The 136,173-nt window shown below is 44.2% G+C and overlaps 1 protein-coding gene across 5 annotated transcripts; it reads left to right on the top strand.

The window, feature by feature from the left end:
* Positions 1 to 26,761: 26,761 nt before the first annotated feature.
* On the top strand, positions 26,762 to 127,308 carry LOC126481273 (uncharacterized). Of its 5 annotated transcripts, none has more exons than XM_050104899.1 (11): positions 26,762 to 27,138; positions 74,669 to 74,869; positions 75,180 to 75,310; positions 83,644 to 83,740; positions 83,838 to 83,987; positions 84,411 to 84,570; positions 84,680 to 84,842; positions 97,734 to 97,862; positions 112,943 to 113,017; positions 123,277 to 123,355; positions 123,614 to 127,308. In XM_050104899.1, exons 1-11 carry the CDS (start codon positions 26,995 to 26,997, stop codon positions 125,555 to 125,557), a joined length of 3,273 nt encoding a protein of 1,090 aa, XP_049960856.1. In that variant the 5' UTR covers positions 26,762 to 26,994; the 3' UTR covers positions 125,558 to 127,308. The 5 variants fall into 5 exon arrangements, with proteins under 5 accessions (XP_049960856.1, XP_049960855.1, XP_049960858.1 ...); XM_050104898.1 differs by having other exon boundaries at positions 123,274 to 123,355; XM_050104901.1 differs by lacking the exon at positions 97,734 to 97,862.
* The last annotated feature ends 8,865 nt before the right edge of the window (positions 127,309 to 136,173 follow it).

Genomic DNA, 136,173 nt, shown 5'->3' with positions numbered 1-136,173 from the left:
GCAGTCAGGAGGTTAGATGGGGCAGGGAGCATGGAAAAAGAGAGAAGTAAAAAGACTGTGGGTGTGTTGGTGGAACAGAAGGCTGAGTGGTCCTGGAATCAGAACAGGGAAGGGGATAGGTGGGTAAAGGACAATGACTAACAAAGGTTGAGGCCAGAAGGGTTATGGGAATGTAGAATATATTGTAGGGTGAGTTTCCACCCGTGCAATTCAGAAAAGCTAGTGCTGGTGGGAAGGGTACAGATAGCACAGGTTGTGAAGCAGTTACTGAAATGGAGAATGCCATGTTGGACAGGGTGCTCAGTGACTGGGTGGTCCAGCTGTTTCCTGGCCACATTTTTTTGATGGCCATTCAAGTAGACAGACGGCTTGTTGGTTGTGATGCTCATGTAGAATGTAGCACGGTGGTTGCAGCTTAGCTTGTAGATCACATAACTGGCTTCATAGGTAGCTCTGCCTTTGTCTGAATAGGTGATGCTTGTGGTTGGTCTGGACGTGTTGGTGGTGGGAGGATGTATGGACCGGGTTGTGTAAGGATGAACAAGGATAGCTTAGGTGGACAGCAGAATGCTACTGTGGGAGACATGGGAAGGATAGTGGGTAGGACATTTCTCAATTCAGGGAACAACAAGAGGTGGTTGAAATCCTGGCGGAGAATGTGATTCAGTTGCTCCAGCCCAGGGTGGTATTGATTCACAAGGGGAATGTTCCTCTGTGACCGGGGAATGTTCCTCTGTGGCCAGACTGTGGGACTTTTGGAGGTGGTGGGTGACTGGGGAGGTAAGGCACAGATGACCTAGTTTTGTACAAGTTTGGGAGGGTAACTACCCTGCACCACCCCCTTACCTCATGGCTCATATTCCTGTAATAGAACTAGATGCAAGACCTGTCTCATATGTCCTCCAACCACCAACAACTCCAATCCAGTCACAAGCATCACCTATCCCATCAAAGGCAGGGCTACCTGTGAAACCAGTACTGTGGTCTACAAGCTAAGCTGCAACCACTGTACTGTATTCTACATGGACATGACAACCAACAAGCATGAATGGCCACTGACAAATTGTGCCTAGGAAACAGCTGGACCATCCAGAAGCTGAGCATGCTGTCCATCATAACATTATTCATTTCAGTGACTGCTTCACAACATGTGTCATCTGTAGCCTTCCCACCAACACCAGCTATTCTGAAATCAGAAGAATTACTCTATGGAAAATGTCATTTACATGTTCACTCACCAGATTTTACAACCATAAAGTAACAAAATAGCACCAGCTGGTATTTTCTGCCACCGACCTAAAGCATCTGTCAGTGTGAATCATAATATTCTCCTATATGAACCCTAATTTTAGGGGATTGAAGATATAACAACCAATGGATAATGTCATACGTAACTGAAAGAATGCTGAATGCTATACTTAGTACTTCAAGAATGTGGCATGGAGACATTACTCTGACTGGGAAAAAAAAATCAGGTATGACATTCCTCAACGCTCAGTTTTTGAACCTTGCCGCTGGTGGGGAGGCTTGCATGCCTCAGTGATACAGATAGCCGTACCGTAGGTGCAACCACAATGGGTGGGCATCTGTTGAGAGGCCAGACAAACGTGTGGTTCCTGAGGAGAGGCAACAGCCTTTTCAGTAGTTGCAGGGGCAACAGTCTGGATGATTGACTGATCTGGCCTTGTAGCATTAAGAAAAATGGCCTTGCTGTGCTGGTACTGCGAACAGGCGAAAGCAAGGGGAAACTACAGCCATAATTTTTCCCAAGGGCATGCAGTTTTACTGTATGGTTAAATGATGATGGCATCCTCTTGGGTAAAATATTTCGGAGGTAAAATAGCCCCCATTCGGACCTCTGTGTGTTGACTACTCGGGCAGTTGTCATTATCAGGAGAAAGAAATCTGGCATTCTACAGATTGGAGTGTGGAATGTCAGATCCCTTAATTGGGTAGGTAGGTTAGAAAATTTAAAAAGGGAAATGGATGGTTTAAAGTTGGATATTCTGGGAATTAGTGAAGTTCGGTGGCAGGAGGAACAAGGCTTCTGGTTAGGTGAATACAGGGTTATAAATACAAAATCAAATAGGGGTAATGCAGGAGTAAGTTTAATCGTGAATAGGAAAATAGGAATGCGGATAAGCTACTACAAACAGCATAGTGAACCCATTATTGTGGCCAAGATAGATACAAAGCCCACGCCTACCACAGTAGTACAAGTTTATATGCTAACTAGCTCCGCAAATGACGAAGAGATTGATGAAATGTATGATGAGATAAAAGAAATTATTTGGATAGTAAAGGGAGACAAAAATTTAATAGTCATGGGGGACTGGAATTCGACAATAGGAAAAGGAGGAGAAGGCAAAGTTGTTGGTGAATGTGGAATGGGGGTAAGGAATGAAAGAGGAAGCTGCCTTGTAGAATTTTGCACAGAGCATAACTTAATTATAGCTAACTCTTGGTCTAAAAATCTTGAAAAAAGGTTGTATACTTGGGAGAGGCATGGGAGACACTGGAGGGTTTCAGATTGATTATATAATGGCAAGACAGATATTTAGGAACCAGGTTTTAAATTGTAAGACATTAATTGTTAATGACAAAAAAACAGTTTGGATGAACTTCAGACATGTAACAAATAAAGTAAAATCTGATCTAACGGTAAAATTTGGGCAGTGTAAGATAGAGAAAAACCCCCATACTAAATTTTTAGAATTATGGCTAGATGAATATTTAATGTGGGAGAAACACACAGAAATGTTAAACAAAAAATTAAGTCAGTATTGTTATATTCTTAGAATATTAAAAAATTCCTGTAGTGTTAATGCAGTGTTATGATCATACTTTGCACTCATACATAGCACACTAAGATATGGTATCATATTTTGGGGGAATACCAGTTTGGCCAAACACTCGTTTGTGCTTCAAAAGAGGGCAATAAGGATAAGCAGAGGTATGACACACAGAGAATCATGTAAAAAAGTTTTCAAGGAACTACAAATCACGACTCTACCATGTATTTATATTTATGAAAGTATATGTTTTATGAAGGCACACCAGGAACATTCTTTGTTAAACAGTCAATTTCATAACTACAAAACGAGAAATAGAGACGACTTTCATAGAGAAAGTCACACAAAAGCTATGTATCAAAAAAGTGTTCTTTATCAGCCAAAATTCTTATTTAGTGCACTACCAAAGAAAATTAAAAGTATACCAAAATTCCACATATTCAAAAAAGAACTTAAAAAATGTTAATTAGCAAGAGTTTTTATAGTGCAAGGAATACTTAAATCACCAGCATTCAATATACAGTAGCTTATTTCCTTCATCAAAATGACCAAAAATGTTCACTGAAAACTAAATTCTATTCATCTATTATTCTAATTTACCATATTATGAATGTTGTTATGTGTATGGTTTCATGTTATATGTAATAATATTTTATTTATGGACATATATTTGTAAATCTTTTCATGTCCTATTTTCTTTGTAAGGCAATGTATGACAAATCCTATATCATTTTCATAATGATGAGATACAAGGATGCTAAGTAAATAAATAAATAGACAGATGTGGACTCTGACCACAATCTATTGGTTATGAACTGTAGATTAAAACTGAAGAAACTGCAAAAAGATGGGAATTTAAGGAGATGGGATCTGGATAAACTGAAAGAACCAGAGGTTGTAGAGAGTTTCAGAGAGAGCATTAGGGAACAATTGACAAGAACAGGGGAAAGAAATACAGTAGAAGAAAAATAAGTAGATTAGAGAGATGAAATAGTAAAGGCAGCAGAGGATCAAGTAGGTAAAAAGATGAGGGCTAGTAGAAATCCTTGGGTAACAGAAGAGATATTGCACGTAAATGATGAAGGGAGAAAATATAAAAATGCAGTATATGAAGTAAGCAAAAAGGAATACAAACGTCTCAAAAATGAGATCGACAGGAAATGCAAAATAGCTAAGCAGGGATGGCTGGAGGACAAGTGTAAGGACGTAGAGGCATATATCACTATAGGTAAGATAGATACTGCCTACAGGAAAATTAAAGAAACCATTGGAGAAAAGAGAACCACTTGTATGTTTATCAAGAGCTCAGGTGGAAAACCAGTTCCAAGCAAAGAAGGGAAAGCAGAAAGGTGGAAGGAATATGTAGAGGGTCTATACGAGGGTGATACTATGGAAATGGAAGAGGATGTAGATGAAGATGAAATGGGAGATATGATACTGCATGAAGAATTTGACAGAGCACTGAAAGACCTAAGTTGAAACAAGGCCCCGGGAATAGACAACATTTAACTAGAACTACTGATAGCCTTGGGAGAGCCAGCCCTGACAAAACTCTACCATCTCATGAGCAAGATGTAAGAGATAGCCAAAACACCCTCAGACGTCAAGAGGAAATTAATAATTCCAATCCCAAAGAAAGCAGGTGTTGATAAGTGTAAAAATTACTGAACTATCAGTTTAATAATTCAAGGCTGCAAAATACTAAGACAAATTCTTTGCAAAATACTAAGACAAATTCTTTACAGACGAATGGAAAAACTGGCAGAAGCCGATCTCGGGGAGGATCAGTTTGGATTCTGTAGACATGTTGGAACACCTGAGGCGATACTGACCAAACAACTTATCTTAGACGATAGATTAAGAAAAGACAAGCCTATGTTTCTAGCATATGTAGACTTAAAAAAGGCTTTTGACAATGTTTACAGAAATACTCTCTTTCAAATTCTGAAGGTGGCAGGGGTCAAATACAGGGAGCAAAAGGCTATTTACAATTTGTATAGAAACCAGATGGCAGTTATAAGAATCGTGGGGCATGAAACGGAAGCAGTGGTTGGGAAGGGAGTGAGACAGGGTTGTAGCCTATGCCCGATGTTATTCAATCTGTACATTGAGCAAGCAATAAAGGAAACAAAAGAAAAATTTGGAGTAGGAATTAAAATGCATGGAGAAGAAATAAAAATGTTGAGGTTTGCCAATGACATTGTAATTCTGTCAGAGACAGCAAAGGACTTGGAAGAGCAGTTGAATGGAATGGACAGTGTCTTGAAAGGAGGATATAAGATGAACATCAACAGAGGCAAAACAAGGATAATGGAATGTAGTCATATTAAATCAGGTGGTGCTGAGGGAATTAGATTAGAAAATGAGACACTTAAAGTAGTAGATGACTTTTGCTAGTTGGGGAGCAAAATAACTAATGATGGTTGAAGTAGAGAGGATATAAAATGTAGACTGGCAATGACTAGGAAAGCGTTTCTGAAGAAGAGAAAATTATTAACATCGAGTATAGATTTAAGTGTCAGAAAGTCTTTTCTGATAGTATTTGTATGGAGTGTAGCCATGTATGGAAGTGAAACACGGACAATAACTAGTTTAGATAAGAAGAGAATAGAAGCTTTCGAAATGTGGTGCTACAGAGGAATGCTGAAGATTAGATGGGTAGATCATGTAACTAAAGAGGAGCTACTGAATAGAGTTAGGGAGAAGAGGAATTTGTGGCACAACTTGACTAGAAGAAGGGATCAGTTGGTAGGATATGTTCTGAAGCATCAAGGGATCACCAATTTAGTATTGGAGGGCAGCGTGGATGGTAAAAATCATAAAGGAAGACACACTAAGCAGATTCAGAAGGATGTAGGCTGCAGTAGGTACTGGGAGATGAAGAGGCTTGCACAGGATAGAGTAGCATGGGGGACTGCATCAAACCAGTCTCTGGACTGAAGACCACAATAACTTGTTCCTCATATATGCAAAAAATCTTACATCTAATATACACAAAATATTTCTTTCTGCACATAACACTACAATTGTAATCAGTCCAAGCAAAAATTCTTAGGTGTCCATAGTGATGAGAATTTAAACTGGAAGAACCACATCTTGGAGCTCTTAAAAACATTGCAAATTTTGGGGAGAGAGGAGTCATTAAGTTGACCTTTTTTTTGCATATTTCCATTCAATAATTTCATATGCTTTTATGTTATGAGGAAACTCATATTTAAAAAGAAAGTCTTTTTTTCTCAAAGAAGCTGTAAGAATAACATGTGGTGCTTACCCACAATCATCCGGTAGTTGTCTGTTTAAGAAGTTGGGCATTCTGACTACTGCTTCACAGTATATTTATTCCCTCATAAAGTTTGTTGAGTAACTCACTGCAATTCTGAGGGAACAATGATGAACATAATTACAATACCATAAGGAAAAACAGCATTCATTATTCCACATTAAGGCTTCTTTAGCACAAAAAGGGGTGCACAATACTCCAACTAAAATTTTTGACAGCTTATTCAGTGACATAAAATATCTGACTGAAAAGTCTCTCCTTGACAACTCCATCTGTTCTGCTGAAGAATTTCTGTTATTGTAATGTTTAAAAGATGGTGTGTAAGAATTACTAACTCTCATTTAATAATAATAATAATAATAACAAAGTAAAAAAGAAGAAACAAAAAACTTATATATTTTCAGCATGTAGCCATATTTACAAATTAATTTGCAACATGACTCATTCCACATCATTATGATTTATCATGCAAATGATCCATGGAACATGAAACTAATTTGTATGGATATTAAAAGCTCAGGTGGTAAGCGAAATAGGGAATCCCAAAAGGTGGGATGAATATATTGAAGGGTTACACAAAGGAAATGAACTTGAAGACAATATTAAAGGAAGGGAAGAGGAAGTAAATGAAAATGAGTTGGGACATATGATACAGTGAGTAAGAATTTGACAGAGCACTGAAAGACCAAAGTCAAAACTTTTGATTATTTAGGAATAACACAAGTTTTTCTTCATCCAAAAACATTGGTTCACTAAAAGTCCACAAACCAGTGCTTAACAATGATAATAAACGATTCCATTGCAGTAAAGAGCATAAAACAATCTGTGTGGTAAGACAGTGGTATTTAAATGTCATTCAAGTTATTAAATAAAACTTTAACAAAAACATTGCACTTGGAATAGACACCATTCTCTCATAGTTATTGATATCCTTGGGATGATCAGTTATGAAAACACTATTCCATCTGTGATTCAAGATCAACCATGAAGATGAACTACCCTCAGACTTCATGAAGAATGTAATAATTCCAGTTCCAAAGAACTAGTGTGAACATTATTGAACCATCAGTTTAATTATTCATGGTTGCAAAATGCTGACTTGAATTATTTACAGAAGGCTGTGAAAACTGGTAGAAGCCAATCTCAGGGGTGATCAGTTTCGATTCTGGAGAACTGCAGGAACACACAAGACAATACTTACCACATGACTTATTTCAGAAGATACACTGAAAAGCACGGAGAGCTGAATCAACCCAGTCTTTGGACTGAAGACTACAACGTCAACAACAACAACATCGAAAAAAGCCAAACTTAGATTTATAGTAATTGCAGATTAGCTGGGAAGGAAAATAAGGACAAATTTGGAGAAGGAATTCAAGTTTAGTGAGAAAAAATTAAAACTTCAAGATTTTTTTCGTTTATATTGCCATTCTGTGTATGACTTCCACCTTTTAGCCCCACATTCTTTGCTTAACACTGGCTTTCCATCCTAGTTCTTGATTTCCATACATCTGCTCTCTTATGATCAAAGGTTTGTTTAATTTTCTTACATGTAGAATATACATTTTCTAAAGTCTGGCATCCTTTAACAGTTCTGCATTTCCCCTCTAGCCATTCTTGCTTTGTAGTTCTACACTTCCTTTCAGTTGCATTTTTAGACACCTGTATTCCTGTTTGCTTGCTGCATTTCTATGTTTTCTTCTTTTATCAATTAAATTTAATATATTAACTTAAAATCAAAGTATCCTTAATAAGCTTTTTATTTTCACCTAGTTGTTCCTCTGCTGTCTCCACTGTTTGATCTCTTAAAGCTACCCATTCCCTTTATTGTATTTCTTTCTCCTAATTTAGTCAGTTGTTGCATATTGCTCCCTTTGAATGTCTCAACAATTTCAACTCATTCAATTCCCATCACATAAATTTCTTCAACTTTAATCTGCACTTTATAACTAATAAGTCTAGTCTTTCCACAAACACCCCTCCAATGTGGTTTCGCCTACAGTATGGCTATTTGTATCATTTACACCTGTAAGCCTCTCTCCATTTGGCAAGATCAATGGTTCTTGTGCCTTATGAACATTATTAAGTTGAATTTTATACAATTTCTAGACAATGATAAGAAAAAGGAACAATGTAATTCTTTTGTGTCGTTGAAACTTTGGTAGATGCCTTTGTCTATCTCAACACTAGTCTTGAGTGAAAGATTAACTAGTGATGGGATTCTGAGGCATACATTCATTACATATCTTTGTCCTTAAGGGAGTGCAAGAGATGTGAGAAAGTAACCAAAAAGAATCCCAAATCAGATAAGTGCATTTTACGTATTAAACTAACATACAGAGCATAATGCATAGAAAAGATATGTGTATTTTGAAATACATTGACAGAAAAAAATCATAACACCAAGAATGAGTTGTGCAACACAAACAAAAGTTGGTAGGCATATTTCTACATCTGAAAGATGATGTCTATTCACATTTTGCACCAGCCACATAAGAGCATCACTAGTGGTGCCACCATGAGGATGCAAATCAGGTTTGCTTTAAATATGCACTGTAACGGCCATAGCATTAGTTACGTTTGAGAATGGATGCAGTGAGTTGATGTTAGTCAAGAATGCCTTTAAGACGACAAAGACGCCATTATCAACAACTCACTGAGTTTGAACAATATTGTGTAATACGGCTATTAGGAGCTGGATGTTTCTTCTGCAATACTGCAGAAAGACTTGGCAGGAATGTAGCCACTGTACATTACTGCTGGCAGTGGTGGTCATGAGAATGAATGGTCACAAGAAGACCGGGCTCCAGACAGACACATGACAAGAGGGAAGGCCATCGTATTTGGTGTAAGGCTCTGTCACATCATACTGCATCTGAAGGAGCAATCTGAGCAGCAGTTGGCACCACAGTGACACAACGAACTGTTTCAAATTGTTTAGTTCAAGGACAGCTCTAACCGAGACACCCTGTAGTGAGCATTCCTTTGACCCCAAACCACCACCACTTGCGACTTGCATGATGTCGAGTGAGAGCTCATTGGAGGGGTGGGGGGTGGGGGTGAGGTCTGTTGTCTATTCTGATGAAAGCTGGTTCTGCCTCAGTACCAGCGATGCCCGTGTGTTGTTTAGGAGGAGGCCAGATGAGGAACTCCACCCAACTTGTCTACATGTTAGACACACTGGTCCTACACGGTGAGTTATGGTCTGGTGTGATTTCGGGTGACAGCAGGAGCACACTTTGGTTATCTCATGCACCCTGAGTTCCAAATCATACATATTTTCCAACAGGATAACACTGGCCCACATACTGCTGTCATAACCCAACATGCTCTACAATGTGTCAACTTGTCGCCTTGGCCTGCTTGATCACCACATTCGTCTCCAATCGAGTACGTATGGGACATCACCGGACAACAACTCCCGCTGTCATCCACAAACAACATTAACCATCCCTGTATTGACCAACCAAGCGCAACAGGAATGGAACTCCATTCCACAAACTGACATCTGGTACCTATATGACGCAATGCATGCTTTCCCCCCCCCCCCCCCCCCCCCTCTCTAGATAACAGCACATTTTGACATGCCACAGAAGTGAATCTGCCAAATTGTAAAGAGAAGTGCATGAATTGATATAAAAATCAGTGGGTGATTTACATATGCTTTTTTTGCCTGGGTTACGATGTATCTGTAAAACTTGTATTGAATTTGTCAATATCCAAGTATAATTTTATTATTTTTTAGCTGGATTAGAATATGTTTATGGAACGTTATATGTACAGATATAATGTAAATGATATATGAATTTGTTTTGAGTATATCCATACAATAGAGATTGTCTACAGAAGAATAAAGAACAAAGAAACAAACTATACAAATTTTACTTTTGAGGACCACGTGATTTTCCTTATTTCTGGTTGGAATGTGTGAGAAATGTTCATTTCACTGAATTTCTCTTGTATCGCTTCTTCAGTATACCGTTTTGCTTTCTCTTCTAAACTTCTTTAATTACTATTTTCAGCTATTTAAAAAAAGATCATTTAAATTATCTGCTACACATTAACTGTCTCTTATAGTCCTCTCATTCTCTTTAACAGACATTGTGTCATCTTCTGTGACTTATTTCCTTGTGTCTCTTTTAACAATATTCCATACCCTTTTGATTTTTTGTCTGATCAGTCAGTTTCTGACAAGATGTCCCTACCCTGTTGTTTTTCTACAACTATTCCTGAAATATTACTGCATTGCTTATAACATGAAAATATTTAGAGATTCTTATTTATGCTTGCTATTTAGTAGATATCCTTTCCTTTTTTCCCCTCTGATACCAGTTATGTCCAAGGTTACAGAATTTAATTATTTTTGGAAGGAAAACTACTTCCAAAGATGATTACAAACTTTTTAAGAATTCTACCAAATTTGGAGTTGGCACTAGGCACATCATAAACTTCATGCCACTCATCACTTTGTAATTTTTTGAAACAGTCCATGAGAGTTCGTGGAAGTGTATCGCCAATCATAAGACACAGTCATTAGGTTGTGCTGATGTTTTCAGTGCAGTCAAACACATCTGAACACTATATCACAGTAAAACTCAGTTTTTACAGTTTCTACTACAAAATTGAACAATACCTGATGTTTTCATTAGGCCTACACAAAATGAGCATATGATTAGTGAGACTGAAGTGTTCAAATTTCTAGGTTTTCGGACAGATATTAAGCTGTAATGGAAAGTTCATGTTTGGGATCATGTTAAAAGACTTAATGCTGCCATTTTTCCTATTGGAATAGTACCTGAAATAAGTGATAGTTCAACAGAACAGTAGTATGGTATTATATTTTGGAGTAATTGTTCCCATTGTCAAAGGGTATTTTTTTACTCAGAAATGGGCAGTTTGGGCAATAGGGAGCATAAGTTTGTGAACAACTCGGCGATCCCTGTTCATAAATCTGGATATTGTGGCATCTGTCTCTGAATTTAATGTCATTTCTTGTTAACAATATCAGCTTATTACCAAGAATAGCAGCTTTCACTCAATTAATACCAGACAGAAATCCAATCTGCATTTGTATCACACCTCATTGACACTTGTGCAGAAAGGCGTGCACTATTCTGCTGCATCCATTTTCAATAAGCTAGCACAAAAATTCAAAAATCTTAGCAGTAATCCACACACTTTCAAATGCAAACTGGAAATTTTCCTCTTGGGTCACTCCTTCTGTTCTGTTGAGAAGTTCCTTGAAAAATTACGCTGATTCCTGTGTTATATTGATGACTGTATTTATATAAACTTATAGCTTATCATCTTTTAGGATTCATAAAAATTTTATTTTATCTATTATTACTTTTCTGTTGCAATTTCTTCTATTGACACATTCCATGATCATGGACATTTGTTCTTCAATTTGGCTCTACGGAACTAGATGGATGACGAAGAATGAGGTGGCAGACCTTCTCTCTGTGAAGAACCAAGAATTACAAGGGAAGTGGAGGCCCTGGTGCTCAAAGACCAGTGTATCACAATTGAGACTTAAATGGAGAAAGTGAAACACAGTCATGGATCAGTTATCAGCATCTAGCATAACATTCTGAGCAAGACATTGGTCGTCACTCACTGGATTGCACGACAGCACTCACTGATTCAAAACGCTCGCTGGAGCAGGACAGCAACAGTAATGTTTCAGGCATGTCAGATCAATTCAGATGACTTGTTCAGCCATCTCATCACTGTGATCACAAGACAATGGAACAAAACAACTTATAAAGTAATAAACTCTCTGTCTTTTTTTTTTTTTTTTTGCACATACTACCAGATAGGATTTTGCTCCCTGTATGGCTCAAAATCAAACACTTAATTCTTTGGGAGATGGGGGTAGGCAAAGGGTGGTCATAGAGGATGGTCACAGAATCTCCTTGGTCCACTTACTTTAGAAAAGTAGCTCTCAAGAATATCTTGAATGCATCTTGAAGTCATGATGTACTTGTCTGCAGTGGCCAGTACAATTGGTGATCGCACAACAAGCCTGCTTTTTCACTTAAAAACTTACTTTAAAAAATCAATGGTTACACTGATAATTATGGCAAAACTCTGTACTCAATCACCAGTCACTAATAAAATTTCGCACTGCCACAAACAACATCGTTTTCATTCATAAATGCAACTACAACACAATATGTTATGGTAATTGCATGCTACTGACTGCTGGTTGGTTCACTCTGATGTCAGCAGCTCGGCTTGCTATTGCATATACCGGGTGATCAAAAAGTCAGTATAAATTTGAAAACTGAATAAATCACAGAATAATGTAGATAAGGAGGTACAAATTGACACACATGCTTGGAATAACATGGGGTTTTATTAGAACCAAAAAATACAAAAGTTCAAAAAATGTCTGACAGATGGCGCTTCATCTGATCAGAATAGCAATAATTAGCATAACAAAGTAAGACAAAGCAAAGATGATGTTCTTTACAGGAAATGCTCAATACGTCCACCATCATTCCTCAACAATAGCTGTAGTCAAGGAATAATGTTGTGAACAGCACTGTAAAGCACGTCCGGAGCTATGGTGAGGCATTGGCATCAGATGTTGTCTTTCAGCATCCATAGAGATGGCGGTCGATCACAATAAACTTGCGACTTCAGGTAACCCCAAAGCCAATAATCGCACGGACTGAGGTCTGGGGACCTGGGCATGACGAAAGTGGCGGCTGAGCACACGATCATCACCAAATGATGTGAGCAAGAGATCTTTCACACATCTAGCAATATAGGGTGGAGCGCCATCCTGCGTAAACATCATATGTTCCAGCAGGTGTTTATCAGGCAGTCTGGGGATGATGCAATTCTGTAACATATCGGCGTACCTCTCACACGTCACGGTAGTAGTTACAAAACAAGAATCACGCATTTCCTCGAAGAAAAAAGGCCCGATAACGGTAGATGTGGTAAATCCAACCCATACCGTGACTTTCTCATCATGCAATGGAGTTTCCACGATTGTTCTAGGAGTTTCGGTAGCGCAAATTCTGCAGTTGTGGGTGTTGACAGACCTTCGGAGCGTGAAATGAGCTTCGTCAGTCACAACACGTTACTCAACCAAACATCATCTTCCGCCATCTTTTGAAACGCCCACACTGCAAATGCCCTCTGCTTCACTAAATCGCCAGGTAACAGTTCGTGATGCCGATGGATTTTGTACGGATAGCATCAGAGGGTACGCCTCAGTGCCAACCAAACAGTAGTGTATGGAATTCCGGGCAACATGCGACTGCACGAGCGCTGACTTCCTCATGCATAGACAAACCCGCTACAGTCTCCATTTCTTCCTGAACTGTCTCAGCAGCATTACGCCTTGTGCTCGGTCGGCCACTACAGGGTCTATCGTCTAAACAACCCGTGGATTCGAACTTCGAAATTATTCTCGCCACAGCTGCATTTGTCAATGGGCCTTTATCCATTCCAATCCCCTTCCTATGGCGATAGGATTGTAAGGCTGAACTAGCACATTCCCCTTTCTGATTATACAGTTTCACTAAAAGTGCCTTTTCAGGTAAGGTCAACATGCTGCGACTGCTGGTGCATCTGATTCTCTCCCTCATTACAGCTCCTTTTATACGCGATTGTCACGCGCAATCACTGACGTTTTGCTGTCCAGCACCACCTGTCGGACATTCTGTGAACTTTTTTTGTTTTGTTTTAATAAAACCTCATGTCATTCCAAGCATGTGTGTCAACTTTATCTCTCTATCTACATTATTCCGTGGTTTATTAAGTTTTTAAATTTATACTTACTTTTTGATCACCCGATACATCTCATGATCCCTACCATGTATTCTAGAATCTGCGGGTAGAAGGAATCTTCCCTGTTCATTGTCTATGTTAATGACTTTTCATATCATGTGCCATGTGTGAATATACTAAACCTTAATGATATGACACTAATAACTACAGAAAATGATTTACAAAATGTGCTAAATAACAGCAAAGAAACAGTACTAATGACTAACCTCTGGTGTCTGGCCAATCAACTGTGCACAAACCACACAAAAATAGGATAAATAATTTTTAATCTCAAAATGAAAACAAAACAGTTAAAGTACTTGGATTGATTATGGACCTCTTGGGAAGGACACACTAATAATCTGTGCAGCGAACTAGCTCATGTATTTTTTTTTTTTTTATTGTATAAATTAAGAAGCAGTATGAGCAAACTGATGTTACTTCTCTCATTCATTGCTTTCTGCCATTCCCAGCTGCATTATGGAATATGGCTTTGAGGTAATTCACCAGGAGCTAAATGTATTTTCAGACCGCAAAAGGAAGCAATATAATGTATATTAGGATCAGCACACAGTTATTTCTGTGGAAACTTTTTTAAATGCCTCGGCGTAATGACACTGCCTAGCTTGTACATACATAACTATTTAAAACATGCTAGACAAAATCTGGAGAAATTCAACATGAGATATGATCTGCATTCTAGAAACGGACACTTCTTGGAGTTGCTGTCCTCAAGATAAGCTATAATCCATAATAACTATAAGAACTTAAGCGTAAAATTTCTCAACAAGCAACTATACTCACGACATACAGTACGACTAAATAAATATAAGAGTACATTAAAAATTTATGGTAAATGTATGGTGAATTCTGAAGAGTTTTTTGATGTGACAAATGAAGTCAGTCAAGTTGCATAGTGTAATGACAGCTCTGTAACACCTAAGCAGAGTATGTCATCAGGGGAGCACTGGATGGCTGGGAGGTCGAATTTCAATTAGCAATAGGAAAATCAACAATCTATGCCACGCAGATGATACAGTGAGGAGGAACTTAGGGTTTTAGTCTACAGAGTGGAAACTATTAGTTTAAGTTTTGGTCTAGAGATAAACATAAAAAAATCAAACTACTGGTTATTAATCACAACAGTTTAGAGCAAATTCAATGCTTAAAGGATCTGGAGGCAGTGAATGATGGTGTATATCTAGAATCTCTGATCAATGATGCAGGAAAGTGTGATAAAGAAATAAAACAAAAAATTATTGTTGACCATACCACAATGGTTAAAATCACTAAGATCTGGTAGAGCTTGTATAACTACATGCTGACAGGTCCCCAGGATGCCGTACAATTAAGATTGATATAAAAAAACTGAAACATCGAGTAACCAGAAGGTTGGCAAAGTTGTTAGTTATGAATGCGCGGTAAGGCGCAGGCAAACGAAAACATTTTCTCATTCAATTGGTTGTACAGTTGACGATGAGGATGTGCGATTTTAGAGAGGAAGTATCGCGATCTCGATGTATTATGTGTGTGTGAGTGAATAATATAATGTTAAAGAACAGTGTCAAACCTTTTATTTATTGAAGTAAGTGAAGAGGAAGATTACGGGATGAGGATTTTCGTGATTTACGACAAGCGCCGGTGTCCCCGGAGTCCTCCGCCCCCTGCAGCTTCAACAGAAGTGTAAGGAAGTCCGATGACCAAAAGAATACCAATAAGCACAGAACATTTTAACAACACAATCATATACAGTTATTAGAAAAACTGTCGACCTCTGTGCCAGGACTTCTGGGCACCGGTCGTGAGTAATGTTTGTTAACTAATGTTGGATGTGAGGTCCGGCACCACTGTGCCATTATCAGTGGATTTTCGTTTTTATTTATTCTGCAATGTGAACATTTATGTTAAATGATTATAAAATTATGAGCATCTTTAGTTCAAAGAACATATTGTTTCTCTTTGTAAATACCTTTACATTTGATGTGCATGAATTTTCTGGATCACTTGTGTGTTAATTACTACAGGTAGCTTGTCATCTGCAACCAAACGATGTTGGTGAGAATATTTTTTGCTGGGAGTTAACCTATCTTCTAGAATGTAATTTAGTATGTCGTGATGTTTTCGCGCCTATATTCGTTTTTACTTACGTTTTCGTGTGGCAAGCACCTCCATTCTCCGCATCATGCTGTTGTGTTGTCATGCATCATTATTTCCTTCTTTGGATTTTACTGTCGAAAAATTTACATAAATTTTTCAGTGTGTTACACAGTAAAACAAAGATTTGTGGCACAATAGTTTGAGCATCGTAATGGACGTAAAACAGGCTTTGACATTAGGCTATTTACATTTATCAAGTGTAATAAATAGTGCATGAAATTTTTAACGTTTTTGTGAAATTTCCATCTTTTGCAAATTCAAGTAACATGACCGAAAAATATATGCCCACTGTTGATAGCGATAGCGAAAGCGCAATCAGCCAAAATGGCGCAGCATTGCGAGATCGAACAATTGAAGTTCCGGCGCCATGCGTGCCTACAGGCTGCTGTACACGGGGCCAGAAGTGGTAGCCAGTTCTGGCGATCTGAAGTGGACGCCACCAGTTTCACCGGCCAGTAAGCTTATACACGAAACCAATAATGGCTTCCAATACTTTCTCATATGTGGCCGCCAGTGTGTCGTCACAGGTGGTAGAGTAAACAGTGTTAAGTGTTTCTTGGTGAAAAATATGGAATGTGACAGTGATAGTGAGTTCGAGGAGGCTTTTAACGAAGTGGTGGGTGAAATTGTTGTAACTTTAAGGGGCTCCGGAAAGGCTCAAAATCATGAAAAGTTCAATTTTAAGATTTTTGCGTTTTCTGAATCTGCAGACTATTACCTTTTAATAGATATATAATTTATTCAATTCCGAAGACTACAACTATTTTTAAATTTTTTTTGAAATGTGTTCTACATGGGCGTGACCCACTGTGGCGCTGTTAAACTGCTGTCAAATGGTGTTATTATTAACGTCCGTGTTCATCAGGTACATTTTAGTGATGTGAGATAAAGTATGTGTTGTGGCTAACCTGTGATGGTTCAATATATATCGCTGGTGTGATTGTCGATTGTTTCATGTTTATTTACTCTGTCGTTATCTCGAAAATATTCGTAATTACTTCTGTTTCTTGAGTCTCTGTTTTGTTGAAGTATAATAATGAGTAAAAGTAAAGTTATTAGAAATCCTCTGAAGGCTTTTAAGAAAAGGAGAAATGTTGGAAAGCCAAAGGTACGTGTTATTACTGTAAACAATAAAGACGGTAACCAAGTGAGTGAACCTAACCTCTCAAGTACACCTGCCCATAGCAGTCAAAGTGGGAAAGAAAATGCTTCACAGAAGAAGCTTGGTTCAATGAGTGAAAACTATGAATGTTTTATGGGCGAATCGGATGTGAATGAAATATTTGATATGTCGGTTCTCAAAGGAATTTTTTCAAACTGTGTAAGATGTATTCATAGTAGTGAAGTTGGTCTGGAACTCTCCATAATAAAGCACGTAGGACTTGCTAGTGAAATACAACTGAAATGTGATAAGTGTTCATACACGTCCACCTTTTGGAACAGTGTTGCAGTAACTGCAACTGAAGAAAATGGTAACAAAATCTACGAACAAAACATTAGATTTGTTTATTCCTTGCGTTCAGTTGGTAGGGGTGCTACTGCAGGTGCAATTTTCTGTGGCATCATGAATCTTCCAAATCCCCCAACCAAGTTTACGACCTATAATAAATTAATAGGGTCTAAAGTAGAAGATGTCTGCATAGAATCTATGAAGAACGCTCTGGAAGAGGCAGTAATGGAAAATAATGGTAACAGAGATTTGACTGCAGCGTTCGACGGTACCTGGCATAAACGGGGACACACATCTCTTCATGGTGTAGTATCTGCCACCAATATGTATACAGGGAAAGTTTTAGATGTAGCAGTAATATCAAAGTATTGTAGATGTCCACAAAAATATAAAGGTACACATGAAAATAATTGCAAAGCTAACTATAGTGGCAGTAGTGGAGGAATGGAAGTGGCTGGTGTTGCCAGTATATTCCAGTGTTCTGAGGCGTGTGATAAAGTGTGATATGTTAATTACCTTGGTGACGGTGATTCTAAAAGTTTCAAACATGTTCAAGGACTGAAGCCCTTGACGGTGATTCTAAAAGTTTCAAACCTGTTCAAGGACTGAAGCCCTATGGTGATGATGTTGTAGTGCAGAAATTTGAGTGTATTGGACACGTACAGAAGCGAATGGGAACAAGCCTTCGGCGACTGAAGGCTTTGTACAAAAAACAAAAACTCAGTGATGGTAAAGGGTTGGATGGGAAGGGAAGGTTAACTGACAGTGTAATTGACAAAATACAGAACTATTATGGAATGGCTATTAGGCAAAATACACAAAGTGTCGACGAAATGAAGAAGGCTGTTTGGGCTCTTTTTTTTCATACTTCTTCAGCCGATGAAAATCCCCAACATAGCTTGTGTCCCAAAGAAGAAGACAGTTGGTGTAAATATAACAAAGGATTGCTAACTGGTGAAGTGTACACTCTTAAGCATAGTCTGCCTCATGCAATAATGGAGGTGATAAAACCTATTTTCAGAGACTTAGCAGCACCTGAACTGCTGAAAAAGTGTATTCACGGAAAAACTCAATACCCCAATGTAAGTGTAAATAGTGTTATATGGTCGAGAATCCCCAAGACTGTATTTGTTGGAATAGAAACCCTTCACTTTGGTGTGTATGATGCTGTTGCGACTTTCAATGATGACAACATTGTAAGGTGCAAGGTATTTAGAAATATGGGAATGAAGATAGGTTCTAACATGGTACGATCGATGCTTGCTTTAGACAAGGAACGCCTTCGGGCTGCAGACAGGGCTGTAAAGAGTCTAGAAATACAAGCAAGAGTAAACAGGAGGAGGAACAAGAGGAAGCTGGAGGAGGAGTTTGCAGAGGATGAAGACAATCCATCCTATGGACCTGGAATGCACTAAAAAGTTAATCCAATCTTTGTCGCTCGATTCCCAAAACTTTTATTTTCTCAAACTAATTACATGTTTTCTAAGGATCTTCCAATAATATTTGTTTCAAACTTTCAGTACATGTTACACAGTACCTTCTGCATAATTTAACACAGCCTTTTTCCAAAAAAAACTGTATATTTTTTAATATATAAATAAAAAATTGCAAAAAAATGTTGTGAATTTTCATTACAATTGAAAAAAATCATCTTTAATAACTGAACTAAAATTTTGTAAAATCCTGGTGTTAAGTTGTAGCCCATATTCCAATAAATAATCTGAAAAAAGTTCAACTTCCAACCTCAAATACTTTGTGAGGAAAGATGTAATTTATAAGCGTTATTTTAACATTGCAAGTACAGGGCGATCCGGATCCCCTTAAGTGAGGAGGTGAGAACCATTTTAAATCAACATAGAATGTGGATTGGGTAGGGTCATAGAGAAACCCTTGGAGCATCATCCACTTTGTTTTGTGAACTGTCAGTAGAAGATCCTTTAGAATACAAGAGACAATTAAGAATGACCATTGAACAATTTAATGAGCTTTGGAGCATAATTGAACCACAGGTAGCCAAGAGAGATACTATTATGAGAAATGCAATAACTCCCAAACAGAAACTAGAGGTTACGCTGCAATATTTAGCAATTGGCGATAGTTTTCAGTCTCTAGCATTATTATTTCGCATACCAGCCACCACAATTTCAAGATTCATTCCAGAAGTTCTCCAGTCAATCATAAGTGGATTACAACACTACTTAAAGGTGTGTTTTACTGGTTGATTATTGTATAATTTGATAAAGGTAGAATTTTAGAAAGTCGTCTAGGCATACCTTCTATTAATTATGTAATTATTTTAACTGATTATTTTATCAGTATTATTTAGAAACAAAAAAATCTTTATCCATAATCTACCATTACAATACTTTGTCAAGGCAAATAAAAAGTTCATCCGTTTTCCTAAGGTATTATATTTGACCCAAAACTCTTTACAAATGAAACATTACTTTATATAAGCATTAACTCAGGTTTTATTTCCGGAGAAGTCACTGAAGTTTTCTGTATAGCATATCATCAACTGTGGATAGGTCTGAGTCCAAACGTGAAAAGTCTTCCTCTTCATCTGACACATGAGAAGAAGTACTTCCATATGGTGATGCAGAGGTAACTAGTGAATCTGGTGGCAAGTATTTTAGGTTCTCATTGGTGATAAGGCTCTGAAACGTTTCTTGCAAGATTGCAGAGCTTCTGGCAGGAATTGTTCTCAATTGGCCAGCAATATGTTGGCCAAACAGTTCATACTCATCCACAACTTTTTTTGAAGATGATGGTCTATCCATTGCAATTTTTTGTAATTTGTTAATTGCACTTTCAACTTTGGAAAAATTTTGAAATGTGTCTTTTCTTTGCACCTGGCGTCGCAAATTGGTTCTCTTTCGCCGACGTTCCATTTGCTTTTACTGTGCTCTTTGCAATGCTATCATCATCCATGTCTTCAGTATTTTCTTCTTCATTTTCTTGAGGCTCAGTAAGGACACTAATGAGTTCCTGTTGTCCATCATCACATTCTTCAGTGGAACTTTTCTGAAAAATACAAATGCGACATTACAGAAATTTTGCAATGATTTGCAGATTTAAATAGTATATTGTTTGGTTTTGACATACACTAACAAATCAATAAACTATATTTTAATGTTTATTTATTTTGTTGAAGGAACCTCAAACTATGGAAGAGTGGAGACATATACAAAATGGTTTTGAGATCAAATGGAATTTTCCATCCTGTTGTGGTGCATGGGATGGTAAACACATAGCCATCAAACGTCCACCTGGAAGTTGTGCAGAATTTTGCAACTACAAAGGGGGTTACAGCATAATACTGTTGGCTTTGGTTGACGCCGATTGTAAATTCATTTATGTAGATGTGGGAACAAATGGAAGGGCTAGTGATGGAAGTGTGTTTAGGCTGTCTACTTTGAAAACAGCCATTAACAAAAACAGCCTGAATTTGCCTCAGGAATACGTTATTGTAGCAGATGACACATTTCCCCTGTATACAAATTTGATGAAACCATTCTCGAGAAGAAACTTGTTCTGAGAAGAAAACATATTCAACTACCAGTTATCAAAAGCTCGAAGAGATGTTGAGAACGCTTTCAGCATATTAGCAGCTAGATTTAGAATATTTCGAAAAGACATTGAGGTTAATTTATCCACAGTTGATGTAATTGTGCAAACTGCATGTACGATTCACAACTGGTTATGTACATTATAGCCAGGTTCGTACTTTGAAAAAGGATGGGCTGATTATGAAGACACAGAAACAGGAGTGCTGCATCCAGGACTATGGCGCACACCTGGAACGGAGCTACCATCCATAAGTAGTGTTCGTACAGCCAATGCCTACTCACAGCAGGCATCAGAAAAGAGGACAAAATGGCTGCTTACTTCAACCAAGAAGGACAAGTTCCTTGGCAAATGAAGGCCATCGGAATGTAAATATGGTGGAAGATGTTTAGTAATTAAAACTTCTGATTTTACCTACTTTTGTACAACGACTTAGCTCTTTTACTCTTACAAAATTAGAATTTTAATTATTTCTAATAAACAGTTCAATCTCGAGATATAGAAGCTTGTAAATACTTTTTAGTAAAGAATCAATAAAAAATTAGTTATCAAATTATTAAAAAAATTGTTTCATTATACCATTGAAAGTTTTTGCATACATTGGAAAATACAATTAAACATTTCCATGTAGTAACAATTATAAAATTCTAAAAAGTCAGTTTTTAGCTATTTTTATATTTAGTAATTTTCAAGCCATGTACTTAGAATAGAATACGTTAATTTACCAAATTTGATTGAGCCTCGAGTTCCGACGACGCTGTTTAGAAACGTGTCAGCCGTTTTGAACCAAGGTAGCTTCAGTAGATAAACATCATCAGCTCCAGCTCCGCTTCTTTTTGATGAGATAACTTTTAGTAACTCACTTATGTATGTTGTCTTGATAGTCTTTATTCTAGCTCTCAAAAACGCAACATCGGGAACAACTACATCCTGACTTTCAAGGTCTTCTTTCAGTTTCAAAATATTACTTTCCCTTTTTGTTTTGCTGAAGTAATCTTCATGGCGTATATTCCACAGTAGTTCATAGTTTTGGAATGTTTCTAAAATTGTTTCAATATTATCAGGCCCCCAATTCACGTTCTTCTTAGTACCGATATCTTTGTTTGCTTTTGAACAAGAGATATCAAGCCACTACACGACAGCAAGGCACAACTGCTTGTCCTAGGCTCAAAAACAACGGCACAGCTCCTCACACAACGACTGAATCAGCTCTACTGGCGGCCTCTACACTTAAGAACCGTCCAATAATGTCCGCCGGTATATCACATGACCTGCTACTTGCCGCCTCATCGGCCACTAAAATCAAACATGTTTGACTTTACTGACCGCCACTCGCTAATGGCCGTGGAAGGCGCCAGTTCCCCTATACACAAGGATAGTAGCACCATAATTGGTGGCGGCCAATACTGGCCAGTTATAGTAGACACCACTACTGGCCCCATGTACGGAATCCTTACTGCTGAAGGTTTGAGTAGATCAGAGATGAGTGTCGCAGGAGTAACAAATGATAGCCTCGCTACACAGCAGAATAACCTTGACGACACAATGTTTACAGTTGATGAGACAATGCCATGTATATCCCAGAGCGACATACCCCTCATGAATGAAACGTCGGGCAGCGATCTAAATATGAATCTTGACAACAGGGTAATATCATTGCAGAGAAGTTGGTAAAGATTGTAAGTTATACACAGATATAGTAAAAAAGTCCATTCAGAAAAAAGAAAATGAAATCGTGAACAATGTAAACATTAACCTACAAGCCTCGGAAAATAGGATCCACAATGTTTTAGAAGAAAATATTACTGGATCTCGAAATATGCATGTAAATAATACACAGGTTACAGTGAACAAACCACAACCTGTTGGTATCTATTCATAAACTGTCGCGAGTCCCACAGCAGGTACCAGTGACAGTGGTAGACTGCAAAATGTAAACATACCCACAACTCCAATACCTGAACAATTACCAGCCGGAATTACAGGTAACTACAATAACAACATAAATACGATCGAAAATGCCTCGAGTCTATCGACTATTTTTGCAGACGAAGGTTTGCTGAGACAACGACAATGTCCTAGATTTACTACCGAAGGTCAAATAATGAATCCCGTAGTATTTATTAATGCTTTTCGTCATGTATTTCAACGCAACTCGACGGAAGCACAGAAAATCAGATTTGTCGTCGGAAATACGCAAGGCGATGTGCTGTTATGGGAAGCTGAAGTGGCCAAACGTTGCAGCATTTGAACGAGCTTTCCTCGACAAATACTGGTCTGAGGCCGTGCAAGAAAGACTCAGACGCAAGGCTTACAAGCCTGCGACATTCAGTGGCAAATATGTTAGTCTACGTGGATTCTTTGAAAAATATCTGACAAGACACGCTACTGGACGAACCCAATATCACAGGTAGATGTGTTAAAAATTTTGAAAAGTCGTTTAACCTCGCACGTTAGAGAAAAATTAGCCACAATGCCCGAACACAACACTGAATATTTTCTGTCAATTCTCGATTCTATCGACTTAATCTATGAAGAAAGACCGGTACCCCATTGAGCAACAGAAAATCAGGCACAACAACAACATAATTATATAAATCAGTCAGTAAAACGTGATTTAAACACACAGCAAGGTTGGTACACACAACAGCTAAGTTACATACCCAGAGGTAATGAGTACAGCAACGAGAACGGAAAAAACAAACGATTTGAAAGAAATTTCCAAAACAACAGGGGCAATTTCAATGCACGAGCGAATTACAATTCACCATCACAAGGCCCTATGCCGAATATGAATAGAAACCGTCAGCCGCAGCAGTGGTCAACGCGCAACAACACTGCCATGCCTTATGTTGTACCGCAGCCGATCTTTGAGCAGCAAAATAACTGCACAGCAGCTACCGACACTAATTGGCGAAGCACACACACAGTGCAACTCACTGAACTTTCTCCAGGTAACGAACTAAGTCACACTACGCCGTGGGAGCAGTTATAGGGTAGTGAGTAGAGGTATCTGTTGCCAATCTTGTAGGAAATATTTTCACTGGGGGGGGGGGGGGGGGAATGCAGTGGGAAGCATGTTGGGAGAACAGAAGACGCTCTCTCCTGGAACTGCATAGTATGCAGTAGGAACATTTTGATTGGGGAACAAGAAAGGAAAATCTTGCCCTTCTGGCACAGTTGGAGGAAGCAAGGATCAAAGGAGATAGGGGGAAGGAGGGTGGTTGGGAACTGGCAGCTGGTAGGAGGATAGGAAGAAAGAGAACCCGATCTGACAGTTTTATCATCAGGTATCTACCACTGCCAGAGTTAAGTGGAAAAGAGCCTCAGGTAGAACGAGGAGCAGGAAATGTGCAGCACACTTCAACCAAGGCCAAGAAGCCTAGGAATGTACAAAGTGTTAGGAAGAAGAAAGTGCTGCTGCTAGGTAGTAGCCATGGGCGAGGTGTAGGCTCTCAGTTACAGGAAAGTTTAGGAGCAGCGTACCTGGCCACCAGTATCTTCAAGCCAAATGAAGGACTAAGTCATGTATACAGGACCTAGGGTCTTTATGTAAGGACTTTGCAAAAGAGGACGATGTAGTGATAGTGAGTGGAGCGGGAAACTGTTTGGACCGGGATGGGGCATATGACATAGGTGGTGACCCGGACAAGATAGCTTCCTTGACTCATGGCACCAACGTACACTTTGTTGAGCTGTTCTGGCGTCATGATTGACCACACCTTGATGGAGCTGTGAGGCGAATCAAAGTGGGGTTAGGGATGGCTCTGAGGACAGCCAACCTTTCCTTATTCTAACATTTGCAGTACTCTCCTGTCTGAGTTTCTCATTGTGCTTAGGCCTAGTTGCTGTACCAGTGGTCACATGGTGTTCAGAGAGGCAGATTATGTCAACTGGGTTGGGTGACTTTAATTCATCAATGCAATTACCTAGGACTGAGATACAACTTGGTGGAGATAAAATTTCTGGTGATTGGTGAAAATTTGTAATTGACAGCTGTGATTGGTGATCCAATGTGCTAGAATTGTGCTGTTTAATTTCTTTCCTAAACTGAAGATTTGATTCAATCCTGACCTCTCGTAGAACTTGACATCTTTCTGTCATACCTATCCTAAAAAAGGTGCTGCTCCAACACCTGTAACCACTGGTATTTTACCATTCATGGCAGTGCCTCCCCCCTTTAAATTTCCTGCTATTACCCCAGCCAGTTTCCCCTTCCCTTTCCTGTTGAGATGTAGGTCGTGCCTGGTATAGTCCCACCTACTGAGAGAATCAACAGGAACCACACCAATATGAGGCCCCGCACCTGACCCAAGCAGCCGTTCCAACTACAAATTAACTCTCCCAACAGAAGAGTTCAAATGAGGCTGGTCATGGCGTCTCAGGACAGATACAAATTCAACATTGGTGTGTCTCGATGCCGACGCAATCTTTACCAGGTCACACTCTATACTGTACCCAGGATCTCTGTCGATGCTGTTCCCTGGCCCTCCCACAATAACCACGGTGTCTTCCCTGGTAAATCCTTTACTGAATGAACCTAAATCCTCTGTCACCTGATCCAGACTAGCACTTGGTTTGAAAAAAATTGTGACCTGGTATTCTGGTCCTAATTCCTCCTGCAGAAGTTGGCCTACACCTCTGGCATGAGAACTGCCTAAGAACAAAACTTTCTTCCTATTAGATGACTTTCCTACATTCTTTTTCAATTTTCTATTGAAAGTTTGTTGTGTCCTGTCTACACCTACCTCTGCCTGAGGCTCATCAGTTTCTAACTGAAGCAACAGTATCTCCAGCACTTTAAAAATACTGAAACAATCACTCACAAGACACATTTTAACACCTCAATTATCACATACACCAGATGTCTCAATGAAAAACAAACCATTGGAAAGAGTAACATGGGGCATTTCACAGACTTAACAATCCTCCATCAAAACATGCAATCAATAAAAAATAAAATACAACTGTTAGAAGTTTAGATCCAGTCTTCGAAACTCCTGTAGTATTCGTTCAGATCACTGAAATAGAAGTTATTTTGCATTAAAATGAAAAATATTCATGTCCTTATTTAGTGTGTTCTATCCCCATCCTTCTACAATAAAATAACCAAATACTAATGTTTTATTCCACCGTTGCATGTAAAAATGCTCAACGGTGGAATAAAACATTTATATCTGGAAATTTTACTGTAGAAGGATGAGCACATGAATATTTTTTGTTTTAACACAAAAGAACTTGTATTTCAGTGTTCAGGTTCTGAAGTCTTTATCAGTGACGGCATGAAGAAGACGCAAAACTGTATTTTTATATTTTTAATGACTAGCAGTTTAAAATTATGGGTGCCCAACGTCACAAATAACAATCGTGTTCTGTCGAATAGTACATTCTTTTATATGGAAATGTATTGCATGGGAAAGTGCGGAAATTCGTGCTGCAGATCAAGATTGTAGAGTGAGAACATCGAAAATTTGGTTAGGTTCCAAATATGTCAAAAAATTAAGCGTAGGGAGACGCCGTGGAATACTGGGAGAACAATAACAAACAATTAACAAACTAAACCTGATAGCAGTGTTCTGTAATAATAACATTAGTATTGATATACTTAAATCGTCTCTGGTTTTGCATGGCTGGTCAAACGTTTCAAAATCTGTTGTACAATTCATATGTTGGCTATTCTGTTATGACATTTCGGAAAGACTAGAATCTTTTGCGTGGTCGATTTGAAAAGTGTAACGGAAAGATGTGTCAGTAAGGCCAAAGATAGAAAAACTAAAGTTTTTGTTAGTTGCAATAGACCGCGGCTGTGATGTGTGTTTTAGTTTACTAATGGTCTTAGTGTGGATTGTGTTACAGTGTTTGTTAGCACGGTGTTACACCCGGCAGTGTTTCAAAAATAATACAGCCATGCGTCTTTAATATACACCTTACTGAGTAGTATTGGTGTTCACCTTCCCTCGTTTATGGTATGGAATTTGACTGTGTTCATCATGCATATTTCTGCACTGGAATGCACCGAGGAGCTGCAGCATACAATTTTGCGAACACTGAAGGACATGGGCGTGAAGCACAGACTTAAGAAACTCAATGTCAACAAGTACTCTCAGGTTGGTAGTAATTTTTGAATCTAATTAGACCTATATCCGTCTGTGTTCATTTCCAGTGAGCGATGGCAACGTCCAGCCTGCTTTTCGTTGCTGTAAAATCGCTGTTCTACGATTTGATTAGATTTTTTTATTTGGTCCTGATACATACTGTACAAAGAGTGTGCTAGTAATATAGGACAAGTCAAGTGAAATATTAAAAAAAATATGTGAGCATTTTATATATCATACAAATACCTATTTTCTGTGAACGATTAATTGAGGACAATATTACAACCTGCACTTTATTGGTATGAGTTAAATTGAATACTTAAAATAACAGAATGAATGGGAGTATACATTTTTATCCCCGTGCCTCAAATAATAAAACTTACATTTTGTCACTATGATTTAACTTAAAATACAAAATTTTTGTCTTTATTACATAGATAGGTTCAAGTGAATACTTAATAGTATAGAATAAGTGGTAGTAATAGTTTCAAACTAAGGTATAAATAAATTTACATTTTATCACTACAATTTATGTTAGTACACAATTATATCTTCATGACATAAAGATTTTATTTCTTCCTAGGCTACTTTACTCAAAAGGATGCCTTACTAGTGTAGGAATTCTTTCATTTTATAATAAGTTTGCTCTGTGAGGAATGTTTTTAATTTCCTTTTGAATACATGCATGTTATTAATTTTTTTATACTGATGGGAAGTTTGTTATAGGCCTATACTCTTATTCCTGGCTCAGTTGCTCCCCGATGGACGAATTTTGCAGTCATGTTTATAGACTTTGTAAGAGTTAACTCGTGTGTTCTGTCATTATAGTGCTGCATTACTAAGCCATGTGAGTTGAATTAAATTATTCGGATAATAGAAGTTTCAGTAGTATGCTCGGTTCTAAACCTAGGCCTACATCCCTACTCTGCAAATCGTTAAGAACATGGTGGAGGGTCTGTCACATTGTACCAGTTATCTTGGCTTCCTCCCATTCCGTTCATGTATGGAGTGTGCGAAGAATGATTTTTTAGATGCCTCTCTGTGTGCCGAAATTAATCTAAACTTGTCTTCACATTCCCTGTGAGAGTGTACGTAGGGGGCTGTAGTATATTCCTAATCGGCATTCAAAGCCAGTTCCTGAAATTTTGTGAGCTATCTTTTTCTGTGTAGCTTATCTCTGCCTACAAGTGTGCCAGTTTAATTCTTTCATCATCTGAGACACTCTGCCACAGCTCAAACAAACTTGTGAGCATTTGTGGTGGCCTTCTCTGCATGTGTTAAATATCCCGCTTCAGCCTTATGTGGTGCAGGTCCCACAAGCTTCAGCAATATTCTAGGGTAGGTTGCATGAGTGATTTGTAAGCATTCTACTTTGTAGAATGATTGCATTTCCCTAATATTTTACTAGTAGGCCTAAACAGAAGACTAACTGCTTTGCCCCCAACTGATCGTATGTGATTGTTTCATTTCATGGCCCTACATGTTTCACTCAGCTGTTTGTAAGAGTTTATTGATTCCAACAGCTTTTTTTTAGGCTCATAGAGGATGTGATGTAAATGTGTGTGTGTTTGGTGTGGGGGGGGGGGGGGGAGTTCGCATGTGCTCTTAACAGGTGTACTTATTTTCCGTGACCGCAGTTAAACAGTGCAAAATATTTTGGATTGAAACAGTAGAAACAAGAGCATGAAGTATGATAGGGGTTATTTTACTGTCAGTTTACAAACCTGCACTATTCACTATTTCAAACAAAAGTAGTCTATTGTCATTTCAAAGATAGAACATAACTTTTCCTAGAGCTTGATACTCTACATGAACCATACATGACTCCAGTGCTGTGGTTTAGTATAAGAATTTACATCTATAGGTTGCCACAGGTTTCCGTAAATTTTTTTTTACATGGTTTGAAGTGAGATGCATTAAGAAAGGTAGGTTTTGGGTGCAGTGCAACTATAGTGGTAAGAAAATAAGACAGCAAAAATGAATCAAGAAAACACAAGAAATTTTACTAAAGATGGGTAATGATCTGATGAAAGGTAGCACAAAAATTGCAGAAATTTTTAATAACTTTTTCTGTCAGTAGCAGATATTTATGGTTTGAACACTTCCATACCTGATAGCCTACAGTTCACAAGAAAATCTGCCAAAAACAAGTTTGATTATATTTAACTTCATACATCATCTCCAAAAGAAGTTTTCATTGTTATTAACTCTCTGAAAAATAAATGTTATGCATTTATTTATCTGTCATTATACTATTCAGGGCAGTGCTATTCAATATTTCAGACAACTTGTAGAAATAATATGTGCATGTAAAAAGTAGGGTAGGATTAGGTCAGGATAGGGAAGGAAGTGTGTTTTAATGACCTTGCAGACAATATTAATAGTAAATCAGGCTTTTCGCAGATGGTGCAGTTATATAGTGAAGTACTATCTGAGAGGAGCTCTGCCATCTGGGGTATCAGCCGTTTTAACGAACGACGTGTGGGCTGTTGACCGCGTTTCACTTTTTATCTGTCGTAGCGATATGGTGAAGACCATTTGATTTTTAGTTCTGGACCTCTATTTCTCTGTGGTGTATTTTATGCATCTTTCTCCACATCCCCATTTTTTTGCTGCCTTATTTTCTGTCGATTAGTGTTGATGTATAGTTGTTTTTAGCCCCTCTGTTTGTCTTTGTGTTTAACAGTTTTGACATGGGCGCGTATGATCCTAGTTGTTTTTGCACCCTAAAACAAAACAAACAAAGTGAAATCCAACAGAGAACTAGCCTATTCCCCGCAGGGGGTCCACAACTCTTTTGTGGATATGTGCGTGGTGAGCACAGGACCCCGAGCTAGTGAAGCTCTTTCCTTTCTGGGCTGCATACTATCCCTTTCCACATCCCTCCCTGTCCCCGAGCCTTCTCCCCCCTCCCCCCCCCCCCCCCCCCCCCTTCCATGTCCAAATGTTGCTGCATTTATCATACCATAGTCTGCATTACCTCCATCACCTTTATAATCGAATTTGGATAGACAGTACCTTTCCCAGAAAATGTCGGGAAGCTATTGTCATTTCTGTTCCAAAACCTGGAAAGGACAAACATCTCCCCTCTAGCTATTGCTCCATCTCTCTCACGAGTAGTAGGCCTATATGTAAGGTTCTGGAGTGTATGGTAAACTGACGTTTAGGCTGGTGGCTGAGTCCCGAAACCTTTTAACACCTGCCCAGTATGGTTTCTGAAAGTATCATTCCGCAGTTGACCTTGTTTCTCTCTCCACTTATACCATGAACATTTTTCTCAGGAAACGCCAAAGGGTAGATATTTTTTTTTTATCTGGAGAGCGCATATGATACCTGTTGGAGATCAGGCATCCTCTGCCAACTGTTCTCTTGGGCTTTCATGGTCAGATACCCCTTTTCATCCATGAATTTATGACAAAGCGCACATTTAAGGTGCAGGTGAACACTACTATCTCCCCCTACTTTCTTCCAAGAAAATGGGGTGCCGCAGGTCTCTGTGCTAAGTGTGGTACTGTTTGCCATCACCATAAATCCAATTATGGATTGTTTCCTTCCCAATGTCTTGGCTCCCTCTGTTTCGACGATTTTATAATCTACTACAGCACCCAACAGACCAGCCTTCTTGAATGATGTCTTCAAGGATGTTTCGATTGCCTCGACTCATGGAGCATCGAAACTGGCTTCTAATTTTCTCCCATTAAAACCATATGCGTTGTATGGAGTTTTATCCACCTTTCCTACATCTAGGCCCTGTCGACCTTCCGTTCACAGATGTCACCAAATTCTTGGGACTTATATTTGACAGAAAACTATGCTAGTCTTCCCATTTTTCATATCCTTCGGCTCGCTGTCTGCGATTCCTCAACACCCTTCGTGTTATGTGTGGTACCTCCTGGGGAGTGGACAGAGTGGTCCTCCTCCACGTATATCACACTTAAGTGCGCTCAAAATTTGACTCTGGAAGCATAGTTTACTTCTCTACACAGTCGTCTATTCTTCAGCGTCTAGACTCTGTCCACCACCGTGGCTTGTGTTTAGCATCTGGAACTTTTAACACCAGCTCCATGGAGAGCCTTTACACTGAGACAGCTGAACCTCCGCTGTCCAATTGGTGAGCTGTCCTTCTGATTCGTTACGCAAGTCATGTCTTCCATTCGTGCTCATCTGACCCATGCCCATTTTTTCGACGCCTCCTTGGATTTATGGTATGCAGGCCACCCTTCCTCTCTTCTACCACCAGGAGTTTGCTTCAATCAACTGCTACATCCTTTCCTTCCAATTTCCTAAAACTTTCTTGACAAATGGGGGTACGGCGCCACGTTGGCTTCGCCCCCAGACCCACCTTCTCTGTGACATTTGCCAGCTGCACTACAATCACCAAAACATGGGCATACACAAGGTCATACGATGGGTAGTTCGCACAATCAACATACTTTTTAACAAGTCCTCTACCATCTCTCGTGATCGGGTGAAGCCTGCATATGTTTTTGAGGAAGAGCTACCTACTGATGTACTACAATGCTGACCTACTGCAGCACTGGCACCTTCGCCACCTAGCACAGACAGGCCTCCAGGATATACAGAAAGATCAGATTGACATCTCCACTTTCCGGCGTGCTTCTTGGACAATGGTCCTCTTGCCCTGCGACAAAGATCACTGCTCTTTGATGCAGTGCAGCGTTGTGTGAGGCTACGAGTGCTTATTTACTTTGTGCTGTCGAAACATTTTTGTGCCAGCTGCCAGAGGCATTGCATTCTGTGACAACATCATGCTTAACCTTTTTCTTACTTACTAATAGTCCTTAGTAACAGGATAATTGTGTCAGTTCTTTGTAGGGATAATTGTACGGTAAAGTAAAACTTCTCAAAGTTGTAGTCCAGTGTTGACAAGATTTTCTTTGCTGTACATGTGTGAATAAAGTATTAAGAATTAGAATTTTTCTTGTATGAAAGTGCCACATTTCATATGCCAGCCAGCTAGATTGTAATGCGCATGGTAAATTGATTGGATGGTCTGTCATTCACAGCCACTCCAAAAAATTATATATATAGGGCCTATATATAGTTATTTATTATATAGATTCATTTATTTCACCACAATTTTCTGGTGTTGTGACTTTCACATGTACAACAGCATCCTCCACAAACAGCCTCTTGTCATTCAAGTTTTCAGTTTCTTGCCACAGATGCCAAGATATTTGTGTAGAAAGTCTGAAAACAAAATTGATTCGTGTATTGCCCTTTCCTGAATTCAGAAATATTTATTCAATGATGGTGTAAATTTTCCATTGATTGCATACCAGTCTTGGCTGTGAGGAAGGAAATAATCATAATCTAAATTTCTAAAAGCCTCCTTGATAAGTATGTTTCTTTTTAGCTTTGTATCTGTTCTTACTCTGTATCATATGAATAAGATTTTTTTTTTTTTTTTTTTTTTTTTTTTTTTTTTCAATTTGGAAGTGGTTCAGGACTATAAAATTCTATTGTTTCATTATTATTTAATCAAATGTATGCAATTTGATTTTCAGTTATGTTTGGTCTTTATCAAATCCATTTTCTAGTTTTCTTCTGTAAGAATGTGTTAAGGACAAACATCTTGATCTTATCAAGTTCTGCAGTATCTGTCAATTTTGATAGGCCTATCACCCAAGTTTCCCTCTGAAGAATAACTATTTAGTTTTTATCCCACTTGAACAGAAAAATTCCCATTATCTTGAATTAGAAGCTGCTGTCAGTTATGAGCTTCTGTAAATCTCTTGTAGAGGTATTTCATCTACTCATAACAATGTTAATGCACTTGTCAAAAGCCTTGAATTATTTCCATTAAATATCCTGTACTTATGTTTAAAATACATCTTCCTATTCTGTCCGACATTCCTACTGTATACGCAACAAAAATTAGTTTCTTGTTTACACTTGAATTTCCTCCTTGTTGTGTTCTGTGATATGGAATTAGAATTATCTGAGGCATGATATATGGTGCACATGGGTTATGGTATCATATTGTAAATTCTTAAAAAAAATTTTGCATGTTTAATAGGACTTGACTGACAGTACACATTTCTGAGTTACAGAAAGAGGCAAATTTAATCCAGATTTTAAAATGAGGACAGAACTGTATGCCCCAATAGCCACACAACTGTTAAATTAACCAATTGCATAGGAGAACTGCTGCAACTGAAAAATGCAATGAAAGTAGTGTATTACCCCATGCTCCCTGATGAGTACTTTCACATCATTATTCTGGAGAGTTGTCAGTGTAACTTCATACACAGTTGCAGTTATCTGTGACAGGTAGAACAGCCACCAGATTACATTAATGTTCTTACTGGGTCTGAAAGGGAAGGTTATATAAGGTTCACAGATAGCTTCAGAAGTTGGTGGATCACTGTGAAAGACACGAAGATGCTGAATACTTGTGTGCAACAGCATTGTCAACACCTGACATAGTTTGAAAGGGGTCTATTAGAGGGTCGCCATATGGCCGACTGGTTGAATTGTACAATATCCCAACTTGTGGGGCATTCAGATGTGACAGTGGTGTGATGTTGAACTGCATGGGAACATGAGGGCAGGCATACTAATTTTCAAGGTTCCAGTTTACCACATCTGACCACCAAAAGGGAGGACTGCTATATTGTGCACCAAGCATATCGTTACCACCCACCTGCCATCTGAAAATGAGTAAAAGATGTCCTGCATCATTCTGTGTCAACTCATAACATTGGCAGGAGACTTGCAGCAGCCAGACTAGGGAATTATTCCATGCGTTGGCTGCTGCTAACACAACAACATAAATGGCTTCATTTGGAGTGATGCTGTGACCAGGAAGCATAGACTGCTGATGAATGATGTCGCACGGTGCTCAGTGATGAATTGTGGTTATACACTACCCCAGATGGTCATCATGGATGAACATTATGGCTACCCTAGGAGACGTCAAATTCTTTGAAAGTTTTTGGGAGGCATTGTTGTTACCCCTGGCTTCGTGGTGTGGGGATGTGTCTGTACATGACTTTAGGTCATGGCTGGTAGTGATTGAAGGAACTAGGATGGCACAAGGGTACATCAGACATCCTGTATTCACATATGTCCCGCGCGCGCGCGCGCGCCCACACACACACACACACACACACACACACACACACACACACACGCCACGTTTGTCTAAGCACAGACGGAGTGGAGAGGTACTCCCATGGCCAGCAAGATCTCTAGAGTTTTCCACAATAGGATATGGGTGGAACCAGTCCCAGTGCCAGTATCAATGATATCAAGGACCATTTACAACAGTAGTGGGTCAGCTTGCCTCAGAACATAAAACAGCTTTGACACACTTCCCAAATCAATAGGTGCATGCATTCAGGCCAGAGAGGGTGCAACATCATACTGATACCTTGGCTTATACTGCCAAGTTTATTTGCAAATTTGACTAAATTAGGTAATCACTGCAATAGCGTCACATATCCTCTCCACCTGTGAATTTAGATTTTATTTCCTCCTCTCTTTTTCAACTGGTCTGGGAGTCAAGTTCTTATTTAAGCACTTTTAACATCCGTATATGTAACTTATCTGTTAAATATATGGATGTTCTCACATTAGCTGTCTCTCTCCCTGTTTTTATTAACATTCGGCCAATCGCATGTACCAGAGAATAACTCTTAGCACATTTTTCAGCTAATTCCTGTTTCATTTAATGTTTTATGTCATGGCTATATTATAGTTTTATTTAAGCACTTGGAAAGGGGATGAATGTGAATGCATGCATGAATAGTCGCATGCATACACTATGTGATCAAAAGTATCCGAACACCCCCAAAAACATATGCCTTTCATATTAGGTGCATTGTGCTGCCATCTACTGCCAGGTACTCCATATCAACGACCTCAGTAGTCATTAGACATTGTGAGAGAGCAGAATGAGGCACTCCGCGGAACTCATGGTCTTCATACATGGTGAGGTGATTGGGTGTCACTTGTGTCATACGTCTGTACATGAGATTTCCACACTCCTAAACATCCCTAGATCCACTGTTTCCGATGTGATAGTGAAGTGGAAACATGAAGGGACATGTACAGCACAAAAGCGTACAGGCCGACCTTGTCTGTTGACTGACAGAGACTGCCGACAGTTGAAGAGGATCGTAACGTGTAATAGGCGGATGTCTATCCAGATCATCACACAGGAATTCCAAACTGCATCAGGCTCCACTGCAAGTATTATGACAGTTAGGCAGGAGGTGAGAAAACTTGGATTTCATGGTCGAGCGGCTGCTGATAAGCCACACATCATGCCAGTAAATGCCAAACGATGTCTCGGTTGGTGTAAGGAGCATAAACATTGGATGATTGAACAGTGGAAAAACGGTGTGTGGGGGGGACGAATCACGTTACACAATGTGGTGATCTGATGGCAGGGTGTGGGTTTTGCGAATGCCCAGTGAATGTCACCTGCCAGCATGTTTAGTGCCAACAGTAAAATTCAGAGGTGGTGGTGATTTTCAGGGAGGGGGCTTGCACCCCTTGTTTTGTGTGGCACTATGACAGCACAGGCCTATACTGATGTTTTGTTTCAATTGCCTGCTTGCTTCCTACTGTTTAAGAGCAATTCGGAAATGGCGATTGCATCTTTCAACAAAGTCGAACACCTGTTCATAATGCACGGCCTGTGATGGAGTGGTTACATGACAATAACATCCCTATAATGGACTGGCCTGGACATAGTCCTGACCTGAATCCTATAGAACACCAGAATGCCAACTTCATGCCAGGCCTCACCAACAGACATTGATACCTTTCCTCAGTGCAGCACTCCGTGAAGAATGGGATGTCATTCCCCAAGAAACCTTCCAGCACCTGATTGAACGTATGCCTGCGAGAGTGGAAGCTGTCAGTGAGGGTAAGGGTGGGCCAACACCATATATTGAATTCCAGCATTACCGATGGAGGGTGCCATGAACTTGTAATTCTTCCAGCCAGATGTCCGGATACTTTCGATTACATAGTGTAACTTTTGTCATCAGTTTTAGTATACTGATAAGAAATCACTGTGTTGTCATTGCCAGACAGGTTTTAAAGTGTCCAGTACATTTCCATGTGCCATTGTCCTAAGGAAAGAATTTATTCTCACAAAGGATTTAGTCTGTATTCTACAGGGGTGCTGATAAGCATGCCATTGAGCACCGTGAAACCAATATCATAATCAGAACTGCAATTGTTCATGGTCAACTGGTACCTTTAGTGTGATGGATTTCTGATAATTACTTCCACACGTCTAGTGTAGGTTCAAGAAATATCAGTCCCGAGTTTGGTAAGCCGGCCCTGCAAGAGATGACTGAATAGCAGCTGTACTTGTAAAGAGATCTTGTCTGCCACTTGGATGCATAATATTTGGAGGTTACAACATATCATTGATGCCCCATAGTGGCCATTCCCCTCCTCCTTCGTCTTCTTCTGCATATCAGATGTCAGGTGTTTGCTCCCTTGGACTTTCCAGACTTCTTTAGCCTACCAGATTATAATTTCCGACTTTGTAATTAATCTGCCTCTGTTCATACGGTCCAGATATTCACTCCATTTTTATCTGTTATCTTCAATAATAATAGTAATAATTATGAATATCATCCTAATAATAATTTACGTTAAATGTGTTTGATTCTTTCTTACTGTCACTGTTTTTTAACCTGCCTACACTGATATGGCCTTTCAAAGGTGTAAGACATTTCTTTGCAACTGCATGGCTCTTACTTCCTTGTCGTCTGTAAGTGATCCACGACTCATATCTGTAGTTACACAATTGCATGCGTGTTCCTTTTGCATCTTGTTTCTAAAGTACCCATTTATTCACCCTATAGTTGAGATACTGAGTCACAAATAGGCACAATGAAAAGATTGTCACAAATAAAGTTTTTGATCAGTAAGGCCTTCATCACACACACACACACACACACACACACACACACACACACACACACACACACACACACAGACTGCAGCCTCAGGCAACTGAAACCACACTGCAAGCAGCATCCCCAGTGGATGATGGGAGTGGCAATTGGGTGGGTTTAGGGAGGAGGGTGGGATGGGGAGAGGGGGAGGGATGCTAGGGCAGGGTTGGTGGACAGTGAAGTACTGCGGGTTAGATGGAGGCCAGGGGAGAGATGGGGAGGGGGGTTGCAGAAAAGGAGAGAAGTAAAAAGACTGAATGCGATGGTGGAATGACAGCTGTGTAGTGCTGGAATGGGAACAGGCTGGATGGGTGAGGACAGTGACTAATGAAGGTTGAGGTCAGGAGGGTTATGGGCCATGTAGGATGTATTGCAGGGAAAGTTCCCACCTGCACAGTTCAGAAAAGCTGGTGTTGGTGTGAAGGATCCATCTGGCACAGGCTGTGAAGCAGTCATTGAAATGAAGGATGTCATGTTTGACAGTGTGCTCAGCAACAGGGTGGTCCACTTGTTTGTTGGCAACAGTTTGTCGGTGGCTGTTCACGCGGACAGACAGCTTGTTGGCTGTCATGCCTACATAGTATGCAGCACAGTGTTTGCAGCTTAGCTTGTAAATCACTTGACTGGTTTCACAGGTAGCCCTGCCTTTGATGGGATAGGTGATGTTCGTGACCGGACTGGAGCAGGTGGTGGTAGGAGGATGTATGGGACAGGTCTTGCATCTAGGTCTATTACAGGGGTATGAGCCATGAGGTAAGGGATTGGGAGCAGGAGCTGTGTAAGGATGGATGAGTATATTGTGTAGGTCCGGTGAATGGCAGAATACTACTGTGGGAGGGGTGGGAAGGATAGTGAGCAGGACATTTCTCATTTCAGGGCACGACGAGAGGTAATTGAAACCCTGGTGGAGAATGTAATTCAGTTGCTCCAGTCCCGGATGGTACTGAATTACGAAGGGAATACTCCTCTGTGGCTGGTCTGCGGGACTTTGGGAGGTGGTTGGAGACTGGAAAGATAAGACATGGGAGATTTGTTTTTGTTAAAGGATGGAAGGATAATTATGGTCAGTGAAGGCTTCAGCAAGATCCTCGGTATATTTTGAGAGGGACTGCTCGTCACTGCAGATGCGACGACCACAGGTGGCTAGGCTGTACGGAAGGGACTTCTTGGTATGGAATGAGTGGCAGCTGTCGAAGTGGAGGTATTGTTGGTGGTTAGTATGTTTGATACGGACAAAGGTACTGATGTAGCCATCTTTGAGGTGAAGGTCAACATCTAAGGAGGTGGCTTGTTAGGTTGAGTAGGACCAAGTAAAGCAAATGAGGGAGAAGTTGTTGATGTTCTGGAGGAATGTGGATTGTGTGTCCTCACCTTTGATGAAGATAGCAAAGATGTCATCAGTGAATCTGAACCAGGTGAGGGGTTTAGGATTCTGGGTGTTTACGAAGGATTCCTCTAGATGGCCCATTAATATGTTGGCATAGGATGGTGCCATGTGGGTGCCCGTATCTGTACCCTGGATTTGTTTGTAGGCAATGCCTCCAAAGGAGAAGTAGTTATGGGTGAGGATATAGTTGGTCATGGCGACTAGGAAGGAAGTTGTTGGTTTAGAATTTGTCGGGTGTTGGGAAAGGTAGTGTTAAATAGCGGAAAGGCCATGGGCATTAGGGATGTTAGTGTAAAGGGAGGTGGCGTCAATAGTGACGAGCAGGGCACCATGTGGAAAGGAATGGGAACTGTGGAGAGTCAGTGGAGAAAATGGTTGGTATCTTTTATATAGGATGGTAGGTTCCGGGTAATAGGTTGAAGGTGTTGGTCTATGAGAGCAGAGATTTTCTCAGTGGGGGCACAGTAACTGGTCACAATGGGGTGTCCCAGGTAATTGGATTTATGGACTTTAGGAAGCATGTAGATGGTAAGAATGCAGGGAGTGGTAGGGGTGAGCAGAGTGATGGACTCCAGTGACAGGTTCTGGGATGAGCCTACAGATTTGATGAGTGACTGGAGATCCTGCTGGATTTCTGGAATGGGGTCACTGTGGCAAGGTTTGTAAATGGAAGTATCTGACAACCGGTGGGGTCCTTCTGCCGGGTAATCCTTGCAGTTCAAAACAGTAGTGGTGGAGCCTTTGTCTGCAGGTAGGATTATAAGGTCAGGATAAATTTTTAGATGGTAGACTGTGGTTCTTACATGTTGAGGGATTCGGGGAATCATGGTGAGGCAAGGTTTGAGGTTAAAAAATTCTGGTAAGTTAACAGGAGGTGATTTGGTGCCAGTGGGGATGAACCACAGTTGAATGGAGGAGTGAACTGAGTTAGGCAGGGTTCGACGTTGGTCTTCTGTTGAATCTGATTGGTAGGGTTGGTGGCGAAAAAGTATTTCCACTGTAGGGATCGGGAGGAGGAGAAAAGGTCTTTAACAAATCCTACATGATTGAATTTGGGATTGGGCAAAAGGTGAGGCCTTTGAAAAGGACTGATATTTCTGTGGGACTAAGGCTTCTGGAGGAAAGGTTCATGGCTGTGTTACGTGTCTGGATTTTCTATTGTTTGATTTGTACCTGTTTATTGTTTCACATACATGTTTCCAAATTTTGCTACTTTCCTTTCTACATCTTTATCATACTCGTATGTGATATCACATACCAGATAATTATAGTGGCTGACCTGCTCTTCTGCTGTTATTGTTCACCATTATTTCTATTCTTATGAGTTCCTATCCTATAAATGCCATTGTTACAGTTTTCCTTGAGGATATAATAATATTGTTGTAGTCTTCAGTCATTTTATTTAGAAGGTAAAGTGCTTTCTCTGCTAAAATTGTGGCATCACCTACATACAAAATCGCAGTTCAGAGTAGATGCTTTGTTTCTTCTAGTACATAAGTGAAACTTAGTTTTCTAATCACTCAGTTAAGTGTGTCTCTGTGTGTACACATAAAAAGGTCTGAACGAACAGTTTTTGCAACTGATGGGTGGAGGTATGGATAGTGATTTCTCATTTTTAACACTCTTTCAGAGAAGCTATTTATTTTAATCATGATTATTGTTTTTCATCTCCCATAATTTTAGATGTGGGACACTACTTCTAAAACTACAGTAAGGCGTTAGGCTTTCAGATTGAACTTTACTTCCTTTAGGGGGCTCACCACTCTTGGTGAGTTTCTGGTTGGCTACCACAGAGCCCCAGCCTTTGCAGCACATCTCCCCTTTCCGAGCTGCAGGTATATTCTCCTGCCATTCTTCTTCTCCTCCCTTGGTGAACATGTCTTGAGTATCTTCGTGAATATGTTCAAAAAATTTCAGTAGTCCAACAGTGGAACAGTCCCTTGTCTGCTTTTTCCTTCTTTCTTTGTTCTCTATCTCCTCCCTGCCTCCATTTTGGCATTTAAGGTCTCCTTGTTTCTTCTTCCTCCCTGTGTGCTCCTGAAAGCTGGCACACGTGTTTAACATACAGCGGGTGACGGGGTAACATGAGGGTTTGCACTTACTCTCTGGTACAGGTTAGGCCCAGGGAGGGGTGACTGCCTGAGCTGCTACCTTCCCAATTGTCAATTGGCACCTCTGTCTGGGGTTCAGGAGGTGTGAACAATCACGTAATGTGGGTGAGTCCCCCTCTGAGAGGGTTGTCCATTGGAAGGAGCACGCCATTGGAGACACTGGCAATCTTGGGGGATTTCTTTGCAATGAGCCAATTACCATCTCAATCTACATCTACTAAATGTAAATGGAGTGAAGCTAAAGAGTTAAAGATCCCAGCTGCACCACGGTTTCCCGTGATATCGTGTACCGAAGGAGGCCAGTCTTTTGCTATTGTTAATGTATTTGTTAGTCAGAAAAGTGTTGATGCAATTGAAGCCCCTGTGAAATCCTGCTCTCGCTTACATAATGGGATTTTGCTTCTGATGATGAACTGTGATTTTCAAGCCCAACAACTGCTTACGGCTTTGCTATTCCACGGCTATCCTGTTCATATCGAGGCCCATCGTACACTGAGTTTTTTGCGAGGTGTTATTTACACTCAGCTGCTTGATGTTCTGACTGAGGGAGATCTTCAAATTTATCTCTCTGATCAGGGCATTACTGCAGTCAATCTGGCAATCAAAAAGGTTGATGCAAACTTAGTGCTAACACACACTTTTTTCTCACATTTGATTGAGTAGTGTTACCATCAAAGATTAAGGCAGGCCATGACGTCGTCATGGTCCAACCATACATTCCAAACCCGATGTATTGCTGTTAGTGTCAGTGTTACAGCCACGCTTGCTTGTACTGTCAAAACCTGGCCAAATGTGTTGTTTATGGTACAGATGATCTTGAGGGTGATTGCCCACCTCCTTCTCCCCACTGTATTAATTATAATGGTGACAATGCTGCTTCATCCCATGAGTGTATCTCTATGAACGGGCTGCCCAGGAGATCCGGGTGAATGAAAAAGTATCCTACCCTGTCGCTCACAGCTCGTTGGCTGGTCAAAAGCCCTGCATTTTACCATCCCATAGTTGTAGTACGATTTTTGCTACACCGTGCTCTGTGGAGGACATCACCACAGATACTTGTGACCTCCAGTTCAGTACTGTCGGGAAATTGCCCAGTATCATGGTAGCATTCCTGCAGCTGTGCAACAAGCCACCAAATCTTCGCCCTCAGTGACGAAATCACATGCTACACAACTGTCAGGCCAGAAAGGACAAAAGGAACACTCCCGCAAAGACATTTTAGATCCCTCCGGACAACAAATGTCAGTCTTCACCTGCCAAGTATAAAGGTTCTAACAAACTGAACAAAGGCAAACGCTCCTCTCCTTCCCTGACTTCAAAATCCTCTTCAGTGGTTTCATCACGTGATACCCTCACCCGGCTGACATCCATTTCACCGGTGCGCATCGTCTACTGTTTTACTGCCCTGGAATCTGCAGGCTGACACAGGGATAATGTCAACACCTCTGTAGATTTCACAGAAGAGGATCCTCCAGCCTCTGCACCATGTAGGAATGAATCTTCTAAGGCTGGCACTCAGCGGTAGCTGCCAAAGTGACATCCCCTTGTTTTTTTCCATCCTCCCCATGCCCCGTTATGACTCTTCTCGAGTGGAACATTTGTGGCATTAGATCTAACAAGGAGGAATTGCAGCTGCTCTTGGAATCACACCCTTGGGTTGTTTTCTTCCTCCAACACACAAAACTGCGTCCTTGTGACCACTTTGACGTCTCTCATATCCTTCTGGTTTGCTTTGACCTTCCTCCCCTCCACGCTCCCCCCCTGCGGGTCTGGGGGTTAGAATAGGCCCAAGGTATTGCTGCCTGTTGTAAGAGGCGACTAAAAGAAGTCTCACACTTTCCGGCCCTATGAGTTCAGGTCCCATTCTATGGTTTGACCTGCCACTTTCAAAATTCTACAGAACTGCGGGCCATATGGGGAAGGACGCCTTACTTGGTGCATGAGTTATCCATAGTGCCCTAGATTCGATCTCCTGAATCTCTTATGGCTTTGTATCTCCACCTGCGATTCAACTATTTGGGCGAGGACACTTTCCGGAGTATGTTATCTTCTTCCGTTGCCTACTGTCCTCTTTCGCCCCCATGACAATATTAGATTTCTCTGCACCCAATATCCAGCACGGTAGCAGTCTGTTGTAGTGGGGCCATCATGTACCCATTTGGTGGTAGCCCCCTGACAACACAGGGATTGTACTGCTGATGCCTGAGCTGTAAACTCCCCACATATGCCAAGGAGTAGATGCCTGTCTTCCTGGGGCATCAGGACTCCCAGCAACAGCCATCATGCCCGTTGGCCTTTGCTGTGGGAAGGTGGCGCCCATGGGGAGACACCCTGATCGGAGTGGGTGGCATCAGGGTGGCTGACCCGTAATGAAGCGGACTGAGTCATCTCTTGCTGGTGACCGTACGGCACCAGCCGTCTCTAAGAAGGGCAAGATAGAATACAATGCCAACAGGTATGACCCTAAATAGTTACTCTCCCCCATTACACCATGGGAGAAATGTAGAGCTACAGAACAGAGAGAGCCATATTCACCTCAGTTTTTAGTCTGTAGCAGAACCGATGGGGACTCTTTTCTACTGATGAAGCCTCAGTTTTTCATTGAACACCTTCAGGATAAGTTTGGAAAAGTGACAATGCTGTCAAAGATGCGAAACGGTGCAGTCTTAATTCAGACAGCATCCCCAGCCCAATTCCAAGTGTTACTCGCCTGTGACAAGCTGGGTGATATTCCTGTTTCCGTCATTCCCTGTAAAAGCCTCAAGAGGGTCCAGAGGATTATTTTCCATTGTGACCTCCTCTTGCAGCCTGACGACGAGCTCCGCGCCAATTTAGAATAGCAGGGTGTTAATTTCACCTGGCACGTTTACTGAGGACCCAAAGACAAAAGGGTTGCTACCGGTGCCTTCATATTGGTCTTTGGGGGTGATTCATTGCCTGAAAAGGTCAAGTTGATAGTTTACTGCTGTGACATTAAACCACACGTCCCTCCCCCTATGCCATGCTTTAAGTGCTGGAAGGCCGGGCACATGTCTTCCCGCTGCACTGCACACAGATACTCCATGTGCGCTACATCCCACTTGCATCAACTGTGGAAGGCACCACTGCCCCTGCTCGTCAGACTGCTCAGTACTCCAAAAGGAGTGAAAAATTCTGGAGTACAAGACCCTGGACCGTTGACTTACACAGAGGCTATACGTAAATTCGAAAGATTACACCCCATTTGGTTGACGTCGACATACACTGCCGCTACATCAGCATTGCTGTCCCAAGTGCCAATGGTTCCTCACTCTTTGCCATTAACAGTGGGCCCTCTGGACTACCAGAATACATCTTCCCCCTTGGTGGTAGGAGGCAAATCTTCCTCTGTTGCTCCCAAAGCACCTACTTCAGGCGCAAGGCCCCACCCCCCAAACGCAGGGGACATCAGTCCCCTCCCCCCTGCTGGAGAAGCAACAGCCTCCTCTGGCTTCTCTCGTGTGGAAGGGGTCCCTTGGGGCCCTCTCTTCCAAGGTCTCCACTAATGCCACGGCGGACACTCGTCAGTGGCTCAAGGATCCAAAAGCTGCTGGATGAAGAGCTTCATGGTCTTTCTCCATGCCTGAAGCTGCTTCGGAGAAATCTTCCCAGCAAGCCCCTAAAGAGAAGTGAGAGAGCAAGCAAACTAAGGAGGAGTCTGCTAAGAAACAGGACCCTCTGGTGGCCCCAACACCACTCCCTATCAATTATGCATCTGAGGATGCAGTGGAGATCTTAGCATCCCCTGCGGATCTGGATCTCACTGATGCCTCATCCACCATAGAAATGCCTACAAATACTCAGTCCGAGGCAGCAGGTGACCCTGAGGCATAACCTGCCTCCTTGTGCACTTCATGCCTTCCCGGCCTCACGATAACGTCATCCTCCAGTGGAATTGTGGTTTCTTCCACCACCTGTCTGAGCTACGGCAACTGTTAAGCTTTACACCTGCTTTCTGCATTGCCCTCTGGGAAACCTGGTTCCCGGCTATGCAGACCCCTGCCTTCTGTGGCTATAAGAATGTTTCAGGAACTGTAGAAACTATAATAGAGTGTCTATTGCAGTTTGTGTCCTGAACTCAGTATGCAGTGAACCTATGCCCCTTCAAGCCCCCTCTTGAAGCTGTGGCTGTCAGGATAAGGGCAACGCAGGACATAACTGTCTACAACGTATATCTTCCTCCAAATGGTGCAGTACTCCTGAACGCATTGGCTGCACTAATTGATCAGCTCCCTAAACCTTTCCTACTTTTGGGAGATTTTGACGCTCATAACCCTTTGTGGGGTGGCACAGTTCTTACTGGCTGAGGCAGAGATGATGAAAATTTAGTGTCACTAGTCGACTTCTGCCTCGTAAATACTGGGCCATCGCACATTTCAGTGTGGCACATAGCACATATTCGGCCATTGATTTCTCGGTTTGCAGTCCAGGCCTTCTCCCATCTATCCACCGGATAGCACATGACGACCTGTGTGGTAGTGACCACTTCCCCATCTTCCTGTCAGTGCCCTGGTGTCGGGCCCATGGACGCCTGCCCAGATGGGCTTTAAACAAGGTGGCCTGGGAAACTTTCACCTGTGCTGCCACAGTTGAATCTCCCCCACATGGTAACATTGATTTGATGGTTGAGCAGGTAACTACAACGATTGTTTCTGCAGCAGAAAACGTGATTCCTCGTTCTTCAGGGTGCCCCCAGTGAAAGACAGTCCCTTGGTGGTTGCCGGTCACTGAGTCAATTAAGGAGTGTCCACGAGCTCTACAGCGGCATAAGCATCACCCTTCCTCATAGCCTTTAAACACCTCTGTCCCCGCGTTCTCCAACTTACCAAACTCAGGACAGAAGTGTTGGGAAGAGGTAGTGCCGACCATTGGGTGCCATGTCACCATCCCAAGTCTGGGCAAAGATGAAACAAGTTTTTGGGTACCAGACACCAACAGGTGTTCCTGGTGTTAACATAAATGGCGTTTTATGTACCGACGCAAACGCGATTGCCGAGCACTTTGCTGAGCACTATGCTTGCTAGCCTTTCACACTCTCAAACAGCAGATCCCCCCTGCGGGTCCGGGGATTAGAATAGGCCCGAGGTATTCCTGCCTGTCGTAAGAGGCGACTAAAAGGAGTCCCACCCCCTCAAGGGGGTCGTTAGCGCCTGCGTCCGGAGACGGACAGTTCCACGACCTCTATTTGCGGTCATTTTGCTTTTTCATTTCTCGTTTCTTCCTTCCTTTGGTTGGTTCCTTTCTTTGCTCTTCTCCACCTCACTGTCTTCCTTACTCTTTCCCTTGTCTTCTTCTCCTTGCCTTCTCATTGCCTTCTTCTCCTTGCCTTCTCATTGCCTTCTCATTGCCTTCTTCTCCTTGCCTTCTCATTGCCTTCTTCTCCCTGCCTTCTCTGGTCTCTGCCTCGGCGTTTGAGACAGTCTGTCCTCTCTCTCCCTCTCTCTCTTCTTTTTCCTCTTCTTCCTTCCTCCCTGTGCGTGCCTGAAGGCCGACCCACGCGTTCGCACGCGTAGCCGGTGACGGGGTAACGCGTAATTCCCCGCCCTGGGTAGACATGTAAGGCATGCACGTACCCCCTGGTAAAGGCCAGGCCCAGGGAGGGGTGATTGCCTGAGCTGATACCTTCTGACCATGCCGATTGGTCCCTCCGTCTGTTTCTCGGGAGGTGTGACCTGAGGTGTAAACATTCACCTAAGGCGGGAGTGCCCTCTGAGAGGGTCCCCACAAGGAAGGAGCGCGCCATCGGAGACGCTGGCAATCATGGGGGATTCCTCCGCAATGGATTTCACTCCATCTCTCTCGACTTCTGCCCAAAAACGGAAACATGACCAGCCACCAGTGACAAAAGTACTACCGCCTGCCCCACAGTTCCTCGTCGTTTCTCGATCTGAGGACGGAAAGGATTTTCCCTCTGTCAACCCTTTCGTTATCCAGAAGGGCGTAGATGCCATAGCCGGATCTGTCAAATCTTGTACCAGGTTGCGTAACGGTACCTTATTACTAGAAACTGAGAGCGCCTTTCAGGCACAAAAACTGCTTCGGGCCACACTCCTGTACACGTTCCCTGTCTGGGTGGAGGCTCACCGAACTTTGAATTCGTCTCGTGGTGTAGTCTATACTAGATCCCTCGACGGATTGACTGACGAGGAGATACAATCTTTCCTCGCTGAGCAGGGCGTGACGGCTGTCCATAGAGTGATGAAAAAGGTCAACAATGACCTTGTACCGACCCGGACACTTTTCTTGACCTTCGATAGTGTTAAGCTGCCATCGCGCATCAAGGCGGGCTACGAGGTTATTTCTGTTCGCCCCTATGTCCCGACACCTACGTGCTGCTACCAGTGTCAGCGTTTCAATCACACTAGACAGTCTTGTTCCAATGCGGCTAAATGTGTCACTTGTGGCAGGGATGCCCATGAGGGTGACTGTCCACCTCCGTCTCCTCGTTGTGTGAACTGTCAGGGTAACCATGCCGCATCCTCCCGCGACTGTCCTGTCTATAAGGAAGAACGCTGTATCCAAGAAATTCGGGTCAAAGAGAAAGTGTCCACCTCGGCTGCTCGCAAGCTATTGGCTAGTAGGAAGCCCACGCTGCTCCCAGCGGGGAAATACAGTACTGTCCTCGCCTCTCCTCGGACTACCAGGGAGGTGGCAACCCAGACATGCGATCTGACCTTCAGCACCACGGTCGTCCGTTCGGCCAGTGCTAAGATCGCGCGGTCGACGTCTCCTCTTCGTCCCATCACCCCACAGACACCAGCCCCTTCATCAGCTTCTGCTAAGACGAAGACCCAGAAGTCTGATGCACGGGCCTTCAAGAAGGAACTGTCCCGTGCAGACTTTCTACGTACCTCGACCTCCCAGCCTTCGACCGGTACTTCCACCAAACGTCCTTCCAAGAAGGCTCATAGGAAGCACAGTTCTCCTTCTCCGCCACGGCGCATTTCTTCTCCTGCACCACCCAGCGGTTCCCGTCCCAGGCCGTCATCCGTTTCGCCTGGCCGCACCGCTGGTAGCCGAACATCTGGCCGTTCACCGGCAGAGGAAGCTCCCCCTCCCGGCCATCTTCCCAAGATGGCCGATGAACCTATAGACCTAATGGACGATGACTGTCCGCCTACTGATAGCGGCGGCAGTGCTCGCTCGAAGCCAGGCCCTCAGCGGCCTTCGAGGTGACCCCTTCTTTCATCTTCCTTTTCTTCTTACGATGGCACTTATTCACTGGAATATTCACAGCATTCGCTCCAACCGAGAGGACTTCAAGTTGCTGCTCCGCTTGCACTGTCCGCTCGTAGTAGCCCTCCAGGAAACGAAGCTACGCCCATGCGATCAAATTGCCTTGGCACACTACACCTCTGTGCGTTTTGACCTACCCCCTGTGGTAGGTATCCCGGCTCATGGAGGGGTTATGTTGCTGGTCCGGGATGATATTTACTACGATCCCATCACGTTGCACACCGGCCTGCAGGCAGTTGCCATCCGCATTACTCTCCCCACTTTTACATTTTCCATTTGTACCATTTACACTCCATCATCATCTGCCATTACCAGGGCAGACATGATGCAACTTATTGCTCAGCTACCTGCACCATTTTTGTTAACTGGCGACTTCAATGCCCACCATCCCCTTTGGGGCTCTCCAGCATCCTGCCCGAGGGGCTCCCTGTTAGCAGACCTTTTCAACCAGCTCAATCTTGTCTGCCTCAATACTGGCGCCCCTACTTTTCTTTCGGACACATCTCACACCTATTCCCATTTAGACCTCTCTATATGTACTCCCCAACTTGCACGCCGGTTTGAGTGGTATGCGCTTTCTGATACATATTCGAGCGACCACTTCCTGTGTGTTATCCATCTCCTGCAGCATACCCCCTCTCCGTGCTCATCTAGTTGGACCATCTCCAAAGCAGACTGGGGGCTCTTCTCTTCCAGGGCGACCTTTCAGGATCAAACCTTCACAAGCTGTGATCGTCAGGTCGCACACCTCACGGAAGTCATTCTCGCTGCTGCTGAATATTCCATCCCTCACCCTACTTCTTCTCCACGTCGCGTACCGGTTCCCTGGTGGACCGCAGCATGTAGAGACGCTTTACGTGCTCGTCGACGTGCTTTACGCACCTTTAAACGCCACCCTACAGTGGCGAATTGTATCAATTATAAACGATTACGTGCACAGTGTCGTCGTATTATTAAAGAAAGCAAGAAAGCCAGCTGGGCTGCTTTCACAAGCACCTTCAACAGTTTTACTCCTTCTTCTGTTGTCTGGGGTAGCCTGTGCCGGCTATCTGGCACTAAGGTCCACTCACCAGTTTCTGGCTTGACGGTCGCGAATGACGTCCTTGTGGCCCCTGAGGATGTCTCCAAGACCTTCGGCCACTTTTTCGCCGAGGTTTCGAGCTCCGCTCATTACCACCCTGCCTTCCTCCCCCGCAAACAGGCAGAGGAGGCTAGGCCACCTAACTTCCGCTCCTCGAATCGTGAAAGTTATAATGCCCCATTCACCATGCGGGAACTCGAAAACGCACTTGGCCGATCACGGTCCTCCGCTCCAGGGCCTGATTCTATTCATATTCAGATGCTGAAGAACCTTTCTCCTGCGGGTAAAGGTTTTCTTCTTCGTACTTACAATCTCATCTGGATTGAGGGACATGTTCCCGCATGCTGGCACGAGTCTATTGTTGTCTCGATTCCTAAGCCGGGGAAGGACAAGCACTTGCTTTCCAGTTATCGACCCATCTCGCTTACCAGCTGTGTCTGTAAAGTGATGGAGCGAATGGTTAACTCTCGATTGGTTTGGCTGCTACAGTCTCGACGCCTACTTACCAATGTACAATGTGGATTTCGTAGGCGCCGCTCTGCTGTTGACCATCTGGTTACCTTGTCGACCTTCATTATGAATAACTTCTTGCGGAAGCGCCCGACCGCGGCTGTGTTCTTTGATTTGGAGAAGGCTTACGACACCTGTTGGAGGGTGGACATTCTCCGCACCATGCATACATGGGGCCTTCGCGGTCGCCTCCCTCTTTTTATTCGTTCCTTTTTAATGGATCGACAGTTCAGGGTACGTGTGGGTTCTGTCCTGCCAGACACCTTTCGCCAGGAGAATGGGGTGCCACAGGCCTCAGTTTTGAGCGTCGCTCTCTTCGCCATCGCGATCAATCCAATAATGGATTGCCTCCCAGCTGATGTATCAGGCTCCCTTTTCGTGGACAATTTTACCATCTATTGCAGCGCGCCGTGTACACGTGTCCTGGAGTGCTGTCTTCAGCGTTCTCTTGACCGTCTTTACTCCTGGAGTATCGCCAATGGCTTCCGTTTTTCTGCCGAGAAAACGGTCTGTATTAACTTCTGGCGCTACAAAGAGTTTCTCCCACTGTCCTTACGACTCGGTCCCGTTGCTCTCCCAATCGTGGAGACAACAAAATTTTTAGGTCTTACATTTGACAGGAAACTTAGCTGGTCTCCACATGTGTCATATTTGGCTGCCCGTTGTACCCGTTCTTTAAATGTCCTCCGTGTTCTCAGTGGTATGTCGTGGGGAGCGGATCGAACTGTCCTGCTTCGTCTATATCGGTTGATCGTCCGTTCCAAGCTGGATTATGGGAGCTTCGTATACTCCACTGCACGGCCATCCATCTTACGCCGCCTCAACTCCATACAACATCGGGGTTTACGACTTGCGATCAGAGCGTTTTATACTAGTCCCGTAGAGAGTCTTCATGCTGACGCTGGCGAACTGCCACTCACCTACCGGCACGATATACTGCTTTGTCGGTATGCCTGTCGGCTACTGTCAATGCCCGACCACCCGTCTTATCGTTCCTTTTTTGACGACTCTCTCGACCGTCAATACGGGTTGTATGTCTCTGCCCTGCTACCCCCTGGAGTTTGCTTTCGTCGCCTCCTTCAACACCTTAATTTTTCACTCCCTCCAACCTTTCGAGTGGCGGGAGCCACACGCCACCTTGGCTCCAGGCTCAGGTCTGCGTTCACCTTGACCTCAGCTCGCTCCCAAAAGAGGTTACCCCCGGTTCGGTCTACCACTCCCGTTTTGTTGAACTTCGTTCGAAGTTCATCAATATGACCTTCATTTATACAGATGGCTCAAAGACCAATGATGGGGTCGGGTGTTCTTTTATTGTCGGGGCACAAAGTTTCAATACCCCCTGCGGGTCCGGGGTAAGAATAGGCCCGAGGTATTCCTGCCTGTCGTAAGAGGCGACTAAAAGGAGTTTCAACCGTTTCGGCCTTCTATGTGTTGGTCCCCCTTGGGGTTTGACCTCCATTTTTCAAAATTCTACAGAAGTACGAGCCTTTTGGGGAAGGACACCTTACATGGTGTACCACTGGTCCTAAGTGCACTAAGACCTTGGCACTCAGCATTGCACCGGCGTTGTCACCATACCCATTATTCCTCAAATTGGGCTTAAACGCCTGATGGGTTGTCCAAGTTACGCCCATAGTGCATCTCCATCTGCACCAGCGATCATGATGGACTTTCCATGGCACCAGAAATCCAGCACGGTAGCCAGCCCGTTGTGGTGGGGTCGTCATGTACCCTCTAGGTTGTAGCCCCCTGACAACACAGGGATCGTACTGCCGATACCTGAGCTGCACCCTCCCCACGTTGGCCAAGGAGTAGATGCCCATCTCCTTGGGGCATCAGGACTCCCGGCAATGGTCATCCTGCCAGGTGGCCCTTGCTGCGGCTGGGTGGCGCCCGTGGGGAGAGCCCCTGGTCGGAGTGGGTGGTATCGGGGCGGACGTTTCGCAGATGAAACGTCAACACGTATCAGGTCGCTCTGCGGCCGAGTCTTTCAAACGGAAAGGTGCTGTCTCTAGTTCTGGTTCTCCTGCCCTTTCCCCCTTGGCCACTCCCTGGGAGGAGGGACAGGCCCGCCGGCTTGGGGCGAAGTACTTCCCCCGCTATTTGGTCTGTTCTCGAACAGATGGGGGACGTTCGCCACCTCCAAGCCCATGTTCTTTGTTCAGCACATTGAGGACGTCTTCGGGGAAATCGAGGCTCTCAGCAAGATGCGATCAGGGTCCGTTCATATCAAGACCACCTCTGCCACACAGTCGGCGGCACTCCAGGCGTGCGACCGCCTAGGGGACATCCCAGTCTCCATTGTCCCACATCTGGCACTAAATAGGACGCAGGGGGTTATTTTTCATCGTGACCTCCTGCTACAATCTGATGAGGAGCTCAGGGCCAACCTGGAGCACCGCGGCGTGCATTTCGTCCGGCGAGTCCAGCGCGGCCCCAAAGACCGTCGCATCGACACCGGGGCCTTTATCCTCGCCTTCGAGGGGGACGTTCTCCCGGAGAAGGTAAAGGTGATGTGCTACCGGTGCGACGTGCGACCTTATGTCCCGCCTCCTATGCGCTGTTTTAGGTGTTTGCGCTTTGGGCACATGTCGTCCCGGTGTGAGGCTGAGCCCCTTTGTGGCGACTGTGGACGTCCTCTTCGTGAGGAACATACTTGCACCCCACCACCTCGGTGCCCTAATTGTCCTGGCGTCCACTCGCCTAGGTCCCCAGACTGCCCCGCCTATCAGAAGGAGAAAAAGATACAAGAAATCAAAACTTTGGATCGGCTCTCTTATTCTGAGGCCAGGAAGAAGTATGACCGCCTTCATCCCGTGTCACTGGCCACTTCGTTTGCCTCAGTTGTGTCCACTCCTTCCGCTGTATCCTCACCTCTATCCTGTCCCCCCTCCGCCTCCTCTGCCCATCAGGGGGCTCTGCCTCCGCCTCCCAAATCCCTCCCTTCCAACTCCTCCTCCCCCGCGGCCCCCACCCCCCCTGCCCCAGGGGCCACCCTTCCTCCTCCTCCTCCCCCCACGCCACCTGAGAAGCGATCCTCTTCTCAGGCGTCCATCGGGGAAACGTTCCGGACCCCAGCTTCCGAGGTCCGGCGTTCCAAAACGGACCCCGCGCGTGAGGACCTTCTTCGGGTCCAGCCCACCATCCCTGTGCCTCCTAGGCCTTCCAAGAAGGCCTCCAAGAAGAAGTCTCTATCCCCCTCTCCACCCCGGCGCGTTTCATCTGACGCTTCATCCGTGAGTCGCTGCTCCCGGCCGTCCTCAGTTTCGCCGGGACGCTCTGCTGCCAGGCGTTCCGCCGGCCTTTTGTCGGCAAATGATGCGGCCCCTCCTACACAATCAGGGACAGCGGCCGCAGCTGGCGACGAGTCGATGGAACCGGATCCGCCTGCCGTCAGTTGTAGCGTTGTTGCCTCGCAACCTGGCCCTCCGCGGCCATCGAGGTGACCAGCTCTTCCCCGTCTCGTTCCCCCAACTTTTTGACTAGCAATGGCGTTGTTTCATTGGAACATAAGAGGTATTCGATCTAATCGGGAGGAATTACAACTGCTCCTCCGCCTGCACTGTCCGCTCGTCCTTGGTCTCCAGGAAACCAAGTTGCGCCCGACTGACCGTATTGCCTTTTCCCACTATACCTCGGAGCGGTATGACCTCGCCCCTGTGGACGGTATCCCAGCTCATGGTGGGGTCATGTTGCTCGTTCGGGACGATGTCTATTACCATCCCATCCCATTGACCACCCCACTCCAAGCAATAGCTATCCGCATTACTCTTTCTGCTTTTACTTTTTCAGTTTGTACCGTCTACACTCCACCGTCATCTGCTGTTAGTCGGGCTGACATGATGCACGTGATCGATCAGCTTCCCCCGCCGTTCTTATTGTTTGGCGACTTCAATGCCCATCATCCCCTTTGGGGCTCTCCTGCATCCTGTCAAAGAGGCTCACTCTTGGCGGATGTCTTCAACCATCTAGATCTTGTCTGCCTCAATACCGGCGCCCCGACTTTCCTCTCGGACTCTACTCATACCTACTCCCACTTGGACCTCTCGATCTGTTCTACCACTCTTGCCCGTCGGTTCGAGTGGTATGTCCTTTCTGACACCTATTCGAGCGACCACTTCCCCTGTGTCGTTCGTCTCCTGCACCACACCCCATCCCCACGTCCTTCGCGCTGGAACATACTGAAAGCTGACTGGGGACTTTACTCCTCCCTGGCGACCTTTCCGGACCACGATTTTCCCAGTTGTGACAGTCAGGTCGAATACCTCACGGCTGTTATTATCCATGCTGCCGAACGTTCCATACCTCGTACTACTTCTTCTTCACGTCGCGTTTCCGTCCCCTGGTGGAACGAGGCTTGTAGGGACGCTATCCGTGCTCGACGACGTGCTTTACGCACCTTTCGCCGCCATCCTACGTTGGCGAATTGTATTGAATACAAACGACTCTGAGCGCAATGCCGTAGAGTCATCAAAGACAGCAAAAAAACTTGTTGGGCCTCTTTCACGAGCTCCTTTACCAGTTTTACTCCCTCTTCCGTTGTTTGGGGTAGCCTGCGCCGGCTGTCGGGCATTAAGGCCCACTCCTCAGTACCTGGCCTGACCTCAGGTAATGAGGTCCTTGTTGATCCTGTGGCTGTCTCCAACGCCTTTGGCCGCTTTTTCGCGGAGGTTTCAAGCTCCGCCCATTACCATCCTGCCTTCCTTCCCAGGAAAGAGGCAGACGAGGCTCGGTGACCTTCCTTCCACTCGCTGAATCTGGAAACTTACAATGCCCCCTTTACTATGCGGGAACTCGAACGTGCGCTTGCACTGTCCCGGTCCTCTGCTCCGGGGCCAGATGCCATTCACGTTCAGATGCTGGCACACCTTTCTCCGGCGGGCAAAAGCTTCCTTCTTCGTACCTACAATCGCGTCTGGACCGAAGGTCAGGTCCCCATGCGTTGGCGTGACGCCGTTGTTGTTCCTATACCCAAACCCGGGAAGGATAGACACCTTCCTTCTAGTTACCACCCCATTTCTCTTACAAGCTGTGTCTGTAAGGTGATGGAGCGCATGGTTAATGCTCGGTTAGTTTGGATTCTTGAATCTCGACGACTACTTACTAATGTCCAATGCGGCTTTCGTCGCCGCCGCTCCGCTGTTGACCACCTTGTGACCTTGTCGACATTCATCATGAACAACTTTTTGCGAAGGCGCCAAATGGTAGCCGTGTTCTTCGACTTGGAGAAGGCTTATGATACCTGTTGGAGAGGAGGTATCCTCCGCACTATGCACAAGTGGGGCCTACGCGGTCGCCTGCCCCTTTTTATTGATTCCTTTTTAACGGATCGAAAGTTTAGGATACGTGTGGGTTCCGTATTGTCCGACGTCTTCCTCCAGGAGAACGGAGTGCCTCAGGGCTCCGTCTTGAGCGTAGCCCTTTTTGCCATCGCGACCAATCCAATTATGGATTGCATTCCACCTCATGTCTCAGGCTCTCTCTTTGTCGATGACTTCGCGATCTACTGCAGTGCCCAGAGAACATGCCTCCTGGAGCGCTGCCTCCAGCGTTGTCTAGACAGCCTCTACTCATGGAGCGTGGCAAATGGCTTCCGGTTCTCTGAAGAGAAGACGGTTTGTATCAACTTTTGGCGATACAAAGCGTTCCTTCCGCCATCCTTACATCTCGGTCCCGTTGTTCTCCCATTCGTGGACACAACTAAGTTTCTAGGGCTCACGTTGGACCGGAAACTGTGTTGGTCTCCACATGTCTCTTATTTGGCGGCCCGTTGTACACGTTCCCTTAATGTCCTCAGAGTTCTTAGCGGTTCATCTTGGGGAGCGGATCGCACTGTCCTGCTTCGCTTGTATCGGTCCATAGTCCGATCGAAGCTGGATTATGGGAGCTTCGTCTACTCGTCCGCTCGGCCATCCCTCTTACGCCGGCTCAACTCCATCCACCATCGGGGGATACGTCTTGCGACTGGAGCCTTCTACACTAGTCCTGTCGAGAGTCTTTACGCTGAAGCTGCCGAGTTACCATTGACCTACCGGCGCGACATACTGCTGTGTCGGTATGCCTGCCGGCTGTTGTCTATGCCCGAACACCCCTCTTACAAGTCCTTCTTCGCCAATTCTCTCGACCGTCAGTACGGGTTGTATGTGTCTGCCCTGCTGCCCCCCGGAGTCCGCTTCCGTCGCCTGCTTCGACAATTGGATTTTGCCCTCCCTACCACCTTCAGAGAGGGTGAGAGCCCGACACCACCTGGGCTCCAGGCTCCGGTTCGTATTTATCTCGACCTCAGCTCACTCCCGAAGGAGGGTACTCCGGGTGCAGTGTATTGCTCACGGTTTGTCGAACTTCGTGCTCGACTTGCTGGTCACACCTTTATTTACACCGATGGCTCCAAAACTGACGATGGTGTCGGCTGTGCCTTTGTCGTCGGGACCGCCACCTTTAAATACCGGCTCCTTGACCAATGTTCCAGCTTTACGGCCGAGCTTTTTGCTCTCCATCAGGCCATTCAGTATGCCCGCCGCCACCGCCATTCATCGTATGTACTCTGCACTGACTCACTCAGTGCTCTTCAGAGCCTTGGGGCTCCCTATCCGGTCCATCCCTTGATTCAACGAATACAGCAGTCCCTCCATTCTTTCGCTGATAATGGCGGTTCTGTCAGCTTTCTGTGGGCCCCCGGACATGTAGGAGTGCCTGGGAATGAGGCTGCGGATGCTGCAGCCAAGGCTGCAGTGCTCCAGCCTCGGCCAGCCTCCCATTGTGTCCCGTCATCTGACGTTTGTGGGGATGTCTGTAAGAGGCTTGTGTCGTTGTGGTGGGATGCTTGGTCATCCCTCCAAGGAAACAAGCTCCAGGCAGTAAAACCGCTCCCAACTGCTTGGACAACTTCCTCCTGACCATCTCGGCGCGAGGAGGTCCTTCTGACCAGGTTGCGGATTGGGCATTGCCGGTTTAGCCACCGCTACCTGCTCTCTGGTGACCCAGCCCCGCAGTGCCCTTGTGGTCAGGCATTAACGGTGCGCCATATTTTATTGTCGTGTCCCCGTTTTAGTCAATTTCGTGTTGTCCTGTCCCTGCCATCTACCTTACCGGATGTTTTAGCTGATGACGCTCGAGCAGCTGCTCGTCTTCTGCGTTTTATAACTTTAACTGGCTTGACCAAAGACATTTAACCTTTTTACTTATTTCATCTGCATCTTTGTCAGGTCCTTTTGATGTCCCCCCATCCCCTTGAGTTTTAGCAGGTTCCTTGTGCTCTAACACCAGTGACTGGGCGCTAATGACCTCAGCAGTTGAGCGCCCTTAAACCCTACAAAAAAAAAAAAAAAAAAAAAAAAAAACAGCAGATGGAAGAGAGAGTCCTCTCATTCACTACACTCCACAGTGAACCGTATAACGCCCCCTTTACAGAGTGGGAGCCCCTCAGTGCCCTTGCACATTGCCCTGACAAACCCAGCAAAAACTCACTTTATGTGAATAGCTGTTGGCCCATCAGCTTCACCAACATTCTTTGTAAGCTTCTGGAACGTATGGTGTGTTGGCGGTTGGGTTGGGTCCTGGAGTCACGTGGCCTACTGGCTCTGTGCCAGGGCGGCTTCCACCTGGGTCACTCTACCACTGATAATCTTGTGTCCCTCAAGTCTGCCATCCGAACAGCCTTTTCCAGATGCCAACACCTTGTTGCCTTCTTTTTTGATTTACGAAAAGTGTATGACACCACCTGGCAACATCATATCCTTGGCACAATGTATGAGTGGGGTATCCGAGGCTCGCTCCCGATTTTTATCCAGAATTTCCTGTCACTGTGTATTTTCCATGTCCAAGTTGGTGCCTCCCATAGTTCCCTCCATATCCAGAAGAATGGGGTCCCACAGGGCTCTGTATTGAGTGTCTCTCTATTTTTAGTGGCCATTAATGGTCTAGCAACAGCTGTAGGGCCGTCCGTCTCACCCTCTCTGTATGTAGACGATTTCTGCATTTTGTACTACTCCACCAGTATTGGTGTTGCTGAGTGGTGCCTACAGGGAGCCATCCACAAGGCACAGTCATGGGCTCTAGCCCACGGCTTTCAGTTTTTGGCCGCAAAGTCGTGTGTTATGCACTTCTATTGGCATTGTACCATTCATCCAGAATTAGAACTTTACCTTTCTGACGATCCCCTCACTGTAGTTGAGACATCGATTTTTAGGACTGGTTTTCAACTCCTGATTGACTTGGCTTCCTCACCTTAGTCACCTTAAGCAGAAGTGCTGGCAGCACCTCAATGCCCTTCACTGCCTGAGCAACACCAACTGGGGTGCAGATTGCTCTAAGCTGTTGCAGCTATGCAGAGCCCTTGTTCAATCCTGCCTTGACTATGGGAGTCTGATTTATGGTGTTGCAGTGTTGCATTTACTCGACCCAGTGCAGCACTGTGGCGTTCGACTAGCGATGGGAGCTTTCAGGACAGAGTCTGTGCGGAGGCTGGAGTTCCTCCATTGCAGGTCAGGCGTGAACAACTGCTCGCTAGTTACATTGCACATGTTCGTTCTCCTGCGCACCCGAATTACCATCTTCTTTTCCCGCCCACGTCGGTTCATCTCCCGCATCGGCTGCCCAGGTCAGGGCTTACAATTGCAGTTCGCGTCCAATCCCTTCTATCTGAACTAGAGTCCTTGGCTTTACCACCTATACGTGAGGTCCAATTGCGTACACCTCCGTGGTGTACACCTAGGCCGTGGCTTCGCCTGGACCTTTCACATGGCCTGAAGGACTCAGTTCACCCTACGGCCCTCTGCTGTCACTTCATCTCAATTTTTGACATGTACCAAGGCCATGAAGTGATTTACATCGACTGCTCGATGGCTGATGGTCACGTCGGCTTCTCATATTTCCATGGAGGACATATTGAACAACCTTCCTTGTTCGATGGCTGCAGTGTTTTCACCGCCGAGCTGATGGCTATATCTCGTGCTGTTGAGCACATCCATTCATGTCCTGGGGAGTCGTTTCTTCTGTGTACTGACTCTTTGAGCAGCCTACAAGCTATCAACCAGTGCTACCCTCGCCATCCTTTGGTAGTGACCATCCAGGAGTCCATCTAAGCCCTGGAAAGGTCCTGTCGTTCAGTGGTGTTTGTATGGACCCCAGGACACGTCAGAATCCCAGGCAACAAACTTGCTGAGTTGCTGACTAGCTGGGCAAACGGGCTGCACAGAAACTGCTTATGGATATCAGCATTCCAATAACTGACCTGTGTTTGTTTTCGTGTCGCTAGGATTTTCGGCTTTGGGAGTCGGAATAGCATAGTCTCAGTACGCACAACAAACTGCGTGCCATTAAGGAGACTATGAATGTGTGGCAGTCCTCCATGCGAGCCTCTCACAGGGCTCTGTGGTTCTCTGCCAGCTCCACATTGGCAACGCTTGGGCGACCCACGGCTACCTCCTGCGCCATGAAGACCCACCTCAATGTCAATGTGACGCCCGGTTGATAGTGGCCCATATTCTGGTGCACTGTCCCACTTCGACTGCCCTGTGATGAAATCTTCGGTTACCTGACTTGTTGCCACTAATTTTATCTGACAACTCTCAATCGGCTGATTTAGTTTCACCTTGTATTTGTGAGGGTGGGTTTTAACATTTAATCTAAATTTTTGCACTTGTCCTTCATCCCACTGTGTTCTCCACCCTAGTGCTTTTAGGGTGGAGGGTTTAATGTGTTGCACAGTGGCTGGCTTCTCCTTTTTATTCTCATAGTCAGCCAGTCACAGTAATCTGTTTTGTCAATTTAATCTCTTCTTGAGTTTCTGTGGTTTTCTTGTCCCCTTTTTTCCACTTAAGTGTTTGTTGCCTTTCCATTGTTCTTGTGGTTTTTCCTTTCTTTCCATTTTGTGTTGTCAGTCTTCTTTGTTTTATTCTCGCCCTTGTCGCATTGTTTTTTTTGGAACAAGGGGCCAATGATCTAGGTGTTTGCTCCCTTCCCCCCTCTTTTAAACAAAGCAACCACCATCCTCCCCGCCCACCGTGGACAGCATTCCATCTCATTGTGGAGTCATGCTGCTCATCCGGGATGATGTCCATAGCCAGACTACTCATTGAACACCTGCAAGCTGTTGCAGTCTGCATTTTCCTTCCTTGTTTTACTTTTTCTCTTTGTGTTGTCTACATCTGTCCATTACTTGCTGGCACCAGGGCAGATGTGCTCCACCTTATTGGTCAGCTCCCTCACTCCTTTTTGCTACTTGGCAACTTTAATGTCCACCATGCCCTTTGGGGCTCTTCAAGAACCTATCTACGATGTTCCCTCTTGACTGACCTTCTCAACCAACTCAACCACACCTGTCTTAGCACAGGAGCACTCAAGTTCCTTTCAGACTACACACACCTATTACCATTTGGACCTTTCGTTCTGCATTGCCCAGCTTGTCCGTCATCTCATGTGGTCCATTGTCTTTGACATGTACTAGAGTGACCATTTCCTGTGCGCTGTCTATTTGCTGACACCTACCCCAACTGCATGTAAACCCAATTGGCAGCTTCCTAAGCCCAATTGGGGGCATTCGACAAACAATATTTCCTCAGTTGTGATGACCTTATGAATGTTATCCTTACTGCCACAGAATGTTCCATACCTTGCAATTCTTTACCACGCCATGTTCCTTTGCCTGATGGACTGAGGCATGCCGCGGTGTGATTCGAATGCAGAGATGTGGTGTCCATGCTTTTAACTGTCGTCCTACAATGGCAAACTGTATTTGTTATAAACGGTTGTGTGCAGTGTCATCACATTCTTTGGGGTAGCAAAAAAGCTAGCTAGATTTTTTTAATAGTTCTTTTAAGTTTCACTCCCTCTTCCGTCATGTGGGGCAACATCCATTGGCCGTCTGGGACTGAGGTCCATTCCCTGATTTGCAGCATGATGATGTCATTGTGGACCCTATTGCTACCTCCAACACTCTGGGCCCCTATTTTGCAGAGATTTGAAGCTTCACCCATTATCACCCAGCCCTTCTCTCACTGAAATGAGTGAAGGCGGCTCAGGTGACATCCTACTCCTCTCAGAATTGTTAATGCTACAATGCTGGCTTTGGTATAAGGGAGATTGACCATGCTCTCATCTCATCCCGAACTTCTGCCCCAGGACCGGATGGTGTTTACATTCAGATGTGGCAGCACCTTTCTCTTTCGTACATACAATCATGTTTGGGCAGATGGTACATTTCCCACATGCTCGCCTAAAGCCACTGTCGTACCCACACCTAAGCCCGGCAAGGACAAACAGCTTCCTTCTAGCTTCCACCCCATTTATCTCCTCAGCTGTATTTGCAAGGTGATGGAATGTATGATTCTTGGTCGTCTGGTAAAGTGGCTGTAGTCTCACAATCTACTGACCATTGCGCACTGTTGATTTCATGTGCACCGTTCTTCAGGTGACCTCTCGTCACTTTGTCAAATCATGTTGTGAACAGTTTTCTGCAGAAATAACAGACTGTGGCCGTGTTTTTTGATTTGGCGGATTCCTAAGACACATGTTGGAGGACTGGTATCCTCCATACTCTATACACGTGGGGCTTCCAAGGCTGCCTGCCCAGTTTCCTTCAGAAATTTTTAAAAGACTGAGTTTTCAAAGTACATGTTGGTTCAACCTTGTCAGATACCTTTATCCAGGAGAACAAATAGCCTCAAGCCTCCATCCTGAGCATCGTCCTCTTTACTTTAGCCATTAACCCTGTTATGGACTGTCTCCCACCAGGAATCTCCAGCTTCTGTTTCATCAATGACTTTGCGATCTCTTACTCTTTGCCATGGACTTGTCTCTTGAGCGGCACCTCCAGTGATGTCTTGATTGTCTTTACTTGTGGAGCATCAACAATGACTTTTACTCTTCCACCCACTAAACCATTTGTATGAATTTCTGGCAGCTCAGAGGGTTTCTTCCACCGTTTTTACATCTTGGGCCTGTTGCTCTTCTGTTTGCTGAAACTATGAAATTCCTGGGGCTCATGCTTGATAGGAAACTTTCTTGGTCCTCCCATGTGTCTTACGTGGACGCATGCTGTGCATGCATGCTCAATTTCCTACGTGTCCTAAGTGGTACTTCCAAGGAGTGGATCAGACCACCCTTCTCCTTTTGTATCAATCCCTTGCCCAGTTGAAACTATATTATGGGTGTTTTGTGTATTCCTCTGCATGTCCGTCCATGTTACACTGTCTTAACACAATCCACCACCGTGCAAACACTGTCTTAACACAATCCACCACCGTGGAATAGATGTGGCCTCTGGCGTCTTTCACACTAGATCGATTGAGAGTATCTATACAGAAGTTGCAGAACTACCATTGTCATACTGGCATGATGTCCTCTACAGTGAATACCCATGCCATTTGTCTGCCATGCCCAACCACCCATCTTAGGCCCTCTTTTTTTGATGACTTCCTTGACCACCGGTATGGGGTGTGCTCTTTTTGTCTTGTTACCTCCCAAAGTTACCTTTTGGCTACTGCTCCAGCAGATTAACTTAACATTACTGGCTACGTTCCTGATGGGTATGAACCCTTTACTGCGTTGGCTTTGTGCAGTGGCCCATTTTCTTCTTGGACTTCATTTGCTTCCCAAGAACACTACTCTGGATGTGATCTATTGCTGCAAGTTTCTCGACCTTGCACACAACTTAGCAATGGTACTTTCATGTACACTGTGAGTGCTCCGTGACCAACCATGGTGTCAGGTGTGCCTTTGTCATTGGCACCGACCCTTTTCGGTACTGGCCTCCAGAAAATTGCTGATTTTTTGCAGCAGAGCTCTTCATCATCTATCAGGCCACCCAGTACATCCGGCGATACGTGCTTTTTAACTTTCATATCCTCCAGTTCTTTCAGTGCCCTTCAGAGCTTGTGTGTTCTGTACACAATCCATCCCTCAGTGCAGCAGGTCCAAGAAAGCTCCCACTTGCTTGCTGTTGAGGGAGTCACTGCAGTGTTAGGATTCCTGGTCATGTCGATCTGAGGTTAAAAGAAACTGCTGACATTGCTGCCATTGGTGCAGTTATCCTGCCTTGGTCTGCTAGCTCTTCCATTGCTTTGAATGATCTCCATGTTACTGTCTGTCGGCATATGATGTCACTTTAGCATCACCAGTGGTTTTCTCTTCACGAGAACAAGCCTCGTGGAATTAAACCTTTACCAATCGTTTGGCTGACCATCTTTGACTTATCATCGCGAGGAGATCAATTTAGCAAGGTTGTATATTGGGCACTGCCTTTTTAGTCAGTGCCATTTAAATGGTGATCCCTCATCACTTTGTGCCCATTGTCATCAGCCTTTCTGACAGTTCACCATTTCCATACCCAATGGCCTTCTTCTAACCGGTTACATTCCACAGTATGTTTGCCAGCAGTTTTAGTGAACGAGATGTGGGCTATCAACGACTGTTTACACTACTGGCCATTAAAATTGCTACACTACGAAGATGACGTGCTACAGATGCGAAATTTAACTGACAGGAAGAAGATGCTGTGACATGCAAATGATGAGCTTTTCAGAGCATTCACACAAGGTTGGCGCCGGTGGCGACACCTACAACATGCTGACATGAGGAAAGTTTCCAAGCGATTTCTCATACACAAACAGCAGTTGACCGGCATTGCCTGGTGAAACGTTGTTGTGATGCCTCATGTAAGGAGGAGAAATGCGTACCATCACATTTCCGACTTTGAAAAAGGTCGAATTGTAGCCTATCACGATCATGGTTTATCGTATTGCGACATTGCTGCTTGCATTGGCAGAGGTCCAATGGCTGTTAGCAGAATATGGAATTGGTGGGTTCAGGAGGGTAATACAGAACGACGACATTTGCAGCAGCATGGACTATCAGCTCGGAGACCATGGCTGGGGTTACCCTTGATGCCGCATCACAGACAAGAGAGCATGTGATGGTGTACTCAACGACGAACCTGGGTGCACAAATGGCAAAACGTAATTTTTTTTGGATGAATCCAGGTTCTGTTTACAGCATCATGATGGTCCCATCTGTGTTTAGCGACATTGCGGTGAATGCACATTGGAAGCATGTATTTGTCATCGCCATACTGGCGTATCACCCGGTGTGATGGTATGGGGTGCCATTGGTTACACGTCTCGGTCACCTCTTGTTCGCATTGACAGCACTTTGAACAGTGGACGTTACATTTCAGATGTGTTACGACCCGTGGCTCTACCCTTCATTCGATCCCTGCGAAATCATTTCAGCAGGATAATGCATGGCCGCATTTTGCAGGTCCTGTATGGGCATTTCTGGATACAGAAAATGTTCGACTGCTGCCCTGACCAGCACATTCTCCAGTGGCCAATTGAACCAATGGGTAGCTGTATCTGTACACGCCATCCAAGCTCTGTTTGACTCAATGCCCAGGCGTATCAGGGCCGTTATTACGGCCAGAGGTGGTTGTTCTGGGTACTGATTTCTCAGGATGTATGCACCCAAATTGCGTGAAAATGTAATCACATGTCAGTTCTAGTATAATATATTTGTCCAATGAATACCCGTTTATCATCTGCATTCCTTGTTGGTGTAGCAGTTTTAATGGTCAGTAGTGTACTTTTTACCCATCATAGCAATAGGGTAAAAGACATTTAATCTGTGGTTTGGGAACTTCTCTGTCTGTATGGCACATTTTGTGGACCTTTCTCCAAGAGGAAGTCCTTGTTTTTAGTTCTTTCCTTTCGTCAGTTGAGCTTAACGTATAGTTGCTATTAACTTCTTTTACTTCTTGAAGTTCTAAGGTTATGACATGGGCACTTATGACCTCAGTTGTTTTTGAGCCCTAAAAAAAAAAGGAAAAAGAAAAAAACTTCAGTTCTAAGTTGAGGGAAAGAAGGAGCAGCATTTTAAACATCTGAAATGCCTCAGCCCTTACTTATTGGTGGCAGGCACAACATGGCTGCTTGAATTTTAATAAATTTTTCTCGTATTTGTCTGACTGGTTTATGACACGAGGTTCAACAAGGGTGTCTTGCCCAATTATCTTTAACATATACATATACATCATCAGCAGTTCAAACATATGGTGAATGGGAGGGGAATGGCATTAAGGGACAGGAAAGGACACCAGGTGCTAGGGCCAGGAAAGGATACCAGGTGCATTCAGTGTGTATGCCTGCGGACCTCATTCAACATGTTCAAGAGGATATTCCAGCAGCCATTAGAGGACAGTGTGCAACCAACTGCAGATTGTGGCACACATTGGAACGAATGCTGCCTGCTGTCTGGGCTTAGAGATAATACTTGGGTCATTCTAGTGACTGGCAGAAAAAGTTGAGTGATATATCAGTGAGGAACTTGAAACTTTCAGCACATGGCAGGAGCTTGTAGACGAACTACAGCTCAAGTTTAAAAGAATAGTTGACCTCTCACAGGATAGATATGTACCCACAAGAACAGTCCATACTGGGAGGGAACGACCATGGTATACAGTCACTGTAAAGAAAGTTCTAAAGAAACCGAAGTTATTGCATTATAGGTGTAAAATAAAGCAAAAGGCTACAGACAAAGAAACGCTAAATGAAACATGTTTGGCTGTCAAGAGAGCAATGCATGATGCCTTCAATGGCTACCGTAACAGAATATTGTCAAATGATATTTCACAATACCCAAAGAAATTCTGTTGTATGTAAAGGCTGTCAGTGGCACCAATGTTAGTGTCCAGTCCCTAGCGAATAATGAAATTGAGGATAGCAAAGCAAAAGCTGAAATGCTTAACTCCATTTTCAAATGTTCCTTTACAATGAAAAATCCAGGAGAACAGCCCCAATGTAATCCTCATACCACTGAAAAGATGAATGAAGTAAGTATTGAGAAGCAGCTGAAATCATTAAAAATAATCAAATCTGCAGGGTCTGATAGAATTCATATCAGATTTTATACAAATTTGCAGCTCAGTTGGGCCGTCTTCTAACTATAATCCATTGTATATCCCTTGAACAAAAAACCATGCCCACTTCCTCGAAAAATGCGCAGGTCACACCCATCTATAAGAAAGAAGGGTAGTAGAAGTGATTCACAAAACTACCATCTAATATCCTTGACACTGATTTGTTGTAGAATCTTAGAAGATATGAGCACAAACGTAATGAGGTATCTTGAACAGAATGACCACCTCAGTGCCAGCCAGCATGGATTTCGAAAAAATTGATCATGTGAAACCCAACTCTCACTTTTCTGACATGACATACTGAAAGCTTTGGGTCAAGACAACAAGTATATGCAGTATTTTTTGATTTGCAAAAAGCACTTGACTCCGCACCACACCTACGTTTATTTTTAAAAGTACAATCATATGGGATATCAAATGAAGTTTGTGACTGGATTGAAGACCTTTTAGTAGGTAGGACACAGCATGTTATCTTGGATTGAGAGTGATCGTCAGATGTAGAAGTAACTTCAGGTGTCCCAGGTGTGCGTTGGGACCATTGCTGTTCGTGTTATATATTAATGACCTTGAAGACGATATTAATAGTAACCTAAGGCTATAATGAAGTACTATCTGAAAGAAGCTGCATAAATATTCAGTCCGATCTTCAAAGTGGTGCAAAGATTGGCAACTTGCTTTAAATGTTCAGAAATGTAAAATCGTGCACTTTACAAAAACATAGTATCCTATGACTACAATATCAATGAGTCACAGTTGGAAGCGGCCAACTCATAAAAGTACCTGAATGTGACACACTATAGGGATATGAAATGGAATGAGCGTATAAGTTGTTGTGGGTAAAACAGATGGTATACTCCAGTTTATAGGTAGAATACTGGGGAAGTACAATCATGTCTACAAAGGAGATTGCTTACATATCACTCCTGTAACCCGTCCTAGAATATCGTTGAACTGTGTGGGACCTGTATGAAATAGGAGTAATGGGGGGAGGGGTGGGGGGGAGGCATTATGAGTGGTCACCGGTTTGTTTAATCCATGGGAGAGCCACAGATACAGAAGGAACTGAATTGTATGACTTGAAGATAGACGTGAACTATCCTGAGAAAGTCTATTAACGAAGTTTCAAGAACCGACTTTAAATTGTGGCTCTAGGAATATACCAGAGCAGGAGAATGCTAAATGTGAGCAATGCATTGGAGATTGTACTAATTCCCAGAGTCATCATTTAAAGATGCTTCTTGAAACTTTGTTGATAGACTTCCTCAGGATCGTTTACGTCTGTCTTCAAGAGTAATCCAGTTCAGTTCCTTCGGTATCTGTGACACTCTTCCACAGATTTAATAAACCCGTGACCCTTCATACTGCCCTTCTCTGTATGTTCATATCGCCTTCATACAGGTCCTGCACACTTCAATAACATTCTAGGATAGGTCACAGGAGTGATTTGTAAGCAATCTACTTTCTAGACTGACTGCATTTCCCCAGTATCCCACCAATAAACCAATATCTGCCATCTGCTTTACCCACCCCCTGTGGGTCCGGGGTAAGAATAGGCCCGAGTTTTTCCTGCCTGTCGTAAGAGGCGACTAAAAGGAGTTTCAACCGTTTTGGCCTTCCATGTGATGGTCCCCTTTGGGGTTTGACCTCCATTTTTCAAAATTCTGCAGAAGTACGAGCCTTTTGGGGAAGGACGCCTTACGTGGTGTACCACTGGTCCTCAGTGCACTAAGACCTTGGCACTCAGCATTGTACCGGCGTTGTAACCATACCCACTATTCCTCAAATTGAGCCTAAACGCCTGATGGGCTGTACAAGTTACGCCCATAGTGCGTCCCCATCTGCACCTACGATCATGATGGATTTTCCATGGCACCAGAAATCCAGCACGGTAGCCAGCCCGTTGTGGTGGGGTCGTCATGTACCCTCTAGGTTGTAGCCCCCTGACAACACAGGGATCGTACTGCCGATACCTGAGCTGCACCCTCCCCACGTCGGCCAAGGAGTAGATGTCCGTCTCCTTGGGGCATCAGGACTCCCGGCAACGGTCATCCTGCCAGGTGGCCCTTGCTGAGGCTGGGTGGCGCCCGTGGGGAGAGCCCCTGGTCGGAGTGGGTGGTATCGGGGCGGACGTTTCGCAGATGAAACGTCAACACGTATCAGGTCGCTCTGCGGCCGAGTCTTTCAAACGGAAAGGTGCTGTCTCTAGTTCTGGTTCTCCTGCCCTTTCCCCCTTGGCCACTCCCTGGGAGGAGGGACAGGCCCGCCGGCTTGGGGCGAAGTACTTCCCCTGCTATTTGGTCTGTTCTTGAACCGATGGGGGGACGTTCGCCACCTCCAAGCCCATGTTTTTTGTTCAGCACATTGAGGACAACTTCGGGGAAATCGAGGCTCTCAGTAAGATGCGTTCGGGGTCCGTTCTTCTAAAGACCACCTCCGTCACACAGTCGGCGGCACTCCAGGCGTGCGACCGCCTAGGGGATATCCCTGTGTCCATTGTCCCGCATCTGGCACTAAATAGGACGCAGGGGGTTATTTTTCATCAGGACCTCCTGCTGCAATCTGATGAGGAGCTCAGGGCCAACCTGGAGTGCCGAGGCGTGCATTTCGTCCGGCGAGTCCAACGCGGCCCCAAAGACCGTCGCATCGACACCGGGGCCTTTATCCTCGCCTTCGAGGGGTAAAGGTGATGTGCTACCGGTGCGACGTGCGACCTTATGTCCCGCCTCCTATGCGCTGTTTTCGGTGTTTGCGCTTTGGGCACATTTCGTCACGGTGTGAGGCTGAGCCCCTTTGTGGCGACTGTGGACGTCCTCTTCGTGAGGAACATACGTGCACCCCACCACCTTGGTGCGTTAATTGTCCTCGCATCCACTCGCCTAAATCCTCAGACTGCCCCGCATATCAGAAGGAGAAGAAGATACAAGAACTCAAAACTTTGGATCGTCTCTCTTATTCTGAGGCCAGGAAGAAATATGACCGCCTCCATCCCGTGCCGTTGACCACTTCGTTTGCCTCAGTTGTGTCCCCTCCTTCCGCGGTATCCTCACCCCTATCCTGTCCCCCCTCCGCCTCCTCCCCCCATCATGGGTCTCTGCCTCCGCCTCCTCCCCTCATCCTGGGTCTCTGCCTCCCAAATCCCTCCCTTCCACCTTCCAAATCCTCATCCCCCGTGCCCCCCCCGCCACCTGAGAAGCAATCCTCTTCTCAGGCGTCCATCGGGGAAACGTTCCGGACCCCAGCTTCCGAGGTCCGGCGTTCCAAAACGGACCCCACGCGTGAGGACCTTCTTCGGGTCCAGCCCACCACCCCTGTGCCTCCTCGGACTTCCAAGAAGGCCCCCAAGAAGAAGTCTCTATCCCCCTCTCCACCCCGGCGCGTTTCGTCTGACACTCCATCCGTGAGTCGCTGCTCCCGGCCGTCCTCAGTTTCGCTGGGATGCTCTGCTGCCAGGCGCTCAGCTGGCCTCTCGTCGGCAAATGATGCTGCCCCTCCTACACCACCAGGGACAGCGGCCGCAGCTGGCGATGACTCGGGAACAGGATCCACCTCCCGCCGGTTGTAGCGTTGTTCCCTCGAAACCTGGCCCTCCGCGGCCGTCGAGGTGACCAGCTCTTCCCCCGTCTCGTTCCCCCTCTTTTTTGACTAGCGATGGCCTTGTTACATTGGAACATAAGAGGTATTCAATCTAATCGGGAGGAATTACAACTGCTCCTCCGCCTGCACTGTCCACTCGTCCTTGGTCTCCAGGAAACCAAGTTGTGCCCGACTGACCCTATTGCCTTTACCCACTATATCTCGGAGCGGTATGACCTCACCCCTGTGGACGGTATCCCAGCTCATGGTGGGGTCATGTTGCTCGTTCGGGACGATGTCTATTACCATCCCATCCCATCCCATTGACCACCCCACTCCAAGCAATAGCTGTCCGTATTACTCTTTCTGCCTTTACTTTTTCAGTTTGTACCATCTACACTCCATCGTCATCCGCTGTTAGTCGGGCTGACATGATGCACCTGATTGTTCAGCTTCCCCCCCCCCCCCCCCCCCCCCCCCCCCCCCCCCCCCCCCCCGTTTTTATTGTTTGGCGACTTCAATGCCCATCATCCCCTTTGGGGCTCTCCTGCATCCTGTCAAAGAGGCTGCCTCTTGGCGGATGTCTTCAACCATCTCAATCTTGTCTGCCTCAATACTGGCGCCCCGACTTTCCTCTCAGACTCTACTCATACCTACTCCCACTTGGACCTCTCGATCTGTTCTACCACTCTTGCCCGTCGGTTCGAGTGGTATGTCCTTTCTGACACCTATTCGAGCGACCACTTCCCCTGTGTCGTTCGTCTCCTGCACCACACCCCATCCCCACGTCCTTCGAGCTGGAACATACCGAAAGCTGACTGGGGACTTCACTCCTCCCTGGCGACCTTTCCGGACCACGAGTTTCTCAGTTGTGACAGTCAGGTCGAATACCTCACGGCTGTTATCATCAATGCTGCCGAACGATCCATTCCTCGTACTACCTCTTCTTCACATCGCGTTTCCGTCCCCTGGTGGAACGAGGCTTGTAGAGACGCTATCCATGCTCGACGATGTGCTTTACGCACCTTTCGCCGCCATCCTACGTTGGCGAATTGTATTGGATACAAATGACTCCGAGCGCAATGCCGTTGAGTCATCAAAGGCAGCAAAATGCTTGTTGGGCCTCTTTCACCATCTCCTTTAACAGTTTTACTCCCTCTTCTGTCGTATGGGGTGGCCTGCACCGCCTGTCGGGCATTAAGGCCCACTCCTCGGTACCTGGCCTGACCTCAGGTAATGAGGTCCTCGTTGATCCTGTGGCTGTCTCCAACGCCTTCGGCCGGTTTTTCGCGGAGGTTTCAAGCTCCGCCCATTACCACCCTGCCTTCCTTCCCAGGAAAGAGGCAGAAGAGGCTCGGCGACCTTCCTTCCACTCGCTGAATCTGGAAACTTACAATGCCCCCTATACTATGCGGGAACTCGAACATGCGCTTGCACTGTCCCGGTCCTCTGCTCCGGGGCCAGATGCCATTCACGTTCAGATGCTGGCACACCTTTCTCCGGCGGGCAAAAGCTTCCTTCTTCGTACCTACAATCGCGTCTGGACCGAAGGTCAGGTCCCCATGCGTTGGCGTGACGCCGTTGTTGTTCCTATACCCAAACCCGGGAAGGATAGACACCTTCCTTCTAGTTACCACCCCATTTCTCTTACAAGCTGTGTCTGTAAGGTGATGGAGCGCATGGTTCAAGCTCGGTTAGTTTGGATTCTTGAATCTCGACGGCTACTTACCAATGTCCAATGCGGCTTTCGTCGCCGCCGCTCCGCTGTTGACCACCTTGTGACCTTGTCGACATTCATCATGAACAACTTTTGGCGAAGGCACCAAACGGTAGCCGTGTTCTTCGATTTGGAGAAGGCTTATGATACCTGTTGGAGAGGAGGTATCCTCTGCACTATGCACAGGTGGGGCCTACGCGGTCGCCTGCCCCTTTTTATTGATTCCTTTTTAACGGATCGAAAGTTTAGGATACGTGTGGGTTCCGTATTGTCCGACGTCTTCCTCCAGGAGAACGGAGTGCCTCAGGGCTCCGTCTTGAGCGTAGCCCTTTTTGCCATCGCGATCAATCCAATTATGGATTGCATTCCACCTAATGTCTCAGGCTCTCTCTTTGTCGATGACTTCGCGATCTAGTGCCCAGAGAATATGCCTCCTGGAGCGCTGCCCTCAGCGTTGTCTAGACAGCCTATACTCATGGAGCATGGCAAATGGCTTCCGGTTCTCTGAAGAGAAGACGGTTTGTATCAACTTTTGGCGATATAAAGCGTTCCTTCCGCCATCCTTACATCTCGGTCCCGTTGTTCTCCCATTCGTGGAAACAACTAAGTTTCTAGGACTCACGTTGGACAGGAAACTGTGTTGGTCTCCGCATGTCTCTTATTTGGCGGCCTGTTGTACATGTTCCCTTAATGTCCTCAGAGTTCTTAGTGGTTCATCTTGGGGAGCGGATCGCACTGTCCTGCTTCGCTTGTATCGGTCCATAGTCCGATCGAAGCTGGATTATGGGAGCTTCGTCTACTCGGCCATCCCTCTTACGCCGTCTCAACTCCATCCACCATCAGGGGTTACGGCTTGCGACCGGAGCCTTCTACACTAATCCTGTCGAGAGTCTTTATGCTGAAGCTGCCGAATTACCATTGACCTACTGGCGCGACGTACTGCTGTGTAGGTATGCCTGCCAGCTGTTGTCTATGCCCGACCACCCCTCTTATCAGTCCTTCTTCGCCGATTCTCTCGACCGTCAGTACGGGTTGTATGTGTCTGCCCTGCTGCCCCCCGGAGTCAGCTTCCGTCGCCTGCTTCGACAATTGGATTTTGCCCTCCCTACCACCTTCAGAGAGGGTGAGAGCCCGACACCACCTTGGCTCCAGGCTCCAGTTCATATTTATCTCGACCTCAGCTCACTCCCGAAGGAGGGTACTCCGGCTGCAGTGTATTGCTCACGGTTTGTCAAACTTCGTGCTCGACTTGCCGGTCACACCTTTATTTACACCGATGGCTCCAAAACTGACGATGGTGTGGGCTGTGCCTTTGTCATCGGGGCCGCCACCTTTAAATACCAGCTCCTCGACCAATGTTCCAGCTTTACGGCCGAGCTTTTTGCTCTCCATCAGGCCGTTCAGTATGCCCGCCGCCACCGCCATTCATCGTATGTACTCTGCTCTGACTCACTCAGTGCTCTTCAGAGCCTTGGAGCTCCCTATCCGGTCCATCCCTTGGTTCAACGGATACAGCAGTCCCTCCATTCTTTCGCTGATAATGGTTCTCCTGTCAGCTTTCTGTGGGTTCCCGGACGCGTAGGAGTGCCTGGGAATGAGGCTGCGGATGCTGCAGCCAAGGCTGCAGTCCTCCTGCCTCGGCCAGCCTCCCATCGTGTCCCGCCATCTGACGTTGGTGGGGATGTTTGTAAGAGGCTTGTGTCGTTGTGGTGGGATGCTTGGTCATCCCTCCAAGGAAACAAGCTCTGGGCAGTAAAACCGCTTCCAACTGCTTGGACAACCTCCTCCCGACCATCTCGGCGAGAGGTGGTCCTTCTGACCAGGTTGCGGATTGGGCATTGCCGGTTTAGCCACTGCTACCTGCTCTCTGGTGACCCAGCCCCGCAGTGCCCTTGTGGTCAGGCATTAACAATGCGCCATGTTTTATTGTTGTGTCCCCACTTTAGTCAATCTCGTGTTGTCCTGTCCCTGCCCTCTACTTTACCGGATATTTTAGCTGATGACGCTCGAGCAGCTGCTCGTGTTCTGCGTTTTATAACTTTGACTGGCTTGTCCAAAGACATCTAACCTTTTTACTTATTTTATCTCCATCTTTGTTAGGTCTTTCTGGTGTCCCCCCCTCCCCTTGAGTTTTACTAGATTCCATGTGCTCTAACAACAGTGACTGGGCGCTAATGACCTCAGTAGTTGAGCGCCCTTAAATCCCCCCCCCCAAAAAAAAAAAAAAAAAAATTCCAACAGTTGTAGGATAGTAGGATACAATGGTTTTTTTGTTTTGTGAAGTGCACAATTTTACATTTCTGAACATTTAAAGCAAGTTACCAATCTTTGCACCACTTTGAAGACCGGACTGAATATTTATGCAGCTTCTTTCAGATAGTACTTCATTATACATAACTGCATCACCTGCAAAAGGCCTGAGGTTAACATTCTATTAACATTGTCTGCAATGTCATTAATATAGAATGTGAACAGCAAGCATCTCAACACATTTCTATGGGACACACCTGAAGTTACTTCTACATCTGATGACTCTCCATGCAAGATGACATGCTGTGTCCTCCCTACAGAAAAGTCCTCAATCCAGTCTAGTTTCGCTCGATGCCCCATATGGTCATACTTTGGACAATAAACATAGGTATGGTACAGAGTAAAATGCTTTTTGGAAATCAAGAAATAATGCATATGCGTGGTTGCCTTGATCCAAAGCTTTCAGTACGTCAGGTAAGAAAAGTGAGAGTTGGTTTTCATGTGATGGATTTTTTAGGAATCCATGCTGATTGGCATTGTTGAGGTTATTCTGTTAAAGGTACCTCATTAATTTGAGCTCAAAATAACGTTCTAATATTCTACAACAAATTGATATCAAAGATATTAGATGGCAGTTTTGTGGATCACTTCTACTACCCTTCCTGCAGACGGGTGTGACCTGTGCATTTTTCAAAGAACTGTGCATTGTTTTATGTTTGAGGGATCTACAATAGATTATAGTTAGAAGACGGGCTAACTTAGCTGCAAATTCACATAGAATTTGACAGGTATTCCATGGGGCCCTGGAGCTTTGTTCAATTTTAACGATTTCAGCTGTTTCTCAACACCACTGACACTAATTCTTATTTCACTCATCTTTTCAGTGGTATGAGGATTAAATTGGGCAGTTATCCTGAGTTTTTTGTTGTAAAGGAACATTTGAAAACAGAGTTAAACATTTCAGCAATTCCTTTGCTACTCTAAATTTCAGTTCCTGTCTCATTCGCTAGGGACTGGACACTAACTTTGGTGCCCCTAACAGTCTTTACATATGACCAGAATGTCTTTGGGTCTTTGTGATAGATCATTTGACAATATTCTGCTTTGGTAGTCTTTGAAGGCTCACATGTTACTCTCTTGACAGCTCTCCTGTCATCTGTGATACTTTAGCCACAGGGTCAGAACTGCACTGAACTGTGGGCACACATTTCAAACAGTCAGTAGTTTCAGAGAGTAGCAGTATCACAGTACACTTCATGAATCACAACTAAATGAAGGTGCTGACAGAGATCTCTCATTTCTGGAATTCAATCTTAAAATTAAAACTGCATAATATCTCATCAATCGTAACTCTAAATATCTTCTCAGCAAGGCCTGAGATGCCACTCGATATGTACATAAAGAGTGCCAAGGCCAGAATAGAGCTTTCCTACTTGCTATTTTAACTACCTTTGAGTGTAAACCTGGAATATTCCTGTATCCTCTAGTTTCTAAATATTAGTGAGCCTATCAGCTTTCATGTCAACAACAACAACAACAACATCAGCTTTCATGTCTGTTTTTGTTCACTTCCTCATGACAAACAAAAGCTTTTCCCTGTGTTTTTACAGGATTGTTTTGGAGTTAGGACAGTTCTGTTTTTATTCACACTAGTTTAGAAAACATGTAAATCTAGTTCATACTAGTGAAGCAAGCAAAATACATTTTTTTAAAGATGGTTTGGGAATACTACTTAAAATTAGTTTTAAAACATTATGCCTTGGTTGAGAAACAGCTAATGCATTGAAACATTTTTGTTGCAGTTACGAGCAACAGGTAATGATGGAAGACTTTTCAAAAAGCCTTTACATCAGCTGCAGTGTCAAAAAATAACTTTGGAGTCTGGATGTGAGGCTGAAGTCCCTACTTTCATTATCGAAGCTTGTAAATGTATTGAAGAGAACTGTGGTACAGAAGGGCTCTTTCGCAAAGCAGGTTCAAATGCCCGACAAAGGCAGATAAAGGTGTGTATGTAACTAATCAAATAATTTCACTTAATTATAGCATTGTTAAAAATGGTGGCACATAATTTGTGTGCAGAAACAGAATCTGTGCCACAACCCAATACTTGTGGGGGTTGACAAAATGCTAAGGGGAAATTTATTTTTGGATGACTCATCTTTCCATTCTGACCCAACAATATGCCAGAATTGAAGTTGTTATCAGTTGACTAGAAAGTGAGGATTTGCAACCAGAATAGATTTCCTTTGCCTTAATTTGTTTATTTTATTATTTTTATTTTTTAAATTTGATTTGCATATTGAATTTTTGCAGACGCATCTTGACAGTGGTGGAAAACTTGGTGGACAGCATCATGTGATAGACGTTGCAAATGTTCTGAAGCATTTCTTCAGAGAGCTTCCAGAACCACTCCTGCCATACATTTACCATGATCTTTTTATGCGGTATGTTCATACACTGGTGAATAATATTTACAGATGCAAACTTTAGTGTAGTACATAATCAAAAAATTAAAGTGAGTCCTTCTGCTTGTTCTTCCATATGTTTTTCAGGGCATGATTATTTTCCTGTAATACATGCAAACAGATGATGTACCTTTCATAGTTTTACTCTTGTGTTTGAGAAGTTCTCTGTTACCACATAGATTTCTTTTCCAAATAACAGTATTGTATTTCTTGTTCACCCCCGCTGTCATTTAAACTTGGCACCACAAACACTGTATTACACCATGTGTCCATTTTCTATTGCTGTAGCATGTTTAGTGTCATAGGTGTCAACTTCGTGCATCTTTCATCTTCCACTAATTTGGCCGCATGCAAACATGTAGTAACTCTTACACAGGTATGATTACTCCACTGCTCCTCTCAGCACTACAAGAATGCCACATTTTCACAGCACAGTTTAAGTACTTCTCAGTTTGGCTTTCGTGATTTGATTCTCTAGAGAGCCATATGTTATCTAACAAAAGTCTCCCTGAAAGAGCGAAACAACAAAGCTATTCTGTTGGCGCTATCTGTGCCTTTGTTTGTGTGGACTGTAAAATTATACACAACACATAATAATGTTTAATTAAGCAATGAAAAATCCAGGACGGATTAATGACTGTTATGAAAAGGATAGATTGCTACTCGCCACATAGTGGAGATGTTGAGTCACAAACAGGCACAACAAAAAAATTGCTGAGCAAGTAAGCTTTGGCTAAAAGGCCTTCTAGAGTACACACACACACACACACACACACACACACACACACACACACACTCTGTGCATGATGGGAGATGCAGTCTGGATGGTGGGGCAAGTAGGTGGCTGGGGCAGGGAGGGGGAGGGAGAGCGGGGTAGTGAGAATTCAGGGATATGGTGGGAATTGGGAGAGGGCAGCTGGGTGCTGTCGTGAGGAGGGCTGGGGGTGGGTAGAGGGAGTGAAAAAGCAGAGAACTAAAAAGACTGTGGTGCATTGGTGGAACAGAAGGCTCTGTTTTGCTGGAGTGGCAGCAAGGAAGTGCACAGGTGGCTAAAGTACACTGATTATTGGAGTTTGGCCAGGGGGTTGACTGTCCTCCACCCACCTATTCCCTTCCCTGCTCCCACACCAATGCATCCACAATCCTTTTACTTCTCCCTTTTCCGACCCCCCCCCCTTCCCTCTTCCCACCCCAAACCTTCTGAATGCACTAACTGTTCCAATCTGTCCCAATCGTGTCGCTATATGCTCTCACAAGTAGCACTTTACTGTCCCCCTCTCCTACCTTGCTATCCCTTCCCCTAGCCAACCCAGCCTTGTCCCTAATGCCACCACCTGGTATGCTTCTCCCATCGTGCGCAGTTGCTCACAGTCTGGCCTCGGCAGCCAGTGCATTGCTTTGTGAGGAAACAGTGGTGCATCGCTTGCATATTTCACTAGAATTAATTGTTGTTTCTCATGCAACCTGAAAAACAGAACATTGGATGTGAGGCAGTAATGCTTTCCTGCTCTTATTGCACTTATTGTTGTACCTTGTATTGTTCCCCTTTTAATCTGGGTATTTTTAGGAATTTTCTGTCATTGTGATCAGCTTTCTGGAATAAACATGCCCTTACACTTCGAAGGTGCTGCATAAGCTGTTGCTTTGGTGGAGAATGGTTGCAGCAAGCATTATGCTGTGGAAGTGTTCAGAACTGCAGCTTCCACTACTTCCAGAACCGTAAGAAGGTACAGAGAAGTTGGAGACTATGCAAGGAAATCAGGATCAGGCGTTAGAACAACAACATGGGCACAGTATTACCACTTCTTACGATATCAGGTTTTCCACAACTGTCAGCCAGCTACTGCTGAAGCACGAAATTAACTCCACCAATGTTACTGAGAGAACCATCTGAAGAAGATTGGAAGAAGTCAATCTTCAATTCTGAAGATCCACCACATGCCCAGAACTCACCAGAGAGCATCACACATCATCATCTGTTTTGCATATAGTATCATGGCTGGAGAGAATAACTGAGAGAGCAAGAGTCATTCATTGATCTTGCATGTTCTCATCCAGGATGCCTTAACAGGGTAGTTCTCTGTTGGGGTGGCAAGAAATCAGTATGACTGCAAGAACAAATTTGGTCTTTGTAGAGCTACTGGTCTTAGAGCATATTGGTATGTGGTGGTAATCCTTCTGGAGCTTATTGGATCCTTTGCTCCATCTGTTGGTGATTCTTGACAGTGCACACCCACATGTTGCATGAATTGTGCAAGAGTTCTTGGATGAAGCAGAGATTCATGCTATGCCTCAACTGCTCAAACCCCTGATTTGAATCCTGTTCAGCTTGTACAGAACCACCTGGGGAAAAGGGTCAGTGAGCATTATTCAGAGACCTTCCTGAAAGAATGGGAGATGATTCCTCAAGAAGACACTGCAGTATTAATCAGGAGCAAGCCTGGAAGGTTGGAGGTTTAGACTGGTGCAGGAGGTAACAGATGCCTTTGAAAATGCAAAGAGAGGTCTGTGTAGTGTAGAAAACCAAAACAGATGTGCATTTCCCCTTGTGAGATTCCTCAAACTGTGCTTGAAGTGTCAATCCATTCATATTACTTCCGCCTCTTGGGCTTACTTTTATATAAATGTAATTTTTTTCATTGTCAGACACCTAATTGGGCCTCTACCAAAAAATTTTTTCATAGATTAGTAGATCAGTTTCGTATAAGTGGTTGGAATTTAAAATGGAAAAATTGAAAATCATTTTCTTCAGGAAATTGAAGTGGTACATTTTTGTGCCATCAGTGTAGGTGCGGAACTAAGATGCTATGACATTACTGACATACCTCTTGCATAGATGGAATCTCATCTCAGAGGAAGGCCGAGGGTATCATTGACAGATGAAACTATCTCCTCCCCCTGTATATTTTGCCCGGTATATCTCACCCGGTCTCTTCGCCCTGTATATCTCGCCCGGTCTCCTCCCGGATCCAGGGATTAGAATAGACCCGAGGTATTCCTGCCTGTCATAAGAGGCAACTAAAAGTTTCAGCCTTTATGTGATGGTCCCCTGTACGGTTTGACCCCCATTTTTTTTCAAAATTTTCCCGAAGAGCGAGCCAATTCGGGAAGAGGGCCTTACTTTGTGCATTGTGTCCATCGTGCATTGAGATCTTTAGCCCACTTTCTCGTAGTCACATTGCAGTCCAGCTCATTCGCCATCTCTTTTTACGAGGACACCTTCCTGGGTGTGTTATCCACCGTGCACTTTGCAGTGTTGCTTTCTGCACAGATTACAACCATGGACTTCTTTGCACCTCATATCCAGCATGGTAGCCAGTCCGTTGTGGTGGGGCTGCCATGTTGTAGGTTTGTAGCCCCTTGACAACACAGAGATCGCTCTGCTGATGCCTGTGCCGTTAACTCCTCACGTATGCCAAGGAGTAGATGCCCGTCACCCTGGGGCATCAGGACTCTCGGCAAAGGCTGTCCTGCCAGGTGGCTTTTGCTGTGGCTGGGTGGCCCCCATGGGGAGGGCCCCTGGTCAGAGTGGATGGGATTAGGGCAGATGACACATGATGAAGCGTAACATGCCATCACTTGCTGGTTATCAGACACCAGCAGTCTGTAAGTGTCCCAAGTCTCAGTGCAATGCAAGAAAGTACGACCCTAAATCTTACCCCACCCTGGCCACACCATGGGAGGAACGCATGCTAAGGATGGCAGCGAACCTTATTCACCGTGGTACCTCGTATGTACAAGAACTAATGGAGACATCCTTTGTTTCGATGAAGCCACAGTTTTTTGTAGAGCATTTAGAGGACAAGTTTGGGGAGGTGGAGGGTTTGTCCAAAATGCGCTCTGGCAGCCAGTCTTGATAAAAACACCATCCTCTGCCCAGTCACAGGCTTTACTCACTTGTAACATGTTGGGGGATGTTTCTGTTACCATCATGCCACATAAGAGCTTAAATATGGTCAGGGTATTATATTCAGGGTGTATACACCCCGGGAGATCTGGGAAAAACCTGGGAATTTTTTCATCCGCAAGAAAACTGGGAAAACACGGGAATTTTTCAGAATTTTAGTTTTCAATTAAATTTTTGTAATTTTGATTGCTAACAACTGATAGTCTAACAAAGAATATTACTCTACCTTACTACTGCAGAATTCTATTGCAGCAATAAAACATGAACGGGTGAAAAAATTAAGTAGAACTTAAGTTGCAAAGGAAATGAGCTATTTACAAGAAAACAAACTGCGCCCACAAACGTCTGTCAACAACAAAACGTGTTAAATGCATTAGGATGAAAGACTATGCAATACTTCATAACAGCAAACTGCTTGCGATGAGTGCGACGTCACAATTGTTTACATTAGCTTCGTTAGACAAGATGCCAGTTGTGTATGAACAGTACATTCTCCCACTTCTGGCTACTTGGAAGTATGGTTGTAGCAAGCAGCCAGATGCTACCCAGAAAATTTTTCTGGGACGCAGTGTTTATATTTAATTATTTTGCTGCTTCCTCTTCAATTACAAATCTCACATCAAATGAAAACAAAACTGATTTCTGTGGCCGGAAGCCATCAATTCATAGATTTTGTAGATTCATAGCTAAGTTTTACTGCTCCGAGGGAAAGTATCTTGTCATTTAGCACGGAAAAATTGTATTTTCGTCTGGGTGAAAGTGTATTTTTAACTGGGAAATCCTTGTCCACATATACACCCCGTATATTCCACAGGGACCTTCTTTTGCAGTCTGACGATGAGCTGCGTGCCAATTTAGAGCGGCGAGGTGTTTATTCATGTGGCGCATCCATCAGGGTCAGAGGGATAATCAAGTTGCCACTGGTGCCTTTGTCTTGGCCTTCGAGGGTGACACCTTACCCACAAAGGTCAAGATTGTGGTCCACCGCTGTGATGTCAACCCTTATATCCCTCCCCCGATGCGGTGCTTTAAGTGCTGGAAGTTCGGCCATATGTCTTCCCGCTGCGCTTCCAGCATCACATGTCGAGATTGTGGATGTACATCACATCCCCATACTCCATGTGCCCCGCCTCCAATCTGTGTCAACTGCAGTGAACATCATTCACCTTGCTTGACAGACTGCAGGATTTTACAGAAAGAGAGGAAAATCATGGAATACAAGACCCTGGACCAACTGACATATACTGAGGCTAAGAGAAAATATGAGCACCTACATCCTATGGCTATGACCACCTTATACGCCGCTGCTACAGTAACAGTTGTAGCCCCATCAGTTGTGTGAGTTTGTCGGCTCTCAGAGCCAGAAGACTACACCTGGCCCCTTGATGGTGCGGGGCACATACCTCCCTGTTGCTCCCGCATTGCCTATCTCGGGAGCACTGCCCCCCAACCATCGGAGACACCAGACCCCACATACCAGCTGGAGAAGCTTCTTCGGCTCCTCTCTCCAGGAAGGGATCCCTTAGTTCACTCCCTTCCCAGGTTTCTGCTAGTGGGAAAGATTGCATCCGCTAGTGGCTGAAGTGCCCAAAAGTAGCTGGTCGTAGGACTTCACGATCCTCCTCAGTCCCGGAGACTGAATTATCGAAGCCCTCCCAGCCAGAGAAACCCAAGAAACAGCGAGAAAAGTCCAAAAAGAAGACCCCTAAGACCAAGGAAATTGCAGTGGCTCCCACACCACCGCTACATACAAGTTCTGCATCTGGGGATGAGGTGGAGATTCTGGCGTCCACTGAGGACCTAGATCTCGCTGGACCCTCAGACACAATGGATATAAACTGCTCAGGCAGTATGTCGGTGGCAGCAGATGACCCAGAAGTGTAAACAGCCTTATTGAATGTTCCATGCCTTCCCAGTCTCACGATGTCATCCTCCAGTGGAATTGTGGTTTTTTTTTTTCCACTGCCTGGCTGAGCTACGGCAACTGTTAAGCTTTACACCTGCTTTCTGCATTGCCCTCCAGGAAACCTGGTCCCCGGCAATGCGGATCCTGCCCTCCAAAGCTATAAGGGATATTACAGGAACCGTAGCGACTATAATCGAGTGTCAGGTGGAGTTTGCGTTTATGTCCTAAACTCGGTCAGTAGTGCAACTGTGCCCCTTCAAACCCCTCTTGAAGCTGTAGCTGTCAGAATAAGGGCGATGCAGGAAATAACTGTCTGCAAGGTATATCTTCCTCCAGATGGTGCAGTTCCCCTGAATGTATTACCTGCAATAATCGATCAACTCCCTAAAACTTTCCTACTTTTGGGAGATTTTAACGCCCATAACCCCTTGTGGGGTGGCACCGTGGTTACTGGCTGAGGCAGAGAAATGCCTAAACTTTACTGTCTCAGTTCGACCTCTGCCTCTTAAATACTGGGGCTGCTAAACATTTCAGTGTGGCTCATGGTAGTTAGTCGGCCATTGATTCATCCATTTGCAGCCCAAGCCTTCTCCCATCTATCCACTGGAGAGCACATGATGACCTGTGTGGTACTTAACAATTCCCCATCTTCCTGTCACTGCCCTGGCGACAGGCACATGGACGCTTGACCAAATGGGCTTAAACAAGGCAGACAGGGAAACTTTCACCTCTGCGGTCACCTTTCTCTCTCCCCCACACAGTAACATCGATGTAATGGTTTAGCTGGTGACTACAACAATCTTTAATGCAGCAGAAAATGCGATCCCTTGCTCTGTCAGTTGTCCCCGCTGAAAGGCGGTCCCTTGGTGGTCACCAGAAGTCGCTGAGGCAGTTACGGAGTGCCGGCGAGCTATACAGCGGCATAAGCGTCACCCTTTCATATAGCACATCATAGCCTTTAAGCAGCTCCATGCCCACGTTCGCCAGCTTATCAAAAGATGGAAGCAGGAGTGTTGGGAGAGATATATCTGGACCATTGGATTCCATATGTCTCTTTCCCAAGTCTGAACAAAGATCAGACACCTTTTTGAGTACTAGTCCCCAACAGGTGCCTCTGGCATTAACATCAGCGACGTGTTGTCTGCTGACACAAAAGCGAATGCTGAGCTCTATGCTAGAGCCTTTGCATCAGAGAACTACCCCCCAGCCTTCTGCACCCTCAATCGGCAGATCGAGATGAAAGTCCTCTTCACTACACGCCACAGTGAACCCTATAACACCCTATTTACAGAGTGCGAGCTCCTCAGTGCCCTTGCACATTGCCCCGACACAGCTCCTGGGCCAGCGACATCTCCTCATAATCTTCAACCGCATCTGGTGCCATGGTGTCTTTCCAGTGCTTAAACCCGTTAAAAATCCACTTGATGTGGCTAACTATCGGCCAGTCAGCCACACCAATGTTCTTTGTGAGCTGCTGGAACGTATGATGTGTCGGCAGTTGGGTTGGGTCCTGGAGTCACGTGGCCTACTGGCTCCGTGTCAGGGCGGTTTCCGCCAGGGTCACTCTACCACTGATAATATTGTGTCCCTCAAATCTGCCATCCAAACAGCTTTTCCAGTCGCCAACACCTTGTTGCTGTCTTTTTTGATTTACGAAAAGTGTATGACACCACCTGGCGATATCATATCCTCGTATAATATGAGTGGGGTCTCAGAGGCACGCTCTAGATTTTTATCCAATATTTCCTGTGGCTTTGTACTTTCCATGTCCAATTTGGTGCCTCCCATAGTTCACCATATATCCAGGAGAATGGGTGTCCCACAGGGCTCTGTATTGAGTGTACCTCTGTTTTTAGTGGCCATTAATGGTCTAGCAGCAGCTGTAGGGCCATCCAGGTCACCCTCTGTGCATGCAGGCGACTTCTGCATTTCGTACTGCTCCATCAGTATTGGTGTTGCTGAGCAGTACCTACTGGGGGCCATCCACAAGACGCAGTCATGGGCTCTATGCCCCAGCTTTCAGATTTCGGCCTCCTCCTCCTCCTCCTCCTCCTCCTCCTCCTCCTCCGTCCCGCCCGGTGTCCTCCCCCTCCCCCCCTCCGTCCCGCCCGGTGTCCTCCCCCTCCCCCCCCTCCGTCCCGCCCGGTGGCTTCCCCCTCCTCTTTCTGTCTGTCTCGCCTGTCTCCCCCACGTCTATCTCGCCTCGTCTCCCCCCCTCTATCTATTTAGCCCAGTTTCCCCCCTCCCCGGTATATCTCGTCCAGTCTCCATGTCCTCGTCAAACTAGTTCTTGTATTTTTCATCAGTTTTAATTTTTTTATACTAATTGGTATTTTGTCTCAAATGAGATACTGTCTGAATCAAAGTATTTTGTTCTCGTTTGACTGAGAGTGCTTAGCTTTTCAAAAAGGTGTTTGTAACTTGAAGACATTTAGGTTATTTATTTTCTGATACTTATGTCATTTGTATAAGTTGTATGCATGTTTTCAAAACTTTCAGTTGCTTGCTGTTAAAAGAAATGAAAGTAGAGGCAGTTCTTCTAACATGCTTGCTTCTACCAGCAGTACATCTTGCTTCACTAGAATACATAATGCAGGTAAGTTAAATACTATACAGTGATTTCTACAAACTGCTCTAGGCTCTGTTACAGGTGGACAGAAGTCAGATTTCTGCTGACTGCTTTGAATTTTTAGTTCTTTCAGAGAGTTGCATCACAGTCCGAACTGAACAAAATGGATACAAGAAATCTGGCTATTATTTTGACACCTTCTATTATGCCAGTGGATGAAAAGATGATTACCAATACAGGAACAAGGTTGGGGTACCACGTCAGTATTGTTGAGGTCAGTTTGAATTCAGTCAGTTTGTGCTTCATTTTCCACACAATATTTTTAATGTTACCTGCTGAAATAAACCTTGCACTCTATTCTCTTGCTTTCCTATTACTATTACTGTTCTTTTTTCTTTTGTCATAAATTTGACAGTGAACAGGAAAAGGATGAGTGGGGATGACTTACAGACCCCTACACATTTCGTTCAATGGAGAAAATATTGATATTGCTGCTCCTCTTTCTCGTTCCATTGTCACTGCCATGACAGTCTTGTCCTCTCCTTCCACTGCACTCCTGCTCCCTTCTCCTCTACCTCATCTCTACTATCAGTTTCTCTTGGATAAAGTATTTTCTTTCTATTCTTATAACCAATCTCTGCTTTTGACATGATGATTAAGAGAACTATTTTTCAGTGTGTCTACTGTATACTTCCAGACCCTGCTTGAGAATGCTTCTGAAATTGGTTTATTGCCAGATCACATTTACTGCCAGTTGACTTCTGTGTCCCATGATGGTATAGAAATGTTGGGGATGAATGGGGAAGAAGGTCCTAAAACAAAGAAAAAGAAAAAACGTCGAAGTAATTCATTTACAAGTAAGAAGAAATTGTACACTGTGTCAATTTATAGTGGACTGATCTTGTGTTGAAATAAAGTTGGTAGTTCATGGCTAATCAACTAGTTATAATATATATGTGTCAACAGGGGTGATAAATGGTTTCAAGAAAATGGTTGGACGAATTTCGCCAGATGTTGATGAGAATGATCTTATTAGTTCAACACCAGATTTCTCCACACCAGTAATGAAATCTACTAAGAAACGGAAATTATTAGATGTACCAACGAGTGCATTCTCAAACAAGAAAAGGTAAGTAATTAGAGATATGATCAGTTGAGATCAATCGACATTTATATAGTAACCATTATGTATTGATGCTTGTTATTTATGACAGCACTTTGTCAGAACTCAAAAGTAGTGGGAGATTGAAGAAACATTATCAGAAGGTGAGAGAGTGGGGGCCAGCAATGATAAGGCTAGGTGCTATGTATTTTCTTGGAAAATACAAGGGACATTCAGTAATTAACTCTAGTATTGATGGGTTGTGTCTCTCAGAGCCAGGCGAGATTTTTTTTAAATATCCAGAAGAGTACACTACTTGGAGTAAGCCATTCATTGTAGCATCCAGTTAATGTTTCTAAAGGCCTCTACTTGCTTCATCATTCCTCTTTATTCACCAGTTGATTATTGATTGGCAGTGTCCACTAATTGAGGAAGAAATTGAAAAATAGTTATTAGAAAGTGTTAATGAAGATTTGGATGTAGATCCTGATTTTGTTCCTGAAAGTGGTCACGAGAGAGAAGTGAAATGAGCAACAAACAGTTGGACAGTGAAGACATATCTTAGTTATTCCCATCAAAAACATAAATGCCAGCACTAATACTGATTGAGATTCTCTGTCAACTAATGTAGTTGGTTCTAGTCCCTCCTCCAGTGAATCATCATCTTGCTATTTGTTGAGACTTGGACAAACTAACCAGCTGAAAAATGTCCCCAGTCAAAATGTCCATACCAGATCTCACAATATAATTACGCACTTGCCTGATGTCAATGGGCAAGCCAGAAATGCAAACACACTTGTCGAGGCCTGGAAACTGTTCGCTGATGATGATTTGCTCAATTTGATTATAGAGAGCACAAATACTTAGATAGATAAAGTAAAACCTCTTATAAAAGTGACCTAAATACTGCAAGAAACTTGGGAAAAAAAAAGAGTTCAAGGAAGACTTGGCATGGAGGCAAATAAATATGGAAGAATGTTGGGACTCTTGTGGCATCGGGACAGAAATCTTCCTGCCTGGCATGGCACTGCAAAGATTTTCTTTTCTTTTCAGATGGATTTGATTACATAAAACTGTATTCACTCAAGATAGGAACATAAAGAGTTATAAGTTGGCCCCTGTACACGGTGTTATGGAGGGATTCTCTAAAAATTGTATGAGGTATTACATGACATGTGAACACCTAACAGTGGATGAAATGTTACTATCTTTCTGGGGAGTTTGTGCTTTCATAACATTCATTTCTTCAAAACCTGGAAAGTATGAGATCAAAATATTTATCATTGCAGATCAAGCCCCCAGGGGGCTCGCCACTCTTTGGCGGGTTCGTGCTTGGCTACCACGGAGCCCCAGCCTTTGCAGCACTTTTTCCCTTCCATGCTGCCTGTCTATCCTCTTACTACTTTTTTCCCCTCCCTTGGGGAAAATGTTCCCCTCCCTTGGGGAAAATGTCTGGGGTATTATTGGGAATGTCCTGCATTCTGTCGCTGATGTGTGAACAGTCTCAACTTTGATTTTGGTTCCATTTTCTTTTCTCTGTTTCCCTCCTCCTCTCATTCTTCCACTTTGGCGTTTGAGGATCCTCTTTTTTCTTCTTCCTCCCTGTGCACTCCTGAAGGCCGGCCCAAGCATCTGACACATAACAGGTGACTGGGTAACACGTAATTCGCAGCCCTGGGTTGACAGGTAGGATTCGCATGTACCCCCTGGTACAGGCCAGGCCCGGGGAGGAGTGATTGCCTGAGTGGTAACCTTCCCAAATTGCCGATTGGTCCCTGCGTCAGGTGTTTGGGAGGTGTGACCTCAAGTGTGAACAATCACCTAAGGCGGATGCGCCCCCTTGTGAAGGAGGCCCCCAGTTGGAAGGAGTGCACCATCGGAGACGCTGGCAATCACGAGGGATTTCCTCACTATGAGTCAATCATCCTCTCCATTGACTTCTACGAAGCGTAAACGTAATGGGGCTACTGATTCGAAGACCTTTCCCGCTGCAACGCGGTTCCTTGTGGTCTCACGTACTGAAGACAGTCAGTCCTTCGCCACGGTCAATCCGTTTATTACCCAGAAAGGTGTTGATGCAATTGCTGGCCCTGTGAAATCCTGCTCTCGTTTACGGAATGGCACTTTGCTTTAGCAGACGGCTTCTGATTGTCAAACACAACTGCTTGCTGCCTCGCTTCTCCACAGCTACCCTGTTCATGTCAAGGCACATAGAACTTCAAATTCTTCCCGTGGTGTATTTTACACCAAGCTGCTTGATGGTCTGACGCTGAAATACAATCTTCTCATTGCCGTCTATTGTGTAATGAAAAAGGTCTATTCCTCCTTGGTGCCCACCTGCGCTCTTTTCCTCACTTTAATAGGGTGGTGCTGTCGTCCAAGTCTGGCCGTACATTCCGAATCCGATGCACTGCTGCCAGTATCATCATTTCAACACACTTGAACTTCTTGTCGACACCCAGCCAAATGCGTAACCTGTGGCAGGGATGCACACGAGGGCGAATGTCCACCTCCTCCTCCCGTTGTATCAAATGCAATGGTGGCCATGCAGCCTCCTCCTGGGATTGTCCCATGTATCTAAATGAGCGGACTGTTCAAGAGATTTGGGTATAGGAAAAAGTGCCTTACCCAGTAGCTCACAAGTTACTAGCTAGTCACAAACCCTGTGTTCTCCCATCTGGCACCTATAGTTCTGTTCTTGTTACCCCTAGCTCCATGAAGGACGTGGCCACGCAGACATGTGACCTCTAATTCGGCCCTGAGGTTGAGAGATCGCCCAGTATCAAGGTAGCATCGCCGCCCCCCATCCCGCTGTGCAAGAAACCGTCAAACTCTCACCTCAAGGGGCGAAACCACCCACTACACAACAAGGAGTACTCCCTCCAGCCAAACAACACCCAAGCTTTCCACTAACCAGAACGGCTCGAAGAAGTCCACAAACGGTCATCTCCTTCGCCAACTCGAAGATCCTGCTCGATGGTGTCCATGTGGTTCCTCAGCCCGGCTGGCCTCTGTCTCGCCGGTGCGCACCACCAACCATTTTTCGGCATTGGACTCCGCAGATTGACCACACGAGCACGCCGATGCTTCTGTGGACCCCATGGAACAGGATCCTCCTGCTTCGGTGCCTTATAGTAGTGACTCTACACCGATTGTCACTCAGCGGCCGCCGTGTTGACACCCCTACATCTCTTCCCCTCATGACTGTCCTCCAATGGAATGTTCACGACCTTCGGTCCCACAAAGAGGATTTATGACTGCTTTTAGCATCGCAGCATCCCCTTGTACTCTGCCTTAAGGAAACGAAATTGTGCCCTCACGGCTACTTTGAGCTTTCACATTACTTACCGATTTGTTTTGATCTTCCACCCCCCCCCTTCCCCCTGCCATCCTCCAAGGTCAGTATTCCATCTCATGGGGGCAATATGCTGCTCATACGGGATGATCTTCATAGTCAACCCATCTCCCTGACTACCCATCTTCAAGCTGTTGCTGTTCATCTTTTCCTTCCCTGCCTGACTTTTTCACTCTGTACCATTTATGTCCCTCCGTCATTCGTTTTCACCAGGGCAGACTTCTTTCAGCTTAATGGAAAACTACCCCCCACACCCCTCTGTTTTTGCTACACAGTGACTTTAATGCTCATCATCCCCTGTGTGGTTAGATACAGGCTCCCAGGTAGATGCCATTTCCTTGACTTCCAGAAGTCGTTCGATACAGTTCCGCACTGTCGCCTGATGAACAAAGTGAGAGCCTACAGAGTGTCAGACCAGCTGTGTGGCTGGATTGAAGAGTTTTTAGCAAACAGAACACAGCATGTTGTTCTCAATGGAGAGATGTCTACAGATGTTAAAGTAACCTCTGGCGTGCCACAGGGGAGTGTTATATTTTCACAATATATATAAATGACCTAGTAGATAGTGTCGGAAGTTCCATGCAGCTTTTCACGGATGATGCTGTAGTATTCAAAGAAGTTGCAGCATTAGAAAACTGCAGCAAAATGCAGGAAGATCTGCAGCGGATAGGCACTTGGTGCAGGGAGTGACAACTGACCCTTAACATAGACAAATGTAATGTATTGCGAATACATAGAAAGAAGGGTCCTTTACTGTATGATTATATGATAGTGGGACAAACACTGGTAGCAGTTACTTCTGTAAAATATCTGGGAGTGTGCATACGGAATGATTTGAAATGGAATCATCATATAAAATTAATTGTTGGTAAGGCGGGTGCTAGGTTGAGATTTATTGGGAGTGTCCTTAGAAAATGTAGTCCATCAACAAAGTAGGTGGCTTACAAAACACTCGTTCGACCTATACTTGAGTATTGCTCATCAGTATGGGATCCGTACCAGGTCGGGTTGACAGAGGAGATAGAGAACATCCAAAGTAGGGCGGCAAGTTTCGTCACAGGGTTATTTGGTAAGCGTGATAGCGTTAGGGAGATGTTTAGCAAACTTAAGTGGCTGACTCTGCAAGAGAGGTGCTCTGCATCGCGGTGTAGCTTGCTGTCCAGGTTTCGAGAGGGTGCATTTCTGGATGAGGTATTGAATATATTGCTTCCCCTTACTTATACCGCCCGAGGAGATTACAATCTAAAATTAGAGAGATTCGAGCATGCACGGAGGCTTCCCGGGGGTCGTTCTTCCCGCGAACCATATGCGACTGGAACAGGAAATGGAGATAATGACAGTGACACGTAAGGTGCCCTCCTCCACACACCGTTGGGTGACTTGCAGAGTATAAATGTAGATGTAGATGTGGTTCTCCTAGGACCTGTCAGAGAGGTGCCCTCTTGGCTGACCTTCCTAACGAACTTAACCTCTTCTGCCTTAACACTGGAGCACCCACTTTCCTTTCCGACTCCTCGCACACCTATTCCCATTTGGACCTATCCTTTTGCACTGCCTAGCTTGACCATCGTCTTGAGTGGTCTGTTCTTTCTGACGCCTACTTGAGCGACCATTTCCAGTGTGCTCTCTGTCTGCTGACTCCTATCCCAGTTGTGATGACCAGGCGGACTATCTCATCAATGTTATCCTTACTGCTGAAGAACATTCCATTCCTCGCACTTCCTCTTTACCACACCCTGTCCCAGCCCCTTGGTTGATTGAGGCATGTCACGATGCAATTCGTACATGGAGACATACTCTCCGCATTTTTAACTGCCACCGTATGCTGGAAAACTGCATTCATTATAAACAGATGCATGCAAAGTATCGTCGAGTTCTTCGGGATAGCAAAAGAGCTAGCTCGATTTCATTCACTAGTTCTTTTAACAGTTCCACACTTCCTCTGTCGTGTGGGCCAACCTCCAGTGGCTCTCTGGAACCAAGATCCATTCCCCAATTTCTGGCCTGACAGTAGCTGACGATGTCATCCAGGACCCTATTGCTATCTCCAACACCTTGGGCCACCATTTTGCGGAAGTTTCGAGCTCTTCCCACTATCACCCTGCCTTCATCCATTGGAAACAAGTGGAGGCTTGGGCGATACCCTTCTCCAAATCGTGAGTGGTACAATGCTGCCTTTATTATGATGGAGCTAGATCATGCTCTCAGTTCATCCCAATCCTCCGCCCCAGATGCCATCCATATTCAGATGTTGCAGCACTTCTCTCTTGCGAGCAAGCACTTTCTGGTTAACATGTACAACTGCTTCTGGGCTTTGGGCACATTTTCTGGATGCTGGCATGGAACCACCATCTTACCTATACCTAAGCCCGGTAGGGACAAAAGCCTTCCTTCCAGCTACTGCCCCATCTCTCTTACCAGCTGTGTTTGCAAGGTGACGGAACATATGATTCATGCCTGGCTGGTGTGGTAGCTAGAGTCTCGCCATTTACTAACAAATGCACAGTGTAGATTTTGAGCACAGCATTATGCAGTTGACCAACTCTTTACTTTGTCAACCCATGTCATGAATGGTTTTCTGCGAAAATCCCAGAGTGTGGCCTTGTTTTTCGATGTGGAGGAGGCCTACGACTCCTGTTGGAGAGCTGGTATCATCCGTGCTCTTTACACATGGGGCTTCCGTGGGTGCCTGCCCTGTTTTCTTCAGCCATTTTTACAAGACAGAGTTTTCAAGGTGTGTGTGGGTTCTGCCTTGTCGGCCACCTTTATCTAGGAAAATGGTGTGCTCAGGGTTCTGTCCTGAGTGTCGTCCTGTTTACTATCACCATTAACCCTATGGTGGCCTGTCTCCCACTGGGCATCTCCAGCTCCCTTTTTCTTGATGATTTTTACATCTATTGCAGTTCTCCACGAACCTGTCTCACTGAGTGGCGTCTTCAGCAGTCTTGATCGTCTTCATTCCTGGAACATTGACAATGGATTTCGCTTTTCCCCTGACAAAACCGTCTGTATGAACGTATGGCGGCGCAAATGGTTTCTCCCACCATTCTCCATCTTTGGTCTGTTGCCCTTCTGTTCATTGACACTACGAAATTCCTGGGGCTCATGGTCGATAGGAAACACTCTTGGTCGTCCCACGTATCTTACCTGGCAGCCCGCTGTTTGCTGTCCCTCAGTGTCCTACGTCTCATCAATGGTACTTCCCGGGATGCCAATCGAACCACCCTCCTCCGTTTGTACTGGTCCGTTGTCCGTTCGAAACGACTACGGGTGCTTTATGGATCTGCACACCCATCCTTTTTATGCCATCTCAACACTATCCATCATCATGGCATCCGTTTGGCAATGGGCGCCTTTTACACCAGCCCGGTTGAGTCTGTATGCTGAACTACCATTGCCCTACTGCCGTGACTTTCTCCTCAGCAGGTTTGCATGCCATTTGCCAGCCATGTGTGGCCACCCTTCCTATGCTTCCTTGTTTGATGATTCCTTTGATCATCAGTATGGGGCTTGTCCCTCTTCTCTGTCACCTCCTGGAGTCCACTTTCGCCACTTGCTATTGCGCCTTAAATTGATGCTACTTGCAACCTTCCCAGTGGGTGTGAACTCTTCACCACCTTGGCTTCATGAAGTGGCCCATGTTAACCTTGGCCTTCATTCACTTCCTAAGGACACTACTCCAGCCTCGGTCTACCGCCTTCAGTTTTAATGACCTTTGCATGGAACTTTGCGATAATACCTTTGTATAAACTGATGGCTCTCAGACTGACCATGGGGTCGGGTGTGCCTTCGTCATTGGCACCCATATCTATCTATATAAGCTTCTGGCACATTCTCAGTCTTTACAGCCGAGCTTTTCGCCTTGTATCGGGCCACGTATTACATCAGGTGACACAGCCTTCCCAATTGTGTCCTCTGCTCAGACTCACTCAGCACCTTCCAAAGTCTCTGTGCACTATACACTGCTCATCCCTTAGTGCAGCGGGTCCAGGAAAACTGTCACTTGCTCACTCTTTGTGTAGCCAATGTCGAGTTTCTGTGGATCCCTGGTCATGTCAGTCTGCCAGGAAACAAGGCTGCTGATGCTGCTGCCAAGGCTGCAGTCCTTGTACCTCAGCCCACGAGTACTTATATTCCCTCCGATGATCTCTGCATTACCATCTGTCAGGAGGTGGTGTCCCTTTGGCACAGCCAATGGTCCTCCCTTTAAGGGAATAAGCTTCGGCTTATTAAGCCTCTCCTGGCACTGACCTCCTCTGGGCCCTCTTGCTGGGAGGAGATTATTTTAACTCGGCTACGTATTGGGCACTGCCTTTTTAGCCATAGTCATTTGCTCAGTGGTGCTACCCCGCCACTTTGAATGCATTGCGCCCAAATTTTAACTGTTCCCCACTTCCTGCTGGAATGCCTTTTTTTTTTAAATTTACGTTCCACGTTGGGTTTGCTGTCTAATTTACCAGTCGTTTTAGCGAATGATGCACGGGATGTCTACCGTGTTGTACTTTTTATTTGCTGAAGCAATATGGCAAAGGCCATTTAATTTTTAGTTTTGGATCTCCATTTTTGCATGGTTTATTTTAGCCTTTTTTCCACCCGCTTGTTTTTAGCTGTCTCCTATTCTGTCCGTTGGGACTGATGTATAGTCATTTTTCTCCTCTCTGTGTTTGTGTTCTGTGGTTTTGGCTGGGGTGCGTATGACCCCAGTTGTTTTTTGCGCAACAAAACAAACAAACAATTGCAGATGCAGAGACATACTATATACATAATTTGGAAGTATGTGTGGGGCAACAATGTGGAGGTTTCTTCAAAGTGAGTAACATAGCTGCCAATGTCTGAACCAGTAAAGGGAACTAGGAGTATTACCCTTGACAATTGGATAGCAGGCTACATTCTTGCTAGAAAACTTGCCACAGATTGTTAACGTACGCTCATTGGAACATTATGCAAAAAAATAGAAATTCCTTTGAATATCTTGCCTCCAAGAAAAGAGAAATATATTTGGATTTAGTGACAATTTCACATTGGTGTAATATGTGCCAAATTTTGTGTGAAATTTTGCTGTCATTGACGCAATATGAAGAAAAAAGACTGCTTATTTTTACAAAATGAGACATTTACTACTTTTTAACTTAACCCCTGCCATTAACACAATTGTCCCAATGATGTACTACCTTTTTTTATACATGATGCAAAGAAGTTTGTGTCTTGTTGTTTGAGCTACTTATCCATACATTATTTGACCAACTCGTTGTTGTGGAACTTTATTTCCACATAATGTCTTCTTGAGTAGAGTAAACAAATTAAAATTAGAGCGAGACAAATCTGGACTGCAAGGAGGATAAGGTAAATTCTACATGAATTTGTCTCTTCAATTACTGAATGTCCTTCATGTTAGAGACTGGCAGATTGATGGAACTGCACTCCACTGAACTTAAATTGTGTAGAGAAGCATGAAAGGGAACTTTTTCTGCACTGTCTCTTTGCTACTTCTTAAATGTTTCTTCTTCACTATGCTGTGATGTAGGTCCTCTAGAAAGAAAGTAGTGTGTTCTTTTGTCACCTGCAACATGTATGTGTACTAATCTTCCTACATTCTAGCATTGTTATGTGTCTTTGTACTTGAGGGGTAGCTGATATGACAGTACTGTACTTTGTCACCATTATTTTACTTGTACTGAGGTGGGTAGAAGTCATGTGTGAAACATTTATTTCACAATCTGTGTAAAGGACAGTTTAGACAGTACCCTGAGCAACTGTGTGTAGATCTGTTTCATAGCCCTGTGCGTCGCGAGATCATGGACTTTGATGTCCACGTTGCAGACAATTACACATGAAATTACCAAATATGCAGCAACGACTCGCAAAATCATGTTTTATTTATTCACTTTTGAAAACGTTTTCAACTGATTAACAGCTATCATCAGTGCTTTCAACCAATATGTGCCCTAAGTAGTAATACTGTCTTAAGCAGAGGTCAAACATATGACTTTTGTTTCACCTCTGCTTTAGACAGTATTACTACTTAGGGCACATATTGGTTGAAAGCACCGATGATGGCTGTTAATCAGTTGAAATTGATTTGCAAAAGTGAATAAATAAAACATGATTTTGTGACTGGTTGCTGCATATTTGGTAACTTTATGGTTTACTGTCACTGCACAACATGAGAACCACATGGAGCCCATCATTCATAAATTACACATTATGTGCATTTTCTGTATTATGAGACGAGGGTGATATGTTCTGAATCAAGTGCGAGTTTAAAATACAGCCTGATGAAATGATGTCTTTTTCTCAAATTTGTCAAGGTTGTGATGACAGTCCAGAAGAAAATGACCTGTATAAAAGGTTCTTACTGTACAAAGCACATTAATTCAGTTTCGCGTGCTGTACAGGCAAGTTATGCAAAGTGTGAAATATTGACACCAGTTGTACAAAGTTTACTAAATGTCTGCCTTACTGCAATTGTAGGGGAAGGAAATGACAAAGGATAATTTTATGTCTTACCATATTTATTCGATTATAAGATGAAAGTTTTTCCCAAATTTGCCATTAAAAATATAAGGAGTTGTCTTAAATTTTCTGGATTAAACTATTGTTGGTGTTGTCAATGTTTTTACATTATGTATGTAATAGAGGGAAACATTCCACGTGGGAAAAATATATCTAAAAACAAATATGATGTAACTTACCAAACGAAAGCATTGGTATGTTGATAGACACACACGCACGCACGCACGCGCACACACACACACACACACACACACACACACACACACACACACACACACACACACACACAAGCAGACACATACGGACACAAGCAGACATATGTAAAGGCAAAGACTTCGGGCAGAGTTGTCAGCCGAGGTGGAAGTACAGAGGCCTCCACCTCCACCTCTGCTCCTCCTCGCCCACTGCCCCTCCACGTCCACCTCTGCTCCCCCTCACCCACTGCCCCTCCACCTCCCGCTCCCCCTTGCCCACTGCCCCTCCACCTCCCGCTCCCCCTCGCCTACTGCCCCTCCACCTTACCCACTGCCCCTCCACCTCTCTCTTGACCACACACCTCCACCTCCCCCTCGCCCACTGCCCCCCACCTCCCCCTCGCCCACTGACCCTCCACTTCCACCTCCCCCTCGCCCACTGACCCTCCACCTACCCCTCCCCCCTGCCCACTGACCCTCCACCTACTCCTCCCCCTCGCCCACTGACCCTCCACCTACCCCTCCCCCTCGCCCACTGACCCTCCACCTACCCCTCCCCCTCACCCACTGACCCTCCCCCTCCCCCTCACCCACTGACCCTCCACCTCCCCCTCCCCCTTGCCCACTGACCCTCCACCTCCCCCTCCCCCTCGCCCACTGACCCACCACCTCCTCCTCGCCCGCTGACCCTCCACCTCCCACTCGCCCACTGCCCCTCCACCTCCCCCTCCCCCTCGCCCACTGCCCCTCCCCCTCCTCCTCTCCCTCGCCTACTGCCCCTCCCCCTCTCCCTCGCCCACTGCCCCTCCCCCTCTCCCTCGCCCACTGCCCCTCCCCCTCTCCCTCGCCCACTGCCCCTCTCCCTCGCCCACTGCCCCTCCCCCTCTCCCTCGCCCACTGCCCCTCCCCCTCTCCCTCGCCCACTGCCCCTCCCCCTCGCCCTCTCCCTCGCCCACTGCCCCTCGCCCTCTCCCTCGCCCACTGCCCCTCCCCCTCTCCCTCGCCCACTGCCCCTCCCCCTCTCCCTCGCCCACTGCCCCTCCCCCTCTCCCTCGCCCACTGCCCCTCCCCCTCCCCCTCTCCTTCGCCCACTGCCCCTCCATCTCTCCCTCGCCCACTGCCCCTCCACCTCTCCCTCGCCCACTGCCCCTCCACCTCTCCCTCGCCTACTGCCCCTCAACCTCTCCCTCGCCCACTGCCCCTCAACCTCTCCCTCGCCCACTGCCCCTCAACCTCTCCCTCGCCCACTGCCCCTCCACCTCCCCCTCCCCCTCGCCCACTGCCCCTCCACCTCCCCCTCGCCCACTGCCCCTCCACCTCCCCCTCCCCCTCGCCCACTGACCCACCACCTCCCCCTCGCCCACTGCCCCTCCACCTCCACCTCCCCCTCGCCCACTGCCCCTCCACCTCCACCTCCCCCTCGCCCACTGCCCCTCCACCTCCACCTCCCCCTCGCCCACTGCCCCTCCACCTCCACCTCCCCCTCGCCCACTGCCCCTCCGCCTCCACCACGCCCTCGCCCACTGCCCCTCCGCCTCCACCACGCCCTCGCCCACTGCCCCTCCGCCTCCACCACGCCCTCGCCCACTGCCCCTCCACCTCCACCTCGCCCTCGCCCACTGCCCCTCCACCTCCACCTCGCCCTCGCCCACTGCCCCTCCACCTCCACCTCGCCCTCGCCCACTGCCCCTCCACCTCGCCCTCGCCCACTGCCCCTCCACCTCCCCCTCGCCCACTGCCCCTCCACCTCCACCTCCCCCTCGCCCACTGCCCCTCCACCTCCACCACGCCCTCGCCCACTGCCCCTCCGCCTCCACCACGCCCTCGCCCACTGCCCCTCCGCCTCCACCACGCCCTCGCCCACTGCCCCTCCACCTCCACCTCGCCCTCGCCCACTGCCCCTCCACCTCCACCTCCACCTCGCCCACTGCCCCTCCACCTCCACCTCCACCTCGCCCACTGCCCCTCCACCTCCACCTCCACCTCGCCCACTCACCCTCCACCTCCACCTCCACCTCCACCTCGCCCACTCACCCTCCACCTCCACCTCGCCCACTCACCCTCCACCTCCACCTCGCCCACTCACCCTCCACCTCCACCTCGCCCACTCACCCTCAGTGTCCCCTCTCACTCCCCCTCTCAAATCAGGCTCCATCATTATATGCTACAATAAGAAAGACTGAGTCTCCTAGAATTAGATGAATTCCCTCTTGGCTCGAGTTGATATGAATTGGATACAGAGTCAACTATTGATTTTTGTAAATGAAGTTATATGTTAATTTCTATATACCAGGATTGGCTTAGGAAGGCTGTTTCAAAGGTGTGGATATCTCCAGGTTTAAGTGAACAGCTTCTGTTGAAACTAGTATACCATCAGAATTATTTTTACAATGATGGCGCCTTGCTTAATTATGTTAACACATCAATAGCCAATTTCGGCCACCTGGCATTTCAGTTTAAATACAGTTCTCAGACATTTTTCCAAGAAGGTTCAGCACCAACATTAGCAAGAGTTATACAGCTTGTCTTTTCAAGAGCTTTCAAATGCTGTTAAAATGCATATTATTTCATTAAAAATTATACTTGCTTCTTATCTTAGTTGATATAAGAGTTAAGAGAATTAAAGTTGTATCCCACTATCCATAGTACCATATGTCGAAAATTTCTTTTTGAAACTTTTACCCATTCAGGAAAAGGGGGGGGGGAAGAGAGAGAGAGAGAGAGAGAGAGAGAGAGAGAGAGAGAGAGATAAGGATTATTTGTAAATGCAAATGCTTGTTGTCTTCAGTAGGTTATTGTACACTTTTTTATGGGTGCATGTCCCTGTAGTATGCATGTGTGCATGTTGGTTTTCAGGCAAGAAGTGTTGAAATCTTTGCCGCAAGGAGTCCCTCTGTCTTCTGTTCAGTTCACACCTACACCTACATCTGCACATTGCGTCAGTCGTGAATTGTACCTTACACCACAAGTTTGTGTGCATCCCAAGTAAGTGGTTTTTAGACTGTTCCTCTCTTTGTTTGCTTTGTAGTTTTAAATACTTTCTTCTGGACCTGGTTCCTTTTCCTTAGTAGCTGTATTTTTTGCATGTATCACATGTAACTTACGTCTTAAGATTACTTAATAAAAACAGAGTTAGATATGAGGGCCTCTTTTTAAAAACCTCTGATAGGCTATAAATAACACAAGTTCACAGAAAACAATTATTTTATTACAAAAAGTTTTTTACACTATTGGTTACTTTTCAACATAATCACCGAAAAGATTGAGACATTTATCGTACCTGTGGACAAGCTTTGCAATACCCCTCTTCCAAAAATGTTACTGCCAATGACTTCAAATGAGCATTGATGTTGTTTTGAAGATCTTTGTTGGTTTGAAACTGCTGCCCTCCTAGCCACGTCTTCAGTTCAGGGAAAAGGTGAAAGTTGCTGGGTGCCAGGTACCAGCTCAGGACTGTATGGTGGATGATCAAAAATGTCCCATTGAAATTGTTCAAGGAGCCGTTGGGCTGTGCCAGCGGTGTGTGGACGAGCATTGTCATGGATCAACACAATTTCTGAAGTTAGCATTCCTTTTAATTTGTTTTGAATGGCTCTCCGCAAATGTCGTAAAGTTTCACAATAAACAGCAGCATTGATAGTGGTTCCGGGCTGCATAAACTCTACAAGCAACACACCTTTATGGTCACACAACATGGTAGCCATAACGTTTCTGTTGTTGAATGTTTGAATTTTTTTGGGTTTGTTTGGTGAATTTGGATGCATGTATTGTTGCGATTTTTGTTTTGTTTCTGGTGTATCATATTATATCAAAGTTTCATCTCCAGTTACAGTTGATTTCAAAAAGTTCTCTTCTTCATCAGGATAATGGTCAAGGAAATTCAAAGCTGACGCCATTTGGTGACTTTTGTGGGCGTCTTTCAACATTTTTTGGAACCCAACGAGCACAAAGTTTTTTGTAGCCTGAATATTCAGTAATGACAGAGTGTACAACAGATCTTGAAACTTCTGAATTTTCCATAGACAAAGGAGTTACGGTGAACGTACGATTTTCTCTAACCATTCTGTTAACTCGTTCAACAAGGTCGGCTGTAATGACAAACTTGTCCTTGGCCCCCTTCATCATGCATGTCATTTCAGCCATCTTCAAATTTTCAGCACCATTCACACAAAACACCATCAGTCGTGAAGTTATCACCGTACACTCCACTCATTCTCCGATGAATTTCTGCTGCACTGTTCCCTTCTGCTTGCAGAGACCGAATTACACTTCGTAATTCACACTTGGCGGGAGCAACAATGACAGCAGCCATGTTTACATGGCTGTAGTGCAATGCAGACTGGTGCCTTGAGGTCGGCAATGGCGGAGTGTGTAGTGCGAGAGTTGCGCAGTAGCCTACAGCGCGTGTCCACTTTCTGCCACTTGCGTAGCTTCTGTACTAAGCGATTGGAGGTTGAAGAAAAAACGGCCCTCGTATTTAATTTCTTGGCGTATAGGATTGAACATTTACTCCATTTGGACTGATGGATAGGTAATTTAATAATTTTTTTTTAGAAACTGAGGTGCTGGTGAGTATGTAGCTGTGTGTGTGTGTCACTTCAGTTTTGTTTATAAATAGAGTAACACATTCCTTCTGAAGCCATAGCCACAGCATTTCAAGATGCCCAAGGTGGTGTGAATATATCTCTTCACTGCTTTCTTTATTACTCTGTGAAATTATTATGGTCTGCCAGGCTGGGGGAGATAATGTTAAGAACAATTTACATTGGGATTGCCCACAGGAGATGATGTACTTGGTCTAACCTTGTTAAGTCCAGATGTAATACCACTTTATAAATCTCAAATTTGGTGATAGCTGAGGGCTGAGGGAATGGATTAAAATGAAGTATTTCATTATCTAGTTTTATAATTGGGAACCATTTCTAAGATGTTAGCTTTGAGACAGTCTTTTGATTTGGACAACTTATGCAAGAAGCGCAGTGTGAATGTTGTTCAGCTTTTGTGCAGGGTATCTATTTCGCAGATAACACGCATGGTGGAAACATCATGAAGATTGTCAGCGTGATCCAAATATTTAAAACAAATGAAATAAATACAGAAAAAAGTAAAGAAACATGTGTATGCTTACTGTGTACTTTAACTGATAGCAAACTAATCATTCTGATGAAATTAAACTGCCTGAATAACTAATAACTTAATCTTGAAAACTATGTGAGAATTTTCCCAGAAGTTAAAAGGATTGGGAATCTTAAAGTAAACAGGACTCCTTAATGCACCAGAATGATGGCTTATATCAGGAATTAGGCATGCAAAAACTATACTTGAAAAACTCCTTGCTACTTTATGTAGGAGAAACCACTGAAACACCTTCTCAGATAACAAAAGAGTAAAACACTGCTGTGGCATGCAGGTACAAATTAGCTGTCCAAATAGATAATATAATGAAAGTGGTTGTTGGTCAGTATGGTCTCTAGTATAACTTCAAAAACTGAAGAGGGTACATAATGTTCAGTTTGGGCACACTTTGTTAGCAAACCACAGAGTCGTAGATGTCTGACCCTTGTGGGAGGGCATGGTATGGTTTGGCCTAGGTTAGGACACTTAGAAGGATGCAAAAGCAAATGTGAACACTCAGTCTATAAGACCATTAAATAGTGAGACAGAATATCTGACCAGTACTTGCATTCAGGAGGCAATATTCAGTACTCCCCCAACTCTCCCTCCCTCCCTCCCTCCCCCCTCTCTCTCTATCCCCCCTCCCTACCTCCCCCCTCTCTCTCACTATCCCCCCTCCCTACCTCACCCCTCTCTCTCACTATCCCCCCTCCCTACCTCACCCCTCTCTCTCACTATCCCCCCTCCCTACCTCCCCCTCTCTCTCACTATCCCCCCTCCCTACCTCCCCCTCTCTCTCACTATCCCCCCTCCCTACCTCCCCCTCTCTCTCACTATCCCCCCTCCCTCCCCCTCTCTCTCACTATCCCCCCTCCCTCCCCCTCTCTCTCACTATCCCCCCTCCCTCCCCCTCTCTCTCACTATCCCCCCTCCCTACCTCCCCCCCTCTCTCTCACTATCCCCCCTCCCTACCTCCCCCCTCTCTCTCACTATCCCCCCTACCTCCCCCCTCTCTCTCACTATCCCCCCCTACCTCCCCCCTCCCTCTCGCTATCCCCCCTCCCTACCTCCCCCTCTTCTCACTACCCCCCTCCCTACCTCCCCCTTCTCTCTCACTATCCCCCCTCCCTACCTCCCCCCTCTCTCTCACTGTCCCCCCTCCCTACCTCCCCCCCCTCTCTCACTATCCCCCCTCCCTACCTCCCCCCCTCTCTCACTATCCCCCCTCCCTCACCCCCTCTCTCGACACCCCCTCACCCCCTCTCTCTGTCCCCCTCACCCCTCCCATCTCTCTCGCTGTCCCTCCCCTCTCCCTCCCCCTCCCACTCCCTCTCCCTCCCCCTCCCACCCCCTCTCCCTCCCCCTCCCACCCCCTCTCCCCCTCCCACCCCCGCTCCTCTCCCTCCGCCTACCTCCCCCCTCACACACCCCTCCCTCCCCCCTCACACTCCCCCTCCCACCCCCCTCACACTCCCCCTCCCTCCCCCCTCACACTCCCCCTCCCTCCCCCCTCACACTCCCCCTCCCTCCCCCCTCACACTCCCCCTCCCTCCCCCCTCACACTCCCCCTCCCTCCCCCCTCACACTCCCCCTCCCTCCCCCCTCACACTCCCCCCTCACTCTCCCCCTCCCTCCCCCCTCACACTCCCCCTCCCTCCCCCCTCACACTCCCCCTCCCTCCCCCCTCACACTCTCCCTCCCTCCCCCCTCACACCCCCTCCCTCCCCCCTCACACTCCCCCTCCCTCCCCCCTCACACTCCCCCTCCCTCCCCCCTCACACTCCCCCTGCCTCCCCCCTCACTCGCCCCCTCCGCCCCCCCTCACTCGCCCCCTCCGTCGCCCCCTCACTCGCCCCCTCCGTCGCCCCCTCCGTCGCCCCCTCACTCGCCCCCTCCGTCGCCCCCTCACTCGCCCCCTCCGTCGCCCCCTCCGTCGCCCCCTCCGTCCCCCCCTCACTCGCCCCCTCCGTCCCCCCCCTCACTCTCCCCCTCCCTCCCCCCTCACTCTCCCCCTCCCTCCCCCCTCACTCTCCCCCTCCCTCCCCCCTCACTCTCCCCCTCCCTCCCCCCTCACACTCCCCCTCCCCCCTCACTCTCCCCCACCTTCTCCCCCTCACTCTCCCCCTTACTCCCCTCTCTCTCTCCCCTCACTCCCCTCTCTCTCTCCCCTGCCCTCCCCTCTATCTCCCCCTCCCGCCTCTCTCCCTCCCCCTATCCCACCTCCCTCCCCTCTCTCCCCCTCCCATCCCTCTCTCTCCCTCCCCCTATCCCACCTCCCTCCCCTCTCTCCCCCTCCCATCCCTCTCTCTCCCTCCCCCTATCCCACCTCCCTCCCCTCTCTCCCCCTCCCATCCCTCTCTCTCCCCCTCCCTCCCCCTCCCTCTCTCTCTATCTCCCCCTCCCTCCCCCTCCCTCTCTCTCTATCTCTCCCACCATCTCCCCCTCCCTCTCTCTCTATCTCTCCCACCATCTCCCCCTCCCTCTCTCTCTATCTCTCCCACCATCTCCCCCTCCCTCTCTCTCTATCTCTCCCACCATCTCCCCCTCCCTCTCTCTCTATCTCTCCCACCATCTCCCCCTCCCTCTCTCTCTACCTCCCCCTCCATCTCCCCCTCCCTCCCCCTCCCTCCCCCTCCATCTCCCCCTCCCTCTCTCTCTACCTCTCCCTCCCTCTGTCTCTCTACCTCTCCCTCCCTCTGTCTCTCTACCTCTCCCTCCCTCTGTCTCTCTACCTCTCCCTCCCTCTCTCTCTCTACCTCTCCCTCCCTCTCTCTCTCTACCTCTCCCTCCCTCTCTCTCTCTACCTCTCCCTCCCTCTGTCTCTCTACCTCTCCCTCCCTCTCTCTCTCTCTACCTCTCCCTCCCTCTGTCTCTCTACCTCTCCCTCCCTCTGTCTCTCTACCTCTCCCTCCCTCTGTCTCTCTACCTCTCCCTCCCTCTGTCTCTCTACCTCTCCCTCCCTCTGTCTCTCTACCTCCCCCTCCCTCTGTCTCTCTACCTCCCCCTCCCTCTGTCTCTCTACCTCCCCCTCCCTCTGTCTCTCTACCTCCCCCTCCCTCTGTCTCTCTACCTCCCCCTCCCTCTGTCTCTCTACCTCTCCCTCCCTCTGTCTCTCTACCTCTCCCTCCCTCTGTCTCTCTACCTCTCCCTCCCTCTGTCTCTCTACCTCTCCCTCCCTCTGTCTCTCTACCTCTCCCTCCCTCTGTCTCTCTACCTCTCCCTCCCTCTGTCTCTCTACCTCTCCCTCCCTCTGTCTCTCTACCTCTCCCTCCCTCTGTCTCTCTACCTCTCCCTCCCTCTGTCTCTCTACCTCTCCCTCCCTCTGTCTCTCTACCTCTCCCTCCCTCTGTCTCTCTACCTCTCCCTCCCTCTGTCTCTCTACCTCTCCCTCCCTCTGTCTCTCTACCTCTCCCTCCCTCTGTCTCTCTACCTCTCCCTCCCTCTGTCTCTCTACCTCTCCCTCCCTCTGTCTCTCTACCTCTCCCTCCCTCTGTCTCTCTACCTCTCCCTCCCTCTGTCTCTCTACCTCTCCCTCCCTCTGTCTCTCTACCTCTCCCTCCCTCTGTCTCTCTACCTCTCCCTCCCTCTGTCTCTCTACCTCTCCCTCCCTCTGTCTCTCTACCTCTCCCTCCCTCTGTCTCTCTACCTCTCCCTCCCTCTGTCTCTCTACCTCTCCCTCCCTCTGTCTCTCTACCTCTCCCTCCCTCTGTCTCTGCATTCGGGAGGACGACGGTTCAATCCCGTCTCCAGCCATCCTGATTTAGGTTTTCCGTGATTTCCCTAAATCGTTTCAGGCAAATGCCGGGATGGTTCCTTTGAAAGATGCCGGGATGGTTCCTTTGAAAGGGCACGGCCGATTTCCTTCCCAATCCTTTCCTAACCCGAGCTTGCGCTCCGTCTCTAATGACCTCGTTGTCGACGGGAAGTTAAACACTTACCACCACCACCACCACCACCACCACCACCCTCTCTCTCTACCTCTCACTACCTCCTTCCCTCTCTACCTCTCCCTCTCTACCTCTCCCTCTCTACCTCTCCCTCTCTACCTCTCCCTCTCTACCTCTCCCTCTCTACCTCTCCCTCTCTACCTCTCCCTCTCTACCTCTCCCTCCCCCTCCCTCCCTCTCTCCCCCTCCCAGCCTCTCTACCTCTCCCTCTCTACCTCTCTCCCCCTCCCTCCCTCTCTCCCCCTCCCTCTCTACCTCTCTCTCCCTCCCTCTCTACCTCTCTCTCCCTCCCTCTCTACCTCTGTCTCCCTCCCTCTCTACCTCTACCTCTCCCCCCCTCTCTACCTCTGTCTCCCTCCCTCTCTACCTCTACCTCTCCCCCCCTCCCTCTCTACCTCTACCTCTCTCTCCCTCCCTCTCTACCTCTACCTCTCTCTCCCTCCCTCTCCCTCCCTCCCTCTCTACCTCTACCTCTCTCTCCCTCCCTCTCTACCGCTACCTCTCTCTCCCTCCCTCTCTACCTCTACCTCTACCTCTCTCTCCCTCCCTCTCTACCTCTACCTCTACCTCTCTCTCTCTACCTCTACCTCTCTCTCCCTCCCTCTCTACCTCTACCTCTACCTCTCTCTCCCTCCCTCTCTACCTCTACCTCTACCTCTCTCTCCCTCCCTCTCTACCTCTACCTCTACCTCTCTCTCCCTCCCTCTCTACCTCTACCTCTACCTCTCTCTCCCTCCCTCTCTACCTCTACCTCTTTCTCCCTCCCTCTCTACCTCTACCTCTACCTCTCTCTCCCTCCCTCTCTACCTCTACCTCTCTCTCCCTCCCTCTCTACCTCTACCTCTACCTCTCTCTGCCTCCCTCTCTACCTCTACCTCTCTCTCCCTCCCTCTCTACCTCTACCTCTCTACCTCTACCTCTCTCTCCCTCCCTCTCTACCTCTACCTCTCTACCTCTACCTCTCTCTCCCTCCCTCTCTACCTCTACCTCTCTACCTCTACCTCTCTCTCCCTCCCTCTCTCTCCCTCCCTCTCTCTCCCTCCCTCTCTCCCTCCCTCTCTACCTCTACCTCTCTACCTCTCTCTCCCTCCCTCTCTACCTCTACCTCTCTACCTCTCTCGCCCTCCCTCTCTACCTCTACCTCTACCTCTACCTCTCTCTCCCTCCCTCCCTCCCTCTCTACCTCTACCTCTCCCTCCCTCCCTCTCTACCTCTACCTCTCCCTCCCTCCCTCTCTACCTCTACCTCTCCCTCCCTCCCTCCCTCTCTACCTCTACCTCTCCCTCCCTCCCTCCCTCTCTACCTCTACCTCTCTCTCCCTCCCTCTCTACCTCTACCACTCTGTCCCTCCCTCTCTACCTCTACCACTCTGTCCCTCCCTCTCTACCTCTACCACTCTGTCCCTCCCTCTCTACCTCTACCACTCTGTCCCTCCCTCTCTACCTCTACCACTCTGTCCCTCCCTCTCTACCTCTACCACTCTGTCCCTCCCTCTCTACCTCTACCACTCTGTCCCTCCCTCTCTACCTCTACCACTCTGTCCCTCCCTCTCTACCTCTACCACTCTGTCCCTCCCTCTCTACCTCTACCACTCTGTCCCTCCCTCTCTACCTCTACCACTCTGTCCCTCCCTCTCTACCTCTACCACTCTGTCCCTCCCTCTCTACCTCTACCACTCTGTCCCTCCCTCTCTACCTCTACCACTCTGTCCCTCCCTCTCTACCTCTACCACTCTGTCCCTCCCTCTCTACCTCTACCACTCTGTCCCTCCCTCTCTACCTCTACCACTCTGTCCCTCCCTCTCTACCTCTACCACTCTGTCCCTCCCTCTCTACCTCTACCACTCTGTCCCTCCCTCTCTACCTCTACCACTCTGTCCCTCCCTCTCTACCTCTACCTCTCTCTCCCTCCCTCTCTACCTCTACCTCTCTCTCCCTCCCTCCCTCCCTCTCTACCTCTACCTCTCTCTCCCTCCCTCTCTACCTCTACCTCTACCTCTCTCTCCCTCCCTCTCTACCTCTACCTCTACCTCTCTCTCCCTCCCTCTCTACCTCTACCTCTACCTCTCTCTCCCTCCCTCTCTACCTCTACCTCTACCTCTCTCTCCCTCCCTCTCTACCTCTACCTCTACCTCTCTCTCCCTCCCTCTCTACCTCTACCTCTACCTCTCTCTCCCTCCCTCTCTACCTCTACCTCTACCTCTCTCTCCCTCCCTCTCTCTCCCGCCCTCTCTACCACTCCCTCTCCCCCCCCTCCCTCCCTCCCTCTCTACCACTCCCTCTCCCCCCCTCCCTCCCTCCCTCTCTACCACTCCCTCTCCCCCCCTCCCTCCCTCCCTCCCCTCACCCCTCCCTCCCCTCGCCCCTCCCTCCCTCCCTCCCCTCGCCCCTCCCTCCCTCCCCTCGCCCCTCCCTCCCTCCCCTCGCCCCTCCCTCCCTCCCTCCTCTCGCCCCTCTCTCCCTCCCTCCTCTCGCCCCTCTCTCCCTCCCTCCTCTCGCCCCTCTCTCCCTCCCCTCGCCCCTCCCTCCCTCCCCTCGCCCCTCCTAACTCTCCCTCCCTCCCGTCCCACCTCCTAACTCTCCCTCCCCCTCCCTCCCTCCCCCTCCCTCCCCCTCCCTCCCCCTCCCTCCCTCCCCTCCCACCTCCTCCCCCTCCCCTCGCCCCTCCCCTCGCCCCTCCTCCCCCTCCCTCCCTCCCCTCGCCCCTCCTCCCCCTCCCTCCCTCCCCTCCCACCTCCTCCCCCTCCCCTCGCCCCTCCTCCCCCTCCCTCCCTCCCCTCCCACCTCCTCCCCCCCACCTCCTCCCCCTCCTCCCCCTCCCTCCCCCCTCAGCCCCCTCTCTTCCTCCCACTCCCCCCTCATCCCCCTCTCTTCCTCCCACTCCCCCCTCATCCCCCTCTCTTCCTCCCACTCCCCCCTCATCCCCCTCTCTTCCTCCCACTCCCCCCTCATCCCCCTCTCTTCCTCCCACTCCCCCCTCATCCCCCTCTCTTCCTCCCACTCCCCCCTCATCCCCCTCTCTTCCTCCCACTCCCCCCTCATCCCCCTCTCTTCCTCCCACTCTCCCCCTCCCCCTGTCTCCCTCCCCCTCTCTCCCTCCCCCCCTCCCCCTGCCTCCCCCCTCTCCCCCCCTCCCCCTGTCTCCCTCCCCCTCTGCCTCCCCCCTCTCCCCCTCTGCCTCCCCCTGCCTCCCCCCTCTGCCTCCCCCCCTCTCCCTCTGCCTCCCCCCTCTCCCTCTGCCTCCCCCTCTCTCCCTATGCCTCCCCCCTCTCTCCCTCCCCCTCCCCCCTCTCTCCCCCTCCTCCCTCTCCCCCTCCCCCACGCTCCCCCTCCCTCCCTCCCCCCTCTCCCTCCGTCCCCCCTCTCCCCCTCCCTCCTGAGTGATAATGATCCTGCTCAGATGCCAAAATAAAATAAGAAAAGTAAAGGTACATGACACTATCCTAGCTTTCGGAACCATTAGTTGCTTCCTTGGAGAAGTTTGGTGCTGGGGGGAGATTGCTTGGGAGAGGTTAAAATAGAAAGGCAGGTCACTCATACCCCAGATTGAGAGGGATGCACCTGTAGTGTGGACTATAGTAGTGATCTTCGTCCACATCAGCCCTAACTACAGATGGATAGTCTCATCCTGGGGCCTAAGTGACTTTCTCTTCCTTTTTAACCTCCCCCAAGCAATAACCCTCTCCTCTCTGAGGGAGGAGCAGATATTATCCACCTACATGACATGTTCACTTTCATTGCAGGGTCTCACTAGCCATGGGTCTGGCATCTCTTTCTGAGACAGGAATCAATTCTTAACGTCACCTTAATATGGAGGGGGAACTAACTAAAATTCACATTCTGATTAACTAATGTACCAGACCAATAATTATTAATCCAACTCATGGACTTAATCTGTGTCTGGTGCAATTCCTACTCTCAAGCTTTGTTCCTTTTTAAAATGCATTGTGAGTGATTCAGAGAAATATTCAGCAGTGTCTAGATCTGTAAGAGCAAACAAACAACAAATGAAGCATACAGGTAAGTAGAAGAAATGGGGACAAATAAGAACCAAAATGGGGAAGAGGCCAAGTGTTCTAGAGAATTTTAATTTTTTCAATAAAACTTTCCTGAGTATCTGACTTCATCATGTTGTTGCGAAGACTAATGTGCGGTATTTACTGCCAGGATAGCCGCATTCCCGATCTGATCAGAAGTATGCAGACAGCTCCATGTAATGTGTAACTGACTGCTAGATGTCAGAAGAGGTGAACCTGCAAGTATAAAAGGGGCAGGGAGTATCGTGTTGTTGGCAAAGAAGCAGTAACAGTAGAAATAGTCACCCAGGGGAGCTCAGTGACTTTGATTGTGGACTTGTCATTGGATGTCACCTGAGTACTAAATCCATCAGGGACATTTCAACCCTTCGATCGGTGCCCAAGTCAGTTGTTAATGTGATGGTGAAGTGGAAAGGAATGACCACAGGTAAACCAAGACTAGGCACATCTCATGCACTCATGTTTAGCTTTACACAGGTTGGTAGTAAAAGATCACATGAAACCAGTGGAAGGACTCACCTTTGATTTCCATGTTTCTATCAGCAGTTCAGTTAGTCCAGTGACTGTGCAAAGGGAGCAGGAATAATGGTCAAGCAGCTCCTCATTTCTGTAGTCAGTACTAAGGAACTTTTGAGGAGATGTAATGAGCAACACCTCTGGACAAAGGATGATTGGAAAGAGTGATTTGAAACATGCTATACCTGGTAGCAATCTGATTGAAGGATTTGACTTTGGTGAATGCCTGGAGAGCATTGCTTGCCATCATGCCTAGTGCCAACAGCAAAGTACAGGGGAGGTGGTGTTATGGTGTGGGGGTGTTCTTTGTGGTTAGATTATGGTCCCCTTATTGCATCCAAGAAAATGTAAATGCGGATGGAAATGAATATATTTTGCAGTATCACAGATGATCTGCTAAGTTGCAGACAGGCACAATGGAAAGGTTTCACCCAAAGCCTTTGACCGTTATCCCCGGCAGCTCTGATTGAATATCATCATTTTATTTATTTTTTATACTCTGTAAAAACTTATGCACATAAAACAAATAAATCAGTGACTAATGTTTTACAGCTATACATGGTAGTAACTGTGTGAACTGGTGGCATCAGTTACTGCTGATCATTTTACAGTTGAACATAGTTTTAAAAATACAAAACATATTGTTCAAATTTCATATTAATATTTTTTATTAAAACCATTATTATTATTATTATTATTATTATTATTATTGTTATTATTGTTATTGTTATTAAGTAGAATTTGAACTGACAGGAATGTTACTATAAGTTGCCATAGAGTTTCATTTATGAATCAATTATAATTTACACAATTTGGTATTAATACTAATAAACTATCCAGTACGCCATATAATAAAGTGAAAAATAAATTGCCTTTATCTCCAGAAACTTTGTACTTACCCGTATATGCATTCTAACAGTAGTGTAATCATAGCTAAGTCATTATTGTCAGATCAGTGTGGCTGTTGGGATCAGTGCATAGTAGCCGGATCCCAATGATTTCTAAACAGTTCCCAAAACTGGGTGTTTTTTGTGGCCACCTGCTCATTAAACAATGCCACACGAGATGAAGCATGATGGCAGAAGATTCCAAACTCCTCCAACAGGCCATGCATCTTCCCTTCTCGCATGGATGGAGCATCCTCGTGTGTGAGGACAAAACTGGTACAATGTGCCCACTTTCAAGGAGGTGCACAGTGAAGTTAATTTTTCTGTTGCATTTTGACAATTTAATGCGACATGTTCACTGAACCTGGCTTCCAGCCATCTACCAATTTGTCCCACATAGCAAGCATTGCAGTCAAGACATTCAATTCTATAGTGACCTGACTTATGGAAAAGATTTTTTTAATACTATTTTTTAAAATTCTACCCAAGTTACCCGTAATAGAAAATGCCACATTTACTTTGTTTTCTAAAAATGGAAGGCCACTCTGTCACTAATTTTACCATAGTATGTTAAACAAATGTTCATATCACTGATATTGTCACCTATATTCAAACTATTTTCTTTCTGCATTTTGTTCACCATGCCATTGACATAATTATGCATGTAATTATTGACCATAGTTATATAACTGTCTTCAGCTCGGTTTTGGGAACTATTTAAAAACCATTGGGATTCAGCTATTATGCACCAGTCCCAATACACACACACTGATCTGACAATAATGGTTACACTCCTGCTAGGAAGCATATGAGTACCAAGTTTCTGGAGAAAAATGAAATTGTATTTCCCATGAGCCGGCCGCAGTGGCCATGCGGTTCTAGGCGCTGCAGTCTGGAACTGCGGGACTGCTACGGTCGCAGGCTCGAATCCTGTCTCGGGCATGGATGTGTGTGATGTCCTTAGGTTAGTTAGGTTTAAGTAGTTCTAAGTTCTAGGGGACTGATGACCTAAGATGTTAAGTCCCATAGTGCTCAGAGCAATTTGAACCATTCTATTTCCCATGATATTACATGATGTAGATGATAGTTAATTAATTTTAACACTGAACTGTGTAAATTATAGTGGCTCTGTGTACTAAACTCATAACAGAGAACATTTTAAAGCATAAAGATCTCTGGCCTTTCAACATACTAATGATGGCACGACAGCTTATAGGACCACTCCCGCCTGTTCCAATTCTTTTAACTGTACTTAGTATATAGCAAGGTTTTAATAAAAAAAATTATTAGCTTAGGTATTTGCCAATTACCACCATGTATAACTGTAAAACGTTAATCGCTGGTTTTAGTTAAAACTACCCTATTGTTTTATGTACATATTTTTAAAAAATATATAAAATAAAATGATAAAACATACGTATTGTAAATTAAATTTAATACATATTTTCAATGCATCGTACATGTAAGGACACTGTAGATTGGTATGATATACACTGAAGCCAGCTGTGGTGTAATTATAAACAGTGGCCTCAGTGTTAATTCAACCTCTGACATGAATTGTCCAGTTGGGACTACGTGCATTTACAAGTGGTTTTCATGTTTTATTTCGCATGTACTAGTATTTGTTTTATGACTCACTTACATTTAAAGGTTATGCAACAATACATTCAGTAAGGCATGCATGTTACTTTATTGTAACTGGTTCTTTGCATTTTTTTAGCACTGAATATGACCACACAGTGACTGAAATATAGATATGCAATAAACATCATTTGCAACTGATTGTTGTACCCTTTACTACTAGAAATAATTTCTGCAGTCTTCACTTTTTGACTTGCATCACTGATCTGGTATACTTCTTGGCTAATGTGTATTGGTCCAGATTCTGTCACTTCACTTCAAGGAAGGGTAGCATACCTTGCTTTCCTGTCCCCATCATAAACTGTATGTTGGCATGCTATCGGTTAAAAAATAGTGAAAATTATACAGTTCCTCTTTACTGTTTGGCCACATGATGAAAGCACCATCTGCATACTGAAGACAGCATTTGAGTTGCAACAGTACAGATTCAAAGATTCACTGCTCCAGTCTATACCACTGCATGACAAAAGCCGCAAAAGATTACGCTTTTGCTTAACTTTCATGTTATTTAAGTGTGATACAATATCCAAAAGGCATGCTGGCCTTTTCTTGTTAGTCAAAAAACTTTATGATCAGAATTTCCCTTAGATATTGTATGAGGTCACAACTGCTCATAAAACCCACACTTTCCCTCTTAGGCGAATTTTCATTGTGTATGTATTTATTTACCAGAAAATTTTGTATACATTTGATATTGTGTTTTCTAACTGGAATTTTTCTATGATATGTGATTGAACTTATCTGCAATATTAACAACATTAAATTTCTTAAGACCAAGTTAAAAATTTATTTATCAAAAAAAGAGTGCTTAAAGGAATTACGTTGCCCCTCCCAGCAGATTAAAATATCAAGTACTGGCTGTGCTCGCATATCAGTAGTTTTGTTATGATGAGTGAGGATGAGTAAATGCAATAACCTCAGCTGCCTGCATGTGTGTGTGTGTTTGGGGTAGCATAGCTTGTGATGTGTGCCCTGCCCCAACGCACAATTTGGCGTACAGGCAGCATCACTGCCAAGCAGTGCATGCAGAGGGGCTTGGACAGGAGTGTACATCTTTGCAGCTTGCCATTGAAGTAACTATACACTATGCAACCAATTTAATAATTTATGTGGTTTATGTTTACTGAAGTAAAGATGGTAGATCCATTGCTTCACCCTCTTAGGGCCATTGTTTGTTGCTTTTTAAAGTAGCCTATGTTCCTTCTCAGGGCTCAAGCTACCTCCATACCAAATTTCATTGAAATTGGTTCAGCAATTTGGTTGTGAAAACATACCAGACAGTTACTTTCACATTTCTAATAATAGTAAGTATTCGGGGAAACATTTGTGGGTGAAATGTCTTTCCTTGGATGCCAATCTTATTTAACCATTCCTTGGCTGTGGCAGTGCTGCTTATCTTTAATGAACACAAAACTTTACTTAAATTCTTAGAAACACACTGTTTAGAGTTAAAACGTGCTAAGATCATAAAATCAAATTTTGGTGACACAGATTCTTAAAATTCGGACTTCTCTTGATTCTACTGCAGTTTTATTAACAAAATGTAAACTGTGAACGAGAAAGGCTGTGGGGACCAAACCGTATAAAGAATCCAACTTTAAGATAGCTATAGAACAATGAAACAACCATGTAATTGTACAGGTAAAAATTTAATTTCCCAGGGAAGGAAAAGGTACTGACAGTGTAACAACACAGCTTATTTGTACACTGTTGTGTGTCTAAAACTTCATAGATTTTTACAGAACCCTACTGTCAAATGTGCTGTCTTCAAAATTGGGCTTGTGTGTAATGCCGTGACTGCAGGAGTGTGTGTTTTGGTTGTCTGCTCGAAAGTTAGCCTGAATGCTGTTTTCTGTTGTGTGTTTCTGTACTCCATGCATCGATTGTTTAAATATTGTTATTTAAGAAATATTTTTGTTATAGTCCAACTACAAAGTCAAGAAGCCCAGTAAATAAGCCAAGAAACCGTAAATTATTTCCACAGAAGATTCAAGATAAGTATGTTTATTTTTGTGTTGAATGTATACTTTTTAAACTCTTAAAATATTTCTACTTGCAAATCTTTCTTTTCTTCTTTTGAAGTTTTCTCCTTTTGGTTTCCATTTTCTGTGCATATTCTTAAAACTATTCAATACCTAAAAGTAAGAAATAAGGTATACATTTATTTTCTCATGTCTGTAATTATATGCAAATATAATTCTATATCTGCTTACATACTCAGCAAACTACTGTGAATTGCATGGCAGAAGGTACTTAGCATTGTACCACATGTTACAATCACATATGCAGCATGGAAGAATGACTGCTTTAATGGCTCTGTGCAGGCTGTAATTAATATAAAAGGTTCTTCACTTTGTAGGTAAGCTTTAATGTGATAATTGGTGCCTATCTTCATGTATCTGCTGCTTAAGATTTTTCAGCATTTTCTTGAGCTAAACAAGCCAGTGACCATTCATGCTGCCCTTCTTTGTATACATCCAATATCCCCTGTCCGTCACATTTGGTACAGGTTTCATACACGTGAGAAAATTTCTAGGATGAGATTCGTAAGTGTTTTGTAAGCAATCTCCTTTGACTGACAGCATTTTCCCAGTATCATACCAATGAACTGGAATCTACCACCTGTTTTACCTTCAGTTTAGCCTATGTGGTCATTCCATTTCATATCCCCTCAAATTGTTACTCCAATATTTCTATGAATTGGTTGGTTCCAGTTGAAACTCATTCATTTTGTAGTCATAAGATACTACTTTCTTCCATTTTTTGAAATGCACTGTGTTGTGTGTGTCTACACTTAAAGCAAGTTATCAATGTTTGCACTGTTTGGAATCTTATCTAGATCTGAGTAGATACTTGTGCACCATTTTTCACATAGTTCTTCATTATAGATAACTGTATCATATGCAAAGAAATATGAAGTTACTATTTAGTATTGTCTGCTAATTCATTTATATACAGAGTCTGTCAAATATCTATACATCCGCTGTCCCACTGTATCTGGATATTGATATTGGCAAGAAATTTAAATTCAGATTATATTGTAGTATGGCCTCTCACTCAACAGGTATCATGTTGGTGAGAAAACAAAATGGCTGAATCACAATTGACATTCAAGCAGTGAAAATCCATTTTGAAGTGGTTTATCAAATAGGAGTTTGAAACAAAACTCCCAACCTGTCTAACAATTAAACTCATTCCTGATATGTTTGAGATGCATGGAATGATTTGTGATATTCACGAAAAGTTTTGGAAGACCATGGTACAGCAAAAAGTCCTTCTTCATTGACTCTCGTGTCTGACAAGTTTGATGCTTCTCCACAGAAGTCTGTTATGCTTGTGCACATGAGGTGATGATTAACACAATAAGTGTATGATGAATTCTAAAAGTTGTTAAGCCAAAAGTTTACATCCTACAATTACTGCATGCAGTTAAGTGATGATGCTGATTATCGTATAAAATTTTGCAAATAGTATCAGTATATAATTTTTGAGAACATCTTTCTCTGGAGCACAGCAGTGTATTTAATACTTAAAAATGAGTATGAATAGTCACAACCGCAATAAACTTATAAAGAGACAAAGTTCATTGCAGTTGTGACCGTTCATATTCATTTTTAAATATTAGCAAATGTTGACTGGAGATGAATAGTTGGTGTGGTCTAATGAGGGCCAATTTAAAACTAATAGAACACTGAATCAGCAAAATTGCACCTACTGGGCTCTGAAAAATCACTTGTTCACATGGATAAGATGGTCAGTTTACCAGAGGTTCATGTAGGGTTCTGAATACCATCTAGGGCCTTAGGACCCTTTCTCTTTGATACTGTCCCTAGAGAAGTGTACCTGGAAATGTTACATGAGTTAATTTTATGAAGTATACATGCATTTTATGGAGCTGATGATGTCATCTACCAACAGGACGGGGTGCCACCACACTACCATGTGGTTGCACGAGTTTTCCAGGATGCAGGGGCACTGGAATGGACAAAGAGTGTGCATTGAGTACCCCCCCCCCCCCCCTGCTCCCGCCCCCTCTCCTGCCCACCAACCATATCTAGATATACCCCCATGGACTTTTAGCTGTGGAGAACTGTGAAATATATTCTATTGACGTAAGCCACATATATTGGAGGACTTGTCGGGAGATTATAGCAGTATCTACACTGATTTCTGTTGAAACGTTAACTGATGTAGTTGTGGTGACTGCACCCGCGCTCACGTTCAAGCCAGACCTCAAAACGCAGAATTCACAGCTCCTACCCCCACTCAGAAAGACCCTTCATGAAATGCTATTTGTCAATATGACAGTTTTAAACTGATTATAGTAAGGTATTTAACATTGTGAAACTTCAGTAACTGTTTAGTGTAGTCAAGGCATGTCCTGACAGGAACAATGATTTTGTTTATACTTTTGGGCCTCAAACAGAAGCCTCATGCTACCATCGGGCTTGGCGATAGCTAAAATAGAGCTACAACTGGGGAATAGGAGGGTTGTATGGCCTCCTAATTTATCATCCTTCCAATTTTTTCCCTCACAGATTCTACTTTTGCCCATGGAATTGGGTATGAAGAAAAGCAGAATGATTTGTGTGGGTAAACGTCCATTTTATACACGTAACCCTTTATTACCTCTTGCACCTCCTAAATACATGTGCATACCAAAGTATTGCTCCTTGTAACTCCTCCTTCTGATCATCTGACAAACAAGCAGATTCACTTACCTTGGTTTGGACAGGCTCTGGGGTCACGTCTTCTTCAGACAGCTCCTTGTTTATCGAGAATCAGTACGTTTGGATATGAGAATTCTACTCTAACAATACTCGCTTTGAGTGTATTTTCTGTTGTGTTGGTTTTAATTAAATTTACTGATGACCTCTGTTTGTTGGTGGTAAAGAAACGTTTTTCTTGCCATATGTCAATCTGTACTTTGTATTGTCTGAAGGTATCCTTCCAGTAAGACAGTTTACTACAAGTTTTTCCACTACCAGAAAAATGCACTTCAGAGAACAATTGCTGATGGTAATGGGTATTAACCCCTGAAGTTTAACTCCTTTCGACTTGCTCCCAACTGCGGTCAGAATATGACAATTCTGCACCAGAATTTGCAGCTCGTTAAATAGACCTTGTGTTATTACACTTGTCAGTGAACCCATATTAAGTACCAGAGGTACATCTAAATCACATGTCTGGGCATTAGTGACAGCTTGCACTGACTCCTTATTTGCCTTGTCTAAATTGTTACATCTTCCCGATACCAGGGTGTATATGACCTGGGACAACCGGGAGATCCGGGAAAAACCCGGGAATTTTTTCATCTGGGAGAAAACCGGGAAAAACCCAGGAATTTTTTAGAATTCCGTGATTTTTTTGTTTTACTTTTCAGTTGAATTTTTGTTATTTTGACTGGTAAGAAATAATATTCAAACAAACAACATTGCTGTACCCCTCTACTGCAGAATAATACTGCAGCAATAAAACATGAACGAGAGAAAAAAACTAAAATAAAACTTAAGTTGCAAAGGAAATGTGCCATGTACAACAACAAAACACAGTCGTCACACAAGCATCTGCCAGCAGCAAAATGTGTCAAAGGCTTTAGGAATACTATGCAATGCTTCATAACAACAAATTGCCTCCAGTGAGCGTAACGTCACAACTGTTTACAATGGATTTGTGTGCGCAGTTGCGTGCGGGCCCATGCGCATGCGCAGTTGAGTTGCGTATGTGTAGTACCTTCTCCCACTTCTGGCTACAAAAGTGTGGCTGTTAGCTGTATAAGCAGTAGCGAGATGCTACTCGGAAAAATTTTACTGTCGCGCGCAAGCTGCCATTTTCGCTGGGAGCAAACCGGGTATCTGCCCCGGGCGGCAATTTCAGTCAACCATTAATCGCCTTGCAGAACAATGAAGTTATTATTGTCAGTTTGCTAAAGAAATGTGGTTTTTATTCACCTTTTCTGCTGTGGCAGTCAATTTGTTTGTTACGAAATGTTTATTTCCACACTATTGGCCAGTTTCAACTGTTCTCTGCATTTCAAAAGAGCATGTTTTCGTCTTCTTGCATATATGGCATTATGCCATAATAAAGAACCAAAAATGAAATAATACAGTAATGGTACTCCAAGAAAATTTACAACCCAATCTGGATGTACGAATGTGCACTTTAAACTGAATTATGCACATTATTATGGTTCACGAAATTCTGATGCTCTTGGAATATCCTCTGATGTCTTGTTTCTTTTATGACATAACGTAAGATCTTTTAATGTTTTACACGTACGAACATAGGGGCTTCTTGCGTCATTGTAGCTGCTCAAGCGCTGACACACCTGTTATCTGGCGCTCTCTGGCGACTGCTGAAACGAACCTCTTTCTAACAGGTCACGGGAAAATATCGCAAATGATTGATTGAAAAGCGTTACTTTCAAAGTAAATTTTCTTTTACCCAAGATGAACTATGTGCGATGAATTTCTTTATTCGCAGAGTGTTTGACTCATTTAAAAATCAACTTTTCGAGGATGACCATTTAGAATAATTTCGAGCCCAGAAGATCAGACATTTATGTTGTTATTAAAAATTTTACTGGCACATTTGTGTGATGTATCTTAAAGTGTAACACGTGCAAAGAAGATCAATGTTATACGTGAAAGTTTAGCTTCTCTTGCAGCTTATTAATCGCCTGATACCAATATTGTATGTGAAAGCTTTGCTTTTCTTGTAGCAACACTATGTATATTAATTTAAACCATTAACTTTTCCTATTTGTGTGTCCACGTTACTTAATAGTGATAATGCTATCGGGTGGCGAGATCGTGTGATGTGAGCTACGACTGGCTTACAAAAGCGCGTAGCAATCTCGATAAATTGATAAGTTTTACAGTTCTGAGGAAAAGTATGCTGTCACTTAACACGGAAAAAGTGTGTTTTTAACCGGGAAATCCAGGAAGTTTTTTCCTTGTCCACGTATACACAAGATACAGTTCTTCTTTCATATCTACCCCCCCTTGTTCATATCTGAGAAAGTAGTTTGGAACAAATTCCATGCCCCCACCCCTTTTATAGGTCTCCTTATTGTGACTTGTTAGTTTTCCTGATTGGTTGGAGGGTTAGCCTCTTCTTTGTAACTTTAACTACCTGCTTGTTGTGGGTTTGACCCCGCCAGTTCGTGTTCTTTATTGCCCTGGAATTAAATTGTTTGACCCCCACCATATATAATTGTTACTACGTTGATTGTAACTGCCAGGTGGAGGTCTGCTGGATGGTCTATTTGCATTCGGTTCCTGCAAATTACTGTATTGGTTATTATCACATGTGGGAGGTGGTTTGTGAACTATCTGGCCACAGCTCTTCTGTTTGATATAAGCCGGTCTATTGAAATTACTTTGAAAACTTGTTTGTACTTTTGGCTTCCCCCATCATAATTATTTCTTTTATTATTATTATTATTATTATTGTTGTTGTTGCATGGGAAATATGGGTGCCAACCATGTTGGTTATTGCCACCGTTGACATTCTGCAGTTGACTATTTCATGGAGACACGGACTGTGTATTAATGTTCTGTGCTTGTGACGGTCCCTCTTCATATATTAGGTCAACCAAGTTGATTGCAGATAAGAAATACTCTATCATTTTCAGGTATGTGGTCAGTTTTTTCCTTATACGGGTGGGCACGTCACTTCTCAGTGTTTTCAATATGTCCATGTGGGAAACTGGGTTTGTCCAATAACTGGTTTTGTTTAAATATTTTTCGAAATACTTCCTCAGTCCGTCATGTTTACTACTGAATGGTCTTGGGTTGAAAATTGCTTGACATAGCCTTTCTTAGACTGCTGTGGACCAATATTTGTTAAAGTCAGTCCATTCAAGTTGCTCATAGGTATGGCATCCCTCAGCCATATCTGTTGCCCACAATAAAAACATTGCCCTGTGTGTACCCTAAAATGAATTGGATCTTCTGTGCTTCTGCCCAGTTGCAGGGTAACACATTGTGAAAAGTTCTGATAAACACTATGAGGTTCATTTTCTTACTCTTAGATGAAAAAACTGGGAATTGCCTGTGATGGAGGAGACCAACGTCTATTAATAAAGGAAGCAAGCATGCAGTATTGTCTGTTGCCGCCACAGCATTGTTTGGATGTACATGATTACACTCTGGATATGTTTGCACAACTGGTATTGATGTTAGCAGTGCCTGTTGCATTTCATAATTCCTTTCTTCTCCATCTGAAGAGCTGATAGCAAATGGTTGATAAGTATTACCACTACCTTTCCTTCCCGATTGCTTGCTATTGGCGTCTCTCTAGTGACACCCACAACATTAATTAGACTGCCCTGCAACTTCTCTTCTGCTGCCTTTAAGCCCAGCTCAATCCTAGCAATCAGTTCATTTTCTCTTTCCTTTAGTACCTCTTAAATTGCCTCAACATAGGTCTTAAGCTCTTGTACGACCTTCTGTGTGAGGTTTGTACCCTTATCTAACATTCCTGCTTTGGCTCTTTTGTTTAAAGTCTTTACCTCCTTTATGATGTTTCCTTGTGCTTTCTTTATGAACTTAGTGCCTAAATCTAAATTATTCAATTTTACTGACAGCTCCTCTACTTCTTCCATTAAATCTTTACATAAAGATTGCAACCCATTAACAGTAACTGTCATAGTTTATAAATTTCTGAAGCTTCTGACTGAGCCTCTTGCGGCTGTGCCTCCTGTATAAATGACATTTTTGATCTACGCTGTTTATCTCCTGAAACAAATCAGTGAATAATTACACCTTCAATGTCTTCCCCATATCAGCAAGTTTGCATGTTAAATCATTAGAAAAGTCAGTGTGTAGATTTTGACTTAAATGATCGAACATCTGTGATAGGTCATTTTTAAAATAATGAAATTTTTTGTTGGTTTGTTGTTTAGAAAATTATTAAATAAATTCTTCATGGGGTCAGTAAAGGCTTTATACATGTCCTGCATTGAATTCATTGATAGCACACAACCATCTTGTGTACCTACTGTGTCTTGTTCCGTCACATTTGAAACAAATTCTCTTGAAATTTACTTATTCCACACTAATGCTTTTTTCATTGGCTTCATGGAAGAAAATGCTTCTTAGTAAGATTTGGGGATTACTCTCTTCTACCATGAGCATGGTAGCATCATGAGGTAAGACATTACTGTCATCAGCATAAACTGAATTTGTGTAGTATTCCGAGCTGCCGTCGATATGATAGACATTTTTTGTCACACACCCATTGTGGCAACATTGTGTGTGTCTACGCTATTTTCATTAGACAGCACTATCTTTTCAACTGGTTCCATCTTGCAAGTCTTTCTTAAAGTTATAAATATGAAACAAAATTTAAATTTAATCTTAAAATTGATTGCAAGAATTTTCCCAATCAATGTATGATTTATCCTTCACCAGAATTGCAGCTTATTTTTGCCATTTACAATTTTTTTATCTAATTCGAAAAGAAATCAGAATAATGTTAACCCAAATATCTGTTGTTTTAAAAAAATGTTTCAGATTTATGACTGGATAGGGGTAAGATACTGAAACTACTTTTGATAGATGTGTTTCCAAATGCAGTCATGCAAGCAATAAGTTGGAGTTCTTTCCTATCTTATAGACAATCTTCTAACAGATTTTTGGTAAAATTCCCCTGGTTAACCATACGTCATTTATGCATACCATGTGGTGTTTGTCCATCATGAAATGAAGTAAATAAAGAAACAATTAGTACAATAGACAGTTGCTCAACAGGTTTTATATCATTTAATTATTTCGCCTGTTTAATCTATCTGGCACCATCCAGGGAAAGGTCACCAGTTCTATTTTAAGAATAATAAATACGATAGAAATTTGTTGGCACTGCACAAGAAGCACGCTCAGGAGCATGTGTCTCAACTAATTTACGCACAGGTACGCACACTTCAGACAGTTAGGCTTATGATTTTTCATAACACAAAAAATCTCTGATGTGTAATGTTAGATGATTTTTCTTCCAGCCAGGCATGAAATTATTTTCCTCATCTTCTTCTTTGAAGACAATGTTATGGCGTGCAGCTTGCTTTGCTTAAATTTCTTGCTTCTCTGAAGTATTGCAGGTATGGGGACACATATAGATAGATCAGGTGAATTAAAGAATTAGTAAGTGACATTAGCTTATTTCTTTAAGAATTAATTTATTACTATAATAATTGATATAATTCACATCGTTAGTGAACTAAACAGAAATTCACATCTTATCTCTATTATGGACCATAAGACACTTTACAGGATCTATGAAACATCCCATAACAGTTTTTACAAACGCAAGAAAATTAATGTTCTTAGTGCTTTTTCCTCGCTATCTGCACAGCCTTGATTGCGGTGGACATACTGCATTTTAATCTTTGCCGTAAATTACTTAGGCGAATTAATGCATAAAAATAAACAGAGAAAAAATAAAACATGTACCCATATAGGTGAACAAAGTCCCAGTACAATATACAGCGATCTCCGTTGAAACATTGACCAATGTAGCTGTGGTGACTGCTTATCGTTCTGGTATTTGTAAATATAGCCTAGCAATATGATATTTCATGTTTAATACCCTAGTGGAAAATTGTTATTATTTATGACTTCAGGCTTTCATCAGCCAGCTTACATTTTTTTGCTATCTACAGTAGAACCTTGATTATCTGTGAGTTTTGGGACCAGGCAGTGCCTGAAATGCTAGAATGGTCGGATAATCAGAGGAGAACGAAACAAATCATTTGCAGAGTTCAAAATGATGTAATTAATCAGAGTTGAGTAAAAAATACATTTCTAATTGAGAGAAAGTAAAACAGAAAATTTTAGACAATAAAAATCTATTTAAAGAAGTGTAAAAGGTGTTTTGTCCACAATATGACCATAACTAAAGTAGTTAGCTGTTGTTCGAAATATTTGAGTGCACTCTTGAATGTTTATGGATGCTCTTGGTTTCTTTCACCTCTTGCATTGCCTCATGTTGCAATTGGTCAGCCTGTCCTTTGCTACTAGTTTCTTGTCTGTGAATGTCTCATTCTTTGAGGCAAGCATTTTTTGACATTTCATTGTTTGGTTCTCGTTAATGTTGTATAATTGATCAATAACCAATTTATTTTCTTAGACTATTTTTTAAAAATTTTTTCAACAAACTCCCTACCTTCATCATCATCATCATCATCATCATCATCATCATCATCAACAACAACAGAAAGTTTTCCACCTGAAATAGCAACTTGCATAATGCTGTGAAGATTTACCATCAGTGAAGACAACCTCCACTTGCTGGGAATCCATCTTCTTCACCCCCCTACCCCCACTTTTTGGTGTAACTGAATAACTTTTTCTTTACGATAGCGTCTGAAAGAGGAGTCCAGCTCTTTTCTGACGAAATCATAGACACACACAGTGTCATCCAGGAGCTCAGATTTTGGTTTTTTCAATGCTTTTCTAGTTTTTAAAGCATTTTCACCACTTAAAGTTAACAAAAAACTTGGATTTTTTCCAATAATTAATGGGCATCACTCAGACATCCATTTCAGAAGCTAAGCTAGTAATTGACTCACCTCTGTAAGTGTTTGCAGAACACTTTAGTTTTTGTTCGATTATGCACACAACATGTTTCCTACTCTGATTTGTACCCATTTTAGTTTTTCTGAATCCATTGCTTTTCTGAATCACAACTGCAACAACTATCTGCAAATGTGTAATTAAAAGAATATAATAATAAACTTAAAAAATGCATAAATAAAGCAGCAGATTAGAGTATAATGAAGCAAACGTTCTGACAGGACAATTGTCTGTCAGTTGAGCATGCACGAAGATCATGTCTTAGATGGAAGATTGTTGTGATAACAGATAAGCCGACATTCTGTTAGGTGTGGAGCACAGACAGATGATTGGGCACATGGACAAATAATCTGAGGAGTCAGTTAATTGAGGATCAGATAATACAGGTTCTAATGTACTGACCATATTCATTACTGTGTCCAGGAGTAGCACTTGAACAATATTTCAGCAGTTGCTTGCTTCTACTTCCCTTTAATGACTGTAACACTATGACTAGTAACAGTGTTACAGTTCCACACTGAAGAGATGAGAATGTTTTCTAAATAACTAAGCTTGTGCTTATTAATTTACAGTTGTAATACAAATTAATTTTTTCAGTAACGTCAGAAGCTTTAATTATCTTCCCATAACTATTTATACAGCAAACGCAGTGATGTGAAATTTATTTTATCTTAATTGCAGCAGAAGTGGGAATGAAACCTGTCCAGATCAGATATGCATGGCATCAACAAATCGAAAGAAACCCCACTCCTTATCCAGCCAGGCAAGTAAAACCTAGATTGATTGATTTATCAAGAGACAGTTTGTTGTTAATTTTCTGAAAGTATCTTATTCCAAAGCTAACATACTGTCTCTTAATAGCGATATTTGAAGTTGTTTTGTGACTGCAAAATAACAGTTCGGTGCAGATATCTTATTTTTTGTACTAGAATCTAAGGTTAATAAAGAAGTTTAGAATGTCATACACTACTGCACACAACTTTAGAGAATATATGTTATCTAGTTTCCATAATTGTTGCAGGTAAGAGAAGAAACTAGTTGGCTGCAAAAGCATACAGCAAGTCTGGAAAGACGATGGAGCACAGGTCTTTGGCGCCGCAAAAGGCGACTTGACTCGTTAGATGTTTCTGTTCCTTCAGAATCTACAGACATGCCAGATCTCAGCACTTCTTCAGGAGATCTTGTTTTCTCACATGCCATTGTAAATCTATCAGACTGTGATTTAAATAAGGCAATTGTAGATGGTAAACTTTCAAAAGCTGCTCTTGAAGACTATGACAACACAGCCTCTGATTCTGTTGAGTTTGTCCGTATACCCAAGAGTGAATATGAAGCCATTAAGAACAGAGTTTCTGAAATTGAAAATCAAATTACAAGAGAATTTGGCAATGTGAATCATGCATCTTCAGATGAACAAGTGTGTGGTACACTGTCAGTTCAGTCTGCTTATGAGCGTACTCTGGAAGAGCAAGCACGTCTTGATGGGACTCCTGGTCAAGATATGGTTTCTGCTGATCAACTTGCTCGACGACTGAGCCGTGAACTGCGTATACGAAGAAGTTTGGATGGAGCAAGACCAATCAGATCACCTAGTGCTCGTAAGATTGGCTCATTGCGTAGGCGTTCAAGAGAAATAGAAGCACAAAAATTACGGCGGAATTCGTGGGCTTCTCCAGATGCTATTGTTTCAACCGCAAATGGCTCTGCACTGCGTCGGGGCCGTCCAAATACAGTATTGACGGGTCTACGACGTCCATGCCGTAGATCATCATCTTATCATGGGCGGGAATCTAATATTGATACAGATGTGACTTCATCTGTCTCCAAAAATTGTGTTGCTGGAAATGATACTTTTGGAAATTTATCTTGCACTGTGAGCCCAGTTTTATCTGATCAGCAATTATTCTTACAGAGAAGAAAGTCAATTGAGTCATCTGTTGGAATGATGACTGTTTCCAGCACCCCTCAGTTTGCAGAACAAAACCATTGTGTTGTTACACACCAACCTATGCTGGAAGGCAGTGAAGATTTTGCTGCTGTTTCAAATGGCGACCAATGGTTTTCAGCTGAAACGCACCTGCCCAAGACACCAACTGTTCATGGAGAAGCTCCAGTTACAGGTAGGGCATCAGTAGCCCGAATAAGAAATGAAAATGCTGGAATGGTGTTGGAAAGAATGAGACTTTTTGACAATTATATTGGTGATGCTATTTCTGGTGTATTGGACACTCCAGTTCCCATCAGTAACAGAACACGGATTAACAGTTTGAAAGGAGTGGACGTGATTAATGGTCAGCAGCACTCTAAGATAATTACTGTTCACAGAACTACTAAAAACATTACCCACGGTACAACCACTTCAAATAAAAAGAAATGCCACGCTAAAAGCCCAAAAGAGACTTCCAGAAAAACTAGACATAAGCAGTCAAAATCTCCTTTGTCAAAAAGTGCAATTTTAAGCAGTCATGTGAATTCACCCAAAAACAGATTGGTGAGAAAGTCACACAGTTGCAAAGTTGCTAAATCACAGCACAGCCATTCAAGATTTAATAAAACCACCCCTTCAAAGACAGCAAATGGTGAAAAGGAAAACCTTGCAGCCACAGATGATCAGTTTTTTAGAAATAAGATAGCAGAATTCCGTTCGCAAAAGTGTCAAGATATCTTAAGAAAACAATCACACCTCAACTCATCAAAAGACGTCTCTTCTCCATTAAAAGTCCGGAATAGAGTGGATGTGGGAAAAGTAGTGGCAGGACGAAACAACATTGAAGTTAAATATCAGACACCAGTACCCCATATCAAAGATTCATTGTTGTTGCGATCTCCAAGTAAAATGCTGAAGCCATACATGAATTCAGGAAGTGCTGCAGGACGGCACCCAATAACTCCTATAAAGGCCATGACACCTCTTCATTCTACACCAGCCAGGCGATCACCAAGGTTAACACAGTCTTGTTTGTAGATCTAGGACATAGTTATTGTAAATAATCAGCCAGTACTGCCTAATTTACAGCAGTATCCAACTATGAAATTATCTTCACAAAAATTAAAGTTCAAAACAAGCTTTAATACAAACTGTGATATTAGAAAAGACAACTTCTTGCTGTATACTCAGACTTCAAATCGATATTCTTCAGCACTGCCTGAGTGACAACACTAACTAGGCATTGTTTGCATTCAGCCCAGGCTTTCTTATTAAAATATAAACTTTTCTTAATGTCACCAATATAAAACAAAAACTAACAAATACTGCAGTCTATAAATAGTGGAAGAAGCTACTGTAAGATTACTTGCCATATAGTTGAGGCATTTTTATAGATTTTGCAAATACAGTAAATTTTATGTTTTGTTGTTATGTGTAACCCCATATATTTTATTTGATTTGCTACTCATCTTCTCTCTGCTCTTTTGTACCTTTTCCAATTGTATTAAATATGTGTGTCTTCAGAAAAATACACACAATTTGATTGTTTTGGACTTCAACTTTAAGTATTTGCTTCTTTACTGTTACCTTCCCCCTTCCAGCTATCACAATTCTTAAGAACTGTTGACTACTTTTCTTACATCATAAGTTAATCTTTCAGATTCACAGTAAAGTGGGAGTCTATTTGCTATAACCATTTCACATTTTCTTGCATTCTGAATTTAAAATGCAATAAATTAAATATTGCTATGTAATCTTTTTATTTCCACACTTTTGACGCAGTGGGAGTTTGGTATATCATTTCACCCTCTGGCTTATTCTCTTCCAGCTTTCAATGCAATTTACATATTTTTATGTGCATTCCACAAAAGCTTTTGACATGGTTCCCAACCTTTCTCATGTTTCATTATCCTTCATAGCACTGTTTGTGGATACCAAGGTGCCATTGGTTTTCATAATTTTTTATCTCTGACTGCAATAACTACTGGTGTACGATGTGTGTACATACTTAATATTTTGACTTTGTGAGCAGTTCATTACACAACTGCTCTTAATGAGTCCAGGAAATAAATTTATCATCTTTTCTGTAAAATAAGACTGAGAAGCAAGTACGTGTAATAACTTGGACTATGAAGTATATACACTGATAATCTTAGGTTATGACAAAAAGAATAGCACAGAAATTTCTACAATGCTTAAGTTTCCACCATATTTTAGAGTAACTGCTAAGGAATTTTAACTGCTTCCTTTAAAATGATGGACAGATTATGATGTAAATATCAGGAACCAATACAGTTAGTATTCAGTGTAATTTTATTTCAGCATCCATTCTCTCTCTTTCCCATACACATGACTTTGTAACTCATGACAAGGTTTTAATAGTGTAATGGGCTGTGTCTTGCTGTGGCTATTGTTCCTCTGCCCCCCCCCCCCCCCCCCCACACACACACACACCTCCACTCCCAGGTCTGATATTTATATAAATTTGAATTGTTTGATTCCACCTCTTTGCACAAGTGATTTTTTTATACAATTTTCCTGCTATAGACCTCAATTTGTTGAGATACATTTGCATCCCATTTGATGTGTGTGTAATCAGACATCAGATTCAAACTTAATTTAAATGAGAAATCCCAAAACATAGTATATTAATAAGAATTCTTGTACATATTTTGTATTAAAGATATTATACTGTGGTTATTCTGTGTTAATAAATATTGGTGTTATTACAATGTCAGGTACTGTTAATGGCATATCTTCCACCAAACAATGGGTAGATATTTGATGTTCTGTGCTTTCAATAAAAGTTTTATTATTATCATTATGTTGACTTATTTCCTGCTTTTTTTTTTTTCACTGAGCTAGTTCTTCCATGTATTCTGACCAAGTGATGTGGTACAGTAGTTAAGAAAATGAACTGTTAATTGGAAGGAATGTTCAAATCCACATCTGAACACACACATACAGATACAGATAAGACATTGCAAATATTACAGCTTTGTTTTTTCTCCCTAATGTTGAATGGGGAATTGAATTAACACTGATATTGCTAGTGTGTTATCAGTTGCAAATTGATGTAAACATGCTTGCTGCACAAAGACATTAAGGACCATTGCTGTTTACATAATACAAAAATGAATTTCTGTAACAGATACAGCATATCTACAATAAAATGCCATTTTTTAGATTTTCCGTAGAATACCTCGTTTTCCTACTGACTACTGCTAGAATTCAGTTTTCAGTTTATACATAGTTGGCATTAACTGAAGAAAAAGTGTGAATATTTCATAGGGTTCAAATACACTTTGACTGGTGTAAGCAGCAGCCAGTAAAAAAATAGCAAATGCAATTGTGGCCAGAGATATCTTGGTAATAGCCCCTGGGGTGGCTATTCAAAAATTGTTTTTCTTACGTACTTGAAAACAGAAGAAGCTGAAACTTGAAAGTAAAATTCTAGCCTTGCCAGTTTGAAATATTGCATCAAATCTAAATACTGTTACTCTTGTACTGGGGATATGTTTGCTGATGGATCAACATTTTACATACCCGTTACAGTGAACAGGCATAATTATCAGGTTTGGGAATACAAACAACTCTACAGTGCCATACAATGAACTTATGATATCCTAAAATTATCAGAACATCATTATGTGCAGCAAGATAAGTAAACTACTTTTGTTGTGCAAAAAGTTTTCAATGGTTCTTTATATGCAGAAATTCCTGAGTTTTATGGCTCCTTTTAGATTGAATACCTGAAGCTACATAGCTTTTTATTTTTATCAAAGACTGAAATATCAGGATTCTGAAAACCTTCCACATCCAAAAATTTAGTCATGTTACAGTAGAGTTGGATGGAAAGAGTGTAAAAGTTTGACACGCTACATCCTACTAAAAAACTTGGGCAAAAATTTATGAACTTTATACTTGATTTTTATTTTATCTTCAGTTATTGCCAACACTTTCCATTTAAACTTCACTGGAAAAAAATCTGAAAGAGGTGTAATTATATACCTTATTGAAAACTGACAATATAATGTAACTGGATAGATAAAACATCTACTCACAAAGTGCCAGCAGGAGAACACATACATGCAAGCTTTTGAAGCCAGTGGTGCCTTCTTCCAGCAGGAAGGTTGTAGGGGAAGGAAGAGGGTGAAGTGAAAGGAACTGGAAAGGTTAAGGAAAAGAGGTAGAGTTTGGAAAAGTCACCCAGAACTCTGGGTCAGGAAAGACTTACTGGACAGGGGGAGGGGAAGGAAGAACCTTCCTTAATCTGGGGTACTAGGTGACTTTTCTGAATGGTACCCCTTTTCCTGAACCTCTCCAGTTCCTTTTCCTTCAGTCTCTTCCTTCCCCTTCAACCCTTCCGCCAGGAGGAGGAGCAGCAGCAGCCACTGGCCCCAAAAGCTTCCATAAGTAAAACCTTTTGTGTTTGTGTCTTCGTGCCACCACTTGTAGAGGAGATCTTTTATCTATCCATTTACATTATAATACCAAAAATTGATTTTTTCATTCTTATTAAAACTGGAATATACAGTGTTGACATCCCACACTAATACTGTGTGTTTTAGTTTTTGATATGTATACATTCCTCCAAGCACCAATGAAATATTCCTTAAAAATACCCTTTAAATGATGCAACTTAAAGGAAACAAGTTAGTAATGCACTTGGGCTTGTTTCGAAACAATTCAAGAAAGTATAAAGAAAATTATTGTGTGTTACAGATAGTATTACATTACGCAATCCACCTCTGTCCCTTGTAACTTCCCCTCTCGTTGTATTTATTATAAAATTAACGTAATTTGTTCAACATCATCCTGTGCCTGAGTGCACATTATCACTCAACCAAGTTGACGCAAATGACGAGAGGCTGAGGGTTTAAAAAGGGGAGGGGCAGGAAGGGGGTTAAAAAAGGGGAGGGGGGGAATGAACCTCAAATAACTCAGTTTGTGAAATCTGTCTGTTGATTATCCCAATTTAAAAAAAATATTTGCATGCACACAAATAGATCTGAAAAGAAGTATCCAGACTTGGGAGTTATTGGCAGTTAGGATTGGTCTACAAATTAGCTCTGAAAAGACTGAGTATATGACCATAGGAAAAAAGATCCAAAACTCTCAAGATTTAATGATGAGCCACACCAGGTATAAACACGTGAAAGAGTTCAAATATCTTGGATCAATTTTCACAGAAGTAACATCAACTGAAGCAGAGATAAAAGCACGACTGCAGGTGGGAAACAGCTGCTATCACACTCTAGACCCTATATTAAAATGTAGAAGTGTCTCTCAACAACTAAAGCTAGTGTTGCATAAGACATTAAGGTTCTCAAACCTGGAGCACTCGAAAACAAGACCTCAACCGACTGCTTACATTTGAAAGGAATGCCCTCAGGAAAATATTTGGACTAGTCTGAGATCAGACTACTGGAGAAAGGAGAAGATGCAATAACACAGAAGAGCTGTAAGGAGCCTAACATCGTAGGAGTGATGAGAAGCAAAAGACTGCAATGAGTTGGACATATAGTTAGAATGGAAGCAACAAGGTAGCCCAAAATTGCAATGGACTGGATCCCCTCAGGCAGCAGACCAGTGGGAAGACCTAGAAAGAGGTGGATCAATGGAGTGAGAGAAGACTTGTAGCATCTGGGAATCATGGAAAACTGGAGACAGATAGCAGAAGACAGAGACAGGTGGAGAGTTCTACTGTGGTGGCGTGCGGTCCACTGGGCCTGATCACATGAATGAATGAATTTTTCAGCGTAACTGATGGCATGCAAATAACCGGACTTTATTCATCCAGTACTTCAGACTGAAAGAACTTAGTGACTTCCAACAAACTTTACACACAATTCCAAACTTCATGTAAGTTTCTCTCTCTGACACCCACCACAAAATGACAAAAGGAAAAATATTATTGCTTACTTCTTCACTGAAGAAGGAATACAAAAAATCAGATTAGGAAGAATAAAGGATGGATTAGAAGTAGATTGCCTCGCTTTTGCGGATGACTTAGCGATTCTGGCAGGAAGTTTGGAAGAAGCAGTCAAACAGATCAATATTCTGAATGAAACAGCAGAAAAAGCAGGACTGAAAATCTCCTTTGAAAAGACAGAGTACCTAACCAATGTAAAAGAGGCACCGAACAATATGATTACAAAGTATGGCCAGATAAAGAAGGTTTCTAATTTCAAATATTTAGGGGAAATCATCCAGCCCAATGCTTCAGATAAAGAAGGAAATAAAACAAGAACAAGAAAAATGGAAATGGCATTCCAGCTAACAAAGAATGTGTACCACAAGAAGTCAGTATCAATTAACGCAAAAATAAGGCACTACAACACTGTGATTAAGCCAGAGTGTCTGTATGCATCTGAATGTTTAGCAATGAACACTAACAAGGAAATGGAAGCTATAGCAAAAAAGGAGCGAAAAATCATTAGAAGAGTACTTGAGCCGAGGTTTGAGAATGGGACTTGGAAGCTTAGAAGTAATAGAGAAGTGTATGACAAAATTGAGAAAGTGGGAGATACTATGAGGAAGAGAAGAGTAAGCTTTTACGCCCATTTGAAAAGAATGAATGATGAAAGGCTGACAAAGAAAATATTCATGTTTTTTGACAAGAACCCCAGAACCCAAATTACCTGGTTCAAAGAAGTCAAAGCAGACTTAGAGGAGATGGGTATAGGAGAAGATGATATAACCAACAGAGACTTAATGAGAGACAAAATTCAACATTTTGAAGGATTTGAAGTGAAGAAGAGAAGAACTGGAGGAACAGTGTGGACAGAAGACCGAAGGGAGCAGCACAGAGAGAGGATGAAGACATATTGGCAGAAGAGAAAAGAGGAGGAGTGCAATAGGAGAAATGTACATTGAAAAATAGTTGTTTAACGCGGTCCCTAGACGGCCAAAATCGGAATTTTTTAAAAAAAAAAAAAAAAAATTATTGCTTACTACATTTTCACTGTTCATGTAGTAAAACCTAAGCATTATTACTCTTTTACTACTATCTCTATTGATCTCTCTCTTGATTCTTTTGGCTAACCACATACTGACCTATAATTATTTCTTCTTCAAGGGCTAAGTCTAAAAACAAACCTGTGGAGCTCTGTCATGGGTACCTACATGGCACCCGTCTGTGCTAATTTGTGTATAGGCCACATAGCGAAATCATTCCTATGCACTCAATTTGTAAAACACTTTCTGATTTAGGTTTGTGGACATAATGATTTGGTCCATGGCAAGCATAGGTTCTGATCTTTTCCCCAGAATATTATCAACATCCTGGACAGCTGCATGAAAACATCACTAACAGTACCTCAAATTTTACAGTTGTCACCCATTCCACATTAAAAAGTCCCTCATCAAATGATCTGGCACTTATGGGCACAACATCTGTAGTGGAAAGCAGATGTTTACCAATAAACCAATAACTTTGCCAGGCCCCTTATAAGCAGACAGTAATCTGCCAAACAGTCCAGAAGGTCTCTTCTCATGATAGCAACAAACCTGTCATCAATCACTGAGTAATCACCACTTACAACCCAGATCTTGAAAAATTTAACCACGTCTTTTGTCAGGGCTGTCTCTTTGTGCCCTTAAGTTGAGGTATATCATACCCAAAATAAGCTTACCCTCATTATATCTAAAATAGTGCACTGTTGTCCATACAACCTATACAGTATCCCAATCCAACGCTGTTCTCATTGTGGCACACCAAATGTGTCTTTTACCCTGTGGATTGCATATGTGCAAGAGCTCTAACTGCATTCAACTCTCAGGCATTTCCAATCCCTTAAGAGGTAGAACCACATGTGACAGCAATTACATGATGTATTAGCTGTGATACAATTACTAACTGCTACCAAATTCTGACCAAATGCAAACCTGACTTCTCAGTTATCAAACGTAATGCCACCACAGCACCAATAATTTAAACACCCATTCCACTTACATTTCTCCCAGAAGTAGATAGGTGGGAACTTTCCCTCCAGCATATCCTTGGTTTTCACAAGTCCGTTCACCGGACAGGATGAGAAGGAAAGACTCTTTCCTTCTTGTCCCGTTCGGTAAGTCTCCCCTGATCTGGAATTCTGGGCGACTTTCCTGAACTGTACCTCATTTCCAGCCCTTTTCCTTTAGCCCTCTATCACCCCCTAAAACTCTTCTACCAGAAGAAGGAGCCACTGGATCTGAAAGTTTGTAAAAGTTAAATCCTTGAGTAGATTTTTTTCTACTCATTTACATTATATTATCAATAATTGATTATTTTTGTTGTTACAAACATGTAATAAGGCATTTGATACATATTTAAGAAAATAAAGATGCCGGGATATGATGTATTCTATCTGAGTGCCATGCACCTCTGCTCCTCCACTCCGCCCACATAGTGTTAGGCTTACGACAGGTTCAGACATGTTGCATGTGGAATCGTTTTATCCACACTATTGAGTGATAGCCTCATTGTCATCCAAACAAAGCAGATGTGATTCACTTACATCAAACAAGCAAAAAAATTATCTTTGAAATATAAACTTAATATTACAAAGACTTCAACACAAAAATTAAAATTTGTGAACCAGAATCAACAGTCAGAACATTTATAAAAGGTAATGAAAAAATTCTAAAAGCTGTGAAAATGCTCAATCTTTGAATTCAAGTACCATTCGTAAATTTATGATATTATTACTCAGATGGAAGCAATGTTAAAATTAGGGTGTGATAATCAAGTACGAGTGAAAAATTGTCCTACCGATAAGGACACAGTGTGTTCTCAAGCTAAGCTTATTTTTGGTGACTGGAAGAAGAAACTGGGGAGGCAGCCAAAGATGAAACTAGTAGAGGATGGTTTGGCTGATTCAAAAGTAATTGTGACTGGCATAACTTGAAAGAAAGTGGAAAGATGGCAAGCACTGATACAACACAGCCCCCTCCCCCCGCTACCCCAAGGAGCTCACAGCTTTTCTGTCAGTACGTGTGTGGCTACCATAGGGACCAGCTTTTGCAGCACTACTGCCCTTTCTGTGCTGCGAGCCTATACTTCCACTATCCCATTCCCCCCCTGTCTTTCCATCGGATGGTCTTCCTGGAGTTGACCCCACTTGAACCTGGTACTTGATTTAGGATTCTGGTTTTCCAATTCACTTCCGGTGCTCTCTACACCTTTTCATTAATAAACACATGGTCCCCATTGTTGAGCTCAGCCTGCTAACACTTCTAAATGTTTCAGAAGTGCAGATCGAAACGCAACGTATATAAGGAGTATGTTACTGTCATGACTGGGGCACAGAGACTCTGAGGAACACACAACTGGCCAGGCAGCCTTTGCTGAGGCTTGGTGACACCCACGTGGAGAGGCCCCATTCGGAGTGGGTTATACCATGGCAGGGGACTACAGATGAAGCAGAAGCAGCTTTCTTCTGCTGACACCAGCAGTTGCTTCACAAAGAAAGAACTCGTTCAACATAGAGAGGACATCATCATCTTGGACAGTTTCCAGACTCTGGTCGGGTCTGTATGGATCACAGGCCTCTCCATCATCTTCTGTCTTGCCACCATCTCTCTGTCTTGACCTTGGTCCAGTTTTCTCCTTTCTTCTGGACACATTCCTCTACTCCTTTCAGCCATCTGCCACTCGGTATTCCTCCTGGTCTCTTTCCTTCCTGTTTCATCTCGTGTATCCTCCTGGGTATACTCTTCTCCTCCATTCTTTTAATGTGTCCATACCATCTCAGCCTTGATTTCTCTATCTCCTCCTGTAATGGTTCCACCTTTATCAACTCTCTGATCCTCTCATTTCTTAACCTGTGTATCTTTGTCACTCCAATACTGTTTCTGAAGGATTTCATCTCAGTAGCTTGTACTTCGCTTTTCTCTCTTCCTTTCGTAACCCAGGTTTCTGATGCATAAGTCAGGATCGGGACATAGTATGACTTACGACTGGTATATAACCTTTTTACTGATTTGGGGTACATGCCTGTATACCAATGCCTCTTTTTTAGTCTCTTCCTTTTTCTTGTTTATCCTGGCTTCTTGTGAAGAGACATGATACAACAAGTTCCATAGTGGTGTAGGACAATCAATGAAGTTACACAACAGTTAATAATTTAACTTTTGAAACTGCTGGTTTATTGGCATTTATGGAGAGAAAAATACTCTCATGCGGTCAGCAAACTTAGCGTAACATTTTGTGTGTGTGTAATGGGCCTTACTATGTCGCAAATAATACTAATGAATTAATTAAGCTGCTTTACAGTGTTGTGCTTTACAGTGTTGCTAGGCAACATAATTAACATGGTGATACGTGTCTGAATTAAAACTGGACCTCAATATTTTGAATAAACTTTCGGTTAATTTTTTTGTCGAAATCAGCACTTGTCTCAAAATTAATTTCCGGCTTCGTGCATTAAGTCAAAATGCATTTATAACTATTATATGCAATTTACTGGACAGCTCGATCACGCACTGGCGTGTAATGTATTTCAAATCGAGCGTGCAGGTTTCAGTTTTCCCTAATAGGCTAAACGACTCTTTTGTAATAACTTGATGTGTCTATCTCACGTATAGTTTGAATGAAACTGGATTTACTCTCCATTCGGGTCAAGATCACAAAATAAAATTCACCACATAAGTCAGCGAACTGTACACGCGCACTTTTAGCACTCTAAGTGATAACTTGTCTCAGAGTAAAAGCCGAACATAAATTCACAGTTTTTTTTATGCATACAAATTCAAAACGCCTTTATATGAAACAAATAAATTATGGCACGTAATTACTAACTAAACATTTCTGATTCTGAATAAACTTCAAGAACTTGTATCTCATAATCAATAAAATTTTACTGCCTGAGAGATGATATTAGTTTGATGAAACTGATTCAGATTACAGTCAACTCGTGTCTGGATGATGATGTCATGAATAAACACTTGCTTGGAAGGAACGAAATACCTGTACTGAAAAATAGTGTCCATTGAGTAATTTACTGACTTTTATAGCAAATTGGGCACCCCTTGCATCGCTACACTTGGTCCACATCAGGCTTCTGACACACTTCTCCCCATGTAACGTCTTTTTCTATTTGCTGTCCCTCCTCTTTTTTTATTCTCAGTTTGTTCCTCCTCATCCAGTCTCCAATCGGGTCCAGAAGTTCTTCAAAATACTCCTTCCACATATTCTTGAGTTCCTTCTTATTCTCTACATCTTGTCCACTTTTGTTGACCAATCGAGCATAATCTGTCGTACCATTCTTCCTCTTACTTTTAATCCTCCCATATAACACCATTTTGTAACCTTCACTATCCTCATCCATCATTCTGGTCCACTGTTCCATCCACTTTCTTCTTTCCTCAGCCACCACTCTTTTTGCTTGTTTCTAGCTTGCCTGATGTTCCCTTGAACCTACCCCATTCCTCATCTACCATTTTTGGTTCATCCTTTGGGATGCTTTCCTTTACTACTTGTAGGTACTGTAGCCTGCTTTCTTCCTCCTTCAACTTGCATACCCTTATGTCTTTCCTGGTTTTCCCTCACTTTATTATCCTTAGTCCCTCTCAGGTTCATTGCCAGCAAACAGTGGTCGCTGTCCAAGGCCTCTGATGGTATTACCTTAATGTCACACAGAGAGGTACAACCCCAAAATATTTCCGTCCAT

The sequence above is a fragment of the Schistocerca serialis genome, chromosome 5, assembly GCF_023864345.2.
Source record: "Schistocerca serialis cubense isolate TAMUIC-IGC-003099 chromosome 5, iqSchSeri2.2, whole genome shotgun sequence".
NCBI lineage: Eukaryota > Metazoa > Arthropoda > Insecta > Orthoptera > Acrididae > Schistocerca > Schistocerca serialis.
This window is presented reverse-complemented; position numbering and strand designations above follow the sequence as displayed.

Coding starts and splice junctions, on each gene's coding strand:
- LOC126481273 (XM_050104898.1), top strand. CDS start 26,995: ATGGTATGGAATTTGACTGTGTTCATCATGCATATTTCTGCACTGGAA. Junction 74,870..75,179: donor CCCGACAAAGGCAGATAAAG/GTGTGTATGTAA, acceptor GAATTTTTGCAG/ACGCATCTTGACAGTGGTGG. Junction 84,843..97,733: donor GCATTCTCAAACAAGAAAAG/GTAAGTAATTAG, acceptor GTTGGTTTTCAG/GCAAGAAGTGTTGAAATCTT.